Genomic DNA, 144,179 nt, shown 5'->3' with positions numbered 1-144,179 from the left:
GCCAAAAACAGGTCATTCAAAGCAAGCAAAGCTTGGTTCCCAAAAAAAATGGGCAACGACTCAACACGACTAAATAGAAAAGGTAACCTCACAAGTCTCCATAATACGGTTAGTCTTTAGGTTAAGAACATGATAAGCACGAGAATGTAATGCATAACTCAGAAAAATCTCATTAGAAAACCGAGACTCAAATTTGTCCAAATTTGAGTCTCGGTTCTTAGTCCCCTCAACATGATCGATTCCTCACGCGGTTAAGCGTTAAAACGAGGATTAAGCTTCGATATCGATTGAAAGTTGTCTAGAGGGAGTGAATAGGCAAGCAAAAAAAAAAATTCAACAAAAACTAGAAACGAACTAGGTAAAACCGGTTCAACGGATGTCAAACTGGTTCAACCGGTCTGCACGAGTCGAACTAAAGAATGAGATATAAAACTAAATTGATTTCAAAATTCACCCAGTTAACTTTGCAAATGGGATGTCCTAGATGATCCACAGGGTTCAAAATAGTAGATCTGATAAGGACACTTCTCAAAATCCACACAACAAAAAGATATAAACAATTTTTCCACGGAATGGCGAGAGAACGAACAAACATAATGAGCAAGAATACAAGAGACACAAGATTTATCCTGAGGTTCGGTCACAGCACAAAGGTGCCATACTTCCTTGTGGAGTCAGCCACAAAGAGTTGGGTCTCTTTCAACCCTAATACTCCCTTCACCAACCAAAAAGGTCAAGCCCACACACTAATCTTTGCTCAAACGAGCGGGTACTACAAACTTTCTTGTAGTCTTCCACAAGATTTGAAGACTCACAAGCGACACCTAGTCGTCTAGGAGCTAGAAGTGATGAGGACATCACTTTCATACAAACAATGCATGGACCGACAACACGAGCAAGTGTACGAAAGTTGAATCTCCAGGTGTTTTAGAGCTTACACTTGGTGCCATGGATGTTTTAATGATTAGGAACTTTGGAGAGGACCATCAAGGACTTGGTAAAGTCCATGGTGTCGAGGAGGAGCACCAAGGGCATCAAAAACAGGAAGGAGATCAAGTCTGACTCGGTTGTGATTTCATCTCGGGTTCCTAGACCAATCTACACTAAAATGGACGCCCAGGACGCATCTGGACTCTGATTATGACGAACTTTATATGGTTGGAAAGATAAGAAGATTATCTAACCAACCCAACTGGTCCCACATTATAATTCATCAGGAGTCAACGATAATGTTCATAACAAGTATGCGCTCAGATTCTGTATTGGTGTTGTGACACCGTCTTTTGGGTCATTGGGCCATGTATCATGTTGGAGCCCATTACGGGTTCCTACATGGGTTGTGCACTCCCCTAACCTCTATTTTAACAGTAGCCGCCACCACATTAGAGATTGGATTTTACTTAGATCATATCTATCACCGAACAATATTGTCGTTCATCAGTTTGTGAGACCCCACCTCGTGATCAATGCAGTTTTGATTGCATTCTTCCAATTCTTGCTTGTGTTCTTGATTGCGCTTGCAGGGATAAGGCTTCGTAGCGAGGTCACTCGTGTGTCGTGGGTGCTAACCAACAGAGCAGTGGTGTAGTGATTGCGAGGATCCATTCGCTTGGAGCCTTAAATCATCATTGTCGAGATCTCCACCCAATCAAGTTATCATACATCACGGGAGATCGAGCCTCGACCTCTATCAAGTGGTATCCGAGCTAGGGCCCATTTAAAGAAGGTGGGAATGATGAGGACATCCTCCAATATTACCCATTGGCAAAGACGCAACAAGACCTTGACCTAGGACACAAAACTCAATATGGCAAAATCTGAAACCAAATTGTGCAAAGGCTAAGGCAAAGTATTTAGGTCAGGATACACTAATGGGTTTTAAAGATATGACCTAATGTTAGGACTCTTTTCTCTTTGGCTTTTTAGGTTATAGAGCGAACAAAATGAATCTAAAGGTAGGATTATACCTCACGAGCAACCTGAATCTTGATACCACTTGCTAGAAGGCAAGTGCACAAAAAGCCGCACAAAACAAAGAAAAAAATAGAAAAATAGAAAAAAGAAAAAAAAATGTGCACATAAGCAGGAACACCATTGATCTGTGCAGCTCTATGATTCATCTTATTTCCATCATGTTTCCTGGTTGTACCTAGATCCTTGTTATCTTCTTTGTGTCTTCCTCCAACTGTTCTAATACATTCTCTAGGCCAACAGCTAGGACGAGTATTTTGGACACTTATTCAGCATTTCTATCTGTTACTGACTTGTGTGCCACAAATATATATTAGTGAGCCTTCCCAAAGCTCCACCTTTCTCTCGAGCATAATAGGTACTCCTTTGCAATCACACCCACGCTCTTTAGGTTGTCACATCGGCCACTGTTTGCCACCTGCAGTGCTAGTAGAACCTTGTAAGAGCGGGGTAAGCCGCTTCATAACTTGTGTTCCACCACCATCCTTGAGAGTAGTTGTAGGATTTACACCTTTTGCTTATTGCTTTGTTTGTATTTTGTACTAACAATGATAGGAATATTTCATCTAGAGCTCCGTGACATGATGAGAGCTATGTGTGATGCACTCAACATGAACACTGAAAGGTTGAAAAGAGTTTCAGAACTTGTTGAACAGATGGAGACGATGAGGACTCATCTACCAAAGCCTACAATTCTTCCGCAGGTGATTATATTCATGCTTTTCCATCCAACGATGATATAGATGCTGAAAAATATATTGAGTGGGAAACTAAGATAGATTGTCTTTTCGCAAAATATTTTATGTGCGAACGGAAAAAGATAAAAAAGGCAACTAGTGTTTTGACCCATTCCGCTTTATCTTGGTTGGAGTCCTTAACTCCATCTGATAAACCACAAACTTGGGCTAATATGAAAATGCTTATGAGAGAACGATTTGTTTCTTCTAATGATGTCATGCCTTCAAATAAACTTGAGTTACCTTTATTACATAATAATTGTACTAATAATTCTTGTGATAAAAATAGTTGTGTGATTATTCTTCTATTACTTATATGCCACAACTTGAGCACAAACTTGATATTGTTTCTTCCAATCCTGTTAATTGTGCTAAAATTAGAACTTTCAATCCTATAATTAGTGTGCATGATGAGCTGAAATTGTTATCTTCTTTAAATACTTTGGGTTATATTGAATTTGATGTTCTATGTAATCTGAATAATTTATCGGAGAAACTTTCTTTTACTGCTGATTTTCCTTGGTTATCTAAACATACATATCATGCTATTGGAAAATATACTTGTAAAGGAGACTATATGGTACATCGAGTATATATTTGTTCAAATATGAAATCTCCTTTTGGCATGAAACAATATGTTCAATTAGATAGTTGTGCTAAAGTTAACCATATCATGTCTGGTTTCATGTGTCCTTCTTTGTATGTTTTGCAATAATATGGTCAAATTCAAGAAGGGGAGCAACGCTGGACGATGTTAAGACCTACAACAACACCTTATGCAGGCACCAACAACTTTGAGTCGAGGACGACTCAAAACCAAGAAGGGGAGAATGATGAGTACATGAGCATCAAATATATGGTAAAGGCCCAATAAATGATAGAGTTCAAAACTCAAGGGGAGTTGAAGTCCAGTGTTGGGGGCCTTCTTCTCCGCCGAAGGTCCTCTAAGCAAAAACACCTTCAGCAAGATGGTATGCAAGCAGACATAACATGAAGGTATATGTCGAAGCTACAATCAAGGGAGCTTCGGCATGATGACACGCTTAAGACGAAGGGCAGCACCGACTTAAAGAGGAAAAGACCGCTTAGCCCTTGATAATTTGTGTCATGGTTATAATTAGTTATCAAGGACACATATGTAATTTTGTCCGGGCTGCGTCCCGTGCCTATAAATAGATGAACAGTACCCCCGTACTGTTCACATTGACCTGTAATCGCTCGCATGTCACTCTTGGATTCTTACCTTCTGTCAAGCCAAAGGTACAAATGTGATTCAATATCATTAATGCTCGTTCATAATTATATAATGAGAATAAAGATAACCTGATAATTTGGTATGACTATTCATGTTCTTTATATATCTCAAATATTCCTGTTGTTTATTATATATTGGGATGATGAAGGCTTGTCCTTCATAACCTTCATCTGAAGATCATTATATCCTAAGGGAGATAATGCTTTGAAGGACGAAGGTCGTTAACCATTAACATTTGTGTTGCCTTGTTCTTAACTCATAGCATTTGAGAACAAGTGACCAACATCCAGTTTATTCGCGAATCTAGTTCATACTGCAGGAGTGGTCCTCACAAAAACAGACGCCCAGGCCACATACGAACCCCATTTTAGACATTCTAGACTAGAGGTGGCAATGGATACCCGAAACTTGAGACCCAATGGGTTTTTACCCCATTAGGGTACAAGTTTGGGTCAATTTTCATACTCATGGGTTTGTTAATGGGCATAAATCTATACCCGACGAGTTTATGGGTACGGGTTTGTTCCTATAGTACCCAAACCCGTGGGTTTTTTAAACCCGACCAAACCTAGTGCATATTGTCATTTTATTTTATAAACGAACAACAAACTTGTTATTCTTTATTTACTTCCTATTTTTTATCAAATGGTGAATGTATAAGTAGTCGGTGAGAGTGTTGCTTGCTTGCTATTATAGTTTTTACTAGCGTTATATATGTGGTGGATGGATAACTTAGTGCAAGGTCACTTAATTATACAACTTATTATTTGTATTTCATTCTCTCTACTAATAATTTTTATACCAAATCATGAACTCGTTGTTCATCACATAAATTTCGGACCATGATCTCATTAATCATTACGATACTTATTGATTATGAGAAGAACAAGAATATTGGAGATGAAACCCGTGGGTACTCGCTAACTCGATGGATACGGGTTTGGGCAAAATCCCAAACACGTCATGGGTACGTGATGTTTAATGGGCATATACTTTTTTCACGGGTACGAGTTTGGGATGGCAAAACCCATCGGGTTTGTACCCGTTGCCATCTCTATTCTAGACATCATTGGAAAACTAAGGACATAAGATTTCCAACTCAATTGATCCCACATCAAAATACTCTTAGAGATGATCAGAATCGTTGTAACAAAATGATATCTAGAATCTACCGGAAATCAGCTACACCTGTTTTCGGGCCTAAAGGCTTTGTACATCCTAGCGTTGCTCGACCACCCCCATGTCCACCGCCTGATTCTAGGACGAATCCAATTCAAGTGGGGGAGGATGATGAGGACATCACTCCCATACAAACAATGCTTAGACCGACAACACGAGCACGTGCATGAAAGTTGAATCACTAGGTTTGTTCTAACCTAGTCAATTGTGTTTTAGAGCTCACGGTTGGTGCCATGGATGTTTTAATGATTAGGAACTTTGGAGAGGATCATCAAGGACTTGGTGAAGGCCATGATGTCGAGGAGGAGCAGCAAGGGCATTCGACTGTGATTCCATCTCGAGTTCTAGGACCAGTCTGCACTAAAATGGACACCTATGACGCATCCGGACTCCAATTGTGACGAACTTGATATGGTTGGAAAGATAAGAAGATTATCTAACCAACCCAACTATCCCACATTAAAATTCATCTAGAGTCATCAGGAATCGTTGAAACAAGTCACACTCAGATTCTGTTTAGGTGTTGCGACACCATCTGTTGGGCCGTGTTTCGTGTTAGAGCCCATTAGGGGTACCTCCAGGGGTTCTGCACTCCCCAACCTCTATTTTAACAGCAGCTGCCACCACATTAGAGATTGTGTTTTGCTTAAATCATATATGTCATCGAACTATAACGTCGTTCATCGGTTTGTGAGACCCCACCTCATGATCAATGCAATTTTGATTGTGTTCTTCCTGTTCTTGCTTGTGTTCTTGATTGCGCTTGCAGTGATAAGCCTTCATGGCGAGGTCACTCGTGTGTCATGGGTGATAACCAATGGAGCGGTGGTGTAGTGATTGCGAGGATCCGTTCGCTATGAGCCTTGGATCATCAACGTCGAGATCTCCACCCAATCAAGTTATCGTATCTCACGGAAGATTGGGCCTCGACCACTATCATGAAGCTCCAAAAGTAATGAATCCATAAAGAACTCAATGTAGTACCAAAGCTCAAATCAAGAAGATCAAGAAGGATATGAAGATGAAGCAAGAGAACCCCAGCTCTCAAATTCACTCAAAGATTTCTCTCCAAAGATTTGAAATGGGAGGGGCAAGAGATGCGTGAGAGAGAGTGGGGAGTGTTTCTCAGGTTAGAAATGGAGTTATATGCATGCTCTTGTGTGGAGGAGAGAGGTAGGAGTGAGTATATATAGGTGGGGCTCCAAAACTAGCCGTTTGGAAGAAGTCTACGCTAAACCTGGCTGAACCGGGATGGAACCAGGCTAAACCGATTTCAACCAGAGAGGAACCCGACTGAAGTCCCGGCTGAGTGGCCATGTGGATTGGGAAAAATCTCGACTGAAGCAGCCTAAAACCCGACTGAACCGGCTTCTAGCAGAGCCGATCTCGGTTGACTTCCCGGCTGAGCCAGGATTTCAATCCTGGCTGAGACAGCCTGAATCCCGGGCTCTCGGCTGAACCAGGATTTTCCAAAAAGGTTTATGGACAAAAACTAGCTGAACTAGCTTTGAGGCCAACTCAACCGGGTTTTACCAGAGAGAAATTTTGGTCAAGATAAACTTAAAAGGTTGTACGACATACTTGCACTAAGGATTAACAAGGGTAAAATAGAAGTTTTGAATCAAGAATTTTGAGCTTTAGTACCAACACCAACCTTCTTTTTGGATCCCCTTGATAGTACGATGATTCCTATACTCAAGTTAAATAAATATAATTAAGTGAACTCCTTGAGTCATTGGTGTCTCATGTGTGATTTCTCCATGGTGTTGCTTCACATGGATCATAAGCATCTTTGTCTCACCTTTTGAAGCAAATACAAATTGAACGTGTGACTTGAACCATTTCACCATATATGAGCTCAACTCATGGCTTTAAGTCACTTGACTAATGCATCAACACAATATAACTCTTCATAGCTGATTATTTCATCGACTCAGTGCAAGTACTCTCTTCTTAACCTTATCCACGATACCTCGATCCATGAGCCGTTGCTTGGCCTTCACCTTTGCTTAGTCCCTCAAAGCCATTTCCTTGTTATCGTTACCCTATCAAGTCATTCTTGAGTCACATCATATTGAACATCCATTGACAGAATCATTTCTTAAATATTGTGAACCTTGCTTGAATGTCATCTAGATATAAATGCTAAGATCAATTAAGCTCTAGTTTGATTCTCATAGAAGCATATATGGACTAATATAATATGGTCAAGGCCATTCACAATTCTTCATATCTTATTCATTTTGGCTTGACCAATCCTCTTAATCACTTCAATCTCTAATCTGATCATATTTATGCATAGTGATTTCTCAGATCTTGTCCATAAATTCAAAACAATATAGAGACCATATTATATCCATTTGCATTGTCTCCTTTGATGTCTGATTATCTGATAGATGGTCTTTTGTCTTTTGATCTTCATAGAATATCTCATCTCCATATATCCAAATGACCTTACTTATGAGATATCCTCTGTTGGTCACTTGTTCTCAAATGCTATGAATTAAGAACAAGGCAACACAGAATGTTAAATGTTAATGCCCTTCATCCTTCGAAGCATTATCTCCCTTAGGATATAATGATCTTCAGATGAAGGTCATGAAGGACATACCTTCTTCATAGTAGCTTATGTTAATAAAAGAAGAAGTATATGAAATATAAGAGACAACATGAACAATCATATAACATTATCAATTCATTCTTATTATATTAACATGGAAAAACAGACAATATTGAATTACATATGTACCTTCGGCTTGACAGAAGGTAAAAAGTACAAGCGTGACGCGCAAGCGAATACAAGTCAGCGTGAACAGTACGGGGGTACTGTTCATCTATTTATAGGCACAGGGCGCAACCTGTGAGAAATTACATTCATGCCCTTTACATTTATTATTAACTCATATACGAATTTATGAGGACTAAATAGCCTTTTCTCCTTTAAGTCGATTCCTTTTCCCGCGAATGAGCCGAAGCTCCCTTGCGCGTAGCTTCGGAGTAGCGGCAACCTTGATCACGATCATGCTCTTCTCCTCGTGTAGGCTTTTATTATGAATTCGAAGGTACCTATCCATAAGCCATACTTGGAAGACATTGTTAAATTACGTTTTTGAGGACCTTTAGAGGACGAAGGCCCCCAACAGTAGCCCCTCGCAGTATTAATTTGTTTAAGATAACGAATTCAGACCGCGGCATGGACAAAGGCCTTAAGCCGAAGGTCCGAAAAAACACCTTCCCTTTGCTAGAATAGCAACAGTCAATGATAGACGGGACCCTCCAACTCGGGGCGCGTCGAGCGTATAAATAAGAACTTACCCTGACCACATTTGGTACTCTGTTTGTGCCACTTGCTTTATTTGCTTAATTTTATAGCTCTTGCTCACCAACGCTTGCTTAGTTTCTCAAGCTTTCTAAGCTTCGGTTTGAAGGACACATTTTCGTCATTTCCGAAGAAAAGATGTCTCAAGACAAGAAAGTTGCTGCTGAGACGAAGCTAACCGAAGAGGAGAAGCTCTTTGAGCAGAAGAAGGCTGCGAATCCTTATATAGCTGGGTTTTTAGAATCAATGGCAAAATCAAATACAGAGAAGATTACAAAAGATATATTGGAGGGCCTGTCTAAAGATACTGGTGACAGTGATAGTTATGATGCTGAAAGTTGGGGTGAAGATTCTGAGGACCGGCTTTGGAGGCCAAGTCATTCGATTTTTGGAAAATCGACCATCAAACAAAATCACCTTGAGAGCATGAGAGGAAGATACTTTCGGGATATGTCTATTGTGAGAGCTGGCGGAGACAACAATGTCCCTGCCCCTGAGGAAGACGAAGTTGTGATTTACCGAAGCTTCTTCAAAGCTGCGCTTCGGTTTCCATTGAGCAGGTTTGTGGTTGAAGCGTTGAAAATTTATCAGATCTTCCTTCATTAGATAACCCCCGAAGCTATTATTAGAATGGGAATTTTTGTCTGGGCTGTGAGAAGCCAGGGAGTGGAGCCAAGCGCAAAATGTTTCTGCAGTATGCATGAACTTGCATATGAAACGAAAGCCATGGGCAAGGAACAATATCACAATAACTTTGACTGTTATGGATTTACTGCCCGCCCCAACGCAAGCTATCCGGTGCCAACATACCGAAAAAGGTGGCCTGGAGCCTAGATGGAGGAATGGTTTTACGTGAAGAATGACTTGAAGGCAAGAGAAGATATTAAATAAGTTATTATGCACCTCATTTGGTCCCGTTTCGGCCTTCGAAGGCCGAAGGTTGAAATCGATGAAGCCGCTGAAGCATGCCAGAAGGCCATTGGTACTGTATGCTTCTTTATTAGTACAAGGGATTTAATCCAAGAGCATATAGCCTTTAGAGTATAACCGCTTGTAGAGAACTGGGAAATGCCGAAGGAGTCTGTCACCGAGTCTAGCGAAGGTGACCTGGTTCGACTGAAATACACCTTCAGATACGGAGATAAATTCGATGAACCAAACGATGACTGGCTAAAATGCATTGAAGCTACCAGTGATGAACTGCTTGGGCCGTATTCCAAAGCAGAAGATAATGCATTATCCACATCCTTCGGGGGCCGAGGAAAAAAGAGATTGAATAGGGTTTTTGATGCCATTGGTTTTGTTTAACCCGACTACTGCTACTCGCTGTGGGGACGGGGAAAGAAGAGGAAAACTGCTGCTTCAGCCAGGACTGCTGCTTCGACCACTCCAGATGAGCCTACGCCGAAGAGCAAAAAGTTGAAAGTCCTTACCCACCGACCGCGTTATATTGAACCGGACATGGTGCCTGAGTTTGGCGGAGAGACTTCTTCAGCTGCTAAACCAAAGGAGCCCATTTCTCCTACGCAGAAGGCTGAAGATCCGGCTATAATGCCGAAGGTACCCTCAGCCGAGCTAGCTGAGTCGAAGATTGATAAAGGTAAGGTCGAAGAGCCAAAAATTGAAGGAACACAAATGTTAGTTTAAGCCCTTCGGCAGAAGTAACAGTGCCGAAGGCACAAAAAAGTCTTGCGGCAACTCCCAAAAGAAGAAGGATGGCAAATGTACTAGATGTGTTAGAAACAGTAAAGGCTTTAAGCTCTACTCCTTCAGGGAAAATCGCCGAGGCTTCGAAAATGCAAACCGAAGCTGAAACAAAACCGGTCAAAATTGGAGTTGCAGTAAGCCAGGCTAGTGCCGAAGCTGGGCCTTCAGAGCTCGCTAAGAAAAAACCTTCGGAAATTGAAGAGAAGACAGCAGAGGAAGAGGCTATAGAACAGACTTTGCCTAAAAAAGTTGCCACTCCTGCTCCCGAAGCTTTAAAAGAAAGTATTGAGTATATCATCTGACATGCTTCGGGAAAAAGACTCTGTAAAGAAGAAGAACGAGAAGCTCAACACTATGCCCAAAAACTGAAATATCCGAAGGGGGCATTAGTGTTCAATGGCAGCGGAGAGGAAGATTTTTTGTACTGTCTCCCAGATAGCAAAGAGATATCTGTTTGCAGGGAGATGGGTAGAAGCTTCGGATTTCCAACGTTAGAAGATGGCCTCTCAGTACCGTCGAAGGATGAATTGGCTGACAATTTAGCATATAATAGCATAAAGGTATAAAAGTTAATTTTGTATCTGAAAACGAATTGTTTCTTTTGCTTATATTTGATCTTGTTCTTCTCTTGCAGGGCCTAATCCTTAGCAATGCCCTTAGAGCACAGAAAAATATTGAAGATGAAGGGTATACAATAGCTCTGAACAACCTTCGTTCAGAAGTGATTGAACTAAGGAACGAAGGTCATGAGAAATACAAGATATTAATTTCATTGGTAAATAAAATAAAAGAAGATGAAGCTAGCTCCAAAGCTCAAGCTGAGGCCTAGAAGAATGAAATCGAAGACCTTCGGAAACAACTAGCTGAGGCCAAAGTAAAATGTGCTGTCGCTGAAGCTGATCGAGATGCCAGCGAATATTGGAAAAATTATTTAGAAAAAACAGTTATAGAGCTTCACGCATCCAAGGAAAGATGTTTTGAAAAATCTGTGGAGTGCGTGAAGAAAATAAAGACTAGCTTCGCCAACGTGGGCACTTATTCAAACGAAGATAACTTCATACGAGGCGACTCTGAAGGTGTCATCGAGTGGATCAACGGAGAAGCCGAAGCTTTTGAGGAAATTTTAAGTGATCGTGGGGACGTCTGCACGTTCTTTGGTGCGAGAGGAGTTTCAGCTATCCTGGAGAATGCGTGTTGCAATCATGTTAAAACCCTAGCTTAGGCCGAAGCTGCCTTCTCCGTGGAAGACACAAAGGATCCCTCGGCCGAAGCAAGTTTATTGGGCGGCAAATTTTTCACTGATATTTGGGAAAATGGTGGCCGAAAAATGGCCCATGAAATAATGAAGAAGAGCGAAAAAGATATCCACGACTCTCGTGAAGCAGCAAAGAAAGCTGAGAAAGTTGCAGAACTTGAGAGACGGATAGGTATCGTTTAATGGCTTGCATCTTCGTCGTTTGTTTTCGTAGCTTCGAACTGATTGATTTTTTCTATCGCAGCTGAGCTACCTCCTCCACCAGAGCCGTTCGACCCCCTGGCCGATCCAGAGACAAAGAAAGCGATAGAAATCATTAATATGGCCGAAGCTATTGTCAACGAAGTTGTTACCAAACTGCTTAATGAAGCTGCAGAAAAAGTTCTAAAGGAAGAGTAGTTGTTATTGTAAAAACATTTGTAGGATATTAATGTAACATTTGCTGAACTAAGTCTGTAATATTTGATGTTTATAATTTTGAATCTAATATGTAAGTTGTTTGTAATTCAATTCTTTGTGATGCATGAAATTTTATGTACATACCGTTTTTGAGCCTTCGGCGAAAAAACACCTTCCCTTCTTTTCATGCTTCGTAAAGAAGAGATTTTATGCCTTGCAAGAATATCCACACTTCGTAAAAACATCAATGCTTTGTAAACAATAGATCCCTTCTTCCACATCAGAACTGATGAAGCTGTAATTCTTAGCTTACTTTGTGCCTTAGCACCTTTTCATTTTTGTAAAGCGTTCTCCGAAGATCAGCTTCGTTTCCAGTTCATGTCATTGGTGTGATATGATGTTGTAGGATTATGGGGAGGCTACACTAGCGCAAAACAAAATTTTCAACCCTATAATACCAAGAACTACTGCGGTTATAGGTCATGGAATTACCACTAGACGCGCAGAGCAGCGGAAGACGTCTCGATGTAGACGAACGCGTCGAGCAGTGCCGTGCAGTCGCCGGCGTCCTTCACGTCCTCGCACGGTTCGTCCAAGTGCTCCAGATGCAGCACCTCCGAGGTATCCACACGTACAGGGAGGAAGCACCGCGTACCGAACTGCTAGGTTCGCGACGGCGGCTTGGCGAGGGCGAGAGGTGGGCGGCGGCTGTTAGTTCGCAGGTGGCGAATTAGGTTATCTCTTAACCGCGCCCCCGCCCCTCATTATATAGGCGTTATGGTGGGCTTCTGACGCCGAGGCCCATCATTAACCCTAAAGCCCAGTCTAATTTCGGATCTAATCCGAATTAGGCTTCCTTCCCCTTAAGTGTGTGACCCTATAGGTTCACGTACAAATAGACATAGCCCGAGTACTCTTACTTGGCCCAATAATTGACAGCGGCCTCTAGCAAGACATGTCAACTCCTATGTGTACGTAAAGATCATATCAGACGTACCATTGCGACATTACGTACATGCTGTTCCCTTTGTCTCACGATATTTGGTCTGGCTCTAAGCTGACCTCTCTTTCTCGATACTGTGAATTGGAATCCTTTCAATGGTTAACTCTTAACCCTAGCACGGCCATGCATTTCTTGATCCAATCACTCGAGGGGCCCAGAGATATCTCTCTCACAAAGAGAGGGACAAATTCCATCTTGACTGACCATGCCTCACAGCATGCTTCCTGACAAACCCAAAACTACCTTTATAACTATCCAGTTACAGGATAGCGTTTGATAGTCCCTAAGTAAGTCAATTCACATCTTGAGAACATGCGACAATCTCAGGTCTAAGGATACAGTATTCATGTTGCAAGAAGAGAACTATATTACAATATCTCACGTTGGGTCGGTCCAGCCTCATGTCATACATGCGCCCACATTATTAGTTTAACATCTCCATGTTCATGACTTGTGAAATGTAGTCATCAACTAATACATGTGCTAGTCATCGACTCTGACTAGGGACATCATTTAGAATAACCATATAAGTAAAGAATCTCACAAACAATTCACATAATTGCTAATCAATACAAGGTGCCTTTCATGGATATTCAATTAAGCAATATATATATCATGGATACAAAGAAATATGCTCATCTCTATGATTATCTCTAGGGCATATTTCTAACAGTCTCCCACTTGCACTAGAGTTAATCTAGAAGATATCTAATACCCATAGATCTCACGTGTGCCTCATGCTTAGGTTGTGGAAGAGGTTTTGTCAAAGGATCAGCAACATTCAAATCCGTATGTATTTTGCATATCTTTATCTCACCCCGCCTAATGAATTCCCGTATGAGGTGAAACTTCCGCAGTACGTGTTTGTTTTTCTGGTGGTTCCTTGGCTCCTTAGCTTGCGCAATAGCCCCATTGTTGTCACAGTAGAGGTTCAATGGGCTAGATGCATTAGGAAACACACCAAGCTCGATGAGGAACTTCCTTATCCAAACACCTTCCTTCGCAGATTCAGAAGCTGCAATGTACTCGGCTTCTATTGTAGAATCAGTCACAGTCTCCTGTTTGGAACTCTTCCAACTAACAGCACCACCATTTATTGTGAACACAAAACCTGATTGCGATTTTAACTCGTCTGGGTCAGTTTGGAAGCTAGCATCGGTGTAACCAGTTACAACGAGCTCCTCCTTACCCCCATATACCAGGAACATATCTTTAGTCCTTCTTAAGTACTTAAGAATGCCTTTTACCGCTGTCCAGTGATCCTCACCTAGATCAGCGTGGTATCTACTCGTAGCACTTATAGCGCATGAAACATCTGGGCGTGTACTTATCATGGCATACATGATTGATCCAATCGCTGAGGCGTATGGTACCTTACTCATGCGCTCCCGCTCATTAGCCGTCGCAGGACATTGCATCTGGCTAAGGTGTTTACCATGTGACATAGGTATGAAACCTTTCTTGGACTGTTCCATGTTGAACCGTTTCAAAACCTTGTCAATGTACGTATCTTGACTTAATCCTATAAGCCTCTTCGACCTATCTCTATAGATCCTTATGCCCAAAATATATGCTGCTTCCCCTAAGTCCTTCATAGAAAAACTCTTTTTCAGTGAAGCCTTGACGGACTCCAGCATAGGAATGTCATTCCCAATCAATAATATGTCATCCACATACAAGATTAGAAATACAACAGCGCTCCCACTTTCCTTCTTGTAAACACAAGCCTCTTCTTCATTCTGATGAAAACCAAGCCCTTTGATCACTTCATCAAAACGAATGTTCCAACTCCGAGATGCTTGCTTCAACCCATAAATGGATTTCTGAAGTTTGCATATCTTTCCAGCATTGATCGGATCGACAAAACCCTCGGGCTGTATCATATACACGTCCTCATCTAGGTTTCCATTAAGGAAAGCTGTTTTGACATCCATCTGCCAAATCTCATAATCGAAATATGCGGCAATAGCTAGAATGATCCGAATAGATTTAAGCATCGCTACTGGCGAGAATGTCTCGTCATAGTCAACTCCTTGAACTTGTCGAAAACCCTTTGCAACAAGTCGAGCCTTATAGATGTGAACATTTCCATCCATGTCTTTCTTCTTCTTATAGATCCATTTGCATTCTATAGGTCTAACACCATCAGGCGGGTCAACCAAGTTCCAAACTTGATTTTCTCCCATGGAATCTATCTCGGATCTCATGGCGACATGCCATTTCTCGGAATCTGGGTCCATCATCGCTTCTGAATATGTTGCAGGTTCATCGTTGTCTAACAACAACACTTCCCCATTGCCCAACAATAGCACTTCTCCTCGTGCCTCACGAAGCCTTGCTGACCTTCGTGGTTGTGGTGGTGATTCTCTTGCCATAGACGTCTCAACTTGTTCTGCTACATTAGCATCACTTGTTGAATCTTGTCCCACTGGCTCATCTTGAACTTCTTCAAGATACACCTTTTGTTTACTTTTCTCTCTTTTGAGAAACTCTTTCTCTAAGAACACACCGTTCCGGGCGACAAACACTTTGCCCTCTGACCGGTGGTAAAAGTAATATCCTAAAGTTTCCTTTGGATATCCCACGAACATGCACTTGTCCGATTTTGGAGTGAGTTTATCTGACTGAAGTCGCTTGACATAAACCTCACAACCCCAAATCTTCAGAAAAGACAAACTGGGAGTCTTCCCAGTCCACATCTCATATGGTGTCTTAACTACGGACTTAGACGGTACCCTATTTAGTGTGAAAGCTGCTGTTTCTAGAGCGTATCCCCAAAACGACAAAGGTAGGTCCGACTGGCTCATCATCGATCGAACCATATCCAATAAAGTCCGATTACGTCGCTCAGACACGCCATTCCTCTGAGGCGTTCCAGGCGGCGTAAGCTGTGGAACAATTCCACAACTCTTTAGATGATTGCTAAACTCATGACTCAAATATTCACCACCACGATCTGATCGCAGTGCTTTAATTTTCTTGCCACGCTGATTTTCTACTTCATTCTGAAAATCTTTGAACTTTTCTAAGGATTCAGACTTGTGTTTCATTAAGTAGACATACCCATATCTACTAAAATCATCAGTGAAGGTTATGAAGTATTGGAATCCTCCCCTAGCTGTCGTACTCATTGGTCCGCACACATCAGTATGTATGAGTTCCAATAAATCTAACGTCCTCTCCGGTAAACCCGTGAAGGGCGCCTTGGTCATCTTACCAAGTAAGCAAGCTTCACATGTCTCGTATGATTCAAAATCAAACGAAGTTAAAAGCCCATCAGAATGAAGCTTCTTCATGCGATTCTCACTTATATGACCCAAACGACAGTGCCACATGTAGGTAGGACTTAAATCATTAGGCCGAGGCCTTTTAGCACTAATATTACAGATAGGTGCATCATCAAGATTTAAAATGAATAACCCATTCATAATGGATGCAAAAGCCACAAACATGCCATTCTTAGAGATCACACAACCATTGTTTTCACTCGCAAATGAATAACCATCCTTCATCAAACATGAAGGAGACATAATGTTTCGACTCATACTAGGAACTAGATAACAATTATTTAACTCCAAAATAAATCCTGATGGGAGGTGGAGTTGCATCGTCCCGACGGTCAACGCAACAACTCTTGCATTATTGCCTACCCGGAAATCAACTTCTCCTCTTTTCACGCTTCTAGTTCTTATCATTCCCTGCATCGAATTGCAAATATGGGCAACCGATCCGGTATCAAATACCCAAGAATTAATATAAGAATCAGCAAGAAAAATTTCTGTAATGTGAATAGCAAGTGTACCTGCTGCGGCTGTACCCTTACCGCCGCGATCCTTAATAGAGGCCAAGTACTGCTTGCAATTCCTTTTCCAGTGACCAAGTTCTTTGCAATAAAAGCACTCTGCATCTGCAGCTGGTCCAGCCTTGGGCTTTTGATTTGGCTTGGATACTGTATCCTTTGCCTTGCCCTTCTTCTTTTGAGACTTACCCTTCTTCTTAAAGTTGGGTTTGTTTTGGACCGCCATCACATGGCCGCTGCTGCCAGCGCTTTTCTTTATGTCCCCCTCTGCTGTTTTCAGCATGCCACATAGTTCATTGAGGCCCCTCTCCGCCCCATGCATATGGTAGTTCGTGATGAAGTTTCCATAGCTGGGCGGAAGAGATGCCAAAATGAAGTCAGTGGCCAACTCTTGGCTTATTGGGAAGCCTAGCTTCTCCAACCTCTGACTGTAACCAACCATTTTGATTACGTGTGGCCCAACTGCTGCGCCTTCTGCTAGCTTGCATTCCAGAAAGGCTTTGGACACATTGAACCTTTCTGTCCTAGCCTGAGTCTGGAACATATCCTTGAGCGCCACGATCATATCGTACACCTCATGGTTTGTCTCAAACTGCATCTGCAGCTCAGGCTCCATGCAAGCAAGCATTAGGCAACTCACTTCAAGATTAGTATCCATTGCTTTCTTGTAAGTGGTTTTAGCTGCAGCAGTTGCATTTTCACCAGGATCCTCTGGCAGTGGGGTGTCTAGAACGTCTTCCTTTTTTTCAGCCCTGAGAACAATTCTCAGGTTACGGATCCAATCCGTATAGTTTGTTCCATTTAACTTATCCTTTTCAAGAATTGATCGCAAAGTAAATGTTGGTGTGCTAGGTGCCATTTGTCTACAACAAAATAATGCAAAATACTAAGACAAAAATATCCATGACAGAGTAAATCATATTAAACATTTAATAGTCTACTCCCACTAAAATCAATATCCCTCTATTGATACTTAGTGATTCAGAACCCACAACTAACAAGTCTACTAGTGAGCTTTAGCATCACCGCTAGAAGACAAGGTAGACCGGTAAGCAACTCCTTGCTAATCATATCATATATATGACTTCTGTTGTTGGGTGACATCTCTATGTCTCGGCTCCCAACCTTATGCCTCAAAGTCCTTAACCATTAAGCTGACTTCGTTTAAGTTAACCAACCCTTTCTGCAGTTCGTATCCGATACAAACCTATCTAGTCAAGGAAAACTGGTGGCACCCTAATTTCATAGACCCACCACCAATTGTACAAGACTTATGATAGTGCAAGGTTTGGAGAGGCATTAAAGCTTAAACATTTATGAGGGATCGTCCTACTTATAACATCGCACGCAAGGAATTATATGCAATATAAACAAGTAGAACAATAAGAATGGCATTCACACAACAGTTGTGATTCGGTATGGCTTGCTTTCACATGGTGATCCCCATCTCCAATAATCTGTCCATCACGATGATCTCCATCTCCATGATATAGGTATGCCATCCTCCAGGTGATGAGTCCTTCAAGACCTATCTAACGTATGCTGGTAAACAAATTACATATACGCTTTGGATCATCACATGTTGACACGCAGGTCATTACATTAAATTTGGACAATACATGTGGCTCCAGCCGTATTGCCCTGGTCACGACACGCAGGTCATGAATAATTTATTAACATGCATCATATACACAATAGTCATACCGATCACAAGATGTCCTGCAAAAACAGGTTAGACAAACACGTTTCTATACGTTCGCCACTTCAGCAGATAGCCACGGCGGTCAGCGGGCGGGGGGTCGAGGGGGGAGCCGCCCCCCGCGGGTCTCAGGGCAGCGCCCTGAAAACCTCACAGGATTCCATGCATCGTATGTATGGAAATTCCACTGGAAATCTCATGCGGTTGATCAAATCAACCCAAATCCGAGACTTTCGACCCGAAGAAGATTACACTCATGACGTTGATCTGTTACATCAATCTGCTAGTTGTGTATGCAGTTAGCCCCGATGGTGATTCCAGCCGGTAGGGGCAAGTCGCGCACATAACAGAGAAGGATGAACTGATCTCTCCAGTCATATCCGATGTAATCTACTTCAACCCTTTATTACCAATTGATCTAATCAAACCGTGCATCAAGTAGATCCATCTCATGAACCTAGATCCAGACCTAAAACTACGCAAAACTTGGCTTTGATACCACTGTAGGATTACGGGGAGGCTACACTAGCGCAAAACAAAATTTTCAACCCCATAATACCAAGAACTACTGCGGTTATAGGTCATGGAATTACCACTAGACGCGCAGAGCAGCGGAAGACGTCTCGATGTAGACGAACGCGTCGAGCAGTGCCGTGCAGTCGCCGGCGTCCTTCACGTCCTCGCACGGTTCGTCCAAGTGCTCCAGATGCAGCACCTCCGAGGTATCCACACGTACAGGGAGGAAGCGCCGCGTACCGAACTGCTAGGTTCGCGACGGCGGCTTGGCGAGGGCGAGAGGTGGGCGGCGGCTGTTAGTTCGCAGGTGGCGAATTAGGTTATCTCTTAACCGCGCCCCCGCCCCTCATTATATAGGCGTTATGGTGGGCTTCTGACGCCGAGGCCCATCATTAACCCTAAAGCCCAGTCTAATTTCGGATCTAATCCGAATTAGGCTTCCTTCCCCTTAAGTGTGTGACCCTATAGGTTCACGTACAAATAGACATAGCCCGAGTATTCTTACTTGGCCCAATAATTGACAGCGGCCTCTAGCAAGACATGTCAACTCCTATGTGTACGTAAAGATCATATCAGACGAACCATTGCGACATTACGTACATGCTGTTCCCTTTGTCTCACGATATTTGGTCTGGCTCTAAGCTGACCTCTCTTTCTCGATACTGTGAATTGGAATCCTTTCAATGGTTAACTCTTAACCCTAGCACGGCCATGCATTTCTTGATCCAATCACTCGAGGGGCCCAGAGATATCTCTCTCACAAAGAGAGGGACAAATTCCATCTTGACTGACCATGCCTCACAGCATGCTTCCTGACAAACCCAAAACTACCTTTATAACTATCCAGTTACGGGATAGCGTTTGATAGTCCCTAAGTAAGTCAATTCACATCTTGAGAACATGCGACAATCTCAGGTCTAAGGATACAGTATTCATGTTGCAAGAAGAGAACTATATTACAATATCTCACGTTGGGTCGGTCCAGCCTCATGTCATACATGCGCCCACATTATTAGTTTAACATCTCCATGTTCATGACTTGTGAAATGTAGTCATCAACTAATACATGTGCTAGTCATCGACTCTGACTAGGGACATCATTTAGAATAACCATATAAGTAAAGAATCTCACAAACAATTCACATAATTGCTAATCAATACAAGGTGCCTTTCATGGATATTCAATTAAGCAATATATATATCATGGATACAAAGAAATATGCTCATCTCTATGATTATCTCTAGGGCATATTTCTAACAGATGTATGATGTGATGCTATGTGATATGATGCGATGATATGATGCAAAGAATGATGCTAATGCCGAAGACACATACCCACGCTGAAACACAACCTCTGCGTCCCCTTAGGAACAATCAAAATCTCTTTGCCGTTTATTTTTCGGCTTCACCGCTTATTTTTCGGTGTAAGTTCTGCATCCCCTTAGGAACATCTTTTGAACTTCTTCGCCTTCTATTTCGGCGGTATTCACGTTGACTTTTCGCGCTTCGCCTTATATTTCGGCGGTATTTGGCTCTGCATTCCCTTTGGAACGACTTTTGAGCAGAAAACTTACACTGTGCTCCCTTAGGAACGACTTTTTGTGGCTTCGGCAAACTTACACTGCGCTCCTTAGGAACGACTTTTTGTAACTTTGGTGAACTTGCACTGCGACTTTTAGCTCTGTATTCCCTTAGGAACGACTTTTGAGCTTCAGCAATTTTTTGGGCTTCGTGAGTCTATGGAAAAGATATATTTCACTATGACAAGAACGAAGCTATTACAAGAAAAAAATGACAAGAAAACTAGGTTTACATTGATTGTTCCTTATTAAAAAAATGACAATGAATGTGAAAATGCTTCAGAGGTAGGATATCTCTCAATAGATGTGTTTTGATTCTAGCACAGTACTATTGACTGTGCGAGCTTCGGATTCCTCCCTAAAATCTCGCTGGTGATGGGTCTGTTGGCTCCCTTCTGGCTGCTGACCTCGTGAATAGGCAGGTTGTAGTGGTGGCGGAGGTGGAAGCTGTGGCCAAGAAGCCTGTGGCTGACTAGCCGAAGCAACAGAAGCTGCAGGATGATTGCCCACATATTCTGGTATGTAGGGTGAGTGACACGAAGCAGTGTAGAACCTGCTTCGGTTTACTTTGCTGGGCTTCAGCTTCTGCGATCTCCTTTTGCTTTTGGATGGTGATTTGGCACATTCTTGTAGTATGACCCTTGTCTTCACCACAAAATAGGCAGTAGATCTTCCTGGGCTGATCCCCATATCTTCCTTCGAAGCCCCTGGCGCCTCTGCCTCTTGGAGCTGGCGGCCGGGAAGAGCTTTGTTGCTGCCCCGAAGATTGCTGCCCCAAAGACTGTGAAGTATACTGCGGCCTCTGCAGCTGACTTCCTCTATCATCACTCTGAGTGGAGTTGTGAATGGACCTGACATGCCTCGGGTGATATCTTCCTCTGAAGCCCCTGGTCATCTCAGAGAACCTATACGCTTCCTCCCTTTTTTGGCGGAAGTCATTGTCAGCCCGGATGTACTCATCCATCTTTTGAAGCAGCTTCTCCAGAGTCCGTGGAGGCTTTCTAGCGAAATACTGGGTAGTAGGTCCTGTACGAAGGCCCTTGATCATGACCTCAATGACAATTTCATTGGGCACTGTAGGCGCTTGTGCTCTCAGACGCAAAAACCTTCGGACATATGCCTGGAGATACTCCTCATGGTCTTGCGTGCACTGAAACAGGGCCTGAGCTGTGACTGGCTCCGTCTGAAAGCCTTGGAAACTTGTCACTAGCATATCCTTGAGCTTCTGCCACGAAGTGATAGTCCCTGGCCAAAGAGAAGAATACCATGTTTGGGCCACATTCTGAACTGCCATGACAGCTGCATTGCCTCCATATGAAGATATAGTTGCTTCATAACTCATCAAAAACTGCTTCGGATCTGAATGCCCATCATACATGGGGAGTTGAGGTGGCTTGTATGAAGGAGGCCATGGGATAGCCTGCAGTTCTACTGCCAAGGGAGAAGCATCATCAAAGGTAAAGGTATCATGATTAAGATCATACCATCCATCCTCATTGAATAAGCCTTCTTGATGAAGCTCCCTGTGTTGGGGCCTTCGATCTTGTTCGTCTTGAGCAAGATGGCGTACTTCTTCAGTGGCTTTGTCGATTTGTCTTTGAAGATCAGCCAGTCGAGCCATCTTCTCCTTCTTCCTTTGTACTTGCTGATGGATTATCTCCATGTTTCTGATTTCTTGGTCTAGCTCCTCCTCCTAGAGTGTTGGACTGGTGGCCTTCCTTTTTTGGCTTCGGGCCTCTCGTAGAGAGAGGGTCTCCTGATTTGGGTCCAGTGGCTGTAGTGCGGCAGGCCCCGGCGCTGAAACTTTCTTCGGCGGCATGACAAAGGTTAGTGCTTGCCGAAGGTGGTCGAAAAAGGGTTCACCGGAGGTGGGCGCCAATGTTGGTCACTTGTTCTCAAATGCTATGAATTAAGAACAAGGCAACACGAAATGTTAAATGTTAATGCCCTTCATCCTTCGAAGCATTATCTCCCTTAGGATATAATGATCTTCAGATGAAGGTCATGAAGGACATACCTTCTTCATAGTAGCTTATGTTAATAAAAGAAGAAGTATATGAAATATAAGAGACAACATGAACAATCATATAACATTATCAATTCATTCTTATTATATTAACATGGAAAAATAGACACTATTGGATTACATATGTACCTTCGGCTTGACAGAAGGTAAAAAGTATAAGCATGACGCGCAAGCGAATACAAGTCAGCGTGAACATTACGGGGGTACTGTTCATCTATTTATAGGCACAGGGCGCAGCCTGTGAGAAATTACATTCATGCCCTTTACATTTATTATTAACTCATATACGAATTTATGAGGACTAAATAGCCTTTTCTCCTTTAAGTCGGTTCCTTTTCCCGCGAATGAGCCGAAGCTCCCTTGCGCGTAGCTTCGGAGTAGCGACAACCTTCATCACGATCATGCTCTTCTCCTCGTGTAGGCTTTTATTATGAATCTGAAGGTACCTGTCCATAAGCTATACTTGGAAGACATTGTTAAATTACGTTTTTGAAGACCTTTGGAGGACGAAGGCCCCCAACATCCTCATCATTGTTTAATGTTGATCATTTATACTTTTCATCATGAGCAATACATGTATATGAGACATTTTCATATCAAACCATGTCTCTTGACTATTTTCAATCATGATTGCATTTTCAACTTTCATGTTAAACACTTAGCAAACTGATTAGTCCTTTAAGTGTGTTGTTATCCAAATCACCAAAACCCACAAAAGGGATGGATGCACTTTCAATCTCCCCCTTTTTGGTGATTGATGACAACACATTTAAAGCTTATAGAAAATTGACAAACAACATTTTGAATCTTATGATATTAGTTTGCTCCCCCTAAATATGTGCATTTCAAATTTGTAGTGGAAGTGCTTGTATTTGCCTGAGAATTCCTCTTTAATTTGAGACTACACACATAATAGACTTGGAAATGGAGTTAGTCTCAAAGATTCAAACTATAGACCATTCTCTCCCTAAATGTGTGCATACAAGTGATGAATACTTGTTTATCTTATGCACTTGGATTTGTGAGACCCAGGGATTAAGTTCTACAATTTGAACCTTGGTACAAGCAAAATATGAAAATATGAATTTGTACCAATTTAAGGAATTACTCATGGCAAATGGTATACTATTAGACATGGTATGCAACATTTTAAGCCTAGATTCTTGAGAAGTTAACATGTTTGGCTCATATCTCACTAAGATGACATACGACTGACTCATGACATCACCACAAGAGGTATCAATAAAATATCTAGAGATTCTCTAATCCTCACCACAAGTGCAAACTTGTGGTGTGACTTAACATATTGCATACACATGAACACACTAGCATGTAAGGACCTAGATGCACAAAGGTAATACAATAGTTCATGGAGTGGCACACCTTTGTTCTACTCCACCTGGTCTCCATCATGATCATGAATTTCCAACTTAGTGCTTCGACAGGCTTGACATATCAAAGCTCTTCAAAAGATTAAGAGAAACTTATTCTCTTCAATGAACTACACAAATTCACTAGAAGAAAATGTTAGTCTCAATAACACAAGACCTATAATGGTTCATCATATATCTTGGTTAGAGCAAAATAAATTTGCAACAATTGAAATTATGCCAAAGAACATATATCGTTTCTCAATAGAACTGATCCATGGGTGGCATGTGGTAAATACTTGACCATTTTTATGGAACCACTCATCCTCATTTGACGTTCTCCTTTCTCCAAGGTGTGAGACTACACAACATGAACTTGAAAGAAATCATTAGTCTCACAAGATATAGGCTAAACTCCCTTCAATTTATGCATGAAAGAGTGCACAAAGTACACTCATGCACATCAACAATACGAGGTTAAAGGAGAAGTTTGTACTATGTCTTGGTTTAACAAAACATGCTTTAAAAATATGATGAAAATTATACCAATTGAAAGTCCAAGAACTGAAAGTATATCAATTTGAAGTCTTGAAAGGTAAAGCATGCTAATTATGAACCTCAAACCTCATAATGAAGGATATTATATGATTATGTCACTGTATCTTCATTATTTGGTTGACAATATAGTTCAACTCCCTTCTTGATTCACTGTGATATCTTTTATCTTTATGATTTTATCCAACCAAGTGACCTTGAACTTCTTTCATATTTGTTTGATTCGATCATACTTGATATGAGACCAATTTGAAACTCAATGATTGAAAGAATCAAGACTCTTATATTTGTAGATTTTGAATCCATCTTGAAAGCACTTGGAAGGACCTTGTTGAAACACTTAGAAAAGAGAGCATTAAAAATACAAGGGAGTGTTTCACAAAATGATGATCCTTATATGTGGATGGCAAATGAATCATCATTCTTGAAACCTAAAATGATAGATTAGATTTCTTTAAATTAGTGCATACATATGGTGGATGTCATGGTTATATGCACTATCGAATATTTCATATTGCAAGGAATTTAACCTATACCATGGTACATCCCACTAAAAGATAGAATACTAAAACAATTGAAGGAGAGGAAGTTTTCATACCTTATCCTCTTATCAACTTCATCTTACTTTAGTTGAATAAGATCCTTTAAGCTTGTGATTTATCCACTTATTAAACATGCATAATGTCTTTTGTTGGGGGCCTTCGTCTTCCGAAGGTCCTCAAAAACATGATTTACTAATGTTTCCCAAGTGTAATATATGAACAGGTATCTTCGGACTCGGGTTAAAACCATACACGATGTGAAAAGCATGGTCAAGACTAAGGCTGATGTTGCTCCAAAGCTACGCGCAAGGGAGCTTCGGCCCAACGACCATAAAAAGGAACCGACTTAAAGGGGAAAAGGCTATATAGTCCTCGTTGGGTTGTCAATAAGTCAATAGTAAATATGAAGGGCATGAATGTAAATTTACACAGGCTGCACCCTGTGCCTGTAAATAGATGAACAGTACCCCCGTACTGTTCACGCTGACTTGTATTCATTCGTGCGTCACACTTGGACTTTTTGCCTTTTGTCAAGCCAAAGGTACAAATGTAATTCAATATTGTTCTTGTTTATCCATGATGATATAAAAAAGGATATATTAATGATGTCATATAATTATTCATGTTGTCTTTCATGTTTTATATGCTTCTTCTTTCATTAATATATATGGCGATGATGAAGGTACGTCCTTCATGACCTTCGTCTGAGGATCATTATATCCCAAGGGAAATAATGTTTCAGAGGACGAAGGGCTTTAATCATTAATATTTTGTGTTGCCTTGTTCTTAACTCATAGCATTTGAGAACAAGTCCCCAACATTGGCGCCCACCTCCGGTGTACTCACTTCCACAACCTTTGGCAAAGCACTGACCTTCGTCATGCCGCCGAAGAAGATAACAGCGCCAGGGGCTGCTGCACTGCAGCCACTGAACACAAACCAAGAGACTCTCTCTCTGAGAGGCTCGAAGCCAGAAGAGAAAGACCACTAGTCCAACATTCCAGGAGGAGGAGTTGGACCAGGAGATCAGGGACATGGAAATCATCCACTAACAAGTGCAAAGAAAAAAAAGGAGAAGATGGCTCGGCTGGCTGATCTTCAAAGGAAGATCGATGAAGCTATTAACGAAGATGGATGGTATGATGATTTTAATCATGATACCTTTACTTTTGATGATGCTTCTCCCTTGGTAGCAGAATTGCAGGCTATCCCATGGCCACAATCCTACAAGCCACCCCCAGCTACCCATGTACGATGGGCACTCGGACCCAAATCAATTTCTGGTGAGCTATGAGGCAACAATATCCTCATACGGAGGCAATGCAGTTGTCATGGCTAAATCCTTCGTCATGGCAGTCCGGAACGTGGCCCAGACATGGTATTCTTCCCTTCGGCCAGGGACAATCACGTCGTGGCAAAAGCTTAAGGACATGCTGGTGACTGGTTTCCAAGGCTTTCAGACGAAGCCAGTCACAGCTCAGGCCCTGTTCCAGTGCACGCAAGACCATGAGGAATACCTTCAGGCGTATGTCCGAAGGTTCTTGTGACTGAGGGCACAAGTGCCCACAGTGCCCAATGAAATTGTCATTGAGGCCATGATTAAGGGTCTTCGGCCAGGACCTACAACCCAATACTTTGCCAAGAAGCCCCCACAAACACTAGAGAAGCTGCTTCAGAAGATGGATGAGTACATCCGGGCTGACAACGACTTCCGCCAAAGAAGGGAAGAAGCTTACAGATTCTCAGAGATGACCAGGGGCTTCGGAGGAAGAATCCACCCGAGGCATGTCAGGTCAATCCACAGCTCCAGTCAGAATGACGACAAAGGAAGCCAGGTTCAGAGGCCACAGTACACCTCATAATGTTCGGGGCAACATCAAAGCTCTTTCAGGCCACCAGCTCCAAGGGGCAGAGGCGCCAGGGGCTTTGGAGGAAGATATGGGGATCAGCCTAGGAAGATCTATTTCTTATTCTGTGGTGAGGGCAAGGGCCATACTACAAGAATGTGCCAAATCACCATTCTGAAGCAAAAGGAGATCGCAGAAGCCGAAGCTCGGTAGAATCAGCCGAAGCAGGTCTTGCACACCGCTTCGTGCCATTCTCCCTACATACCAGAATATGTGGGCAATCATCCTGCAGCTTCTGTTGCTTCAGCTAGCCATTCACAGGCTTCCTGGCCACAACTCCCACCGCCACCACCACTACAACCTACCTATTCCCGAAGCCAGCATCTAGAAGGGCGCCAACACTCCCAACAACAACGTGAATTCAGGGAGGAACCCGAAGCTCGCATAGTCAACAGTATTATGCCAGAATCAAAGCACATTTATTGAGCGATATCCTACCTCTGAAATACTTTTATGTTCTATGTCATTTTGTTTTTCAATAAGGAACAGGCAATGTAAATCTACTTTTAATTCATTGTAATATTTTCGCTTCTATCAGAATGAAATATATCTTCTTCACAGACTTACGAAGCTCAAAAATTGCCGAAGCTCAAAAGTCGTTCCTAAGGGAATGCAGAGCTAAAAATTGCCAAAACTGCAAAAAAGTCGTTCCTAAGGGAGCGCAGCGTAAGTTTTGCCGAAGCTGCAAAAAAGTCGTTCTTAAGGGAGCGCAGTGTAAGTTTTCTGCTCAAAAGTCGTTCCAAAGGGAATGCAGAGCCAAATACCACCGAAATATAAGGGGAAGAAGTTCAAAAGACGTTCCTAAGGGGATGCAGAACTTATACCACTGAAATAGAAGGCGGAGAAGTTCAAAAGACGTTCCTAAGGGGATGCAGAACTTACACCGAAAAATAAATGGTAAAGAGATTCTAGTCGTTCCTAAGGGAATGCAGAGATTGTGTGTTCCAGAGTGGGAGTGTGAGTATGTGTCTTCGGCATCATTATCATTTTGCATCATTTCATCATATCATTTCGCATAGCATCACATCATACATCATATCGCATCAATGACACAAGAATGGAATACGGAGCCGATTTTTGGAAAATATTGTCAAAGTTACACGAAGTAAGCTTCGAATTACAGCTTCGTCAGCCTCCACACAAAAGAGGGATCTCTCTTTCCGAAGCATGGATATATTTATTTTTACAAACTACGGATCTTCTTTCTTTACGAAGCATGAAAAGAAGGGAAGGTGTTTTTTCGCCGAAGGCTCAAAAATGGTATGTATGTAAGTTTCATGCATCGTAAAGAAATAGATTATAATAATTTACATATTCAATCCAAAGTTACACACATCAAATATTACAACTTCGTTACAATAAAAAGCACAATGTCTATTCTAGTGTCTCTTACATCAACCATTTAACAATGCTTTTTACAATAAGTTCTAGTCTTCTTTCAGGATTTTCTTCGCAATTTCGTTTAGCAATTTATTGACGACTTCGTCAACAATAGATTCAACCATATTAATGATCTCCAATGCTTCCTTCGTTTCTGGACCGGCCAGGGGATCGAACGGTTCCAGCGGCGGAGATAATTCAGCTGAAATAGGAAAAAGTTAATCATTCCGAAGCCATAAAAACCAATGCCGAAGCTAAAAGCCAAGAAACAATACCTATACGTTTTTCGCGCTCTGCAGCTTCTTCAGCTTGTCTCACTTCTATCCGGGCGTCATGGGTGCCTTTTCACTTTTCTTTATAATTTTATGAGCCATCTCTCGGCCACCATTCACCCAGACATCATTATAGAATTTTCCGCCCATCAAGGTTGCTTCAGCTGAAGGATCCTTCGTGTCGTCTGCGGAGAAGGCAGCTTCGGCTTGGGCCATGGTCTTGATGTGATCACATCTCGCCTTCTCCAAGATAGCTGAAATCTCCCGTGCACCAGAAAATGCACAGACATCCCCGTGATCACTTAAGATTTCTTCGAAGCTCTCGGCCTCCCCACTTATCCATTCAATAACGCCTTCGGGGTCACCTCGTATGAAGTTTTCTTCAGTAGAGTAGGCGCCCACGTTGGCGAAACTGGTTTTTATTTTCTTCACACAGTCCAAGGATTTTTCAAAGCATCTTTCCTTGGATGTGCGAAGTTCTTCAACGTTTTTCTCTAAATGATTTTTCCAATATTTGCCGATTTCTCGGTTAGCTTATGCGAGCGCGCATTTTTCTTTAGCTTCGGCCAGTTGCCTCCGAAGGTCTTCAATTTAAATCTTTTGGGCTTTGGCCTGGGCTTTGAAGCTAGCTTCATCTTCTTTGACTTTGTTAACCAGAGAGAATAAGATTTTGTCTTTTTCAAGACCTTTGTTTCTCAGTTCAATTACCTCTGAACAAAGGTTGTTCAGGGCCATTGTATAGCCTTTGTCCTCTATATTTTTCTGTGCCCTAAGGGCATTACTAAGAATCAAGCCCTGCAAGGTAGAGGAAAGAATAAGTATGACAAATAAAATACCTCATTTTCAAATTTAGAGTTACTTTTTATACCTTTATGCTATTGTATGCTAGGCTGTCAGCAAGTTCGTCCTTCGATAAAATCGAAAGACCGTCTTCCAGCTTCGGGAATCAGATGCTTTTACCTATCTCCTGACAAACAAATATTTCTTTGTTATCCGGGAGACAGTACAAAAAGTCTTCTTCGCCGCTACCATTGAACACTAACACCCCCTTCGGATATTTCAATTTTTGGGCATAGCGTTGCGCTTCTAACATTTCTTCTTGGGATAGTATCTTTCCCGAAGCATGACAAAGAATATAGTCAATACTTTTGTTTGACGCTTCAGGACAAGGAGCTTTGATTTTTTCAATTGCAATCCGCTCTGTTGATTTTTCCTTAGGGTCAGCACGCTCTATTTCGGTGGGCACTGAAGGCCCAGCTTCGGTTTCAGCCTGAATTGTTGCAGCTTCGACTTCAGCCTGCTTAGTATCAGCTTCGGGTTGCGACTTGGAAGCTTCAGCAACTTTCCTTGTAGGAGCAGGACTCAAGGTTTTTGTTGTTTCTAACACAACATCCAACACATTTGCCATCCTTCTCCTCTTAGGAGTTATGGCAGAGCCCATTTGTACCTTCGGTACTGTTGCCTTTGTTGAAGGGCTCAAAATCTCTGACATCTTCATTATTTCTTCAATTTTTGGCTCTTCAACCTTATCAACCTTCGTTTCAACCAGCTTGACTGTAAGCACCTTCAACATTATAGCCGGCTCTTCAGTGCTCTGCGCAGTCGGGGCAGTTTCTCTTATTTTGGTAGCAGAAGAGGTCCCTGCGCTAAACTCAGGCACCACGGCCGGTGGGTAAGAACCTTCACCTTTTTGCCCTTCGGCACAGGCTCAACTGGGGTAGCCAAAGCAGCAGTTTTCCTCTTTTTCCCCTGTCCCCACAGTGGGTAGCGGTAATCAGGGTATATGAAGCTGATGGCGTCAAAAACTCTGTTCAATCTTTTCTTTCCCCGACCTCCGAAAGATGCAGACAAAGCATTATCTTCCGCCTTGGAATATGCTCCAAGCAGTTCATCACTTGTAGCTTCGATACACTTCAGCCAGTCGTCGTTTGGCTCATCAAACTTCTCCCTGAATCTTAAGGTATACTTCAGCCAGACCAGACCACCTTCGCTAGAGTCGGTGGTGGTCTCATTCGGCATTTCCCAGCTGTCTACAAGCAGCCATACCCTAAAGGCTATATGTTATTGAATTAAATCTCTTGTCCCAATAAAGGAGCAAACAGTGCTGAAGGCCCTCTGACACGCTTCAACTGTCTCATCAATTTCTATCTTTGACCTTCGAAGGCCGAAGCATGACCAAATGGGGCGCATGATGACTTCCTTAATATCTTCCCTCGCTTTCAAATCATTCTTCACATAAAACCATTCTTCCATCCAACCTCCGGGCCATCTCTTCCGAAATGTTGGCACCGGGTGGCTTGCATTGGGGCAAGCGATAAATCCATAACAACCGAAGTTGTTGTGGTACTGTTCTTTACCCATGGCCTTCGTCTCATATAGAAGTTCGTGCATACTGCAGAAGCACTTCGCGTTTGGCTCTAGCCCTTGACTCCTTACTGCCCAAACAAAAATCCCCATCCTTATTATAGCTTCGGGGGTAATTTGATGGAGGAAGATCTGGTAGATTTTCAACACTTCAACTACAAACTTGCTCAAAGGGAACCGAAGCCCAGCCTTGAAGAAGCTTCAGTAAATTACAACTTCGTTTTCCTCAGGGGAGGGACGTTGTTGTCTCCACCAGCCCTCACAATAGACATGTCCCGAAAATACCGTCCTCTCATGTTCTCAAGATGACTCTGTTTAATGGTTGATTTTCCGAAGATAGAATGGCTTGATCGCCAGGGCCGATCTCCAGAATCTTCGTCCCCACTTTCCACATCATAACTATCGGTATCACCAGTATCTTCAGATAAACCTTCCAATACCTCTCTAGTAATCTTCTCAGTGTTTGTCTTTGCCATTGATTCAACAAATCCAGCAACATAAGGATCCATAACCTTCTTCTCCTCAAACAGCTTCGCCTCTTCAGTCAGTTTCATCTCCACAATAACCTTCTTTTCCTAGGACATTTTTCACCAGACATGGTAAAAATGCGCCTTTTAAACCAAAGTTCAGAGAGCTTGAAAATCTACCGAGCGTTAGTGAGCAGGAGCTAAAAGATTGAGAAATAATGCAAATGGCAGAAACAACGTATCAAATGCAGCTGGTGTGAGTCCATATTTATACGCCTAGTGCGCTGCAAATTGGAGGGCCCCGTCTGTCATTGATGATTGCTATTCTAGCAAAGGGAAGGTGTTTTTTCGGACCTTCGGCTTAAGGCCTTCGTCCATATTGCAGTCTGAATTCGTTAACAAATTAATACTGCGAGGGGCTACTGTTGGGGGCCTTCGTCTTCCGAAGGTCCTCAAAAACATGATTTAACAATGTTTCCCAAGTGTAATATATGAACATGTATCTTCAGACTCGGGTTAAAACCATACATGATGTGAAAAGCATGGTCGAGACGAAGGCTGATGTTGCTCCAAAGCTACGCGCATGGGAGCTTCGGCCTAATGGCGGAAAAAGGAACCGACTTAAAGGGGAAAAAGCTATCTAGTCCTCGTTGGGTTGTCCATAAGTCAATAGTAAATATGAAGGGCATGAATGTAAATTTACACAGGCTGCACCCTATGCCTATAAATAGATGAACAGTACCCTCGTACTGTTCACGATGACTTGTATTCATTCGTGCGTCACACTCGTACTTTTTGCCTTCTGTCAAGCCAAAGGTACAAATGTAATTCAATATTGTTCTTGTTTATCCATGATGATATAAAAAGGATATATTAATGATGTCATATAATTATTCATGTTGTCTTTCATGTTTTATATGCTTCTTCTTTCATTAATATATACGGCGATGATGAAGGTACGTCCTTCATGACCTTCGTCTGAGGATCATTATATCCCAAGGGAAATAATGTTTCGGAGGACGAAGGGCTTTAATCATTAACATTTTGTGTTGCCTTGTTCTTAACTCATAGCATTTGAGAACAAGTCCCCAACATCTTTACATAGATTTTCTATGAATAAGCTCAACAAAAGAGATGTCATTAGTAACACAAGCACTAATTTCTCATTTTGTAACCCTTTTTATGTGGAAGACAGATGAGTTGTTAAAATAGAGAAACCTCATGATATGGACTAAATTTCCCTTGATCTCTTATGCACAATACATTTTGAATGACATGGATTTAGATACGCATGGTTATTCAATGAAGTCCAAAGGTCTAATTTAAGCCATATTATGGTGAGTGTCTAATATGGAAGAATCAAATCCAAATTAACTAGAGAGAGATTACTTCACATAGTTTTGAATTGTTTACCATATGATAAGAATCATTTATCTTCCAATTGGACTTTAATTTCATAATCAACAACTGATATATACCCTCAAGTGCTTCCTCTTCTTTGTGGCTACACAAGTCACAAAAGAGGTAAGATTTGAATGTAATATGCACTTGAGATTTAGTTGTTACCACCCTCGCTACTATCTCCAAATAAGATTTATACATCCATTATTGAGCATCCAACTTGAATCATTGAAGTAGTGAACCTGCATAACAAGTTTGGGCTTTTTATTTTGGTGCCCAGTTTGAATTGGGTCCTTTGAGAATAGTGGTAAGAGCCTTGGGTACCAACACATTCCATATTGTGGTCTTTCTCTTTGTGTAGGAACCCACATATACTTGACAACCATATTACCATGGTTCCAAGTCAATATGTAATCACACAGATAAGAGCTAGAGTAAAGAATAAGAGTCTTTTCTTGTTTTGTTACATTTCTTTCATCTTGCTCTTCACGCAACTCATGTTGATCATGTTATGAGCTTGGATGGGCTGTAGCCAAGTGCCCTTCGTCCATGGTTGTTTCTTGGGGGCTTATACTTGGCGTTAACTTTTCTTAATACATCATTGTTGGCAAACCTCTTCTTGATAATGTACCTAGCTTTGACCTTGAGTGCACCTAGCTTATCAAGGTTAGTTGCACAAGTATTCATATCATATCTTAACCAATAAAGACAAGCTATGCATGTAATTTACAACTCAGTGATCCAATCCAGTGTGAAGCATATGGATACCGATTGAAGTAGATTTCTAAGATATCAATTATAGGTTTCCAAAATTTAGCGAGTATGGATCACTAATTTCAGCTTTTACAGTTTAAAAACAATATCCATGTTAGTGCATATGCATGTGATGAATATCAATTGACAGAAAGGATTCATATGCACTTGACATTTAATAATAGGGAAAATTTAAAACTGTATCAAGAGTAGCTATTTATAAAACAAGGATTTCAAACCACAAGAATGAGGTACAATTCTAACATTATGGATTGAATTAGTATAGCTTACTCAAGAGAAACTTATTCTCTAAGACACAAGATATATAATGTGCTCCCCAAGATATGTGCGTCAAGTATTTGAATGACTTGTCAGATGCACTTTTATCTTTACTACTCTATAAGCCCTTATTGTAGGCGTCCACACCCGTGCACCGTGTTCTGCCTCTCGATGCCCGTCTGCTCGCGCGCCGCGCCCCCCGCTCCCCTTCCCTTGCGCGAGATGGATCCGCCGCGAATCGCCTGCAAATCGCGCCAGGTCGCAAGCTCACGCTTCCATCCATGGCAACCGCGCCCCGCTCCCCTTCATGGCAGTCGCGCTAGGTCAGTCCTTCCCAAATAACCTCCACGCCAGGGAAGGTATTTCCCAAATCATGCATCCTGCCGGATGGGGCGCACGTCCAGCGGGATCCACGAGCGGGGAAGCAGGCTGCGGCGGCACACCTCGTACGCCTCGTGCTCCCGCGGGTCGTACCCCACGAACACGTGGAACGGCTCCCCCGACGTCAGCGGCGGCGCCGACATTGCTGGCCTGAGTAGGGTGGATCTGGTCGGTGGAACAAGGAAGCAGGGAGGAGCGGCCCAGAGGAGGGCACGGGAGGTGGGGCCCAGGCTAAAGATGGTGAGGAGCGTGCGTGAGCAGGGAGACGGCGGATGGCCGGATGGAGATTTCCTGGTTTTCTCCTCGCCGCCGCCGGGCGGCCGTGCTGGTAATGCATCCAGCCGTCGTCCACCGCGTTCACATCCACGTCCGCACGTGTACGGGTCAGTGACGCGTGGACCAAGATGGGGTCGGGTCCGCCTTCATGGCCCAGGAGTCAGCGGGACGCGATGCAACCCAGCTGCGGGGATGTCGGTGCTGGGAGCGGCAGGCGCTGTGGGGAACTGGGGAGGCACTGTTGCGTTGGGAGCACAACCAGAAACTAGCGGAAGCGTCGTCATCAGCAATTCAGCATCGGCGCCACCGCTAGCGTAGTTGCCGCGGACGTCAACGCCGGAGCCGGACATGGAGGAGGTGTTGCCGGTTGCCGCTTCCAGCGGACGACGAGATACTACCGGAGGCGCCGTCATCGCAGTAGGCACGCGTGCGCGATCAAGCCTGGATGGGACGATGTTGACACAACACGTCCTGTGTGCGGCGATCTCGAACTGGGTTAGTTCGTGGTAATGTTCTGCATCGTTGAAACTGATCGAGGGTAGTGCGTCTTTCTGATGGTCAGATACTCAGGATCAGTTCTTCAAGTACTCCTTAGTTGTTTCCGCTTTTGCTTCCTTCGAACTCATCGAGCTTAGCTGCGTTCCTGCTCTTTTGTTTAGACTTCATAGTTGAGTCCACCTTAATGAACCAAATGTCTGAATGCCAAGGAACGATGACTTGTTAGTTCTTACATCAGCATGAATAGATCCTTGGTTTTCATTGCTCTTATACTCTGTCGAGATGTGAGAATGATTTCAGTATGAACTGTTGGCAGCATGCTGATGGAAGATCTAAAACCCAAAAGCAGAGTTGGATCTAGCTGTGAGTCAACGAAGGCTCTACCCTTCCTCCTACGTCCGTCGAAATCTTGGAGCCCCAGACTCTCTCCATGAAGTTTGCAATATTCTTTTTGAAGTAATCGCCATCTGGAGATGCGACCGGAGGTGGAAGACAACAGTAACCGTCATCTGGGACTAGATTTGGGTCTTTTCATCACCCTCGGCGATGTTTTCCCTTTCAGTCCAGTAAGCCCCTAGCGATGTCTCGTGATTTTTACACTGAGAACCAGCCCACCTTTTTTCCGGTCGTGAGACCATCTCCATCATTCCCTCAAAATTTCTCTGAAGGTATATAATTGCTCACAGTGCTTCTAGAGAAATATAATTGGTCTTTTGTATTCTGGAGGTATATAATAATCTTGCTTTTTTTCAGGCCTCCAATCCATTTTACATGCCAGGTATTTACCTAACGTACATTGAACCTGCACACAGCCCTATCTGTGAGGTATATGTGTATCTGCCATTTATCACTTTTGATCTGACGTAGCGACATGTGGTTGACCAATTATATCTGCTTATTGTACATTGGTATGTGGTGAATTTCAGACTAGAAGGTAGATTTCTTCAAGGGGAACAATGTGGTGTAACTTAATCAGCACAACCACTTTACTGAAGGTGTCCGGATCATGATGCAGACAACAACAACTGGTGTACTCATTACCACTTTGATGGTAAGAGAAATGGGGACAAACACAATTGGAGGGAAAATATCCAAAGGCAAAAGGAGTGAGTTTTCACTTCTTCAGATTCCACCAATCAGAATAAGAACTAGACATCATAGAGACCAACTTTTGGTAAGAGCAACAAAAAACTGGACTACTAAAATTTATTGGTGTGATCTGCAACTGTCCTGTTACTAATATTTTTTAGGGTCTATTATGGATAACAATATGCATTTGTTCTTTGTATATAGATTTTCCTCGCAATACTATGTTCATTTGATCATTTGTAATTATTAGCAATAAATAAACACCATTTGCTTCAACGCTTCTAGGTTGCACAGTGGTAAAAGAACAATCGATTGCCACTAAGTAAGGGTATTAATAAATTATGCTACGGTCCCATGGCTAGGGTTCGGCTACTGCTTCTGCAGCAATAGCGGCTGCTGCTACGTCACGTTATATAAAAAGTAAATATTGTAGCATTTACAGCTGCTACAGCTTTTAAATCAGCATCAAATAAGTGGATTAATTTTTTAACTTACGTAGCGAAGCACGGGCACATACCTAGTAATTCAATTAAGAGTCTTATGGGGAGTACATTATGTATCTTGGATAAGGCATGACAAATTTGCAATGAATTAACTTATGCCTAAGAATACTTACCACCGGATAGAACGTACTATTTGGTATACCAATTGAAAGGTCTAACTCTGTGGTGGTGTCATCTTAGTATTCTTCTTTTCTTCATTTGTGGAGACTTACTTCTTTAGCTTGTTATCTCTTTTCCTTTTAAAACTAGTTAAAAAAGATCTTTGAAAAGAGATATTAGTAGTACAAGGAAGTATTTAATAAATGATGATTTTTAGATATGAATGACAAACAAATTGTGGCGGAACTACCCGAATTATTCCAACTTAAGTGCCTAAGTCCCGCCTTAGAGGCTAGACCACACTTAAATTGGAATAACCCGTCAATCGCTCGGATCTAGTCCGACAAGGCCACTGACAGGATCAAGTTCCACAATCTCACTCGATGGTGAGTCACAGAGCAAATACAATAAAGCATAAAACCATGCATGTAGGAGTATTAAATTATTACATCATCATCGGAGTTTCGCAAAAGTAGTCATCATTGTTTGAAGTGCAGCGGAATAAAACTAACGGTAAATAAACAGAGAGATGGGGAAGCCTGTCCCATCACTCCTCCTGCTCCTCCTCAGCCGAGGCGGGGTCCCACTCGACAGTCCAACCCGGTGGCAAGATGGACGACCAAGTCACTCCAGCAACCATGTCCTCCAGAGAACCTGTAAAACTATGCCACAAGCAAGGCTGAGTATACTAATACTCAGCTAGACTTACCCGGTGTGAGGAGTCTACTCCTCTACCTCTAGACATGCAGCTGTTTGGCTGTGGGGTTTGGTTGCCAAAAGCACTAGCTGAGTTTCTAAGTCAAGTTTTAACTTTGCCAATTTAAGTGTGACTCTCTTAAGGCTAAAGGTGTACTATCTACTCATACATAGTAGCAAACATTATTAGCAGTCAACATCTTATATCAACTCATCATATTTCCACTTGTTACTCAATGCAGTACAATGGATCAAGCAGTCTCATTAGCTGCGAGAAGCAGACGATTCGAATCGAGTTTTTATCCTTGCAAGGTAAACCTAAACACACGACATGCCAGGGCACTCCGTCCCCACACACATCAACCGTCCCCATCGATTCCCCGTCAGCAGATCAGGGCTCACCGCCTTGGCGTACAATGCCTCACTGACCCCGACTGCCGTCGTGCAGTGACTGCACTTGTACCCACCATAACCTGAATGGGAGACCACGTCTCAGGTCGCGTGAGGGGTAAAGTCCACTGCCAGGTTCAATCAGGTACTAGGCTTACCGATTTACCATATTTCTCGGCATGTGTTTAGTACGTTCAAACGCTTGACACAGGTATCCGCACGTTAATCCTTATTCCATTTTCCCATCTCATAAACAACCAATCCCCATGGATTGTTGTCCACAACTAGCATCATGATAGTATGAAAGTGGGTACAACCAATTCTTGATCTCGCGCGAGTGCTAGAAAAATCACTCGTCTTCTACCGAGATCCTAATTAAATAAAGCAACTACTCGACCTAGCATACTAGTATTCATCTCAAAAGGATTCCTGAGATCATGCAACTAGGGTTTCAAACAACTCCTACACCTAAGTGCACATTCAATCCTACAATCATTAAGCTAGTAAAATAGCATAAATAACAGGTTATGCATAAAACCGGGGCTTGCCTTCCAAAGCTGTGGCAGGCAGGTCCTCTGGTGCAGGCTCTGGTGCTGGATCTGGGGCTACCTTCTGAGCAGCTCCTTGCTCCGGCACGAGGACGTACTCTCCGTCAGCAAGGTTACAGTCTATCAAAATGCAATGAACATGTATGTCATGATTATGCAGGATTTAATAACATTATGCTAAGAGAAGAAAAACTAAGTTAATGAGTAACTTAGGGTTTCCGGGTCATATGTGGCTTTTAATGGTTTATGCTTATCACTTCTAGGTTTAGGTTTTGCTATGGATAGGCATAGGGAATTTGTATTGCCACTATATATTTCAGTGTACAAGTTAAAAAGGGTTTTAGGATGACACTAGTTCCTCTCATTCATTTTTCCCTTTCTTCATTTCCTATTTAGGGTTTCTAGTGTAGATTTGAACTACAACAGTGGTTTAATATTTTCCAAAAATTCTGTAAAAATTACAGTGGATTGCCATTGGCCATTCTAGCCTGTTTTAAGAATTTGAGGCTTAAAATATAATGGCTATGCTTTAGACAAAAATAACAAGAGTTGTGTAAAATGGGCCACTTTACACTACATCTCTTAATTAAGGGTGAGTTCTGCCCTAAGGGTTATTTTTGTTGGCATCTAACAGTAATAATAGGCTTTTGTGTCAAAAATCACAGAAAGGTAAGGGATGGTCATTTAGTTATGCTTTTCTAAAGTTAAATGCTAAAAAGGCACTTTCTACTACATTGTTATTTGAAAAATGTCAAACAGCAGATTTCACATTTTTCCTAAGTTCTTATTAACAAAACATTAATTATCCCAAGGGTTGGGGTGTTTTCACCTTGGGGTTATTTTTGTAGGGTTTTTCTAAGTTTTCCTTGTTTTATTAAAATAAAAGGTATCCTACTCATTTTATGCTAAACCAGGGTATGATAGATTTTTCTAGTGAACTGTATTGAATAAGTACCCTAACAAAAATAGGGGTGCCCTCTGGTTCATTATTTATATCACCTTTTCTATTTTTCTTAACCTTAAGCATATTGTAAATTAAATGGCAAAAACTAACTTAATGGGTTGGACAGAGAGGTTTAACATTTTTAGACAGATCAGTAGGTGGATATAAACTTCTCCAAATTTTTCTAACCCTAGTTAAATAGTGCAACTATTTTTATCCCTATTATTTAGCTTTTGGTCAAAATAACAATTAAATCAGAACCCTAAAGTTTTCGGTAGTACTTAGGGGTTTTATATTTTTCTTAAATAGTTTACATTTTTTAGAGTCTAACAAAATTGCTTTGACCAAATTTGGATGAACTAAACAGAAGTTATGGATTATTAAAGTTTCTGTTCAAATTTAAAATCAGATTTAATAAGGTTTTCTGGAAAAGCAGTTTACACCGAGGACCCTGGGGTATTTCCAAACTAACTCTCTCAGTTATACCCCCGCGCTACTATTCATTTGAGTCACTGACATCTCACAAAACCCCCCAGACTTCTCTCCTTCTCCCCCGCGGTCCCTCCCTAGGTTTAAACAGTACCCACAAGATAGAAAAGGGTGGCGCGGCTTACCGGCGGCGAGATAGGTCCGGCGAGGGGCGGGGTTGGCTCGGGGAGGCTCTGGCGGTCACAGCGATGTACGACTTGACGACGGGGATGGCCGGAATCGCTCGGTCCACGTGCGCAGGCGGGTGTCTTCGTCGGCGGCGGGTGTGCCGGCCAAATCACGGTGATCTAGTTCAATCCAAGGGCACTGTGAGCTTCATGGGGGTGACGTAGAGACCGTGTGCACAAGGAATCGAAAAATGGTTCAGTGGATTACCCGGTCCACGCACTCCGACGGGGTTGTGAACTCCGGCGACCGTGGACTGGCCTCTCCGGCGAAGCAGGCTTCGATTCCTCGCTCGGGGAGCTTCACTGAGGTGTGCTCACTCGTCTCCGAGGGTCGGACAGGGTCGGGAAGGGCTGGGCTGGCCGGTCTACGGCGGCAGGGGCTCGGGTGGCCACGGACACGCCGTGCACGGGCAAACGACGGTGAGTTTGGGCTCCGGTGAGGTTGAGCGCGTGCGGAGGGGTACAGTCAAGGTCACTGGGCGTTATATAGGCGCGGGCCATGGCGTCGGCTGGCCTTTGGCGCGACGCAGGGCACGTGGGGGCGCGCGCGGGCGTGCTCTGGCGAGCTCAGAGCGCGTCGAACACGTGGCTCTTTGCTTCTGCCCGTGTTCTTCACTCTGCTGAGCGGCCAAAACGTACGAATCTTGCCCTAGAGCCTGTGGGAGATCTCTTCCCTGCACCTAGAGCTACCTAGTTCATGTGAGTTCCAAGAGTAGATGTGGTCGGGTTAGAGAGATATGGGGGTGGGAAGTCGGCTGTGTCAGACATGTCCAAACCGAGACAAAAATGGTGCCAAGTCGTGTCAAACGTCTAAGGGTAGGGGTCATCTCTTTCCAGGGCATTCTAGGGTTAATTTGGCGCCACTTTGTCAATTGGGTCGAAGTGTTTTGAATTTTGGATGAAGGTGAACATGTGTGATCTTTGTCCAAGGTTTAGTTTTTTGGACTTAGGCAATTTCTGAATTTTCTCTTGTGCTCAAACCTTTGGTGAACTTTTTAGGGCTTTTCTGAATTCTTTTTGGGGTTACTTCCTTACTATTATTTGTAAGTTATTAAGTGTACTACAACTTTTATATTTGGCCCAAGCCATGATCATAAGGTTTACATGACCTTTTGATCCTACTTACATCTATGGTTCCTATTGTCCAAAAAGGGGTTTGCTTTAGGGTTTTGGGAAATTCTCCCCTTAGATGTGCATGACAAGCTAGGGCCTTGAATTCCAAGTTTGAGATACTTTACTCAAACTAACCCACATGTGATAGTAGGTCAAATGGTGTAGCCCTGGGTGGACACCCTGAGTAACACCTGGGGTGTTACAGCCCTCCCCCCTTAAAGGAATCTCGTCCCAAGATTTCAGGTAGAGTCCCTTGGAGGGGTGCTTGAAGGTGTGTTGGTGTGCTACTCTTTCTTTTACCCAGGTTTCTCTTGTTAACTGCTCTTCGAATGTCATTCTCTTTGCAACTTCAGAAGGAAGCCCTTTTTAAGTTAAATCCACAACTTAGACTATCCTTGTTATCTAAGTTTTTCTTATAATTGAATTCAAAGGGCAGGTGGGGGTGGGGTTTTGGGGTACGTACCGACTCCTTTGGGCAGAAAGTCGGGGAAGCGAGAGCGTAGAAAATCCTCAGTCTCCCATGTAGCTTCTTCTGCTGAATGGTGACTCCACTGAACCTTATACATTCGAATCGACCTTGCCCGTGTTGATCTCTCCTTCTGATCTAATACCTTGACGGGGTACTCTTGGTAGGACAAGTCTGGCTCTATCTCAATGTCCGGCTCAGGTAGCGCTTCAGTGGGTAGGCGGACACATTTCCGCAGCTGAGATACATGAAACACATTGTGAACTGCTGACATGTGAGGTGGCAATTCCAATTGATAGGCTACTAGTCCACAACTTGCTTTGATCTTATAGGGTCCAATGTAGCGAGGAGCTAACTTGCCCTTAATCCTGAATCTCTGGACACCCTTGGTGGGTGACACCTTAAGATAAACATGATCTCCCACTTCAAACTGTAGAGGCTTCCGCCTCTTGTCATGATAGCTCTTTTGCCTGGCCTGAGCAGCTTCTAAGTTCTTTGTAATAACTCTGACCTTTTCCTTTGCCTCAAGTACCAAATCTGGCCCAAATATTTCCCTTTCTCCTGCTTGAGACCAATTCAGTGGGGTTCTGCATCTTCTCCCATACAAAGCTTCAAAAGGTGCCATCTTTAGACTGGACTGATAGCTGTTATTGTAAGAAAACTCTGCCAAAGAAAGACTCTTGTCCCAATCCTTTCCGTAGTGTAGTGCACATGCCCTTAACATATCTTCCAAAATCTGGTTTACCCTTTCTATCTGGCCATCTGTTTGGGGATGGTATGCTGAGCTTTGTATGACATGGGTCCCTAGTGATTCTTGCAGCTGCTCCCAAAAGCGTGCCACAAACAGTGCTCCTCTGTCAGATATAATGGTCTTTGGAATACCATGCAATCGCACTATTTGATCAACATATATTTCGGCATACTTCTCTGTCTTGTGGGTGGTATGCACTGGTAGGAAATGAGCAGTCTTGGTCAACCTGTCCACAATAACCCAAATGGAATCATGGTGCCTGGAGGTATTGGGCAATCCCACTATGAAGTCCATGCAAATGTCCTCCCATTTCCAAGATGGTATGGGAAGGGGTTGCAAAGGGCCTGCTGCCTTCAAGTGACTAGCTTTTATCCTCTAGCAAGTGTCACACTCGGATATGTACTTTGCAATTTCCCTCTTCATTCTGGTCCACCAATATAAAGATCTGAGATCATGATACATTTTATTGCTACCAGGGTGCATGGAGAATTTGGAAAGGTGAGCTTCATCTAAAATCTTCTTTCTGAGCTCAGGGTCCTTGGGAACAACCAATCGATCTCCAAACCATAGAATTCCCTTGCTATCCTGACGGAAGCACTTGTATTTCTCTACCTTCTGCTTGATCATTTCCTTGATAACCTGAACACCCTTATCCTCAATTTGTGCCCTGACTATCTGCTCTTGCAATGTGGGCTCTACCGAGATATAACTTAATTCACCCGAAGAAACAACTTCCAGGTTCAGATTGCACAATTCATCGCACAGGGTGGTAACTCTTGCATCCATGCTCATACAATTGCACTGGGCCTTTCTGCTCAAGGCATCCGCCACAACATTGGCTTTACCAGGATGGTAATGCACCTCTAAATCATAATCCTTGATCAACTCCAACCATCTCCTTTGCCTCATGTTCAGATCTGCCTGAGTGAAGATGTATTTGAGACTCTTGTGATCGGTGTAGATGTTATAGTGAGCTCCCATCAAGTAGTGTCTCCATATCTTAAGAGCATGAACCACAGCTGCCAATTCCAGATCATGTGTAGGGTAGTTCTGCTCATGGGGTCTGAGTGCCCGGGAAGCATAAGCAATGACTCTGTTATCTTGCATCAAGACACAACCCAAACCCGTACCAGAAGCATCACAATAAACTTCAAATGGCTTGGTGTTGTCAGGTTGAGCCAGCACTGGGGCTGTTGTCAAATGCTGCCTCAAAGTGTGAAAAGCATCTTCGCACTTGTGGCTCCAATCATACTTGACTCCCTTCTTCAACAGTTCAGTCATTGGTTTGGCAATTCTGGAGAAATCCGGGATAAATCGTCGATAATACCCTGCCAATCCCAGAAAACTTCGAATTTGCCTCACTGTAGTCGGGGGTTTCCAATTCATTACCTCTTGTACCTTCTCAGGATCCACTGATATCCCATCCTGAGAAATTGTGTGACCCAAGAATTTAATCTCCTTCAGCCAGAATTCACATTTAGACAACTTAGCATAAAGGCGATGATCGCGCAGTCGCTGAAGTACGATGTGCAGGTGCTCAGTATGTTCGTCTTCATTCTTGGAATAGACCAGAATATCATCAATGAAAATGACCACGAACTTGTCCAATTCTGTCATAAACACTGAGTTCATTAAGTACATAAAATAAGCCGGGGCATTGGTCAGCCCAAAGGACATCACCAAAAATTCATAGAGCCCATATCTGGTAGAGAAAGCCGTCTTGGGAATATCACTGGCACAGATCTTGATCTGATGGTAACCTGAGCGAAGGTATATTTTGGAGAATACCTTGGCTCCAACCAACTGATTGAACAGAACATCAATGCGGGGCAGTGGGTATTTGTTCTTGATAGTCACCGCATTGAGAGGGCGGTAGTCAACACACATTCTCAAACTCTCATCCTTTTTCTTCACAAATAAGGCTGGGCATCCCCATGGTGAAGTACTTGGGCGAATGAACCCCTTGTCCAGCAACTCTTGCAATTGCCTTTTCAGTTCTGCCAATTCCGCGGGAGGCATCCTATAGGGTCTCTTGGAGATAGGAGCAGTCCCGGGTTGCAACTCGATTGCGAACTCAATGTCTCGGTCAGGTGGCATCCCTGACAATTCATCCGGAAACACATCCGGGTAAGCACAGACCACTGGGATCTTTTCCACTGGGGATTCTATCATAATGAAGGCACAAGAACGGATGCATCCCTGGTCGGGCAGATATAGTGTAGTTTCACCACAAGTTGGTGAGTGTACCTCAATGACCCTGGCTGCAATATCAATAACTGCTTGGTGCCTGGTTAACCAGTCAGTTCCCAATATAATATCCACGCTATCCAAACCCAAAATGAGGAGGGTGGTTTTAATTACAAGACTACCAAATTTTATGGGCACATGCCTGTTGACCTGATAGGTGGCAACCCTGCCCCCTGGTGTTGAAATTGTGATACCCCCATTGGTGTGGTGAAAAGGCAACTGACACTTGGCACTAAATTTGGCACTGATAAAACTATGCGATGCACCAGAATCAAAAAGAATAATAGCAGGATAATTCAAAACTGTAAAGATACCAGTCATGACGGGTGCTCCCTCTAGAATATCAGTCATGGTGGTGAAGTTCAGCCTGCCCTGCCTCACTTGCACCTTCTGTCTCTTGCCTTGATTCTGATTCACATTCTGCCCCTGCCTCTGCTGGTTCCTAGGGCAATTCTTGGCATAGTGTCCGGTGTTGCCGCAAGTGAAACACCTGTTGTCATTTCCCTGGCGATACGGCTGCTGCTGTTGATTGTTCCTTTGAGCTAGAAACTAGGTGCGGTTGGGTGTCTGCTGCTGCTGTGGTCGGATCACCCATCGCCCTTGCTGCTGCTGGGGCCCCCTGTTCTGAGTGTCAGACACAATCCTGAAACGATGTGGCTGAGCTGAGGGTCCTGCCACAGGGGTCTTCCTCTTCTTTTCTGCCTGTCGAGCTGTAATGCAGTCCTCCTGGGAGATAGCCATGTTGACCAACTCATTGTAACTGTTGGCCCTGACGGTATTGAGACGGTCACAGAGCTTAGTGCTGAGCCCCCTCTTGAACCTGTCTCTCTTCTTCTCATCCGTATCTGCATGATACCCAGCATACTGGCACAAGTCATTAAAAGCCTGAGCATACCGCAATACTGTCCTATTGCCCTGGGTGAGTGCCAGAAACTCGTTGAGCTTTCGGTCCATAATCCCGGCTGGTATGTGGTGTCCCCGGAAAGCTGCCTTGAACTCTCTCCATTCCACCTCTCGATCCTCTGGCTGCATGGCAAGAAAATGGTCCCACCAAGTCCTTGCGGGTCCGCGAAGCTGCTGGGTGGCGAACCTGACTTTAGTGACCTCTGAACAAGCTCCATGGAGTAGCGGGAATTTGGATTCCACTACCCTTAACCACACATCTGCATCAAGTGGGTCCTCTACCCTTGTGAACAATGGAGGCTGGGTACTGAGGAACTCCTGGTAGGTAGCTGCCGCGGGGTGACGCTGATGGTCTCCACCACCATAATGCTGAGGTGGTGGCTGACGCTGAGCTAGCTGCCTCAAGATCTCATTCTGCTGAGCCATTAGCTCCTGCAGAGTGGGAGGCGGTGGCGGCGGTGGAGGAACGCGCTCATTCTGGCCACGACGCTGTCTCCCGGCCATCTGAAAAACCACATATATACTTAATACCATATCTCCAAGTTCAAGGTTTAATCACGGCGAAAGAGTCAAACGCAATTTGATAGATTCCGACATAAGCTAAAAAAGATTTCAAAAGGCATAGACTTTCCTTCCAAATTTAAAACTAACAGCATTATCAACCATGCATCCAAAAGAGTTTATCATGGTTACATTAAGGGTCCCAAAAAGACTCAACTCTATCTAGCCTAGTACCCCAAGGGTGCAAAAGCTAAGCTAGCTGCGAGGAGTCCTACCATCACCAACTTCTAACTCTATCCCTGATATCTAGTGAGCGAACGAGGCAACGCTCGACTCGGGGGAAGGTGGTCTCCCAGAGCCAGCAGTGTCCACGCTGGAGGCAGGCTCCTCTCCTCCCTCGATGTCGACGTCCTCGTTGGCCTCCATATCCTGGATCTCCTGGTGATGCATATCCAGGTGCTCATTAGCCTCAGCCAGCTGCTGCTGAGTGTTAATAAGCTGATCCTCAAGAACCTCGATGGTGTTCTCCCTGGTCCCCACTAATTCCTCCAACTCTTGGATATCATTGGATAGCTGCTCCACCTGCAAGTCCTTTTCCACCATCTCAGTGGACAAATCAACCACCAACTCCTCTCTGTTGTCCAAAGTGATCTTTGTCGCCTCCAATAGTGCCATCAGATGGGACATCGCCTCACCGCGCATCACTTGCAGACGGTACAAAGCATTCATGCACCGTACGGTCAAGTGCGCAGTCTGTCCTGGGTAGATGGCCCAGATATCCTTGGCATGCTCCACCCGATCCTTCCACATTGGGTCATCCTCCCTTTCGGCGGGGAACAAGCCAATGGGGTGGGTAGACAGCTCCAAAGGATGGAATCCGCAGAAAGTGGTCAACCCGTGCAGAGCGATCGCCTCGATCGTGTCCTCAGCTCGGTATCCAAAAGACTCAGAGTCCAACGAGCGCCAGCCTGGCTGCAGGGGATGAGGCTCCAAGGTCATCCTCACCCTACAGCGGGGCACTCGGTGCTTCTCGAACTGCTGCACCGCGTACTGAGGAGGCGTCGTGTATCCGGCCCCCTAAAGTACCTCCCACAAAATGCGGGGAAAGCCCTCCCGTGCAAGCCCGTCAGTGTGGGACAGTGCATTTCCGTCGTCTGAGGACCCATGGGAAGCCATCTGTGTACGGTTAAGCGTAAGTAAAAGAAAAAGAACTATAAAAAGAACACACAAAAAAAATAAGACTCAACTGCTCTCCAACTATAAAAATGGTATTGGGATACTTAGTTGGTCATCATTTTGTTTTTAAGTCTTTACTCAATTATCCATTTGTTTAATTTAAGAATGCATGCATGCTCGTCCTGAACGACCTCACAGCAATGTAAAGGGAATAGGGAAGAACTCCCGTCCCTTAAAGTGGCCTGTAGGGCCTAATCACTTAGCCACCTAGCTACCCTTCTATCATCCTAAGGCTTCACGTCCTAGGTCTATCCTGCTCGTCCTACTATCTATCCAACATTGTTTCTATCAAGTTTTATTTCGGAAAAGGATGGTAGTTACATTTTATTGATTCCTCTGTGGTGGTACAAGCTCCGATACCAGCTATGGCGGAACTGCCCAAATTATTCAAACTTAAGTGCCTAAGTCCCGCCTTAGAGGCTAGACCACACTTAAATGGGAATAACCCGTCAATCCCTCGGATCTAGTCCGACAAGGCCACTGACAGGATCAAGTACCACAATCTCACTCGATGGTGAGTCACAGAGCAAATACAATAAAGCATAAAACCATGCATGTAGGAGTATTAAATTATTACATCATCATCGGAGTTTTGCAAAAGTAGTCATCATTGTTCGAAGTGCAGCGAAATAAAACTAACGGTAAATAAACAGAGAGATGGGGAAGCCTGTCCCATCACTCCTCCTGCTCCTCCTCAGCCGAGGCGGGGTCCCACTCGACAGTCCAACCCGGTGGCAAGATGGACGGCCAAGTCACTCCAGCAACCATGTCCTCCAGAGAACCTGTAAAATTATGCCACAAGCAAGGCTGAGTATACTAATACTCAGCTAGACTTACCCGGTGTGAGGAGTCTACTCCTCTACCTCTAGACATGCAGCTGTTTGGCTGTGGGGTTTGGTTGCCAAAAGCACTAGCTGAGTTTCTAAGTCAAGTTTTAACTTTGCCAATTTAAGTGTGACTCTCTTAAGGCTAAAGGTGTACTATCTACTCATACATAGTAGCAAACATTATTAGCAGTCAACATCTTATATCAACTCATCATATTTCCACTTGTTACTCAATGCAGTACAATGGATCAAGCAGTCTCATTAGCTGCGAGAAGCAGACGATTCGAATCGAGTTTTTATCCTTGCAAGGTAAACCTAAACACACGACATGCCAGTGCACTTCGTCCCCACACACATCAACCGTCCCCATCGATTCCCCGTCAGCAGATCAGGGCTCACCGCCTTGGCGTACAATGCCTCACTAACCCCGACTGCCGTCGTGCAGTGACTGCACTTGTACCCACCATAACCGGAATGGGAGACCACGTCTCAGGTCGCGTGAGGGGTAAAGTCCACTGCCAGGTTCAATCAGGTACTAGGCTTACCGATTTACCATATTTCTCGGCATGTGTTTAGTATGTTCAAACGCTTGACACAGGTATCCGCACGTTAATCCTTATTCCACTTTCCCATCTCGTAAACAACCAATCCCCATGGATTGTTGTCCACAACTAGCATCATGATAGTATGAAAGTGGGTACAACCAATTCCTGATCTCGCGCGAGTGCTAGAAAAATCACTCGTCTTCTACCGAGATCCTAATTAAATAAAGCAACTACTCGACCTAGCATACTAGTATTCATCTCAAAAGGATTCCTGAGATCATGCAACTAGGGTTTCAAACAACTCCTACACCTAAGTGCACATTCAATCCTACAATCATTAAGCATAGTAAAATAGCATAAATAACAGGTTATGCATAAAACCGGGGCTTGCCTTCCAAAGCTGTGGCAAGTAGGTCCTCTAGTGCAGGCTCTAGTGCTGGATCTGGGGCTACCTCCTGAGCAGCTCCTTGCTCCGGCACGAGGACGTACTCTCCGTCAGCAAGGTTACCGTCTATCGAAATGCAATGAATATGTATGTCATGATTATGCAGGATTTAATAACATTATGCTAAGAGAAGAAAAACTAAGTTAATGAGTAACTTAGGGTTTCCGGTCATATGTGGCTTTTAATGGTTTATGCTTATCACTTCTAGGTTTAGGTTTTGCTATGGATAGGCATAGGGAATTTGTATTGCCACTATATATTTCAGTGGACAAGTTAAAAATGGTTTTAGGATGACACTAGTTCCTCTCATTCATTTTTCCCTTTCTTCATTTCCTATTTAGGGTTTCTAGTGTAGATTTGAACTACAACAGTGGTTTAATATTTTGCAAAAATTCTGTAAAAATTACAGTGGGTTGCCATTGGCCATTCTAGCCTGTTTTAAGAATTTGAGGCTTAAAATATAATGGCTATGCTTTAGACAAAAATAACAAGAGTTGTGTAAAATGGGCCACTTTACACTACATCTCTTAATTAGGGGTGAGTTCTGCCCTAAGGGTTATTTTTGTTGGCATCTAACAGTAATAATAGGCTTCTGTGCCAAAAATCACAGAAAGGTAAGGGATGGTCATTTAGTTATGATTTTCTAAATTTAAATGCTAAAATGGCACTTTCTACTACATTGTTATTTGAAAAATGTCAAACAGCAGATTTCACATTTTTCCTAAGTTCTTATTAACAAAACATTAATTATCCCAAGGGTTGGGGTGTTTTCACCTTGGGGTTATTTTTGTAGGGTTTTCTAAGTTTTCCTTGTTTTATTAAAATAAAAGGTATCCTATTCATTTTATACTAAACCAGGGTATGATAGATTTTTCTAGTGAACTGTATTGAATAAGTACCCTAACAAAAATAGGGGTGCCCTCTGGTTTATTATTTATATCACCTTTTCTATTTTTCTTAACCTTAAGCATATTGTAAATTAAATGGCAAAAACTAACTTAATGGGTTGGACAGAGAGGTTTAACATTTTTAGACAGATCAGTAGGTGGATATAAACTTCTCCAAATTTTTCTAACCCTAGTTAAATAGTGTAACTATTTTTATCTCTATTATTTAGCTTTCGGTCAAAACAACAATTAAATCAGAACCCTAAAATTTTCTGTAGTACTTAGGGGTTTTATATTTTTCTTAAGTAGTTTACATTATTTAGAGTCTGACAAAATTGGTTTGACCAAATTTGGATGAACTAAACAAAAGTTATGGATTATTAAAGTTTCTGTTCAAATTTAAAATCAGATTTAATAAGGTTTTCTGGAAAAGCAGTTTACACCGAGGACCCTGGGGTATTTCCAAACTAACTCTCTCAGTTATACCCCCGCGCTACTATTCATTTGAGTCACTGACATCTCACAAAACCCCACTGACTTCTCTCCTTCTCCCCCGCGGTCCCTCCCTAGGTTTAAACAGTACCCGCAAGATAGAAAAGGGTGGCGCGGCTTACCGGCGGCGAGATAGGTCCGGCAAGGGGCGGGGTTGGCTCGGGGAGGCTCTAGCGGTCACAGCGATGTACGGCTCGACGGCGGGGATGGCCGGAATCGCTCGGTCCACGTGCGCAGGCGGGTGTCTTCGTCGGCGGCGGGTGTGTCGGCCAAATCACGGCGATCTAGTTCAATCCAAGGGCACGGTGAGCTTCACGGGGTGACGTAGAGACCGTGTGCACAAGGAATCGGAAAATGGTTCAGTGGATTACCCGGTCCACGCACTCCGGCGGGGTTGTGAACTCCGGCGACTGTGGACTGGCCTCTCCGGCGAAGCAGGCTTCGATTCCTCGCTCGGAGAGCTTCACTGAGGTGTGCTCACTCGTCTCCGAGGGTCGGACAGGGTCGGGAAGGGCTAGGCTGGCCGGTCTACGGCGGCAGGGGCTCGGGTGGCCGCGGACACGCCGTGCACGGGCAAACAACGGTGAGTTTGGGCTCCGGTGAGGTTGAGCGCGTGCGGAGGGGTATGGTCAAGGTCACTGGGCGTTATATAGGCGCGGGCGCGGGCCATGGCGTCGGCTGGCCTTTGGCGCGATGCGGGGCACACGGGGGCGCGCGTGGGCGTGCTCTAGCGAGCTCAGAGCGCGTCGAACACGTGGCTCTTTGCTTCTGCCCGTGTTCTTCGCTCTGCTGAGCGGCCAAAACGTACGAATCTTGCCCTAGAGCCTGTGGGAGATCTCTTCCCTGCACCTAGAGCTACCTAGTTCATGTGAGTTCCAAGAGTAGATGTGGTCGGGTTAGAGAGATATGGGGGTGGGAAGTCGACTGTGTCAGACATGTCCAAACCGAGACAAAAATGGTGCCAAGTCTTGTCAAACGTCTAAGGGTAGGGGTCATCTCTTTCCAGGGCATTCTAGGGTTAATTTGGCGCCACTTTGTCAATTGGGTCGAAGTGTTTTGAATTTTGGATGAAGGTGAACATGTGTGATCTTTGTCCAAGGTTTAGTTTTTTGGACTTAGGCAATTTCTGAATTTTCTCTTGTGCTCAAACCTTTGGTGAACTTTTTAGGGCTTTTCTGAATTCTTTTTGGGGTTACTTCCTTACTATTATTTGTAAGTTATTAAGTGTACTACAACTTTTATATTTGGCCCAAGCCATGATCATAAGGTTTACATGACCTTTTGATCCTACTTACATCTAGGGTTCCTATTGTCCAAAAAGGGGTTTGCTTTAGGGTTTTGGGAAATTCTCCCCTTAGATGTGCATGACAAGCTAGGGCATGATATCCAAGATGGGTGGCACTTGCTTAGGACCTTGAATTCCAAGTTTGAGATACTTTACTCAAACTAACCCACATGTGATAGTAGGTCAAATGGTGTAGCCCTGGGTGGACACCCTGAGTAACACCTGGGGTGTTACACAAATCATCATTTATGAGGCATAAAGGCATCAATTAAATTCCTGTAAGTTAGCACATATGTTGGGGGTGAATAATGTACTATTTAATAGTTAGCACATATGAATGGCAAACATATGTTGATATCCCAATAGAGGTGTAGAAATACATTGGGGATATTGCTATCGTTTGGCTAACCAAGTTGTTCAACCATATTTTTCGATCAAACAAGATGTCCGATGAGTCGAGGAGTACATTAGTACCAATCTTCAAGAACAAGGGAGATATTCAAAGTTGTACCAACTATCGAGGGATTAAGCTCATGAGCCACACTATGAAGCTATGTGAGAGAGTTATTGAGCATCGCCTGGGAGGAATGACACATATCACCATGAACCAATTTGGATTCATTCTTGGAAGGTCAACCATGGAAGCAATTTTCTTAATAAGGCAGGTCATGGAGCGATATAAGGACCAGAAGAAGGACTTGCACATGGTTTTTATCGACTTGGAAAAGGCCTACGATAAAATACCTAGGAATATCATGTGGCGGGCATTGGATAACCATAAAGTCCCAACAAAGTATGTTACACTTATCAAGGACATGCATGACAAGGTTGTGACTAGCGTTCGAACAACTGATGGTGATATAAATGTTTTCTCGATTAACATAGGACTACATCAAGGTTCAACTTTGAGCCCTTATCTATTTGCCATAGTGATAGATGAGGTCACGAGGGATATACAAGGAGATATCCCTTGATGTTTGCTTTTCACTGACAATGTAGTTCTAGTAGATGAAAGCCGGGAAGGAGTAAACAGAAAGCTAGAGTTATTGAAAGGGAAATAGGGTTAAACTTTTTCCTAAAAGATTTTGGTGGTTGAATTGCCCAACACAAATAATTGGACTAACTAGTTTGCTCTAGATTATAAGTTCTACAGGTGCCAAAGGTTCAACACAAACCAATAAAAAGTCCAAAATAGGGTTCAAAAAGAAAGGAGCAAAAGGAACCGAAGGCCGCCCTGGTCTGGCGCACCGGACTGTCCGGTGCACCAGGGTGGATCAACTCCAACTTGCCACCTTCGGGTTTCTGAAAAAGCCACTCCGCTATAATTCACCGGACTGTCCGGTGTGCCAGCGGAGCAACGGCTACAGCGCAACGGTCGACTCCAACGGAAACCTGAAAAGCGCTACAGTGCGCGGACAGTGCGCGTAGAGTCAGAGCAGGCGCCAGAAGGCGCACCAGACAGTGAACAGTGACTGTTCGGTGCACCACCGGACTGTCCGGTGGTCCCACCTGTCAGAGCTCCAATGGTCGAACCCTAACGGTTGGGTGACGTGGCTGGCGCACCGGACTGTCCGGTGCGCCCATCGACAGACAGCCTCCCCAACAACCATTTTGGTGGGTGGGGCTATAAATACCCCCAACCACCACACTTCAAGGCATCCAAGTTTTCAGCCATTGCATTCAATACAAGAGCTCTAGACTTCACTCCAAGACACCAACAAGAGATCAAATCCTCTCCCAAGTCCGGAATCACTCCAAACAATTAGTGACTAGTGAAAGAGAGATATTTGTGTTCATTTGAGTTCTTGTCGCTTGAATCGCTTTTCTTCTTCCTCCATTCTTCTTCTCAAGCAACTTGTAATCAAGCAAGAGACACCAAGTTGTGGTGGTCCTTGTAAGGGGTCTAAGTGACCCGTTGATTAAGGAGAAAAGCTCACTCGGTCTAGGTGACCGTTTGAGAGAGGGAAAGGGTTGAAAGAGACCCGGTCTTTGTGACCACCTCAACGGGGAGTAGGTTTGCAAGAACCAAACCTCGGTAAAACAAATCACCGTGTCACACTCTTCATTTGCTTGTGATTTGTTTTCGCCCTCTCTTTCGGACTCACTTTTATTTCTAACGCTAACCCGACTTGTAGTTGTGCTTAAAGTTTATAATTTTTAGATTTGCCTATTCACCCCCCTCTAGGCGACTTTCAATTGGTATCAGAGCCTGATACTTCATTAGAGTCTAACCACTCGAAGTGATGTCGGGAGCATCCGCCAAGAGGGAGATTGGGACCGACGGCGATAAGTCCGCAAGCTCGGGGAGAACACACACGAGGGAGTTCGGCCACAAGCACAAGGAGGAATCCTCTTCCTCCATGAAGACACAATGGAGAGGTGACAAGAAGAAGAAGATGAAGAAAGTGGTCTACTACGAGACCGACTCTTCGTCACCCTCCACCTCCGGCTCCGAATCGACGTCCGTCACTTCTAAGCGCCATGAGCGTAAGAAGTATAGTAAGATGCCCCTTCACTATCCTCGTATTTCAAAACGCACTCCATTACTTTCCGTCCCATTAGGCAAACCACCGGTTTTTGAAGGTGAAGATTATTCTATGTGGAGTGATAAAATGAGGCATCACCTAACCTCACTCCACAAAAGCATATGGGATATTGTTGAGTATGGAGCGCAGGTACCGAAGAAAGGGGACAAGGACTATGATTCGGAGGAGGTCGACCAAATCCGGCACTTCAACTCCCAAGCCACTACTATACTCCTCGCCTCCCTAAGTCGAGAGGAGTATAATAAGGTGCAAGGGTTGAAGAGTGCCAAAGAGATTTGGGACGTGCTCAAGACCGCGCACGAAGGAGATGAGGTGACCAAGATCACCAAAAGGGAAACGATCGAGGGGGAGCTCAGTCGATTCATGCTCAACCAAGGAGAGGAGCCACAAGTCATGTACAACCGGCTCAAGACCTTGGTGAACCAAGTGCGCAACCTCGGGAGCACAAAATGGGATGACCATGAAATGGTCAAGGTTATTCTAAGATCACTCGTTTTTCTTAATCCTACACAAGTTCAATTAATTCGCGGTGATCCTAGATATAAGCTAATGTCTCCCGAGGAGGTGATAGGAAAGTTTGTGAGCTTTGAATTGATGATCAAAGGCTCCAAACAAATCATCGAGCGAGGCACCACCTCCACACCCGAGGTGCAACCCATCACATTCAAAGCGACGGAGGAGAAAAAAGAAGAGTCTACATCAAGTAGGCTCCCCATCGACGCCTCCAAGCTCAACAATGAGGAGATGACACTAATCATCAAAAGCTTTCGCCAAATCCTCAAGCAAAGGAAGGGGAGAGACTACAAACCCCGTTCCAAGAAGGTTTGCTACAAGTGTGGTAAGCCCGGTCACTTTATTGCTAAATGTCCATTATCAAGTGATAGTGACAGGGGCGACGACAAGAGGGAAAAGAAGAAGGGAAGAAGAGGTACTACAAGAAGAAGGGCGGCGATGCCCACGTTTGTCGGGAGTGGGACTCCGATGAGAGCTCCACTGACTCCTCCTCCAACAAGGATGCTGCCAACATTGCCGTCAACAAAGGTCTCCTCTTCCCCAACGTCGGCCACAAGTGCCTCATGGCAAAGGACGACAAAAAGAAGGTAAAATCTAGAGCCTCCACTAAATATGCGACATCTAGTGATGAGGATAACTCTAGTGATGATGAGGATGACTTGCTTACACTTTTTGCCAACCTCAACATGCAAAAAAAAGGAAAAGTTAAATGAATTGATTAGTGCTATTCATGAGAAGGATGAACTTTTGGATAGCCAAGAGGACTTCCTTATTAAGGAAAACAAAAAGCATGTTAAGGTTAAAAATGCTTTTGCTCAGGAAGTAGAAAAATGTGAAAAATTAACTAGTGAGCTTAGCATTTGCCATGACACTATCTCTAACCTTAGAATTGAAAATGCCAAATTAATTGCTAAGGTTGAGAAATTAAATGTTTGTGATGATTCTCTTGTCAACCTTAAAAATGATAATGCTAGTTTGATTGCTAAGATTGACAAGTTGAATTAATCACTCTCTAGCCTTAAGATTGAGAATGATAAATTAATTTCTAAGGCTAAGGATTTAAATGTTTCCAATGTTTCTATTTCCAATCTTAGAAATGAGAATGCCATTTTACATGCTAAGATTGATGAATTAAATGTTTGCAAACCCTCTACATCTAGTGTTGATCATGTTACTATTTGTACTAGATGTAGAGACATTAATGTTGATGCTATCCATGATCACCTAGCTTTAATTAAACAACAAAATGATCACATAGCTCAACTTAGTGCTAAAATTAATGAGCATGACTTAGAAAATGAAAAATTTAAATTTGCTAGAAGTATGCTCTATAGTGGGAGACGCCCTGGCATTAAGGATGGCATTGGCTTCCAACAGGGTGACAATGTCAAGCTTAATGCCCCTAAGAAATTATCTAATTTTGTTAAGGGTAAGGCTCCCATGGTTCAAGATAACGAGGGCTATATTATATATCCTGCTGGTTATCCCGAACATAAGATTAGGAGAATTCATTCTAGGAAGTCTCACTCTGGCTCTCATCATGCTTTTATGTATAAGAGTGAGGCATCTAGTTCTAGGCAATCCACTCATGTTAAATTGCCTAAAAAGAAAACTCCTACTGCATCAAATGGGCCTATTGTTTCATTTAAGACTTTTGATGCTTCTTATGTGCTCACTAACAAATCAGGCAAAGTAGTTGGCAAATATGTTGGGGGCAAACACAAGGGGTCAAAGACTTGTGTTTGGGTACCCAAGGTGCTTGTTTCTAATGTCAAAGGACCCAAGACCGTTTGGGTACATAAGAACAAGGCCTAAACTTGTTTTGTAGGTTTATACATCCGGGGCTCAAGTTGGATCATTGATAGCAGGTGCACAAACCACATGACTGGGGAGAAAAGGATGTTCTCCTCCTACGAGAAAAACCATGATCCCCAAAAAGCCATTACATTCGGGGATGGAAATCAAGGTTTGGTCAAAGGACTTGGTAAAATTGCTATATCACCTGACCATTCTATTTCCAATGTTTTTCTTGTAGATTCCTTAGATTATAACTTGCTTTCAGTTTCTCAATTATGCAAAATGGGCTACAATTGTCTTTTTACGGATATAGGTGTTACTGTCTTTAGAAGAAGTGATGATTCAGTAGCGTTTAAGAGAGTATTAGAGGGTCAGCTATACTTAGTTGATTTTAATAGAGCTGAACTCGATACTTGCTTAATTGCTAAGACTAATATGGGTTGGCTCTGGCACCGCCGACTAGCCCATGTTGGGATGAAGAATCTTCACAAGCTTCTAAAGGGAGAACACATTTTGGGACTAACCAATGTTCATTTTGAGAAAGACAGGGTCTGTAACGCATATCAAGCAGGGAAGCAAGTTGGTGTTCATCATCCACACAAGAACATCATGACGACCGACAGGCCACTTGAGCAACTCCACATGGATCTATTTGGCCCGATCGCTTACATAAGCATCGGCGGGAGTAAGTATTGTCTTGTAATTGTGGATGATTATTCTCGCTTCACTTGGGTGTTCTTTTTGCAGGATAAATCTCAAACCCAAGAGACCTTAAAGGGATTCTTGAGACGGGCTCAAAATGAGTTCGACTTAAGGATCAAAAAGATTAGAAGCGACAATGGGACGAAATTCAAGAACTCACAAATAGAAGGCTTTCTTGAGGACGAAGGCATCAAGCATGAGTTCTCTTCTTGTCGGTGTTTTGGGTCCGACCGCACACCCGGGGTTGCCCCTCGAGGTGTTTTTAGGAGTAGGACGATGTTGCCGACTGTAGCTCGATGGTTCGTGCTGGGCGCACGAGAAACTGTGAACAATGATGTACAGGTTCGGGCCGCTTAGAGATGCGTAACACCCTACGTCCTGGCGGGAATGCTTTACGTGGTGTATTACAAGGGAACTCTCTAGTATAAGGAACGTAGAGAGTCGAGGTGGATGGCTGAGTAGTGAGATTGATCGTTCTGAAGGGGTGCCCCTAGGCCTTATATATTCGACCGTGGGGCAATACATGCAGATATGATAACAATGCACACCTAAGAAATAGTGAACTGATTGAGTCTATCTTCCTATAGTTCTGCCGACTCATCCTCGCTTGGTTCCGTTGCACGGGGTTCCAGCGCGGGAAAGTCGGGTCTCTATTGTGGTTTGCTCGATGTTGTTGGGCCGTCTGGGCTCGCACCGATCCGGCCTTGTGTCGATCTGCTTCACTGGTCATTCCTCCCCAGGCCCACGAAGGGATGACCTTACGATTTATTGGGCCCTTAGGGTTTTCGTGAGGTCTTTTATTCTTCCAGTGGACCCGGGGGATACCTGTCCCCCACAAGCCCCCGATCTTTGGGTTGATTTTGAAATAACCGGCCCAAAGATCCTAGGTCCAGCTTGCGGTCTTTGTTTATGACAGGAAATGCTTTTCGGGTAATCTGGTAAAAATGATTTCTTATTGTCTCCTTCTGCTTTTATCACTCAAAAACTGGTGTTCTATCTCAAACTCGTGCTTTGGAGGTCAGCATTTCGTACTGTAGGACCTTGAACTTCATTGGGTGCAGCCTCCGAGCTTTGAGTGGATTTTTGAAAATAATCCACTCGAAGGTCTTCACTTCGAGTATTATCAGAAATCATTTTTATTTTCCACTTGCACTTTGTTGGAGGTCAGCCTTGTTTTTGATCTTGCCCTATGCTTTAAAAGTTGGCATTGTCTTGACCTGAGATGACGATTCATTGGGTGCACCGAAGGTGCACCCAATGGGTTTAGCCCCCGAGCTTCGAGTGGATTTTTGAAAATGATCCACTCGAAGGTCTTCATTTCGTGCCCTTTTGCTGAAAATCATCCTCTCTTTTTCCGAATGCCTTAGAGGTCAGCATTATGTCATTGATATTATGCTTTAGAGGTCAGCGTGTATTTTGTCTTTGAGGCCGAGTTCATGATCTGCCCATATCTTGCTAGGTGGTGCAATTTATTTGATCTGCAACTGATTGGACATTCGATGGACGTCCCCTGGCTAGTCTTCATGTCGCTTCTGTCGGTCAGACTTGTACTTCACCGGCTATATTTGGCTTTCCTTTGATCCTTACTGATATCTCACTTTTGTCTTGAGGTATTCATTGCATGCCCTGCACAGATGTGACAGTTTTGAAAAATATACTGATAATTCCTGGGCGTCCCCCCCAATGGGTGTGGGCAAGGGACGGCTTGGTACGCTGAGTGTTTTAGCAAACTGCTTCTGAGTAGTAATTTGATGTGACCGCGGGTGTAATCATATCGCCCGCGCAGTTGACTGGAGTCCCAATGGGTGTTGCGTTGCGTGAAGCGGTGTCAGCCGCCTGACGTATCTTCAGACGGTTTGAAGTGTATATTGAATTTTTGCGACTGTTCAGTGGCCGTGGTAGGAGGTGAGCGGTTGCCTTCTTCTTCTATAAATAGTGCCTTTGCCTCTCCGTTTTTTTCACATCTCTTGCTGCTTGTTTACTCTCCTCTTCTTCCCCCCACTACCACCATGGGTAAAAGTAAGAAGGGTAGCGGTTCTTCTCCTCGCTCTGGTGACAAATGCAAATGTGAGCCGACTCCTCCTTCGGAGGACTTCGGCGACTCGGAGTACTCGGAGGAGGAGTTCTCCTCTGAGTCCGAGGGATCCCCAGCGTCGTCTGATGATTCAGATGACTCCCAGGGGATTGCCGCGGAGGTCTAGACCTACATCCGGGCCGTCGAGCGCTCCGGGCTCGAAGGCTCGGATGAGTCGAAGTACTCCTCGGATGAGGAGGACTCCTCGGACTCGTCCGAGGAGGACAGCGGCGGCGATGGTGGTGATGGCAGCAACGACGGGGGCGACGGTGATGGCGGCGGCGACAACAGCAGGGGCGGCGACGGCGGCAGCAAGGGCGACCATGGCAGCGGCAGCAAGGGCAGCAACAAGACCAGTGGCTAGATGCCACTGGTTTTTTAGATGTTAGTATAGATTAGAAGTAGTATAATGAAATAATGTAGTAGTAGTTAGTAGTATAGAGTAGTGAAGTGTAATGTAGTAGTAGGGAGGTCATCAACTCATAATGAGTTGGTTTGTAAGTTCGGTAGCTTCCCTTTATAATGAAAAGTGATTTCGCTCCACTTCTGCATGTGTCATGCTGCTTTCTCGCTGTACGCCAATCAGTGCGCGAGGAGTATCTGTGGTCATCAAATTGCCTTTCTGACTGCCTTATTTGTAATGATGGTGCTTCGGTGGTCGTGGCCGAGTCATCCAAAATCCCCTCGTCGCTTTAGGAATGACGACCGAGTTACGGTGGGTCGTGTCGGTGTTTTAGATGTAATCAACCGAGTGATTAATGGCAACATCGACGTTTTAGAGGTAACAGCCGAGTGACTGACGGTAGCGTCGGCGTTTTAGAGGTAACAGCCGAGTGACTGATGGTGGCGTCGGCGTTTTAGAGGTAACAGCCGAGTTAGAATGGGCCGTGTCGGCCGTTTTGGAAATAACGGCCGAGCGATGACATGGCACGCCAGCGTTTTTAGAAATAACCGCTGAGTGATGACTGGACGCTTTTTGGAAACGGTATCTGGCCACGAAAAACCCCATATGTACTGCATCGTTGCACGCTTCCGCTTTCCGTGCCCTAATGCTTGCTTTTCTGCATCCAAGCTTTCCTTGCGCTCGTGCGATACTGCCTCCATCCTGCTCGCCAGCGAGATTGAGATGGCGCCCAAAAGGAAAGCATCAAGTTCATCCGCTGCTGTCATTCCTCCCATCGATCCCAACAGCCAGTTGCCTTTCGCAGACCATATGTCGGTTGTTTCTGAGTCTGATCTTCTCCACCTCATGTCCATTGGGGTTCTTCCTCCGAAGGAGCTCTGTTCTTGGCGGGTTTGCCATGGGGTCACTGTTCCAACAGAGGACACCCACGAATCCGTCGTATATGTTCCTTTTCTTCTCCGCGGTCTTGCCCTTCCTGTTTCCCCCTTTTTTCGCGGTCTCCTTGATTTCTATCACTTGAACCTGACCCATCTGAACCCTAATTCCATTCTGCAAATCTCCATCTTTGTTCATTTATGTGAGGCTTTTCTTGGCATCCTGCCGCACTTTGGGCTGTGGAAATATTTGTATCACTGTCGGCCTGGGATGGTCGGAGGACAACATCAGCTGGTGGGGGGCGCGAGCTTAGAAATGCGCCGCGGGAGGAAAACTGATTATCTCGATATCCCCCTCAAAGATAGCATTAAAGGATGGCGCTTGGAGTGGTTCATTGTTGAGAATCACGGAAATTCTCTCCCCCCACGGTCAGGGAGACAGCCGGACATTCGCACTCCGAGCTGGACTGAATCCCCCACAGACCAGGATGTGGCTGAGGCAGGAGTTCTGCTAGCTGAAGTTGGATTGTTGAAGGAGAGGGGTCTGACTGCAGAAGCTATGGTTGCTAACTTTGTCTTCAAGAACATTCAGCCATTGAAGGACAGGGCATACCCGGCCTACCTGTACCAAGGTCTAGCTGACTCCACCCGGGTCACCAATAGAAGAATTCCTGCTGTGGACTTGGTGAGCCGGCTTGAAATGATACTTAGGGGCAAGGTGTCAAATGTTGGTGCCCCTGTTGCCTACTCGGCCTAGAACTTGCCTCCTTCCAAGGCCTTTACCCATTTCGTGTCAAGTCCTCCTGCTGGCGATGGCGGTCTGGGCCTTAGAGTGCGACCCTCTGCCGAGGAAGTTAGTGCCTTGGTTGCTTCGCTTGAAGAAATTCCTGATGATGAACGACAGGTTCATTGTGAGGTGCCTTTGGATCCCAGTGATGCAGAGATAAGTGCCATGCTTGATATGTTAGCCGAGGATTCTTCTGATGCCGCTCCTGCTGGGACATCGATGATGGCGCCTCTCCCGGAAGCTGGTAAAGCCTTGGATATTCAGAGGTCTGTCAGTGTTCGCCCGAAGCGCCCTTGCCGAGCCAATCAACTTGATTCTCCTGCTGATGAGCAGAAAAAGAAAAAGAGACGTCTTCGGCGAGTATCTAGCTTGGATCGGGATGCTGGTCCTTCGGTTCCTGCTGTTGAGGAAGTGCCCGTGCCTGAACTTACCGATGCTGACCCCAATGGGTGTGATCCATCTGACGCTGACCCCAATGAGTGTGCTGTCTGTGTTGCTGATGGAAATGAGGAGGAGGAAGAAGATGAGATCCCTCTGACTCGGAAGAACAGTCGGCGATACGTAGCCAGTGGGGAAAGTAGTGGAGTTCCTTCTCCTGCTCTGTCTGCCCTCATTGGTCTACAAGAATTGTCTCTAGAAAACTTTGATCAGACTCTTGAAGATATGGTTCCAGAGGATCTGTTATCAGAGTCGGCGGATGGTGACGCGATGGATGTTTGTGCTGATGTGTTCGATGCCGGGTTGGGGTCATCCCGGGCAGCGTCCCGCGCCTCATCGACCTTGGAGCGCGGTCTTGAGGGTCAGGAAACTGACTTGGATTGTCCTGCTCCCATGGAAGTGACTGAGGGACCTTCGGCCGTAGAGGTGGCTGCTGCAGAGAACTTGGCCCTCAAGGATGGTGTTGACACTTACCCAGCCCCCGAGGGTGTTGCCGGGGATGATTCGGCTCGGGTGGGAAGCGCAAGCTGCGACCCAGCCCTCGAGGGTATTGCCGGAGACGATCCGACTCGAATGGGTAGCGCAAACTATGACCCAGCCCCCGAGGGTGTCCGAGCGGGGTCTCCCTCTTGTACTTCCATGGATGTTCACGTAGGGTCTCCTCCACACTCTGGTTGCATGGTGGTAGCCCAAGCCTTTGGTCAAGGAGTCGCTTTAGAGGCTAGCGTACCTGACGACAAAGTTTTGGGCTCTGCTGATGATACTGAACTGGTTCCCGCTGGTTCATTGCAAGTTGCTCCAGGTGATGATCCTATGCCAAGCCATCAATTGATCTCTCACGATTTGGGAGTCTCCTCATTCTTCTCCAACCTCCAGGTACTATGGTCTATTCTAGTCTGACTTTTACACCAGATGAACTGCTGTCATTATACTCATATGCTCTCAATATCAGGCATTGGTGGACGGGATGGCTAGTCAGCTGAAGTTGCAGGGTGCTTCTGTTCCAGAAAGAGCTTCGTCTCTGGCACGTTGGAATCCGATGCTGCTTCAACAACGTGTTTCTGACTTAGAGGCGACGGATGCTGGTTAGTGCTTTTCTGCTTCCTTTCATCTATCTTATTAAACTGCTTCTTAATCTAAACTTTTTGCTTGATCGTTTCTCGCTAGATATGGCTCGGCAGTTTTCTGTTCTTGAAGAGAAACATTCTCAAAATCAGGCTGAACTGGTCTGGCGGTGCTCTGATTTTGAGGAAAAGTATTCCCAAAGCCAGGCTGAGCTGGCCCAGGTTTCTGCTGCTCTGAACGATGCCAACGTGCTGAACTCTACTCTCCGTGCTCAGCTTGATTCTGAAAAGGTGACCTGAAAGCCCGGGCTTTGTTTTGCCATGTTCTTATTGCTTGCTCGACGTTTGAAGAATCTAATTCTTGTTTGCAGGAAGAAAAATGTGCCCTTGTTGCTTCTCGTGACAATCTTGACAAGCTATATTGTGACTCCAGCAACTCGTTGACCACCCTGGAGAGGAGTCATCGCTTCACAATGGAGGAGTTAGACAATCATCACTGTAAGCTACATGAATCTTTGGATGACGTGATTCGTCTCAGGCAGTCGATATCGGCTAAAGATGCTGTCATCAAGGAACTGCGTGCTTCCAAGAAGTCCATCACCCAGGAGCTAGAAACCGCTCAGTTGGCTGTCAAAGTTGCTGAAGAGACTTCCGCTACTCTGAGGGCCCAGCGCGATAGAGCCATGGATAAAGCCATTCGCGCAGGGCGGATCTTGATGAGGAGACCTGGTGTGATTGTTCCCGACGACATAAGGGCTGATGTGAACGCTGCTGCTGATTCCTCAAGTCGCCCTTCTTCATCGGTTGCTCCTAAAAAGAATGTTGAAAAATAGAGAAACATTGCATGCTTTGAGCGCGCGGTTATCGTGCTCGGATATTTTGTTAGAGGACACCTGCTTGATATTTGAATGCTACTGTTATTCTCGTATTGTTTAGGATTCAGCAGTATCTAAATTTGCAGAAGTAAGAGGCTGTGTGATGATTTCGAGACTTCTTCATGGACATAGAGGTCGTCCCTATACGAGTAATTGTAAGCATGTGGAACCTTCTTAAGTCGTTGCTGACTTAAGCCGATTATTTTTGTTAATAGAGCATAGTAGTCACCTCGAGTTAAGTAAGTGCGAGCATGTTGTACCGTCTTAAGTCGTTGCCGACTTAAGCCGATTGCTCCGTTAGCAGGGCATAGTGGTCACCCCGAGTTAAGTAAGCGCGAGCATGTTGCACCGTCTTAAGTCGTTGCCGACTTAAGCCGATTGCTCCGTTAGCAGGGCATAGTGGTCACCCCGAGTTAAGTAAGCGCGAGCATGTTGCACCGTCTTAAGTCGTTACCTACTTAAGCCGATTGCTCCGTTAGCAGGGCATAGTGGTCACCCCGAGTTAAGTAAGCGCGAGCATGTTGCACCGTCTTAAGTCATTGCCGACTTAAGCCGATTGCTCCGTTAGCAGGGCATAGTGGTCACCCCGAGTTAAGTAAGCGCGAGCATGTTGCACCGTCTTAAGTCGTTGCCGACTTAAGCCGATTGCTCCGTTAGCAGGGCATAGTGGTCACCCCGAGTTAAGTAAGAATGCAGGTCGACCATGAACAATATGGGTATTATTGAGGTCTCTTTATTGATGATATATTTCCAGTTTACAGAGTACATTGTCATCCCGATAGCTTTTGAAATACAGCTAGGGGTAAAACTTCCTGAGGTGTTCTATGTTCCATGAGTTCCCAATTTCCGTGCCATCCATCTGAGTGAGACGATATGATCCCGGCCGAGTGACTTCTGCTACTATGAATGGTCCTTCCCATAGATGTGACAACTTATGCCGTCCCTCCCCCGTTAGAATTCGGCGGAGGACGAGATCTCCCACTGCGAAGGATCGACGTCGCATGGCCTTATCGTGGTAACGCACAAGGTTTGCTGGTACCGTGCTGATTGAATTACTGTGTTTAGCCGTTCCTCTTCGAGTATATCAACATCCTCCAGCCTAGTGGCCTCGGCTTCTGCTATGCTTTCAAAGACCAACCTTGGCGCCCCAAACTTGAGGTCAGCAGGTAGTACTGCCTCTGACCCGTAGACCATGAAGAAAGGAGTATTTCCATGCAGAGCTCGACTAGGTTGAGTTCTTAGGCTCCAAACGACGTAGGGCAACTCCCTTATCCACTTTCCTGCAAACTTTTCATTTTTATCGAAGACTTTTTTCCTGAGTGCCTCCAATATCATCCCGTTAGCTCGTTCAACCTGCCCGTTGGCTCTTGGGTGTGCCACCGAAGCGTATTTGATCTGAATGCTTTTTTGCTCGCAGAAATCAAAGAACTCTGAACTTGTGAAGTTGGATCCTAGGTCAGTTATGATACTATTTGGTATTCTGAATCTGAATATTATGTCTTGTATGAATTCCACGGCCTTAGCTGAGGTTAAAGAAGCAATGGGTTTGAACTCTATCCATTTAGTGAATTTGTCAATTGCTACCAGTATATGAGTGTATCCTCCTTGAGCTTTCTTGAAAGGTCCAATCATATCCAGTCCCCAGCATGCGAACGGCCAAGTTACTGGTATGGTCTGCAGTTGCTGTGCTGGTAGATGTTGTTGCTTTGACAAGTACTGGCAGGCTTCGGACCTCTGAACTAACTCGACTGCATCACTTTTTGCTGTTGGCCAGTAGAATCCCGACCTGAAGACCTTCCCAACTAGTGTTTTGGATACTGCGTGTATTCCACACTGCCCAACATGGACCTCATCTAGAAGTTGCTTCCCAGTGGATGAGAGAATGCATTTCATGAGGATGCCCGATGCACCCCTTCTGTATAGTGTTTCCCCAATGAGTGTGTAGTGAGCTGACTGCCTAGCGATGCGCTCGACTGTATTTTTGTCATCTGGTTCCTCTTCATTCTTTATATATCTGATTATCGGCCTTCTCCAGTCATCAGAATCTGACTCTGGTTGGCTCACGGTATTACATTCTTCTGCCTGATCCAGTGAGATGCTTGGGTGTGGTATTTCTTGTACAAAGACTCCAGGTGGGACCTGAGTTCGACTGGATCCTAGCTTGGACAATACATCAGCTGCCATGTTTCGATCTCTTTCTACATGGTGAAATTCTAGACCTTCAAATTTATCTTCTAGTTTCCGGACGGCGGTGCAGTACTTTCCCATTGAATCGCTCGAACAGTCCCATTCTTTGTTTATCTGGATTATGACTACCAGAGAATCTCCATATACCATTAGTCTCTTGATGCCCAGTGATATAGCAATGTTCAGTCCATGAATCAGAGCTTCATATTCGACTGCATTATTAGAGGCCAGAAATAACAACTGGAGAGCATATCTGAGGTGCTCGCCCCCAGGTGCGGTAAAGAGGATCCCCGCGCCTGCTCCCTGCAACTTTAACGAGCCGTCAAAATACATTCGCCATACCTCTGCAGTTTCTGGGTTATCTGGTACTTGTTGTTCAGTCCATTCTGATACGAAATCAACTAATGCTTGAGTTTTGATGGTAGTGCGAGGTCGAAATTCAATGTCATGAGATCCCAGCTCGCAGGTCCACTTGGCTATTCTGCCAATGGCTTTCTTGTTATGAAGAATATCCCCTATCGGAAAACCAGTGACTACTATGACTTTGTGGTCGTCAAAGTAGTGACGTAGTTTGCGTGCAGTTAGAAGTACTGCATATAATAGCTTCTGAACTTGAGGATATTTTTTCTTCGAGGGACCCAGAACCTCACTGATGAAATAAACAGGATGTTGCACTGGGTAGGCATGTCCTTCTTCTTCTCGCTCGACTACCAACGCGGTGCTCACCACGTGAGTCGTGCAAGAGATATATAACAGCAAATCTTCAGCTGGTTGAGTCGACGTGGCCCGTCGTGGTGGTTTCAGCACTGGTGGTGTTGTCAAGAACTTTTTTAATGCATCTAGAGCTTCCTGTGCTTCTGAAGTCCACTGAAACTTATCCACCTTCTTGAGTAGCTTATAAAATGGTAAGCCTTTTTCTCCTAGCCTGGATATGAATCTGCTCAGGGCAGCCATACATCCGGTAAGTCTTTGAACTTTCTTTTGTGATCGCGGTGCCTCCATTTTCATGATAGCTTCGATCTTCTCTGGATTAGCTTCAATTCCCCGGTGGCTAACAATAAACCCGAGTAACTTTCCTGCTGGTACCCCGAAGACACATTTTTCGGGATTAAGCTTCCATCGATATCGCCGCAGACTGTTGAAAACCAGCTGTAGATCTTCAATGAATTTTTCTGAATTTTCTGTTTTGATTACCACATCGTCCACATAAGCTTCCACATGCTTGCCCCAGTAATCGGCTAAGCATGTTTGAATGGCTCTCTGATAAGTCGCTCCATCGTTTTTGAGGCCGAACGACATGGAGGTATAGCAGAAAGCACCGAATGGAGTGATGAACGCTGTTTTTTCTTCGTCTTCTTTTGCCAGGCTAATCTGATGATACCCAGAATAGCAATCCAAGAAAGACATCACATAACATCCAGCGGTGGAATCTACCACCTGATCTATCCTAGGGAGCCCGAAGGGATCCTTTGGACAGTGTTTGTTGAGATCCGTATAGTCGACGCACATGCGCCAATCCACTTTATTCTTTTTGAGTACAAGAACAGGGTTGGCTAACCACTCGGGATGTAACACCTCTCTAATAAATCCAGCCGCGACCAAGCGAGCCAGCTCAGCACGGATGGCCTCTCTCTTGTCGGGCGTGAAACAACGTAGTTTTTGCCGAATCGGCCTCGCCTGGGGGTAGACCTTCAGTTTGTGCTCGGCCAGTTCTCTCGGGACTCCCGGCATATCCGCAGGTTGCCATGCGAATACGTCTCGGTTATCTTGCAGGAACTGGACGAGCGCGCCTTCCTATTTGTCATCCAGGCTGGAGCTGATGATGGCAGTCTTGTGTTCGTCAGTGAACCCGAGGTTGATCCTTTTGGTTTCTTTAGTCGGCCGCATAAAGGTCACAGCTTGTGCTTCATTTGCGGGTACCGTGAGGTCTTCCTCATGCTTAGAGTTTGCCTGTACAGAAGAAATCACCGATGGTTTGGTGGTGAGGGCCGCCTGGATGGCCACTCGGAAACATTCTGCGGCGCCTTGGAAGTCAGCACGCACAGTTATGATCCTTGCGGTCCTGGCATCTTCAATATCATGTACGTGTAATGTGGAATGGCCATGAATTTTGCCAATCCCGGTCTCCCGATGATAGCGTTGTACCCGCAGTCGAAGTTCGCCACTTCGAACCTTAGGAACTCGATTCTATAGTTCTCCGGAGTTCTGAAGGTGACTGGCATGTAGATGTGGCCCAGCGGGTATTCTCCTTCAGTCGGCACGATGCCGAAGAAAGGAGTATCTGACTCGTGGAGCTCTTTGAGGTGAACTCCCAAGCCTTGGAGTGTCCAGGGGAAGGTGACGTTGATGCTGCTCCCCCCGTCCACTAATACCTTCTTCACCCTGCTCTCTCGGATCACCGGATCGACGAGGAGCGGGTATTTGCCCGAGTGGTCGAAGTTGAGCCATTGATCTGCCCGAGTGAAGGTGATCGGGTGCTCCGACCATCGGTACGGAGCGGGAGGACCGGTGGTCGCCACCAATATTTGGCGATCGTTGAGCATTTGCTGTCTTCTATTCTCCTGCGATCCGTGTCCACCGAAGATGACATTGACCTCTCCGTCGACGCGCGGGAAGGCTCCGCCTCCTCCCTCTTCCTATTGCTGGGGTTGTCGCGGTTCTCCTGGTCCTCCCCGCGGCGGAGGAGGAGGTAGAGGTTGGAAGGGCCGGCCGTGTCCGACGAAGTGCTTGAAGTCTCTGCAATTCCGAAGGGTGTGGTGCATGTCCTTGTGGTACGGGCACTGGGCGTCGAGGATGTCGTCCAGCGTGCGTTCGCCCCCACGATGTCCTCCCCGGGCGCGAGAGGCGGGTGGTCCGGCGGCGTGAACTTCTTCGCGAGGCCTCTTCTCCCAGCGTTTGTCGGGTTGCTGGTTCGTATCGCGTCGTGGTGCTGCCGGCGCAGGCTTCGCTCCTCCGATGAGGTCCTGAGCTCGCTCGTCGGCGGTGATGTAGAGGTCGGCTTCCCAGAACAGTTGCTTAGAGGTAGTCGGCGCTTTCTGTAATATGGCTCGGACAAAGGCCGAGTCGTTGGATCCTCTGTAGAAATCCTCGATCACGGCCGCCTCCGTGACCTCGGGGATATGATTTCTCATGGTCTGGAACCTTTTGAGGTACGACCGGAGAGTTTTGTCCCCCCGGCGCTTGATGGACTTGAGGTCCCATGGTTGCGCTGGTTTGTCGGAGAGGGACTGAAAGTTGGCGGTGAAGCGTCGACTGAAGTCACTCCAGTCGTCGATGCAGTGTCGGGGTAGATGCCGCAGCCATTGCAGCGCGTCTTGCCCGAGGACAATGGGCAAGTATGCGGTCATTACGTCCTCGGACGCCCCAGCAGCTCGATCAGCGGTGGTGTAGACGGCCAGCCAGCCTCCTGGATCCTGCTTAGGTTCATATTTGTCGACATTGGATACCTTGAAGTTAGGGGGCCATTGAATGGCCCTAAGGCGTGGAGTAAGTGCAGACACTCCACACGTGTCTTCCTGTTGTCGGGGATGATGTCTGTCCCGGGGAGGGGAGTGGTTGTCGTGGCGCCTCGACCGTCCCCGGGTGGTTCCGCCAGTCGAGGCTGTCGCTGACTCAATTCTGATGGCCTGGCTCCGAGCTGGGATGCCGTGGTCCCTGTCATACTCCTCCCAGCGTCGGATCTTGTTCTCATGTCGTCGTTCACGCGAGGCATTGATGGAGCTCCACGCGTCCCGGTGACTGTTGATGGCGTGTCGTAGGTCGTTCGGCGGGTGAGCGAGAGGTAGGAGATGGTTGGCTGCTTGAGTGAACAGTCGTCGATAGCCCTCGGCGTCGGGAGTCCGAGGGAGCCCATCAGCTATCCGAGCCAGTACTCCTCCGACTTCACTCGGCGTGTTCATGGCTCGGGCGAAGTCAGGGTTCAGGTTGCGCCCGAAGAGTGGATTTTCCCGACGTTGCCTTGCCCCCTGCTCGACTTGTTCCTGAGCTCGTTGACGATCACGCCGTCGAGAATTCCTTCGTTCCCTGAAGACACGTTCCTCTGGAGTCTCTCCTATTTCTGAGACCTCGTCTCGCGAAACAGGCTGCTCCGGGTCCCGCTCTCCGGCCTCGTGATGTCGCCAGATATTTCGGCGTCGGTTCCTCCGTCGGCGGGATTCCCGCTGAGGAGGTTCCTCTCCGGGTGCAGTTGGCTCGTCGTCGGAGACGGGGGGCGACTCCACTCTCCCGATGAAGAGGACGTCAGGGTAGAAGGGTGTGGCTGTCGTGGTGATCTTCTTTCCGTTCTCCTTTGAGGGCGGAGGCACAGAAAGAACAACTTGCTTCCTCCCGGTTTTATTTGTTTCTTTCTTCCTTGCAATTTGTGTCCATTCTTTCGTCGGAGAGGTAGACAGTGGAGTTTTCCGGGTCAACGGGCCCTCAGCCCCTGGCTTGCTGAAGGCGATCTTTTTTCGGAGCGCTGGAGGTTGCGCTTTTCCCTGCCTTACTCCAATATTTTCGGAGGTTGCTGGAGGAGATTTCTTCCTTGGCGGATCTGCAATGCGATGTAGAGTTCCTTCCTCATCGGCTACGGATGAGATAGTTCTGAAGCAGAACATGGATCCGGGGCGGAGGGTGATCTTGCGCTGGAAGGTGACGGTCATTGAGCTAGCTTAGATCGGCGACACACCCCCTACCTGGCGCGCCAACTGTCGGTGTTTTGGGTCCGACCGCACACCCGGGGTTGCCCCTCGAGGTGTTTTTAGGAGTAGGACGATGTTGCCGACTGTAGCTCGATGGTTCGTGCTGGGCGCACGAGAAACTGTGAACAATGATGTACAGGTTCGGGCCGCTTAGAGATGCGTAACACCCTACGTCCTGGCGGGAATGCTTTACGTGGTGGATTACAAGGGAACTCTCTAGTATAAGGAACGTAGAGAGTCGAGGTGTATGGCTGAGTAGTGAGATTGATCGTTCTGAAGGGGTGCCCCCTAGGCCTTATATATTCGACCGTGGGGCAATACATGCAGATATGATAACAATGCGCACCTAAGAAATAGTGAACCGATTGAGTCTATCTTCCTATAGTTCTGCCGACTCATCCTCGCTTGGTTCCGTTGCACGGGGTTCCAGCGCGGGAAAGTCGGGTCTCTGTTGTGGTTACTTGCTCGACGTTGTTGGGCCGTCTGGGCTCGCACCGATCCGGCCTTATGTCGATCTGCTTCATTGGTCATTCCTCCCCAGGCCCACGAAGGGATGACCTTACAATTTATTGGGCCCTTGGGCTTTTCATGAGGTCTTTTATCCTTCCAGTGGACCCGGGGGATATTTGTCCCCCACACTTCTCCCTACACATCTCAACAAAATGGTGTAGTGGAGAGGAAGAATAGAACTCTACTTGACATGGCGAGGACCATGCTTGATGAGTACAAGACTTCAGACCGGTTTTGGGCAGAAGCAATCAACACCGCTTGCTACGCCATCAACCGTCTCTACCTTCACCGAATCCTCAAGAAGACATCCTATGAACTCCTAACCTGTAAAAAGCTCAATGTTTCATATTTTAGAGTCTTTGGTAGCAAATTTTTTATTCTTGTTAAAAGAGCTAGAAAATCTAAGTTTGCTCCTAAGGCTGTAGAAGGCTTTTTACTAGGATATGATTCAAACACAAGGGCATATAGAGTCTTTAACAAGTCCACTGGACTAGTTGAAGTTTCTTGTGACATTATGTTTGATGAGACTAATGGCTCTCAATTAGAGCAAGTTGATCTTGATGAGCTAGATGATGAAGAGGCTCCATGTGTCGCGCTAAAGAACATGTCCATTGGGGATGTGTGTCCTAAGGAATACGAAGAGCCTCCACAAGCACAAGATCAACCATCATCTTCCATGCAAGCATCTCCACCAACCCAAGATGAGGATCAAGCTCAAGATGATGAAAATGAAGATCAAGAGGATGAGCCACCTCAAGAGGAGGACAATGATCAAGGGGGAGATGCCAATGATCAAGACAAGGAAGATGATCAAGGTCCAAGACCGCCACACCCAAGAGTCCACCAAGCGATACAACGAGATGACCCCGTGAACTCCATCCTCGGTGATATACATAAGGGGGTAACAACTCAATCTCGTGTCGCTCATTTTTGTGAACATTACTCTTTTGTGTCTTCTATTGAGCCATACAGGGTGGAAGATGCACTAAGAGATTCGGATTGGGTGTTGGCAATACAAGAGGAGCTCAACAACTTCATGAGGAATGAGGTATGGCATTTAGTTCCACGTCCTAACCAAAATGTTGTAGGAACCAAGTGGGTCTTCCGCAACAAGCAAGATGAGCATGGTGTTATGACAAGGAACAAAGCACGACTTGTGGCCAAGGGATATTCACAAGTCGAAGGTTTGGATTTCGGTGAAACCTATGCACCCATAGCTAGGCTTGAGTCAATTCGTATATTACTTGCCTATGCTACTTACCATGGCTTTAAGCTTTACCAAATGGACGTGAAAAGTGCCTTCCTCAATGGACCAATCAAGGAAGAGGTCTATGTTGAGCAACCTCCCGGCTTTGAAGATAGTGAGTACCCTAATCATGTTTACAAACTCTCTAAGGCACTTTATGGGCTCAAGCAAGTCCCAAGAGCATGGTATGAATGCCTAAGAGGTTTCCTTATCACTAATGGCTTCAAAGTCGGCAAAGCCGATTCTACTCTCTTTACTAAAACTATTGCAAATGATTTGTTTGTATGCCAAATTTATGTTGATGATATCATATTTAGGTCTACTAACAAATCTACTTGTGAAGAGTTTAGTAGGATAAGGGTACAAAAATTCAAGATGTCTATGATGGGGGAGTTGAAGTACTTCCTAGGATTTCAAGTAAAGCAAATCCAAGAGGGCACCTTCATCAGCCAAACTAAGTACATTCAAGACATACTCACCAAGTTTGGAATGAAGGATGCCAAGCCCATCAAGACACCCATGGGAACCAATGGGCATCTCAACCTCGACACAGGAGGTAAATCCGTAGATCAAAAGGTATACCGGTCGATGATAGGATCTTTACTCTATTTATGTGCATCTCGACCGGACATTATGCTTTCCGTATGCATGTGTGCAAGATTTCAAGCCGATCCTAAGGAAGTTCACCTTAGGGCCGTGAAAAGAATCTTGAGATATTTAGTTCACACACCTAAGTTTGGTCTTTGGTACCCCAAGGGATCCACTTTTGATTTAATAGGTTATTCAGATGCTGATTGGGCAGGGTGTAAAATTGATAGAAAGAGCATATCACAGATTTGTCAGTTCTTGGGAAGATCCCTAGTGTCTTGGGCTTCAAAGAAACAAAATTCAGTAGCTCTTTCTACCGCCGAAGCCGAGTGCATTGCTGCAGGCCATTGTTGCGTGCAATTGCTTTGGATGAGGCAAACCCTTAGGGACTATGGCTACAAATTAACCAAAGTCCCTCTCCTATGTGATAATGAGAGTGCAATCCGCATGGCGGATAATCCCGTTGAGCACAGCCGCACTAAGCACATAGCCATTCGGTATCAATTTTTGAGGGATCACCAACAAAGGGGGGATATCGAGATTGCTTATGTTAGCACCAAAGAACAATTAGCCGATATTTTTACCAAACCACTAGATGAGAAAACCTTTACCAAACTTAGGAATGAGCTAAACATTCTTGATTCTCGGAATTTTGATTGATACTTGGCACACATAGCTCATTTATGTACCTTTGATCATATTTCCTTCATGTGCTTTGACTAATGCGCTTTCAAGTAAATTCTTATGCTAAGTCATAGATTGAAAGGGAAATGGAGTAATCGCCGACGACAAGGCTTCCAATCCAACTCTATCGGTATGATTTACCCTTCGCCGTCACTCTGCATCGCTCTCCACTTTGGTATAATCCTTCACTCATATATTGTTTGCCAAAGGGGGAGAAAATTTAATAAGGGCTCTAAAGACTCCATTTTTGGTGATTAATGCCAAAGGGGGAGAGAGTATTAGCCCAAAGCAAAAAGACCGCACCACCACGCCAATTTCAAAATTTTCGAAACAAAGTTGTTTTCAAATTGTATCTTTGAAATGAGTATTCCTCTATGAAATTCTATCTCAATTGATATCTATATTTTAAGGAGGAGTTTTTCAAAAATTAGTATCTAAAATATTTGATCCTCTTTCAAATTGTAAAAACCCTCTTGAACACTAAGATGATAATTTCATTAAGGGGGAGTTTTGTTTTAGTTAAAGGAAAAAGTATTTGAAACAGGGGGAGAAAATTTCAAATCTTAAAAATGCTTCTCGAAATCTTATTCATACACCTTTGACTATTTGCAAAAGAATTTCCAAAAAGACTTGCAAAAACAAAACAAGTGGTGCAAGCGTGGTCCAAAATGTTAAAAGAAAGAAAGCAATCCATGCATATCTTATAAAAATGTAAATTGGTTTAATTCCAAGCAACCTTTGCACTTGCCATATGCAAACTAGTTCAATTCTGCACTTATATATTTGCTTTGGTTTGTGTTGGCATCAATCACCAAAAGGGGGAGATTGAAAGGGAAATAGGGTCAAACCTTTTCCTAAATGATTTTGGTGGTTGAATTGCCCAACACAAATAATTGGACTAGTTTTCTCTAGATTATAAGTTCTACAGGTGCCAAAGGTTCAACACAAACCAATAAAAAGTCCAAAATAGGGTTCAAAAAGAAAGGAGCAAAAGGAACCGAAGGCTGCCCTGGTCTGGCGCACCGGACTATCCGGTGTGCCACCGGACAGTGTCAGGTGCACCAGGGTGGATCAACTCTAACTTGGCACCTTCGGGTTTCTGAAAAAGCCACTCCGCTATAATTCACCGGACTGTCCGATGTAGCACCGGACTGTCCGGTGTGCCAGCGGAGCAATGGCTACAGCGCAATGGTCGACTCCCACGGAAACCTGAAAAGCGCTACAGTGCGCGGATAGTGCGCGCAGAGTCAGAGCAGGCGCCAGAAGGCGCACCGGACAGTGAACAGTGACTGTCCGGTGGTCCCACCTGTCAGAGCTCCAACGGTCGAACCCTAACGGTTGGGTGACGTGGCTGGCGCACCGGACAGTGTCCGGTGGCGCACCGGACTGTCCGGTGCGCCCATCGACAGACAGTCTCCCCAATGACCATTTTGGTGGGTGGGGCTATAAATACCCCCAACCACCACACTTCAAGGCATCCAAGTTTTCAGCCATTGCATTCAATACAAGAGCTCTAGACTTCACTCCAAGACACAAACAAGAGATCAAATCCTCTCTCAAGTCCGGAATCACTCCAAACAATTAGTGACTAGTGAGAGAGAGAGATATTTGTGTTCATTTGAGTTCTTGTCGCTTGGATCGCTTTTCTTCTTCCTCCATTCTTGTTCTCAAGCAACTTGTAATCAAGCAAGAGACACCAAGTTGTGGTTGTCCTTGTAAGGGGTCTAAGTGACCCGTTGATTAAGGAGAAAAGCTCACTCGGTCTAGGTGACCGTTTGAGAGAGGGAAAGGGTTGAAAGAGACCCGGTCTTTGTGACCATCTCAACGGGGAGTAGGTTTGCAAGAACCGAACCTCGGTAAAACAAATCATCGTGTCACACTCTTCATTTGCTTGTGATTTGTTTTCACCCTCTCTTTCGGACTCACTTTTATTTCTAACGCTAATCGGCTTGTAGTTGTGCTTAAAGTATATAAATTTTAGATTTGCCTATTCACCCCCCTCTAGGGGACTTTCAGTTATGACATCAGACCCTAGAGTCAAAAAGATTTAGAATTAGCAGGACCAAAACCGAGTATATGAGATGTGATTTTGGTACTACATATAGTGAGGATTGAGATGTAAGCTTGGGAGGCCAGGTAGTACCAAAGAAGGACACCTTCCGTTATTTGGGATTGATGTTATAGAGAGATGGTGATATTGACGAAGATATTAGCCATAGAATCAAAGTGGGATGGATGAAATGGTGTCAAGCATTGAGAGTTCGATGCGACAAGAGAGTGCCACATAAGTTGAAAGGCAAGTTCTACAGGACAACGATTAGGCCTGCTATGTTATATGGGACTGAGTGTTGGCCTACTATGAGACGACATATCCAACAACTAAGTGTCGCAGAGATGCATATGTTGTGTTGGATATGTGGGCACACAAGATTGGACCGAATGAGAAACGATGACATACACGATCGGTTAGGAGTAGCGCAAATTAAAGAAAAGCGTACTCAACACCGGTTGAGATGGTTTGGGCATGTCCACTGGAGACCCCTAGAGGCATCGGTGCATAGAGGCATCATAAGACGGGACAATAATGTAAAGAGAGGTAGAGGTCGACCCAACTTGACATGGGAGGACGCAATCAAAAGGGACTTGAAGGAATGGAATATCCCAATGGAGTTGTGTTTGGATAGAAGTGCTTGGAAAGAAGCTATCCTCGTGCCCGAACCATGATTAGGCCTTTTCCTTTTAGTGCTCTCAAAAGCTTTTCCCCTCCCCTTTCTCTCTCTCTCTCTTTGGTGACATCTTGTTGGGTTTCAACTCTAGCCTACCCCAACTTGCTTGGGACTGAAAGGCTATGTTGATGTTGATGTTGAGACAAAATAGGAATTTAACGTTCATACTGGCATTTCTTTCCACATAATAGATTATTACCAATTGAAAAAATGCCAATTAAAAGGAACTACTATTGATCACATACCAAATGAAAGGGATAGTTCCCATACCTTTGCCTTATGTGAGGTATTTCATATGATTGCTAAAGGCACTTCCTAATCTTTCTTTAGGTGAAGAGTAACCCTTAATGCTTGTGAGTTCAATAGTTGAGTGAGCACAATCTCTACTTATGAATTTTCATGAAATAGCTTAAAAGATGTTGCATTAGAAACACAAGCAATAGTTTCCTATTTAGCAACCTCTAGTATATGAATGATAAGAAGGTCACTAAAATAAGAAAACCTCACGATATGAACTAAATTACCCTTACAGGCATCATGCATAACACCAATTGAAACAAGATGAAAAATAATATGATTATTTAATTAAATTCATAGGGCAAGTTTAATTCATATCATGGTGAGTGATTAATGTAGAAGAGTCAAAACCAATTTCAACAAGAAGGGATACATCACATAGTATTGGATTGATCTTCTTTGAATGTTGAATGGCACACTCTATTTGAGAAACACATTCTCATGTTGTGAGACTACATAAACACATCCTTTGGATATCCCTTAGTTATAGGCCTTTTGTTTGATTTCCATGAAGGTAAAGCATTTAGACCCTACAACACAAGATCTTGCTCGAGATGAATATGAAGTTAGAAATACATCAATTCAATTCATCTCTGCCTCTTTGGGTCAATCTTAAAGAATATACAATGTAAGATTTATAGTTTGAGATAAGAATTGAGTTAAACCACTCAAGCACCCCAAAGCTTCATATCATCACTATAGGAAAACTAGAAATAACATCGACCAGGAACCGACGTTCTTACTCTAATAGGCCGACGTTCTTAACCGACGTACAATATTTGACGTACTTAAACAACTAATAACGTCGGGACCGACGTTCTTAATTTAAGTACGTCGGCCAAGACAAAACCGACATACTTAACTACGAGCCACGTGGCACCCAGCCTAGGATCCATGGGCGAGCCACATGGCATTAAGTACGTCGGCCATTAACACCGACGTTCTTAAGTGGCCACCTAGCCAACCGCTGGCGTTGCCACGTGGCTTTAAGAATGTCGGTCAACCGACATTCTCAGCTAACATAGATTTAAGAGCGTCAGTTTGGCCGACATTCTTCTTATTTTGTTTTAAAACATACACTACACCATGACACAATATTGCCCACGGACTGTCTAATGGTAAAACACCTGAATAACGTCGCACAGCCCATCGGTAAAGAGTTTTGACGACAAACAATGTGTGTCGGCGAAAGTCCTATCGATAATAACCTTTATCGGCAGACTATCTGTCGGCAATGTTTATGTTATTGCCGACAGACATATCTTTGCCGTCGTACAAACTTCTGTTGACATATTCTTGTGTCGACACCTTGTGTGTCGCTAAAAGTCTATATGCCGACAGATTATCTGATGTTGTTCTCTATATGCAGTTTAAAAAAAGAATCCATGCATACAAATATATACTAATGAAACAAATAATAAACCGATTATGATGTACATTGCAGGACAACTTGAATAATATGTAGCTCAGAATATATAAAATTTGATTACTAAAAGAAAGAGATAAATCTTTGACTTAGGATTCCAACATATATTTGTTTGGAACACGATTTGTTTGATGAACATATAAAAATAATAGCATACATGTTTACTAAATTCTGAAGTGATCTTTCAGTTCTATTACATGCAAAAGTCTAAAGATTCATCTAGCAAACTAAAATCTCTCCATCAGCTGGGTGTTACACCAACGGCTAGCATGCATGCGAGTAATCATTTTTTCACACACTTCAAGGACTATGACCCTTGCTTCTAGCACCTCTTCCTACAACATATTTCGATAATTTGTCAATTACTATATCAACAGGTCTATAAACTCCCAACAGAAAATACAAACTAAAAGTGCAATAAAGGTCTATTAATGCATATATTTATGTACTGAATGCACATGATTACAAAGAAATAGAACATGAAAACATGCTCCAATAAAAATGGAAACATGGCAACCCAAAATAAAAGAATGCTCCAACTAACTAAATCAGATACAACTCCAAAATTTACTACTATCTATATTCCTAGAAATAAACGCTTACAAGCTAGCCCCTACTCCTTGTTTGAGCAAGATCTATATGGTTTACCAACCTGCCATAGACACCAAATCCTTTTTATCAAGCGCGCAGGATCAGTGAAGAAAAAAGATTTGCAAAAACATACATGAAACATATTGAACTCGTAAGAAACACCTGACCTCAGGTGCTTTTTTCCCTATAGGCGAGTGCACATGTGGCTCCCAACAAATAATATAAGCTCCCAATAGATTATGTTCTCTAGTTAACACATAAGGTCATATTGAACAGATATATTGGGCAACCATAGTCTGTATATAAAGACTCATAAGTAATTATGCAGCATCAAATTCCATCTTTACCACGAACACATTTAACACAACATGGTGTAGCATCAATCGTTACTCAGAGAAAAGTTGTAGGAAGCTAGAGTAGATCTCTGCCTCCCCCACCAAAAAGCTGAAGGAAGTCTGTGTACAAGAAACTTCATTTGTTTTCACCCGAATGGGTTGCTAGCTCTTGTGAAGGCTACTGATGAGCTACTCTAAGATGATCCCAAGCAAGCGCTACTGATGAATCAAGAATAGAGCAAGCTACTCTATCTTGTTTTATTTATTTATTAAGTTGATCAATATTGCCATCCACTCTATGCACTGTACAGAGCTGCTCTAAATCCTAAGAAGGTATCTTAGCTAGCTATTAACCATACACTCTGTGCACTATACAGCAGAGTTAAGGGTGAATGGAGAGATGGAGTTTTATGAAGTCCTTTAAGTGGGCACATACCTTGACAACAACAACATGCATACTTTGTTGGTATCAGCAGAGATGGACCAAAATATCACCGAATAAGTTCTGAAGAGGACAAAACAGAGACAGGAATGTGGACATTAAAAATTAAGACAATACCTGCTCACATGGCCACAAATACAATACATACAACAAACTCTAATGGTATGGACACTGTACCATCTAGTATTATTGACTGTGATTGTGAAGGAAATTGTGATAGCAACAAAAAATAGAGCAAAACAGAGCGTCTATATCAATAACAGAGAGTCGCACAGGTTAGCTATAGCTCTTCGGAGGAGGCCAAACACAAGGAGGCAACATCCAGATAGCTATCGTGAGAAATGATGAACAGTCCAGCATATATCTCATTATCTCATATCCGGCTCTCACCCAATCCTAGCTCCTCATACTAGGACGAAAATGAACTTCTTTTCACTAAATTTACATAATTAGAGCCAGTGAAAAAGTCCACTGTATTCCACTCCATGACACGACATGATATGTAAGCTATAGTGCTATACTATACACATGAAGCGGAGGCCTACTAAAGTGCCAGGGTATGTAGAAATGGTTTCAAGATTTGGACTCATAATAAAGCAAGGGCATTTAGCCAACTAAAGTATCTTCATTCCAGAGGGTAATGTTCTATAATTCAGTTGGTCCTTTTTTTTGTCACAATTCAACTTCTCCATTTGAAAGAACAAAAAACAAGTTATATCCTTTCTTGTACAAATGCATTAAACTAAAGATCAATCGATGAAGTATATGTATATGTACACCTTTATTCTAGGCCAATTGTTGTTTTGTCAAAAATACAGATTAAAGGACTTTGCACGGCACATAGCCCTGAATATTAGTCTGAATAACAAGTTGTTCATCTTCCTCGCCCAAGTAGCTAAAGGTGATGATATTGCTAGGATCATCAAGCTATTTGTAAGTTGTAACGAATGGATGCTAGCTCAGTCATTAGTAATTAGTAGAAAGCAATGAACAATTTGATTAGTTTCTTCTTCATATATGTTGGGACCATGCTTCGTCGCCGAAGGTCCTGCAGGAAGAAACACCTTCAACAAATCTGTTTATACGTGGTACCGAAGCTACCGCTCATGAAGCTTCGATACTATAACGTATCCGAAGACGAAGGATCGAACCGACTTAAAGATGGAATGACTTTTTAGTCCATAAGGGTCTGAGTCATAATTGTAACCTTTTGTAAGGGGCATGATTGTAATTTCTTAGAGGCTGCGTCCTGTGCCTATAAATAGGTGAACAGTACTCCTTTACTGTTCACGGAATCTTGTAACTGTTAACGCATTACGCTGGAATTATTGTTTTCTTCCAAGGCGAAGGTATAAATGTACTTAAATGTTGTGTTTTAATATTTAAATTCATATTATAAAATAAGTGAATAATGTTATTTATTCTTGTTATTTTATAATATTTTATATTTTATATTTCATTTCGCATTGTTTTATCTCTGATCACGAAGGTGTGACCTTCGTGATTTATTACCCAAGACTTTCGTCCGAAGCTCATTAAATCCTTGGGGAGATAATGCTTCAGCGGACGAAGGACATTAACATTTAACATTTTATGTTGCCTTGTTCTTAATTCATAGCATTTGAGAACAAGTACCCAACATTGGCGTCCACCTCCGGTGAACTCACTTCCACTTATTGAGCTGATGGCTTCATTCAAGAACCAAGCTGGAGCTGCTTCGGCTCCAAAGCTGATCCTTCCGATCACAGGTGGTTCATGCTCAGAGTCGGCTAACAAGAAGCAGAAGAAGGAGGCACAGAGAAGGGTACAGCATGTCGGGGTGCAAGGACCCTTCATCAAGTCAAGATGGTCTCATATCCCAATTACCTTCTCCCAAGAGGACCTTCAGCTCAAGGATTATCCTCACAATGATGCTATGGTCATATCTTGTGTCATCAAAGAATTTCTAGTCCACAATGTTTTGGTTGACACAGGCAGTGCAGCCGACATTATATTTGCTAAAGCCTTCAAACAGATGCAAGAGCCAGAAGACAAGATTCATGATGCTACACACCCTCTTTGTGGCTTCGGAGGAAGACAAATTGTAGCGCTTGGTAAGATTACCATGCCAGTGACCTTCGGATTTGTCAACAATACAAGGACTGAGCAAGTTGTGTTTGACATTGTCGACATGGAGTATCCTTACAATGCAATCATTGGTCGCGGAACACTCAATGCTTTCGAAGCAATTCTTCATCCGACATATCTTTGCATGAAAATACCTTCAGATCAAGGACCTATTGCTATTCATGGGAGTCAGGAAGCTGCCAGAAAGGCCGAGGGGAATTGGACAGATTCAAAGGCAATCCACAATATAGATGAAGCCGAAGCTTGTGAGCAGTACAAGTACAGAAGGGAGAAGGCTGCTTCGGCCGATCAGCCGAAACCCATGCTTTTATGCGAGGATATCGCAGAGCAGAAGGTGCTGTTGGGATCTCAATTGTCTGAGGAACAAGAGAAAACCCTGATAAGGTTTCTGTTCAACAACAAAGATGTCTTTGCATGGTCGGCTAACGATCTCTGTGGCGTCAACAGGAATGTTATTGAACACTCGCTCAATGTTGATCCATCCTTCAGACCCAGAAAGCAGAGGCTTTGGAAGATGTCTGATGACAAGGCCGAAGGTGCTCGAAATGAAGTAAAAAGACTCCTCAGCGCCGGAGTCATCAGAGAAGTGAAGTATCCAGAATGGCTGGCTAACACTGTTATGGTAAAAAAGGCCAATGGCAAATGGAGGATGTGTATTGATTTTACTGATCTCAACAAGGCTTGTCCGAAGGATGAGTTTCCATTGCCAATGATAGATTCCCTAGTTGACGCAGCAGCTTCGTCAGAGCTTATGAGTCTGCTAGATTGTTATTCAGGATACCATCAAATTTGGATGAAGAAAGAGGATGAGCCGAAAACCAGCTTCATAACCCCTAGTGGAACATATTGTTATCTTCGGATGCCTGAGGGGCTCAAGAACGCTGGAGGAAGCTTCAGCAGAATGACAGCGAAGGTTCTCCATTCTCAGATAGGCAGAAATGTGTTAACATATGTTGATGATATTATAGTAAAAGCACCAAGAAAGAAAATCACATTGCTGATCTGCAGGAGACATTCGCTAATTTCAGATAGGCTGTTCTGAAGTTAAATCCAGAGAAGTGTGTCTTCAGAGTAAAAAAGGGGAAATTCCTTGGTTGTCTGGTCTCAACAAAGGGAATCAAAGCTAATCCAAATAAGATCGATGCTATTCTTCGGATGGAGCCCCCAAGCACAAAGAAGGGGGCTCAACGATTGACAGGAAGACTGGCATCTCTCAACCGATTCATATCTAGATCAGCAGAGAGAAATCTACCATTCTTCGAAGTGCTGAAGTCAGCCGAAGTTTTTCAATGGGGACCGGTTCAGTAGAGATCCTTCGAAGAGCTGAAGCAATATTTGATAGACCTAACGACTTTAACTCCACCAACGCCAGGGGCTCCTCTGTTGCTGTACGTGGCAGCTTCGCATTCAGCAGTGAGTGCGGCACTTGTTCAAGAAAAACTTGAGGGACAAACCAAAAAGCAAGCCCCAATATACTTTGTCTCCGAAGTTCTTAGTCTATCAAAGAAGAATTATACAGAATTGGAGAAGGTCTTATATGCCGTCTTAATGGCATCCAGAAAGCTTCGACATTACTTTCAAGCATATCATATAATTGTTCCTTCGTCACAACCTTTGAAGGATGTCATGAGGAACAGAGAAGCTACTGGAAGAATTGGGAAGTGGGCTGCGGAGCTTAATGAGTTCAACATTGATTATGTGCACAGATCCTCAATACAATCCCAGGCGTTAGCAGACTTTATTGCCGATTGGACGCCAGGGGCTCAAGGAGAAGAAACAACTAAAGATACCGAAGTATGGACGGTATTTTGTGACGGTTCTTAGGGAACCTTCGGGGCAGGAGCAGCTGCTGTGTTAGTAGCACCCTCCAAAGTTAAAACTTGCTATGCAGCAAGACTTGATTTTAGCCGCACAAATAATATTGCTGAGTACGAAGCTTTGCTTTTGGGCCTTCAGAAGTTAAAAGCAATGGGGATTAGAAGGGCGGTTCTTAAAACTGATTCCCAGGTTATTTCTGGTCATATTGACAAGAGTTGTAAAGCAAGAGACCCGAAGCTTGAGAAATATTTAGACACGGTCCGAAGGATTGAAGCTTCCTTTGAAGGGTTTTCTGTCAAAAACATTCCTCGAGGAGAAAATGAACATGCTGATTTGCTAGCCAAGTCAGCAGCACAGGGGCTGCCCTTACCTTCGGAAGTATTTTTTGAAACAATAAAAGCACCTTCGGTGGAACTTCTTGAAAGAGCAGTCCTCAATATATCTCCTGTTCATAGTGAAGATTGGAGAACTGAGATCATTTCTTTCCTTCAGGGTAATTTCCTTTCAGATGATGAAGCTTATAACAAGAGAATAGAGGCAAGAGCTCGACCATATGTTATAATAGAAGGGGAGCTGTACAAGCGTGGAGTCTGTTCTCCACTACTCAAATGTTTATCCAGAGCCGAAGGTATAGAATTGATGAAGGAAATACACGCAGGCCTGTGTGGATCTCACATTGGATCTAGGCCTTTGCTGGGAAAAGTTTTTCGTCAAGGATTTTATTGGCCAAAGGCAGCTTCGGATGCAGCGGAATTAGTCCAAAAGTGCGAAGGCTGTCAGAAATGCGCAAGAGATCAAAAACAACCTTCCTCTCTAACCCAGTTAATACAACCCACTTGGCCATTGCAAAGGTGGGGCCTTGATTTGTTAGGCCCGCTACCACCAGCACAAGGAAATTTAAAATATGTTGTGGTAGCAGTAGAATATTTTTCTAAGTGGATTGAGGCGAAGCCTTTAGCCACAATAACTTCGGTTACCATTCAGAAGTTTTTCTGGCAGAATATTGTGTGTCATTTCAGAGTGCCGAAGGCCATTACTGTGGATAACAGAACACAGTTTGATGCCGAAGCTTTTAAAGAATTCTGTGGACAAATTGGCACGAAGATCCATTTTGCATCGGTTAGGCATCCAGAGTCAAATGGACTTGTCGAAAGAGCTAATGGTATCATAATGATGGGAATAATGAAATTAATCTTCAATCAGCCCAGAGGAAAATGGCCAGATGAGTTAATTAAAGTGGTGTGGAGCCACAATACAACGGCATCAAGGTCAACAGGATTTACACCATTCAAGTTATTATTTGGTGACGAAGCAATAACTCCGGAAGAAGCAAAAGCAGGATCAATAAGAATAGTAGCTTCGGCAGAAGACGAAGCTGAAGTTGATTACTCCGTGGAAAAAGATGCTATAGAAGGGATCAAGCTTCAAGCTGTGGAAAACATCAATAAATACCAAGCCGAAACAATAAAATGACGTGATAGAAAGGTTCGGCTAAAGAATATTGAGCCAGGACATTTGGTGCTTTGGAGAGTGGCCAACCCAGAGACAGTAGGCAAGCTACAGCTAAAGTGGTAAGGACCTTTTCTTGTAGTATCTTCGTCAAGACCCGGTTCCTACAGATTGAAGGATATGGACGACAACGACATTCCTAGATCATGGAATGCGGATGAGCTTCGGCGATATTATGTCTAGCTTGATGTAATTTTTTCTATTCTTTTTTATGGCACCCTTTTTCTTTCCAAAGGGGGAGAAAGGTTTTTAATGGGGCCATAACATGTAATTTCTCTTTTTCTTACTTTAAGAGCAATATCCCCCAAAAAATGTAAATGTAAAAGCTGAGAACGCACCATCGAGTGCAAAGGGAAAAGAAAAGAAAACAGGGAGAAGCTCAAAAGTCATTCCTAAGGGAATGCAGAGCTTACAACGAAAAATAAACGCTGATTCCGCCGAAGTAAAAGGCGAAGAAGCTCCTAAGGGAGGCTTACAGCGAAAAATAAACGCTGATTCCGCTGAAGTAAAAGGCGAAGAAGCTCCTAAGGGAGGCTTATAGCGAAAAATAAACGCCGATTCCGCTGAAGTAAAAGGCGAAGAAGCTCCTAAGGGAGGCTTGCAACAAAAAGTCAGCCCTGATACACCGAAAGATAAACGGTGAAGCCGAAAAATAAGCGGCAAAGAGACTTGAGTCATTCCTAAGGGAATGAAGTCTATGATTATGGCTTCGAATATGTATTTAGACATTCATTTGCACGATACATTACATCATGACATTTGCATTCATAAACATTCATTTAGACATACATAGAATCATTATCATCATATCATACAGAGAAGGCAGATGCTTCGGCTATAAGGATAAAGCTTCGGAGACAAACAGAAAGAAGAAATCTTCATGCTTCGTTGTGTACGAAAAGAAGGGAAGGTGTTTTTCGCCTTCGGCTCAAAAAAGAAAATTTCGTCCACAGCAAAGCAGATTATACACGGATAAAGGGGTAAAGATATATTACGAAGTACACACAAATTTACATATATTTCTTTACAATCATATTACAAAATTTTCTCTAGAATCTTCTGCAGCAAAGCCTTTCAGAGCATCTATTAGGGCTTCAGCTCATCATTCTTTAGCTTCATCATCCTGTACATATTAAAACGGAATGAGAAAAGCACAGACTTCAAGGAGAGGGTAAAAATAACAAGTATAAGTTTCTCACTGGCTTAAGGTGGCTCCGAGCTTCGTCACCAGCCATTTTTCGCCCACCGTTTATCCAAATCTGGGTCATAAACCTGTTTCCTATGCTTCGAGCTAGACTGGGGATGTCAATCAAATCTGCTGGCGACAAACTGAAGTTTGGCCTATTAAAAATTTTCCCGTGCGTGCAGCCAGCCTTCAGGAATGCAGTAGCTGTGCCTCGAGAAGCTAACAGGGCGCAGAAATCGGCATGCCCAGCGATAACTTCGCCAAGTGCATCAACTTCGCCCTCAATGTATTCAAAGGTGCTTGGCAGGTTTTCAGATGAAGGTGTAAACTTATCAGAGCTGGCTCCAATTGAGTAAAACACATCCTTCAGCCGCTGCACACATCGGTTGCTGAAATCTAAACATTTTTCCTGAAGCTCCTTCAATGATTTCTGCAAATTTGAATTCTTCTCAATTTCGGTCTTGAGACTTGTTTCAAGATTCTTCTTTTCTTGCTCAGATTTTTCTGATTTTATGAGTAATTCGCTGTTTAATTTGTCAATTTCGGCTTGAGCTTCAGCCAGCGAACCCTCCATAGAGTGAATGACAAAGTCCTTCTTCTCCAAGGCAGCTTCATGATCTTTAACTTTATTTTCAAGGTCTTGAATGACGAAGTCCTTTTTCTTCAAAGCAGCTTCATAACTTTCGACTTTATTTTCTAGATCTTTGATTGTAGATTCGTTTTTCTCGTCTTCAAGATCTTGTTGCATCCTCAGCACTTTACTTAGTAATATACTCTGGCAAAACTATTTTCGTCAGAAAACATCTTAATTCAAAAAATAATAAAAAGTTAAGAGTTTTACCTTAAAATTAGCGTAGAACAAGCTTCCGGCGATATGCTGTCGCTGGTACCTGCAGAGGTCCACCTCAATCTTCGGTAAGCCAACATTCTTCGAGAAAGTCCTAACGACCTTGGCCTCGGTTCGATTCCGAAGGCATGTCAGTTTTCCTTCATTGACTCCGCCAAACAGCAGAGCCCCTGGTTTGTACCCACAGGATACAACATGTTTCTTCAGCTCTTTTTTTTCAGTTTCTGATAACTCTTGCCCTAGTATATCTTGAAAATTGAAGTTTTCCTCTTCCAAAGTATCTTCAATTTGCTCTTTTCCTTTCTCAATTGTTGTGTCCACCGCGGCCGCAGCAGCTTCTTCCTCAGCCATTTTTAGAAGCATATTATCAATATCACCAAGTGTGGTTTCTAGATTAGGATCTTCGGCGGTCTCGGTTTCGGCACCTTCGGCTCCGGTGGGTGCGGCTCCGGTGGCTGCGATTTTGATAGTGCCAGCGCTTTCAATAAATGGTATTTTTGACGCCGATGTCGGCGGCGGTGTCTGATGAATGACATCGACCACTTGGATGATTCTCCGTTTTTTTAGCTTAGCGGGTTCTGTTGCCGAAGGTTCTTTTTCCTTCTGAAAAAACTTCGTCAGTTCTGGCGCTAGCGGACTTATCTTGATAGGCAAAGGTTCAGTCATTACCTTTAGAATCTCTTCCACTTCGGCAGCAGAAGGTGTCGCAGGAGCTTCTTCCTCTTGGCCCGACGTCTTTGGTTTCGGGGATGCAACTTTTCTTTTCTTTGGAGCAGCTATCTTCGGCTCAGGGCTCAGTTTTCTTTTCTCAGAAATTTCTTTGTCCTTTTTAGCCAATTTTGTACCTTCTTTGTCAAGGACGCTGGCAACCCTTTTTCTTTTCTGGCCTTCGGCATCTCCGCCCAATTGCTCATAGTCAGGATAATCAAAATTCAAGGCATCCAACACCCGATTCAATCTTCGTTCCAGACGAGTACCGAAGGCCGCAGTCATTAACTGATCTTCTTTCTTAGAGTAGTTGCCGAGGATCTCGTTGCACATAACCTCAATTGTGTCCAACCACTCTTGGCAGGGTGCTTTAAAATGTTTTTTAAACTTGTAGTGATAAGGCAATTGAACAAGTTCTCCCTTCTTCTTTTCTCCCTCTAGCTTCGGCATCTCCCACTCCCTCAGCGTTGGGAACACTCTAAAAGCCAAAAATTCCTGCACTAAGTCTCTAGTGCCAATATGATCTGAAATCACTCGAAATTCAGCCAAAGCAATCTGACTCGGGCTCCCCATTATCATGTTGCATCAGGGCCTCGTCTCTTCGAAGGTCAGTTCTAACGGACTCTGGACCAACTTATCTTCATCTTCATCAACTTTAACATAAAACCATTCAGACTTCCATCCGGCTAGCCATTTGCTTCGGTAGCTTATTGTAGCAGCCAAAATTCTCGTGCAGACCATCTCCTCTGGCTTTAGTCTGGTAGTGTAATTCATGTACTCGGCAGAAACTTTCACCGAACGGTTCCACTCCCTGGCTACGAAGGGCCCAAATATAAACACTTAACCTAACGATAGCATTAGGGGTCAACTGATGAAGGTAAATCCCAAACTTCTTCAGTACAACGACAATCATCCTGTTTAGGGGGAATCTTAAACCAGCTTTAAGAAAACTTTTGAAGACTACTACCTCATTCTTTCCTGGCTTTGGGATAGTTTCTTCTCCACCAAAACGAATTAATTCCTTCTTGGCTTCACTAAAATAACCCAGCTTCATCATTTTAGGAAGATCAGCTTCAGAGATGGTGGACTTTCCAAAGTCCAGATGACTAGGTTTACTTGGCATCCCGCAACTGTAATCATCTTCGGAACCAATTTCTTCAACATCAGCTTGTTCTGCTCCGGCGGCAGGTGCATCCTCTGATGTTGCTAGCCCAGATCGCCTCATTGCTTCGGAAATTGGAACAGTTTCAGTGGCTTCAGTCTCATCTCCTTCGCGATCAACCCTGGCAGTGGAGCGCACTCTAGCCATTTGATTATGAATTTCTTGAAGTTTTTTGAAATTAATAACCTTTTTTTCTGAAGCTCTTCTTGTGACGAAGCAAAATCCAAAGTGGTGCTTCGTTTGAATGCAAAAGTCAAGCTTCGGCTATGGTTAAATTTTTGGCAGCAAAACAGTGCAATAGCAATGAATGCTGTGGTAACTTCACACCTACCCGTCTATTTATATAGTGCTGCAGGTAAGAAGGTGAATCGTAAAGCCTTTTACACCGGACAAAGAGTCGCTCGCACCCACTGAACGGTGGGCCACAAAACCCGAGAAGGTGAACCTACATGGTGGGACGGCTCCGCGCTCGGAAATTGTATCGTTTCCCGGCAACGAGCTCAGGGAAGGTGTTTTTCGGACCTTCGACTTCCCGAAGCCTAAGAGACTTTTTCACGGATCAAGCTCGTTACGAAAAACGATCTAGCGCCGCAAAGGGGCTACTGTTGGGACCATGCTTTGTCGCCGAAGGTCCTGCAGGAAGAAACACCTTCGACAAATCTGTTTATACGTGGTACCGAAGCTACCACTCATGAAGCTTCGATACTATAACGTATCCGAAGACGAAGGATCGAACCAACTTAAAGATGGAATGACTTTTTAGTCCATAAGGGTCTGAGTCATAATTGTAACCTTTTGTAAGGGGCATGATTGTAATTTCTTACAGGCTGCGTCCTGTGCCTATAAATAGATGAACAGTACTGCTTTACTGTTCACGGAATCTTGTAACTGTTAACGCATTACGCTGGAATTATTGTTTTCTGCCAAGGCGAAGGTATAAATGTACTTAAATGTTGTGTTTTAATATTTAAATTCATATTATAAAATAAGTGAATAATGTTATTTATTCTTGTTATTTTATAATATTTTATATTTTATATTTCATTTCGCATTGTTTTATCTCTGATCACGAAGGTGTGACCTTCGTGATTTATTACCCAAGACCTTCGTCCGAAGCTCATTAAATCCTTGGGGAGATAATGCTTCAGCGGACGAAGGACATTAACATTTAACATTTTATGTTGCCTTGTTCTTAATTCATAGCATTTGAGAACAAGTCCCCAACAATATATTATCTGGAAAATAATCCGTCGGCGACCCATTGTAGACACAATTACAGATTAGAGGCAAGAATTGTCTACAAAATCGGAGAATGATTCAGATGCACAGTAGTACCATTCACTCTGTTTTTAATCTAACTCTACACTTATACACAACTATATATGGTGGGAAGAAAATATTTACCTGCCGCTGCAAAACCTTGGGTCAATGTTGATTTTTTGTTACGACTCATCTAAAAATACAGAACATTATAAGCTTGTTCGTTGACCATGCAACAGGCATAAAAAGAGCATCCCCCATACTCTCTACACCTAAGTATGGTCGTGGTAGAGTACTTTCTCTTTTTAGCACGCGAGTAACAAATACTTGTGTAAACTCCCTTCCAAGAGGAACATCTCCCACCTTAGTGGTTGAGTCGGTTGAGATAATATTTACTATTGTAACAGGAACTTCTGATCTCATCATAGTATATAATATGACTTCTTTACCAACCTAATAAAATATGCGAAGTAAGATTACAAAGTTCAAATAATGAAACATAAATATGAAGTGATAGATGAGAAAATTACATGATTATCCTATGTATTTTGAGATAATCCATAATTTATTTGAGGCACCATTGTTGCAATGTCTCACCTACGACTTTGCTCTTCAATAGTATTAACATCTTCACGATTCCTTGGACGACCCATAATGCTTGCAACTCGCCTAGTAAGTTGCAAGTCATCTTCAACCATATTTTGTGAATGGTCATTACCATTGTAATCTTGTGCCTACATCTTGTGGAGTTGGTCCTAAGCCTAAACCACGAATACGATCTCTTGATTCTTTCTCTCCAAAAATATGTGCATATAAATCACCATCTTCAATACTTCTGTCCTTCAATTCTGGCTTCCCAGCAATGGCTTCTTCAAATTTATTCTTAAGAGAACCACATATATATTATCTTTTGTTCACCTATATTTTAATTATTACATAAATCATAAATAAATGTACTCACAATGAATATTTCTGCTCCAGGTTGTCCCCTTTTTTGTTCTTACGCGTGTTTGTTCTAACATATATTTCACCTCTTCTCGCAGGGAGTCCTTGTTGATCGGCCTACAAGAAAAAATGAATTGGTCAAGTAATTGACTAGATTTTTCATAAATGAAACTAATGATTATACAAACTAGTGATTATAAGTTTTTTTTACCAGTTCATGCCCCATAAAAGCATAACTCTTGCTGCCAGCTGCATGCGACATAGTCAACTTTGAACGGTTATCTTTACCTCTGTTTGTACGAACCTACAACATAAATAATAATCTATCAAAACAATAATACAAAATCATTTGTACAACAATATAATGGAGGTTTATATCTCAAAAAAAGTAATTCAAAACAAATTAGCACGTACTTCAGCTTCCAGAGACATCCAATGAGTTATCAACCACTCCCAATCAGATTCTTTCACCCTTTCATCCCTTTTAGCAATAAGCTCTTCAAAACTCAATGTTTCATCAAAGTATTTGTTGTTTAGGCTAGCCTTAAACTCTCCCCACTTTTTTGCTGTAGATGTTATAACATAGTCTATACCAGATTCATCCACCTCATAGTATCCCTGTTTCAATAAAAATGCAGTTGATTACCAAATCTACTCACAATAGGCTAAGTCAAATTAACTCAATAAATCAAATTACCTTCACTTTTTCCATAACTCGAACTTCTTTTTAGAATCAACTAGTCTCCAATCCTCACAAGAAAACGGGATATTTTTCCTCACCAAAGTTCCTATGAAATTACTAAACTATTTGTTGTTCCTACCAACAGGTTGGCCATATTCATTAAGGGTAATGTAGATTTTAGGCCCACCACTATTTGAATATATGTTCTTCTTCAAGGTTGGTGTGACATAACCACCCAAGTCATTGGGCCCACCTACAGTTGTCCTTGTCCATTGGACCTCGGACAACCCTGCAGGTGCACCTGATCACTTGACAAGTTCGGTATCTGAATTATTTACCGTGCCCAAGAGCGTTTCACCCGTCACGCAGATATTACAACACATCGAAGGAACGAGTATGCAGAAGCAGTTACAACAACTTATTTTATATTAAAGTATCGAAAGAGTAGTATTATTACAGACCAGTAAAAATATAAGAGTGCTGGAGTAATATTATTACATATCTTGGGTGGCAAAAACCCCTCCCGATTAACAGTAAAAAGTTTTTAAAGGAGGACACTTCCTCCCGAGGCTTCAGTCTTGGTATTCTTCCTTAGGCACCACCTTGGAACAAAAGCAACAAAAATTTGCTGCTTCCTCACCTACAACAACATGGGTTCGAAAACCCTGAGTACGAAGTGTACTTTCGCAAGTCTTACCCGTCAAAATAAAAGACTCTCAAGGATATGCTGGCTTTTGGGAATCAAGGTATGGCTTATCAAGAATCAAAGACTTTGTTTGCAGAAATGCTTACTAATAGTGGATCCTTAAAAATCCAGTTTTACTTGTTAGGTTAAGTAAAGTTACCTGCATCTAGAGTTCTTTCTACCCTAGTTCAAGCACTTGACCTATACTAGCCAATTTCTTATCAACCCTTCTTGTTCACTGGAATGCTACGTGTAAGTCAGTGACCAAGTCTTCATGTCCGAGAAGTAACAGCGATCCGAATCGATTAATAGTCAGCTGAGGATCTCCAATCACACGACATATGTAGCACTTAACCCTTGCATATGTCAACTCACCACCGGGGTTCTTAAGACCAGATCAGGTTCACGCCAACCGAGAGCACAGATACACCACCATCCAGCCTCTTGCCACGGAGGGTACACGCTACTCTCGCCATCTCTCCACTCCCATTGCGTGTTATCTTATTCTGGTATTAGTCTACCCGAGGCAAACCTTACCCATGATGAGGCATGTGACCAATTAAAGGGTCCTCGATCAGCAGGCCTACTTCGACAAGGTCCTTAATCGACTCAGACGGAGACACTACACCAAGACTCCCTTCTCGTGCAAGTCAACCGCCCGGTCTCAGCTTTATTATTTTCAACCCAAAGTTTGGTACCTAGCAGAGGTACATCTTTTTAGATGTTGAACCCATCACGGCCATGATGGATCCACCATCAAGTTTTATTTTGAAAACATCCCACCCACTTGAAGCATCATCTTTTGTCAAAAACAAAACATTTTGTTTTTCTAGAGCAAGGCTAAGCATAAGAAAAACCTTTTCATAAAACAGGGCACCAAGGAAAGGTAATCAAATTCTCAAGGAAGGAAATGCAGCAATTTGTTTAGCACACAACTCCTATTACCTAATGCATCAAGCAAGTGAGAAAGATTTTAAAATAGCAAGGAGGTGGCAAATGCACCGGGGCTTGCCTTGTGTTATAGGTGAGTCGGGCTCTGCTCCACAGATGTCAAAATAAAAGCAGTTCCCGGCCGGAGGTTCTTCAGGTGGTGGTGGTGTAGTTCTTACTTCTTCAACTTCTACTTCTTTGTTTTCTATATATAACCATATATATAATCATGAATGCTCATGTAATGCTTATGAAAATGCAATAAAAGTATACTATCTTAAGTCTTGAATACAATTTTCCTTCACGGGACTCCAGGAATCTAGGGTTTTTGGAGTCAGTAGGGTAGTTCATAGGGCAGGCATCACTAGAAGACTAGGGTTTTGAGGTTTAGGCATCAAACATTGTCCAACTCATACCCAACTTTACCCAAGGCTTCTAATTATCATCTTAAGCTTATCCCAACAGTTTAGTGATTTTTGGAGTTAGTAATTAATTTCTAAAATTCCAGAAGTATAGGTTTTGGCTATTTTAAATACTCCATAATTCCCTATTTAGAATAAAAATCATAAAACTATTTTTATTAAATACTATAGAAAATTAGGAACCTAGCAAAATTGGTCTTGCATTTTTAGCATTTTTCTATATTTTTCTAGAAATTCTCTAATCCTGGCAGAAAAAGAAAAAGGAAAAGAGCCAACAGTCTTGGGCTGAATCTGGCCCGAACCGGCCCAGTCTAGGCAGAATGCGCCCCCGTGCCGACTTTGCAAAGAAGACCCGAACCTTTTAAACAACTCGAAAGAGTCCGCGGAACTATTTGTTTCAGTCGCTGACGTTTGCAAATAAACCCTAGCACTTTTATTTCTTCACAACCCGAGGTCCACGACGTCGCACAGTGAAGAACCGAGCTCCGACGAACCTGTACCAGCCAAGATAAGCAATGGCCGGTGCCCTAACTTGGCTGAACCCTAATTCAACACCTAACGAGTGTTTTCCCTCAATCAATTGCACAGTTCGAGCTCTAAATCACTCTGTCCATGGAGGCAGTGCAAACAGCGGATGAGCACGGGTGTTCCCGGTGATCTAGGGCAGTCTAGCTTAATTGAATGGGTGGAGGAGCATCAGTGGCATGTAAGAGTGCTGAAACAAGAGAGCATAGGACAAGATTGGACCTGAATCGAGCTGGCCATGGCGAGGACCTTTTCACGGTGGCGGAAACCCGATTTGGGGGAGATGAGCAATCCGTGGTCTCTGGTGAACAATTGGAGGCAAGTGCTGGTGCTTTGGATGGGTACTTACCCTACGGAGCTCATGGCGTGCTCAATTTATAGGTCCCCTGAGCGGTGGCCAGTGAATTTGAAGGAGACGCGCGGCGGCCGGAGAGGAGGGGCACTAGCGCACGCGATTGGTGGCAATTACCGTGGCAAGCTCACCGGCGATCACCGGATGGGCTAACGTGAGTCACGGCGGTGTGGTTAAAGTGCCGTGGCACGTGGCGCAAAGCTGCGAGGTGTCTAACTCCGGCGAGGGTAGATCCGAAACGGTCGGGGCTAAGCGAACACGACAGCCGGAGTGAACAATGGACGGAGTTCATCCACTGGGTGATATTTCACACTCCCTCTGCGTTATCCAACTACGCCGAGCACGAATCCCCGTGGCGATCGCGAATCTGGGCAGACAGTCGCCGACGGTGCGTAGCTGAACTGGCGATCTGATCTGGTTACTGTACCATCGGAGACCTGATTCAGAGCACCTGACAGCCAGATTTGTAGTGCCCGGATCATAGATTTTTGCATAAGAACTTGCTAATTTGTCTGTAGCAAACATGTAGCCCTTCATACCAACTACAATTCTGCTATAGCAACAACCGCCAATCGAGCAATAGATCCTACTCAAATCTGACCCAAAAGTCTAGCCAATGCCACTGGTGACACAATTTCAGTCAGCAAAGTGACTGACAACACAACTTTGGGCTTATTTTTCTCCCAACTTTGTATAATAACAATGCTTAATCCCTTAATCAAAGTTGTACTTCTATAATATCTCTAGACTTTTGATGTGTTGACCTTAGGCAAAATCTTTGCAATTTTAGATCTACAGAGCTTCAAAGTCAGCCTTGTGCACTGAATTTCAGACTTAGCCACATGAGGGGTGTTGAGTGGCTTTTTGCAAATAAGCTCCTTTTCACATCTTTTGTCTTGAAAATCCTCACATGTGTGAACCATATGCTTTAGGGTACCCTAATTCCTTGATTTTTGCACTAAGGTCCAAAAGTGTGCAAAATTTACATATAACCCCTAGGGTTTCAGTCCAGGGTTTTCCATGGGTCTATTTAGGGTTTTTGGTACTTTTAGGGTTTGGGTGCCACTTAAGTCCATTAATGGTGATATTTTATGACCATTTCTAATGAGTTTTGAAGTTTTCTCTCATTTGGGCTTTATTTACACTGCTACACCCAGTTTAGGGTTAAGTACCCTACTCTAGGGTTTCACCCATAACTAGTCACATCAATACAACTTGTTTGAAATTTTTGCCTAGTTAATGCACTCTAAGTGTAACAAGCACATGATATGCTAATGCTCATGATGTTATGCTCAAGTTTTAGTGACAGTAACACAAGGGGTGTTACATCCTTCCCCCCATAAAAGAATCTCGTCCCGAGATTTAAAAGTCCTAGGGCAAGTAATGGAAAAGGAAATGTGTCATATTTTTGTTTCCTTATTTCTTGTACAAAGCAGGGGTGGTATGGGGTTTATTTTTCTATTACAACAAGTGTACATATCTCAAAATTTACATGAAGCTAAAAAGCCTGGGAAATTATTTTCTAAAAAGTCTTGAGTTTCCCAAGTAGCTTCATCTTCCGTGTGTTGGTTCCATTGTATCTTATAAAACTTGAGAGTTCTCCTTCGGGTAATCCTATCCTTTTGATCCAAGACTCAAATAGGATGTTCTGAATACGTCAAGTCTGGTTCTAAGGCAACATCCGTGACTTCAATGATTCGATCTGGAACCCGAAGACACTTCTTCAATTGGGATACGTGGAACACATTGAGCACTGCAGACAATGTTTCGGGTAATTGGAGTCGGTATGCCACTGGTCCACATTGTTCAAGAATAGGAAAAGGACCAATGTACCGGGGTGCAAGCTTCCCTTTTACCCCGAAACGTGATACACCCTTCATTGGTGAGACTTTCAGGTAGACATAATCTTCAACTTGAAAGTACAAGGGTTTGCGTCGTTTGTCTGCATAACTCTTTTGGCGAGCTTGGGCTTCTTTCAAATTATGCATTATTCGTTGAACCTTCTCTTCCGTTTCTTTTACCATATCAGGCCTGAAAAACCATCTTTCTCCTGGTTCAGACCAGTTTAATGGAGTACGACACCGTCGTCCATACAAAGTTTCAAAGGGTGCCATTTTGATGCTCTCTTGATAGCTATTATTATATGAGAACTCCGCTAATGGCAAACAGTCATCCCATTTATGTGAGAATTCCAGAACACATGCTTGCAACATGTCTTCAAGTATTTGATTTACTCTCTCAGTCTGCCCACTGGTTTGGGTATGATAGGCCGAACTATGAAGCAACTTGGTACCCAGGGATTTATGCAGTGCTTTTCAAAACTTGGCTACAAATTGTGGCCCACGATCTGACACTATGGTCTTTGGAACCCCATGCAGACTAAGAATACGAGCAATATATTATTGGACATAGACAGCAACTGGATGATCTGTCTTGACGGGAAGAAAATGGGCTATCTTGGTAAGTCGATCAATTATAACCCAAATAGAATCATATCCTTTTGCTGTCCTGGGCAATCCCACAATGAAGTCCATGCTAATATCTTCCCATTTCCAGGTTGGGATAGGTAATGATTGCAATGGACCAGCAATTTTCATATGTATGGCCTTGACACGTCTACAAGTGTCGCATCTTGCCACATAGCGTGCAATTTCGATCTTCATTTTGGTCCACCAATAATGTTGCTTTAGATCATGATACATCTTAGTGCTTCCGGGATGAATAGAATAGCGACTAAGATGTGCTTCATCTAAAATTTGCTGGCGGACCTCATCATTCTTGGGCACAACTATGCGGTTGTTAAACCATACAACGCCTTGATCATCTTTTCTGAAACAGTTTGCCTTACCAGCGTCTATTTTCTCATGAATGTGTTTCATACCCTCATCGCTTCTTTGTGCATCAATTATTCTTTGCAGAAGAACCGACTCAAGCTTCAAGTGATTTAAGGTTCCATGTTGAATCATTCCCGGGTTCAACTTCTCCATTTCTTGGCATAATGTAATGTCAGAAGTCTTCATCGTAAGACAATGACAGGAAGGCTTGCGACTTAGCGCATCCGCCACTACATTGGCCTTGCCTGGGTGATAGTGAATTTCCAATTCATAGTCCTTAATCAGCTCAAGCCATCTCCTTTGCCTCATATTTAGCTCTGTCTGGGTAAAAATGTACTTCAAGCTTTTATGATCTGTATATATATGACAGATATTCCCCAGCAGATAATGACGCCATATTTTTAGGGCATGAACCACAACAGCTAATTCCAGGTTATGAGTTGGATAATGTTCCTCATGCTGGCGCAACTGTCTTGAGGCGTATGCTACGACTCGACCTTCTTGCATCAAGACACAACCTAAACCACTGCCTGATGCGTCACAATACACATCAAAAGGCTTTTCAATGTCCGGTTGAGCTAATACCGGAGCAGTGGTCAATAACACCTTCAGCTACTCGAAGGCTTCATCGCATCTTGAAGACCAGTTAAATTTTGTATCGTTCATCAATAAACTTGTGATTGGCTTCACAAGCTTGGAAAAATCTAGAATAAATCGGCGGTAATAACCAGCCAGTCCAAGGAAACTTCGGACTTGATGTACAGTGGTTGGTGGTTTCCACTCCAAAATATCCTCGACCTTGCTGGGATCAACCGCAATCCCCTTGGCAGACAATACGTGTCCCAGAAATTGGATTTCCTCTAGCCAAAACGCGCATTTATTGAATTTAGCATATCCGAAGTGTTTGATCCTTCTTCTTGACAAAGATGGCTGGACAACCCCAAGGTGACAAACTAGGTCACATGAATCCCTTTTCCAGTAGATCTTGTAATTGTGTCTTAAGCTCTGCCAACTCATTCGGAGGCATTCGGTACGACCTTCTAGAAACAGGAGCCGTACCGGGCATCAATTCAATCACAAATTCTACATCTCTCTCTGGAGGCAATCCAGGCAGATCTTCCGGAAAGACGTCCGAGAATTCACATACTACCGGAATATCTTGGATCTCTAGTATGATGGCTTCATAAACTCTGCCAAATGGTTTAGCTGTAGTAGATATGGGAATGGATAAGAGAACCTCTTCCTGGCCATAGCTCAACCTGATGGTTCTCAGATCAGTGTTGAGGATAGCTTTGTGCTGGCTAACCAATTCATGCCCAGAATTACATCTATATCTTGGCCTTTCAGAACAATCATATTTGTGGGAAAGTCCCGTTCAGCCAATGTTATGGGCACATGGAAAGCCACTTCTTTAGTGAATATTTGTCCCCCAGGCGAATGAATAATAAACCCTTCCCTTGATTCAATGCAAGGAATGCAATATTTCTCCACAAACTTCTTGCTTATGAATGTATGTGAAGCACCAGAATCAAAGAGAATGACTGCAGGGTGATTAGCCACGAGAAACATACCCATCATGACCGGCTCTCCCTCCGGTGTCGTGGCCACTTGTGTACAATATATTCGCCCAGTTTTCTTCATATTCCTGCCCGATGCATTATTTGCCATGTTTCCCTTGCCTTGGCTTGAACTCCCAGGGTTCTGCTGATTATTGGAGTTGTTCCACTTCGGATATGGGCAGTCTTTGATGAAATGTCTAGACTTCCCACAATTGAAGCAGCTAGTTGATGAACTCGGGAGTGCGGGGAAACGAGCACCAGGGGCACTCGGCTGAGTTGTTGAAGTGGGGGCAGTGGCAGGGCGGATGAATACAGGTTGTTTGAAGGGGTAGGAGGGTGGACGAGGTGAAGAACAATTTTGATTGAAAGGTCGGATCACCAACCTTTGTCGCTTTTTAGGCCCTTGGTTGGACTTGTCACCTCCAAAGCCCTTTGATTTTCCTGGGCCTGCATACTTAGCTTCAACTTCCAGCGCTGTGCTGACAGCCCTGCTATAGGAGATATCAAGACAGGTGGCCATCTTTCGTTGCAGCCGGTCATTAAGGCCTCTCATAAAACAATTCCTCTTTTTCTGGTCATTGTTGACCTAGTCAATGGCATACTGGGAAAAATGATTGAATTTGTTGAGATACTGTGTAACAGTATCTCCACCTTGCTTGAGTTTCATGAATTCTTCTTGCTTCATATGGAGCACTCCTTCTGGAATATAGTGCTCACAAAATGCCAATTTAAATTCGTCCCATGTGACTTGATGTCCGGCAGGCTGAATGGCCACATAATTTCCCCACCAGGTGCTGGCAGGGCCTCTTAGCTGCTGAGCCGCAAATAATGGCTTCTGGGTCTCCGTGCATCGGATCATTCCAAACTTCTGCTCAATGACCCGAACCCATTCATCAGCTTCGAGGGGATCTGTGGCTTTGATGAATAGTGGGGGACGGGTTTCCGAGAAATCCAAGTACGAAGTTTCGCGGGGTCCCTGCGGATAAGCCCTCCCGCCTTGTTGCTGAAGTTGTTGTCCCGCCATTTCTCGTAGGAAGTGGGTGTTGTCAGCGGTCGCGCTGACCAAGGCAGCGATATCCTCGTCCAGCGTGGATGGTACCGGCGGTGGATTGGGTGTATCTTCTTGGCCACGGGACGTTCCCGTGCCGTCATGTGCACGAGTTCGAGATGGCATCTGAAGCAAAGAAATATTTGGAAAAATATCACATGCTGACATATACCATCATTTTACATTACTTAAGATGTAATGTTACAAACTCAATGTACAACATGACTTCATTACCTATTATACATTAATACTATTTCTAAACTATACTACTGCTATTATTTATCATCCTTAGTAGCTTCGTTGTCGGGTGTAGGGGACCATTCGTCAGCTAGGTTCATTGAAGGAGGGGGCTTGAAAAGATCCAGTTCCCCACTAAGTGCTTCACCTGCTGTTCCAGAAGGTCTAGCTCCCATCCCGACAGGGTCGGCAGGTACGTCGGGGTGCAGTAGCGAATACAATTCATGAACTTCCTCATGTAATGTATTGCAGTACACCTGCAAGTTATCAACGGCCATGCTTAGCTCCTCCACGCGGGCTCGAGCTTTGGCTTCCCGGTCCCAAGCAATGGAACGTGAGTTGACAGCCCAATCGAGTGCCAAATCTCGTTCGACAAGCTCGTCGTGCAGATGTCGAATGTCAGTTCTTAACTCATTTATGCGCTGACCATCCTCAACCCACACACTGTTTCTGTGACGTAGCTCCATTCGAAGCTACTCCACCTGGGCTTCTAGATCTCCAATGGGATCATTGCTGTCGCTGCTGTTATCCTCATGCCTTGGAGCGAGCTGGTGACGAGGCACGCCAATCGGTCCAGTGGACTTGCGCGCGGTTTTCCTCGTGCGCGGCGGCATATCTCCATAAGGGGGAAAACTTTATTAGTATAGTTTCTAACATGATGCATGTATAATTACAGAATCAACCTTAGTTCATTCACAACCTTCTATACATTGCACTCTACTATCTGATCTTAAAATAAGTACTTCAGAAGGTAGTTAGATAAGAAGGAAAGAAATTTTCTTAGATAAGTCTTTGAAAAATCTTTTTGAAAATGCCTCATAACATCTGCAGAGATGGGCTTCGCTTCGATACCAGCTCTGACAGAACCTCCCAAGTCATTGGGCCCACCTACAGTGTCCTTGTCCATTGGACCTCGGACAACCCTGCAGGTGCACCTGATCACTTGACAAGTTCGGTATCTGAATTATTTACCGTGCCCAAGAGCGTTTCACCCGTCACGCAGATATTACAACACATCGGAGGAACGAGTATGCAGAAGCAGTTACAACAACTTATTTTATATTAAAGTATCGAAAGAGTAGTATTATTACAGACCAGTAAAAATATAAGAGTGCTGGAGTAATATTATTACATATCTTGGGTGGCAAAAACCCCTCCCGATTAACAGTAAAAAGTTTTTAAAGGAGGACACTTCCTCCCGAGGCTTCAGTCTTGGTATTCTTCCTTAGGCACCACCTTGGAACAAAAGCAACAAAAATTTGCTGCTTCCTCACCTACAACAACATGGGTTCGAAAACCCTGAGTACGAAGTGTACTTTCGCAAGTCTTACCCATCAAAATAAAAGACTCTCAAGGATATGCTGGCTTTTGGGAATCAAGGTATGGCTTATCAAGAATCAAAGACTTTGTTTGCAGAAATGCTTACTAATAGTGGATCCTTAAAAATCCAGTTTTACTTGTTAGGTTAAGTAAAGTTACCTGCATCTAGAGTTCTTTCTACCCTAGTTCAAGCACTTGACCTATACTAGCCAATTTCTTATCAACCCTTCTTGTTCACTGGAATGCTACGTGTAAGTCAGTGACCAAGTCTTCATGTCCGAGAAGTAACGGCAATCCGAATCGATTAATACTCAGCTGAGGATCTCCAATCACACGACATATGTAGCACTTAACCCTTGCATATGTCAACTCGCCACCGGGGTTCTTTGTGACGGAACCTCCCAAGTAATTAGGCCCACCTACAGTTGTCCTTGTCTCACAGACATCAGACAACCCTGTAGGTGCCCCTGAACTACTTGACAAGTTCGGTATCTTTCCTTACCTTACCAGGAACGTCTCACCCATCTTGTAGACATTACAGAACATCGGAGATGAAGAAATGCGGAAGCGAATTACATAATCTTACATTTATTTCATAAGCAAACTTGAGTTATATTATTACAGACCAGCCTAAAAGTGAGTGCATAGAGGTAATATTACACAAACCAGGGAGGCACAAAACTCCTCCCGATAAGTTTAATAAACAAAAGAGCCTAAGTGGAGGACCGAGTCCTCCCGCACTTCAGTCTTGATTTTCTTCTTTTGGAACCACCTTGGCACAGAAGCAGCAAAAGTCTGCTACTTCCTCACCTAAAAACAACGAAGGGATAAACCCTGAGTATGGAATACTCAGCAAGTCTTACCCGACTAAGGAAAAGACTCTCAAGGGTATGCTGGATAATTAGGAGTCAAGGAGAGGCTTTAGCAAAAATCAACTTATAGTTTTGCAGAACAAGCTTACTAAAGTGAGTCCTTACTTTCAATCTTTTAACGCCATATTAAGTATTAATAGACTCCATTTACATTTAGTCTAATTTCACATCACATCAAGACAACATCATTTTTATCCATAGTGTTCACATCTTGACTCTAGGTTGTAGAAAAGTGACCAAGTCTTCATAACCGCGAAGGTACGGCGATCCGAATCGATTATACTCAGCTGAGGATCTCCAATCACACGACATATGTAGCACTTAACCCTTGCATATGTCAACCCGCCACCGGGGTTCTTAAGACCAGATCAGGTTCACGCAGACCGAGAGCACAGATACACCACCGTCCAGCCTCTTGCCACGGAGGGTACACGCTACTCTCGCCACCGCTCCACGCCCATCTCGTGTTGTCTTATTCCGGCCTTAGTCTACCCGAGGCAAGGCTTACCCATGACGAGGCATGTGACCAGTTAAAGGGTCCTCGGTCAGCACGCCTACATACACGTTAATCCTTAACCAACCTGGGTAGAACATCACCTGTTCCTACCCCCAAGTTTCAATTTAAGTATTTCCACCCTTAGGAATGTGTCTGTCCCTTAGGATGAAAGAGCATCACGGGGAGCTTTGCAGTAAGATCCCACTGTTGCTCCAAAAGAAAATATTCTTGTAGGTAGAAGCCATCCTCTCCATGGTTAAATTGAGGACAACTTCTATCCACAAGATCTAAGCAAGTCTAAGCATTTTTGTAAATCATGTTTTGATACTTCACCGAAGTATCTATAAAAGGTATGGATATCAAGGAAAAGCAATGCATCAAAGGGTTTCAAGTAACTCCTATGAACCTAATGCACATTTCACTAGACTTAAGTGTGCAAAAAGTATTTTAAAACACAAGGAAAGGGGGTTGCATGCACCGGGGCTTGCCTTCGTTTACTGGTGAATCAGGCTCGGATCCACAAATGTCGAAGTAGAAACTATTCCCGGCCTGAGTGTCCAAAGGTGGTTGCACTTGCTCTTCGGGGACTTCTACCTCTTCTTCACGTTCTAATCATAACCATACATATGTATATAAGAATGGATGCCATGGGATGCTCATGAGGATGCAAAGACAACATAAACTTATTAGTTATGTCTTGAATACAACTTTCCTTCACGGTACTCCGAGAACCTAGGGTTTCCGGAGTCAGTAAAGGAGTTCATAGGGCAGGGGGGGTGTTTGGTGATCAAACAAGGTCCAATTCAATTCAAACTCTACCCAAGGTCTCTAAATATTATATAACACTCATATAAAAATTTTAGGCATTTTAGGACTTACCAACTATTTTCTAAAAATCTATAACCAATACTTTTAACCATTTTAAATACCCTAAAATTTCTTACTTTCACTAAAAATCACCAACTTATTTTTATTAAATACTATGGAAAATAACAAACCTAGGAAAATTAGTTTCACAATTTTAGCATTTTTCTACATTTTTCTACACATTTCTAAAGTTTTTCTGAAAAAGAAAAAGAAAAAGGGATAAACAGAACTGGGCCGATTCTGAGCCCAGGCGGCCCAGGTCCAGGGAGGAAAGCGCCCGCGCGCCCGCGCGCCCTGGCGGTTTTGCGCAGAGGTCCCTGCGCTTTAGACTAACTGCGACCAGGTTCTTTTACTGTTTTCTCAAGTCACTGACGGATTGCAGAAAGGCCCTTGGGTTTCTAATTCTTCTCCACGAGTACCCCTGGTCACGGCGCGCTCCCCATTCATCACCGACGAGGTCTGTACCGGCCATGGCCGGCGACGACTGCCCGGACTAACCATCGGGAAGGCTTTACGGACCTAAGGTGAGCTCGGAACACGCACTAATTTCACAAGAGCGCCCTGCGGACGGACTGTCCACGTTCACGGCGAGAACCGCGGCGTCGATCCCAAGTTCCCAGCGACCAGAGGGTTTCTAGTTCAATTGCGTGGGTCGGCGAGCATCACTAACATGCACAGATGCTAGAACAGGAACAAGGAGGGTATGAGCAGACCTGTGGAGGGCTGGCCGCGGTGAGGTTGATTTCGGGTGGCGGAAATTTGATTTGGGGGAAAACCAAAATTCAGGCGCACCGATGCACGATTGCTAGCGATTCACGGTGGCTAGGTGGGTGATGAGGTTGCGAAGCTAGTGGGGGCTTCAATTTATAGGGCTTAACGTCGGTGGCCGAGGAATCGAGCGACAACGCGCGGCGGTCGGAGGAGGAAGAAGGGTACTGGTGCAGTGGCTGGGTGTCCAACACCGTGGCACTTGCTCCGGCGATCAACGAGGAGCAAGGGCGAGTCACGACGATGCGGTGGAACGGGGCAGACACGCGGCGCAAGACCGAGCGACGGCGATAACCGGCGTGCCTATCACCACAACCGCAGAGCAGAAGGGGGAGACGACGGTGAGTCACCGGAGTGACCTCCAGCTCATCGGCGGCAAAGATCCTTTACCCCGCGACGTTATCCTTCTACCCCACACGTGAATCCTGGCGCCGGTGACACGAGCCACGGCGAGGCACATCGGCGGTGAGATCTTTTGGGGGCGCAGTCGGTCTGATCCCAGCCGGGTACTGTACCATGGCAAGCCTTATGCAGAGCACCTGACTGAGCGAGTTGAGAGCCATTTTTCTCTCAATTTTCCATAGTGACACAGGTTAAGCTCTGCAGCAAACTTGTAGAGTATGGTACCCACTACAAACTTGCTATGGCAATCATAGGTATATTTACACAGGATCTTGCTCAAAACCCAGCTTTGAAGTCGAGGTCAGTTCACTGCTAGTCTGAAAATTCAGACATAACAGCCTGACAGCCCAACTTTAGGCTTGGTTTTCTCCAAATTCTTCTTAACAACTAAGCTTACAACCTTAAGCAAAGTTGTTCTCCTATTATGGGTCTTCAACTTTGATGTGGTGACCTAGGGTAAAAACCCTATACTTTGTAAGTTACAAAGCCCTAAAGTGGAGCCTTTAACACTGAATTTCAGACTTAGTGTAGAACTCAAATGAGGTCCATTTTGCACTTAAGTCCAAATCTCAGGGTTTGGCTTGTAAGTACACATTTTTGTGAACCAAGGGACTTAAGAAACCTATTTGGCTTGGTTTTTGCACTTTAGCCCAAAAGTGGACTAAGTTTGCACTTAGGTCCCTAGGGTTTGGTTTCAGGGTTTTCCAGGGTTCCAATTAGGGTTTCTGGCATCCCAGGGGTATAAAAGGTGATTCAACTTAGTGTTTGGGGATATTTTATGACTTTTCTCACAAGCCTTAAAGTTTTTCTCAACTTGGGTTAAGTTTTACCCCTTTAACCTCTATTTAGGGTTAAGTCCATTAACCAGGGTTTCATTTGCAAAAACATTAAAACAACACAACTTGTTTGAAATTTTTGCCTAGTGGATGCACTCTAGGTGTATCAAACATATGCAATGCCAATGCTTATGATGTCATGCTCAAGTTTTAGTTATAGTAACACCAGGGGTGTTACATCCTTTCCCCCATAAAAGAATCTCGTCCCGAGATTAAAAATCCTAGGGTAAGTAATGGAAAAGGAAACGCGGAATATTTTTATTTCCTTAATTTTGGTACAAGGCAGGGGTGATGTGGGGGTTACTTCTTTATTACATCAGCTATACAGGCTTTACAATTTACATGAGGCTAGAAAGCCTGGGAAATTCTTATTCAAGAAGTCTTGGGTTTCCCATGTAGCCTCATCTTCCGAATGCTGGTTCCACTGTATCTTGTAGAATTTGAGAGTCTTTCTTCGGGTGACCCTGTCTTTTTGATCCAGAACTCGAATAGGATGCTCCGAGTATGTTAAATCTGGTTCCAGGACAACATCAGTCACTTCAACGGTTCGATCAGGAACCCGAAGACACTTCTTCAATTGTGACACGTGGAACACATTATGCACAGCAGACAATGTTTCGGGGAGCTGAAGTCGGTATGCCACTGGTCCACATTGCTCAAGCACCAGGAATGGACCAATGTACCTGGGTGCAAGTTTCCCTTTTACCCCGAAACGCGATACACCCTTCATTGGTGAAACTTTTAAGTAGACATAATCGTCTACCAGAAAGCATAAGGGTTGCCGTCGTTGGTCTGCATAACTCTTTTGTCGAGTCTGAGCTTTCTTCATATTATGAATAATTTTCTGAACCTTTTCTTCGACCTCTTTCACCATATCAGGCCTAAAGAAATATCTTTCTCCAGGTTCAGACCAATTTAGCGGAGTTCGACACCGACGTCCATATAAAGCTTCAAAAGGTGCCATCTTGATACTTTCTTGATAACTATTGTTATATGAAAACTCCGCTAGGGGCAAACATTCGTCCCATTTTAGTGAGAAATCCAGGACACATGCCCGCAGCATATCTTCAAGTATTTGGTTCACCCTCTCAGTCTGCCCACTGGTTTGAGGATGATAAGCCGAACTGTGGAGTAATTTAGTACCCAAGGAGTTGTGAAGTGCTTCCCAGAACTTGGCTACAAATTGAGGTCCACGATCCGACACAATGGTCTTTGGAACACCGTGCAGACTGAGAATGCGGGCAATGTATAATGCTGCATAAGTGGCTACTGTATATGTGACCTTGACAGGTAAGAAGTGGGCAATCTTTGTGAGTCGATCAACGATAACCCAAATAGAATCATACCCTTTGGCTGTCCTGGGCAATCCCACAATAAAGTCCATACTGATGTCTTCCCATTTCCATGTTGGGATTGGCAAAGATTGTAATGGACCAGCAGTTTTCATGTGTATGGCCTTGACACGTCTGCAAGTGTCACACTTCGCCACATAGCGTGCAATTTCAATCTTCATCTTCGTCCACCAGTAATGTTGCTTTAAGTCTTGATACATCTTAGTGCTTCCGGGATGGATAGAATAACGACTAAGATGTGCTTCATCAAGAATTTGCTGGCGGAGTTCTTCGTTCTTTGGCACAACTATGCGGTTTTTAAACCATATCACACCTTGATCGTCTTCCTTGAAACACTTGGCTACTCCAGCCTTTATCTTCTCTCGTATGTGCTTCATACCCAGATTATCTTTCTGAGCATCAATTATTCTTTGCAAAATGATTGACTCAAGCCTTAACTGATTTAGAGTCCCTTGTTGGACGATCCCCAGGTTTAGCTTTTCCATCTCTTGACACAAAGTGTTCTCGGAGGTCTTTGCCATAAGACAGTGGCAGGAAGTCTTACGACTCAACGCATCAGCCACCACATTGGCCTTGCCTGGGTGATAATGGATCTCTAGTTCATAGTCTTTAATGAGCTCAAGCCATCGTCTTTGCCTCATATTTAACTCTGACTGGGTGAAGATGTACTTCAAACTTTTATGATCTGTATATATATGACAGATATTTCCCAGCAGATAGTGACGCCAAATCTTTAGGGCATGAACCACAGCAGCTAGCTCCAGATCATGAGTTGGATAGTGCTCCTCATGCCGGCGCAACTGCCTTGAAGCATACGCAATCACTCGGCCTTCTTGCATCAGCACACAGCCGAGTCCACTGCCTGACGCATCACAATATACATCAAAAGGTTTAGTGATGTCCGGTTGAGCTAATACCAGAGCAGTGGTCAATAGTGTCTTCAGTTGCTCAAAGGCTTCATTGCACTTAGAAGACCAATTGAACTTGATGTCATTTTTCAACAAACTTGTGATTGGCTTCACAAGCTTAGAAAAATCTGGTATGAATCTGCGATAATACCCAGCTAGTCCAAGAAAACTCCGGACTTGGTGAACAGTTGTTGGGGGTTTCCATTCCAGAATATCCTTGACCTTGCTAGGATCTACCGCAATTCCTTTAGCTGATAATACGTGCCCCAAAAATTGAATTTCTTCTAGCCAGAACGCGCACTTGCTGAACTTGGCATATAGCTGGTGTTCCCTTAGGCGCGTCAATACAATCCGTAAATGCTGAGCATGGTCTTCTTCATTCTTGGAATATATCAAGATATCATCAATGAAGACTACCACGAACTTGTCCAATTCAGGCATGAACACCGAGTTCATTAAATAAGTGAAATGGGCAGGAGCATTTGTGAGCCCGAAAGACATTACCAAGTATTCAAACAATCCATACCGCGTAGTGAATGCGGTCTTCGGTATATCCTCGGGCCGAATACGGATCTGATGATAGCCCGACCTGAGATCAATTTTAGAAAATACCCTCGCCCCAGTTAGTTGATCAAATAAGATGTCGATTCTTGGAAGAGGGTACTTATTCTTGATGGTGACCTCATTCAGGGGCCGATAGTCCACGCACATGCGCAAGGTTTGATCCTTCTTCTTCACAAAGATGGCGGGACAACCCCACGGGGACGAGCTTGGCCGGATAAATCCCTTATTCAGCAGGTCTTGTAATTGAATCTTCAATTCTGCCAATTCATTAGGGGGCATACGGTACGATCTTCGGGAAATCGGAGCCGTACCGGGCTTTAGCTCAATCACAAATTCTACCTCTCTTTCAGGGGGTAGTCCAGGCAAATCTTCCGGAAATACATCTGGAAACTCACATACTACCGGAATGTTCTTGATCTCCGGTACAATGGCTTCATAGACTCTACCAGAAGCTTTGGCTGGATTGGTTGCGGGGAGAGTCAAAAGAATCTCTTCTTGGTTATAGCTCAACCTGACGGTTCTGAGTTCAGTGTTGAGGATTGCCTTATATTGGGTTAGCCAATTCATTCCCAAAATTACATCTATATCCTGGCCCTTTAGAACAATCATGTTAGCAGGAAAGTTCCGTCCGGCCATTGTTACTGGCACTCCATAGGCCACTTCTTTAGTATAAATGTGTCCCCCAGGTGAATGAATTTTAAATCCCTCCTTTGATTCATGGTATGCAATATGATGTTGTTCCACAAACTTCTTGCTAATAAATGTATGTGAAGCACCAGAATCAAAAAGAATTATTGCTGGGTGACTGGCCACAGGAAACGTACCCATCATCACCGGCTCTCCCTCCGGTGTGGTAGCCACTTGCGTATAATATACTCGCCCCATTTTCTTGGTATTCTTGCCCGAAGTACTTCCCTTGCCTGGAGCTGAATTTCCCGATCCTTGCTGATTATTAGGCTGATTTTGCCTTGGATAGGGACAATCTTTAATAAAATGCCCAGATTTGCCACAGTTAAAGCATCCAGTTGAAGAACTTGGCAGGGCAGGGAATCGAGTGCCTGGGGCACCCGGCTGTTTTGGGGTAGTGGGGGCATTGTTGGGGCGGATAATAATAGGCTGCTTGAAGGGAAATGAAGGTGGACGAGAAAAAGGGCGATTTTGGTTTGAGGGTCGAATCACAAACCGTGGTTTCTTCGCCTGGCCCTGATTAGGCCGCTCACCACTGAATCCCTTAGTCTTTCCAGAATTTGCATATTTGGCCTCCACAGATAAGGCTGTGCTGACAGCCTTTCCATAAGTAAGATCAATACATGCAGCCATTTTTCGCTGCATCCGGTCGTTCAGTCCTCTCATAAAACAATTCTTCTTTTTCAAATCCGTATTCACCTGATCAATTGCATACTGTGACAGGTGATTGAACTTGTTGAGATACTGATTAATAGTATCTCCCCCTTGCTTCAGTTTCATAAACTCTTCTTGTTTCATGTGCAACACTCCCTCAGGAATGTAATGCTCGCGGAATGCTGCTTTGAACTCGTTCCATGTAATTTGATGGTTGTCCGGCTGGATGGCCACAAAGTTCCCCCACCAAGTACTGGCAGGTCCTCGGAGTTGCTGTGCTGCAAATAGTGGCTTCTGTACTTCCGAACAGCGTAGAAGGCCAAACTTCTGCTTTATGACCCGTATCCATTCGTCGGCCTCGAGCGGGTCTTCTGCTTTGATGAAGAGGGGCGAACGAGTCTCAGAGAAATCCAAATAAGTGGTCTCACGGGGGCCTTGTTGGAATCCTCTTCCTGCTTGTTGTTGAAGCTGTTGCTGACCCGCCATCTCCCTCAGGAAGCGGGTGTTGTCGGCTGTGGCGTTTACCAAGGCAGCAATTGCCTCGGCAAGCGTGGGTGGAACGGGAGGCGGATTCGGGGTAACGTCCCGACCCCCGGATGTTCCAGCTGCATCCTGTGCACGAGTCCTGGTCGGCATCTGAGGCAAAAACATTTGAATAAACATAATATGCCCAAGGAAACCTTCCGTTTTACATTACTATGAAGAGTAATGATACAAACTCAATATTATACAGCAGGATACATTACCCATTTTACAAAAGTTGAACCTATTAACAGGATACAATACCCATTATACAACAGTACACCCTACAATACCCTACAATACACTACTCTACTTCTATTACACCCTTATTCCTGCTTGCCATCAGTCTTGGCGGCCTCATCGTCAGGTGTGGGAGTCCAGACATCTACCAACCTCAAGGAAGGAGGAGGCTCAAAAAGGTCTAACTCCCCACCCAGCGCACGTCCCGCAACGTGAGATGGTCCAGCTTCTGCCTCAGCAGGCGGTGCAGGCTCATTTGGGTGTAGTTGTGAGTATAATATATGGACTTCCTCGTGCAAAGTGTTGCAGTAAACCTGCAGGTTATCAGCAGTCGAGCTAAGTTCTTTAACTCGGGCCTAAGCCCTTGCTTCCTTAGCACACATTAGCAAACGAGACTGGACGGCCCAGTCAAGAGCTAAGTCTCGATCAGCGAGTTGATCCTGCAGATGTCGGATGTCCCTTCGCAGTTCGTTGATTCTATCACCATCAGCGACCCAAGCATCAGTCCTATGTTGAAGTGCTGCTTGAAGTCGACTCACACGAGCTTCAAGATCTCCGATTGGGTCGTTGCTTCCACTGCTGCTACTTTCATGTCGGGGAGCCAATTGATGCCGAGGCACCCCAATTGGTCCCGTGGACTTGCGTGCCGTTAGCCTGGTACGTGGCGGCATCTTTTCTAAGGGGAAAATGTTATTAGTAAGATTCTTAGCATGATGCATGTATAATTACAGAATCAACCTTAGTCGATTCAACCTTCTATATGTTGCACTCTTCCTATCTGGTCTTTAAGATAGACTTCTTCAGAATACTTAGGTAAGAAGAGAAAAGAATTTTTAGGTAAGACTCTTAAAAATCCTTTTGAAGATGCTTCATAATATCTGCCAAGAAGGGCTACGCTCCGATACCAGCTGTGACGGAACCTCCCAAGTAATTAGGCCCACCTACAGTTGTCCTTGTCTCACAGACATCAGACAACCCTGTAGGTGCCCCTGAACTACTTGACAAGTTCGGTATCTTTCCTTACCTTACCAGGAACGTCTCACCCATCTTGTAGACATTACAGAACATCGGAGATGAAGAAATGCGGAAGCGAATTACATAATCTTACATTTATTTCATAAGCAAACTTGAGTTATATTATTACAGACCAGCCTAAAAGTGAGTGCATAGAGGTAATATTACACAAACCAGGGAGGCACAAAACTCCTCCCGATAAGTTTAATAAACAAAAGAGCCTAAGTGGAGGACCGAGTCCTCCCGCACTTCAGTCTTGATTTTCTTCTTTTGGAACCACCTTGGCACAGAAGCAGCAAAAGTCTGCTACTTCCTCACCTAAAAACAACGAAGGGATAAACCCTGAGTATGGAATACTCAGCAAGTCTTACCCGACTAAGGAAAAGACTCTCAAGGGTATGCTGGATAATTAGGAGTCAAGGAGAGGCTTTAGCAAAAATCAACTTATAGTTTTGCAGAAGAAGCTTACTAAAGTGAGTCCTTACTTTCAATCTTTTAACGCCATATTAAGTATTAATAGACTCCATTTGCATTTAGTCTAATTTCACATCACATCAAGACAACATCATTTTTATCCATAGTGTTCACATCTTGACTCTAGGTTGTAGAAAAGTGACCAAGTCTTCATAACCGCGAAGGTACGGCGATCCGAATCGATTATACTCAGCTGAGGATCTCCAATCACACGACATATGTAGCACTTAACCCTTGCATATGTCAACCCGCCACCGGGGTTCTTAAGACCGGATCAGGTTCACGCAGACCGAGAGCATAGATACACCACCGTCCAGCCTCTTGCCACGGAGGGTACACGCTACTCTCGCCACCGCTCCACGCCCATCTCGTGTTGTCTTATTCCGGCCTTAGTCTACCCGAGGCAAGGCTTACCCATGACGAGGCATGTGACCAGTTAAAGGGTCCTCGGTCAGCACGCCTACATACGCGTTAATCCTTAACCAACCTGGGTAGAGCATCACCTGTTCCTACCCCCAAGTTTCAATTTAAGTATTTCCACCCTTAGGAATGTGTCTGTCCCTTAGGATGAAAGAGCATCACGGGGAGCTTTGCAGTAAGATCCCACTGTTGCTCCAAAAGAAAATATTCTTGTAGGTAGAAGCCATCCTCTCCATGGTTAAATTGAGGACAACTTCTATCCACAAGATCTAAGCAAGTCTAAGCATTTTTGTAAATCATGTTTTGATACTTCACCGAAGTATCTATAAAAGGTATGGATATCAAGGAAAAGCAATGCATCAAAGGGTTTCAAGTAACTCCTATGAACCTAATGCACATTTCACTAGACTTAAGTGTGCAAAAAGTATTTTAAAACACAAGGAAAGGGGGTTGCATGCACCGGGGCTTGCCTTCGTTTACTGGTGAATCAGGCTCGGATCCACAAATGTCGAAGTAGAAACTATTCCCGGCCTGAGTGTCCAAAGGTGGTTGCACTTGCTCTTCGGGGACTTCTACCTCTTCTTCACGTTCTAATCATAACCATACATATGTATATAAGAATGGATGCCATGGGATGCTCATGAGGATGCAAAGACAACATAAACTTATTAGTTATGTCTTGAATACAACTTTCCTTCACGGTACTCCGAGAACCTAGGGTTTCCGGAGTCAGTAAAGGAGTTCATAGGGCAGGGGGGGTGTTTGGTGATCAAACAAGGTCCAATTCAATTCAAACTCTACCCAAGGTCTCTAAATATTATATAACACTCATATAAAAATTTTAGGCATTTTAGGACTTACCAACTATTTTCTAAAAATCTATAACCAATACTTTTAACCATTTTAAATACCCTAAAATTTCTTACTTTCACTAAAAATCACCAACTTATTTTTATTAAATACTATGGAAAATAACAAACCTAGGAAAATTAGTTTCACAATTTTAGCATTTTTCTACATTTTTCTACACATTTCTAAAGTTTTTCTGAAAAAGAAAAAGAAAAAGGGATAAACAGAACTGGGCCGATTCTGAGCCCAGGCGGCCCAGGTCCAGGGAGGAAAGCGCCCGCGCGCCCGCGCGCCCTGGCGGTTTTGCGCAGAGGTCCCTGCGCTTTAGACTAACTGCGACCAGGTTCTTTTACTGTTTTCTCAAGTCACTGACGGATTGCAGAAAGGCCCTTGGGTTTCTAATTCTTCTCCACGAGTACCCCTGGTCACGGCGCGCTCCCCATTCATCACCGACGAGGTCTGTACCGGCCATGGCCGGCGACGACTGCCCGGACTAACCATCGGGAAGGCTTTACGGACCTAAGGTGAGCTCGGAACACGCACTAATTTCACAAGAGCGCCCTGCGGACGGACTGTCCACGTTCACGGCGAGAACCGCGGCGTCGATCCCAAGTTCCCAGCGACCAGAGGGTTTCTAGTTCAATTGCGTGGGTCGGCGAGCATCACTAACATGCACAGATGCTAGAACAGGAACAAGGAGGGTATGAGCAGACCTGTGGAGGGCTGGCCGCGGTGAGGTTGATTTCGGGTGGCGGAAATTTGATTTGGGGGAAAACCAAAATTCAGGCGCACCGATGCACGATTGCTAGCGATTCACGGTGGCTAGGTGGGTGATGAGGTTGCGAAGCTAGTGGGGGCTTCAATTTATAGGGCTTAACGTCGGTGGCCGAGGAATCGAGCGACAACGCGCGGCGGTCGGAGGAGGAAGAAGGGTACTGGTGCAGTGGCTGGGTGTCCAACACCGTGGCACTTGCTCCGGCGATCAACGAGGAGCAAGGGCGAGTCACGGCGATGCGGTGGAAAGGGGCAGACACGCGGCGCAAGACCGAGCGACGGCGATAACCGACGTGCCTATCACCACAACCGCAGAGCAGAAGGGGGAGACGACGGTGAGTCACCGGAGTGACCTCCAGCTCATCGGCGGCAAAGATCCTTTACCCCGCGACGTTATCCTTCTACCCCACACGTGAATCCTGGCGCCGGTGACACGAGCCACGGCGAGGCACATCGGCGGTGAGATCTTTTGGGGGCGCAGTCGGTCTGATCCCAGCCGGGTACTGTACCATGGCAAGCCTTATGCAGAGCACCTGACTGAGCGAGTTGAGAGCCATTTTTCTCTCAATTTTCCATAGTGACACAGGTTAAGCTCTGCAGCAAACTTGTAGAGTATGGTACCCACTACAAACTTGCTATGGCAATCATAGGTATATTTACACAGGATCTTGCTCAAAACCCAGCTTTGAAGTCGAGGTCAGTTCACTGCTAGTCTGAAAATTCAGACATAACAGCCTGACAGCCCAACTTTAGGCTTGGTTTTCTCCAAATTCTTCTTAACAACTAAGCTTACAACCTTAAGCAAAGTTGTTCTCCTATTATGGGTCTTCAACTTTGATGTGGTGACCTAGGGTAAAAACCCTATACTTTGTAAGTTACAAAGCCCTAAAGTGGAGCCTTTAACACTGAATTTCAGACTTAGTGTAGAACTCAAATGAGGTCCATTTTGCACTTAAGTCCAAATCTCAGGGTTTGGCTTGTAAGTACACATTTTTGTGAACCAAGGGACTTAAGAAACCTATTTGGCTTGGTTTTTGCACTTTAGCCCAAAAGTGGACTAAGTTTGCACTTAGGTCCCTAGGGTTTGGTTTCAGGGTTTTCCAGGGTTCCAATTAGGGTTTCTGGCATCCCAGGGGTATAAAAGGTGATTCAACTTAGTGTTTGGGGATATTTTATGACTTTTCTCACAAGCCCTAAAGTTTTTCTCAACTTGGGTTAAGTTTTACCCCTTTAACCACTATTTAGGGTTAAGTCCATTAACCAGGGTTTCATTTGCAAAAACATTAAAACAACACAACTTGTTTGAAATTTTTGCCTAGTGGATGCACTCTAGGTGTATCAAACATATGCAATGCCAATGCTTATGATGTCATGCTCAAGTTTTAGTTATAGTAACACCAGGGGTGTTACATTCTTAAGACCAGATCAGGTTCACGCCAACCGAGAGCACAGATACACCACCGTCCAGCCTCTTGCCACGGAGGGTACACACTACTCTCGCCATCTCTCCACTCCCATTGCATGTTATCTTATTCTGGTATTAGTCTGCCCGAGGCAAAGCTTACCCATGATGAGGCATGTGACCAGTTAAAGGGTCCTCGGTCAGCAGGCCTACATCGACAAGGTCCTTAATCGACTCAGATGGAGACACTACACCGAGACTCCCTTCTCGTGCAAGTCAACCGCCCGGTCTCAGCTTTATTATTTTCAACCCAAAGTTTGGTACCTGACAGAGGTACATCTTTTCCGATGTTGAACCCATCACCGCCATGATGGATCCACCATCAAGTTTTATTTTGAAAACATCCCACCCACTTGAAGCATCATCTTTTGTCAAAAACAAAACATTTTGTTTTTCTAGAGCAAGGCTAAGCATAAGAAAAACCTTTTCATAAAACAGGGGACCAAGGAAAGGTAATCAAATTCTCAAGGAAGGAAATGCAGCAATTTGTTTAGCACACAACTCCTATTACCTAATGCATCAAGCAAGTGAGAAAGATTTTAAAATAGCAAGGAGGTGGAAAATGCACCAGGGCTTGCCTTGTGTTATAGGTGAGTCGGGATCTGCTCCACAGATGTCAAAATAAAAGCAGTTCCTGGCCGGAGGTTCTTCAGGTGGTGGTGGTGTAGCTCTTGCTTGTTCAACTTCTACTTCTTCTTTGTTTTCTATATATAACCATATATATAATCATGAATGATCATGTAATGCTTATGAAAATGCAATAAAAGTATACTATCTTAAGTCTTGAATACAATTTTTCTTCGTGGGACTCCAGGAATCTAGGGTTTTTGGAGTCAGTAGGGTAGTTCATAGGGCAGGCATCACTAGAAGACTAGGGTTTTGAGGTTTAGGCATCAAACATTATCCAACTCATACCCAACTTTACCCAAGGCTTCTAATTATCATCTTAAGCTTATCCCAACAGTTTAGTGACTTTTGGAGTTAGTAATTAATTTCTAAAATTCCAGAAGTATGGGTTTTGGCTATTTTAAATACTCCATAATTCCCTATTTGGAATAAAAATCATAAAACTATTTTTATTAAATACTATAGAAAATTAGGAACCTAGCAAAATTGGTCTTGCATTTTTAGCTTTTTTCTATAATTTTCTAGAAATTCTCTAATCCTGGCAGAAAAAAGAAAAAGGAAAAGAGCCAACAGTCTTGGGCTGAATCTGGCCCAAACCGGCCCAGTCTAGGCAGAACGCGCCCGCGTGCCGACTTTGCAAAGAAGGCCCCGACCTTTTATACAACTCGAAAGAGTCCGCGGCACTATTTGTTTCAGTCGCTGATGTTTGCAAATAAACCCTCGCGCTTTTATTTCTTCACAACCCGAGGTCCATGACGTCGCACGGCGAAGAACCGAGCTCCGGCGAACCTGTACCGGCCAAGATAAGCAATGGCCGGTGCCCTAACTTGGCTGAACCCTAATTCAACACCTAACGAGCGTTTCCCTCGATCAATTGCACAGTTCGAGCTCCAAATCACTTTGTCCACGGAGGTAGTGCAAACAACGAATGAGCACGGGTGTTCCCAGAGATCTAGGGCAGTCTAGCTTAATTTGAATGGGTCGAGGAGCATCAGTGGCATGTAAGAGTGCTGAAACAAGAGAGCAGATGACAAGATTGGACCTGAATCGAGCTGGCCACGGCGAGGACCTTTTCACGGTGGCGGAAACCCGATTTGGGGGAGATGAGCAATTCGTGTTCTTTGGTGAACAATTCGAGGCAAGTGCTGGTGCTTTGGATGGGTAATTACCCTATGGAGCTCATGGCGTGCTCAATTTATAGGTCCCCTGAGCGGTGGCCAGTGAATTTGAAGGAGACGTGTGGCAGCCGGAGAGGAGGGCGGGCATTGGCGCACACGATTGGTGGCAATTACCGTGGCAAGCTCACCGGCGATCACCGGATGGGCTATCGTGAGTCACGGCAGTGTGGTTAAAGTGCCATGGCACGTGGCGCAAAGCTGCGAGGTGTCTAACTCCGGCGAGGGTAGATCCGAAACGGCCGGGGCTAAGCGGACACGGCAGCCGGAGTGAACAGTGGCCGGAGTTCATCCACTGGGTGATATTTCGCACTCCCTCTACGTTATCCAACTACGCCGAGCACAAATCACCGCAGCGAGCGCGAATCCGGGCGCACGGTCGCCGGCGGTGAGTAGCTGAACTGGCGATCTGATCTGGTTACTGTACCATCGGAGACCTGATTCAGAGCACCTGACAGCCAAATTTGTAGTGCCCAGATCATAGATTTTTGCATAAGAACTGGCTAATTTGTCTATAGCAAACTTGTATCCCTTCATACCAGCTACAATTCTGCTATAGCAACAACCCCCAATCGAGTAATAGATCCTGCTCAAATCCGACCCAAAAGTCTGGCCAATGCCATTGGTGACCCAATTTTAGTCAGCAAAGTGACTGACAACACAACTTTGGGCTTTTTTTTCTCCCAACTTTGTATAATAACAATGCTTAATCCCTTAAGCAAAGTTGTACTTCTATAATAGCTCTAGACTTTTGATGTGTTGACCTTAGGCAAAATCTTTGCAATTTTAGATCTACAGAGCTTCAAAATCAGCCTTGTGCACTGAATTTCAGACTTAGCCACATGAGGGGTGTTGAGTGGCTTTTTGCAAATAAGCCCCTTTTCACATCTTTTGTCTTGAAAATCCTCACATGTGTGAACCATATGCTTTAGGGTACCCTAATTCCTTGATTTTTGTACTAAGGTCCAAAAGTGTGCAAAATTTACATATAACCCCCTAGGGTTTCAGTCTAGGGTTTTCTAGGGGTCTATTTAGGGTTTTTGGTACTTTTATGGTTTAGGTGCCACTTAAGTCCATTAATGGTGATATTTTATGACCATTTCTAATGAGTTTTGAAGTTTCCTCTCATTTAGGCTTTATTTACACTGCTAAGCCCAGTTTAGGGTTAAGTACCCTACTCTAGGGTTTCACCCATAACTAGTCACATCAATACAACTTATGCACTCTAAGTGTAACAAGCACATGATATGCTAATGCTCATGATGTTATGCTCAAGTTTTAGTGACAGAAACACCAGGGGTGTTATAGTTGGGCCCCTTCTGTTGGGGGCCTTCGTCTTCCGAAGGTCCTCAAAAACATGGCTAACCATTTGTTATTATCATGTTACTAAGTGTTATAGGAACTTCGTAATCAGAAAAGCTTCGGCACAAAACAATCGATGTGCAATGAAGTAAGCTTCGTTGCGACGATGTGAGAAGACGAAGCAAGGAGAAGATGTTATCCAAGTTGCTGGAGCAGATGACAGTATTATCCATGTGATACTTGTAAACTTTGTATGTAATCTATGAGGGCATGGATGCAATATCGCACGAAGCTGTACAATTGCCTATAAATAGATGAACAGTACCCCCGTGCTGTTCACGCTGGATTGGAATTGCATTCACGCTTTTACCTTCGAGCAAGCCGAAGGTACAAATGTAATGTATATTTTGTATCACTTTATTGATATATGAGATGGGTTGTAATATAGTTTAACATGCATTATGAAATGAGTATATAACATAATCATATTTACAAATGATGAAGACTTGTTCTTCATAACCTTCGTCCGAGGCTTGTTATATTCGAAAGGAGATAAGGCTTCGAAGGATGAAGGTCCTTAATGTTTAACAATTGTGTTGCCTTATTTTATGATTCACAGCAATAAAAAAACAAGTTACCAACATTGGCGCCCACTTCCGGTGAACTCAAACGACCACCTTTGTCAAGGGAACTCTGCTAGCACCTTTGTCATGCCACCGAACAAGACAACAACGCCAGGGGCTATTCTTGCTCCCTTAGACACCAATCAAAATGAGATCCTTCTAAGGGAGGCCCGAACCCAAAAGAGGAATGCTACTAGCCCAACACCACAAGACGAGGAGCTAGACCAAGAAATCAGAGATCTAGAAGCTATTCATCAACAGGTGGAAAAAGAAGGGAAAAGATGCTTCGGCTGGCTGAGCTCTAGAAGAAGATTGACAAAGCAGCCGAGGAAATGCGACATATTGCACAAGACACTAAGCAAGGGCATAAGCCACAACAGAGAGACCTTCGTCAAGTAGGCCCCAACCATGATGACATGTGGTATGATGAATTTCACCATGATAACATTGCTTTTGATGATGCTTCCCCCTTAGCTACAGAGTTGTAGGCTGTTCCATGGCCACCTTCATACAAGCCACCCCAGCTCCCCATGTACGAAGGTCATTCAAACCTGAAGCAGTTTCTCATGAGCTATGAAGCGACCATATCATCATATGGTGGCAACATGGCTGTCATGGCAGTCAGAAGTGTTGCTCAAACTTGGTATTCTTCTCTCAGGCCACGAACAATTACATCATGGCAGAAGTTGAAGGATATCTTGGTCACTAGCTTTCAGGGGTTTCAGACGAAGCCAGTGATCGCTCAAGCTTTATTCTAGTGCACACATGACCACGAGGAGTATCTGCAGGAATACGTCCGAAGGTTCTTATGTCTCAGAGCTCAGGCGCCAACAGTGCCTAATGAGATCGTCATTGAAGCCATGATCAAGGGAGTTTGTCCAGGCCCAACGACACAATATTTCGGTAGAAAGCCCCCCAAACCCTAGAGAAACTTCTCCAAAAGATGGATGAATACATCAGAGCCGATAATGATTTCTAACAAAGAAGGGAGGAAGCCTACGGATATTCTGAGATGACTAGGGGCTTCAAAGGAAGGCTTCATCCAAGGCATGTTAGGACAATACACAATCCCAGTCAAAGTGAGGATAGGAACAATCATAACCAAGGGCACGAACACAGTTCCCATTCAACAGGGGCCCAACAAAACTCCTTCGGACCGTCAACACCAAGAGGCAGAGGAGGATGTAGCTTCGGAGGGAGATTCAACTCTCAACCAAGAAGACTATTTGGCTTATTCTACAGAGAGGATAAGGGGCACACAATAAGAACCTGGCAAGTTACAATACAAAAACAGAAGGAGATAGCTGAGGCCGAAGCACGACAGAACCAACCGAAGCAAGTTCTACATACTGCTTCGAGCTACTCCTCATACATCCTAGAGTATGTGGGTAACCAACAGCCATTTTTGCAACCTATAGCCTTGGTAGCTTCGACAAGTCACTCTCTAGCTGTGTGGGCCTTACCACAACCACCTGCACTGGCCCCAACTTCATCCCATAATCAGCAGCTTTAGGGGCAATGTCAAGTTCAACAGCAGTGTGACGCAAGGGAGGAGTTCGAAGCTCGGGCAGTTAACATTACTGTTCCAGAGTCTAGGCACATTTACTGAAGCTGTAGAGGGCTAGACCAAGAACTTGATATGCATCTATTGTAATTTTCATTTCTTTTGCTTTTATGTTCTTGTCTCAGAAACAATTTGAGAAGGTGAAACCTTCGACACATTGTAATAATTCTGTGCTTACACCATCGAGTGTAACAACAAAGGTGAAGAAGTTCCAAAGTCGTTCCTACGGGGATGCAGAGCTAAAATACAACCTAAGAAAAAAGTGAAGAAGCTCCAAAGTCGTTCCTAAGGGGATGTAGAGCTTAGCTGCAAAGTCGTTCCTACGGGGATGTAGAGCTAAAATACCACCTAAGTAAAAGGTGAAGAAGCTCCAAAGTCGTTCCTACGGGGATGCAGAGCTAAAATACCATCTAAGTAAAAGGTGAAGAGACCCCAGAGTCGTTCCAAAGGGGATGCAGAGTCTTAATATTGTGAAGTGTTTTCTATCATCATTTTTTGCTTAAACATTTTTTGCATCATATCATCGCATCATTCATAAAGGGAGAAGAAGGGAAATTGCTCCTTCATTCGCAAATGTGGTTGATCTACGAAGCTAAATGCGTTTTTGCTGAGGAATTATGGAATAAAGCAAGGCAAAAGAAAAGATAATGTATCTCTAGCGGTTGCCCTCAAACAAGGCAATGGTATTCGTTATGCAAGACCTTCAGCAAAAAGGAATTTTCCTTATGAAGCGTGAAAAGAAGGGAAGGAGGTTTTTCGCCTTCGGCTAAAAAACAGTACATACGTTAATTTTGTGCTACACAAAAAATATATTACATGATGAATTCACACAATTTACAATTGTTTCTTGCATAAAAGCAACATACAAATTTTACAATGTTTTTTACACACAGATTAGTCATCTTCCTTCAAGGCTTTTTCTACAGCTTCGTTTAGAAGTCTCTCAGTAGCTTCATCTATTGCTGCTTTTACTATTTTGAATTCGTCAAAAGTACCCTTTAGAGCTGGATCGGTGCCAGGATGTCACACCCAGATTTTAGGGGTCCAAAACCCGGGCGCGAACATAATCACCAGGTGTGCTGGGACCAAGTCCCACACATATGATGATTCATGGCACAGGATCGAATGTCACATCTTTACTATATAATCAGAGTTTTGTACAAAATAAATAAATAATTACATTATATGGAGACAACGGTCTAGCAACCCAAAGTTGACTGGGAGACGACGGCCTAGATCTCACACGAACTCATCGCAGCATCCTCCATGCGCCTCATCCTGTGGTACCTGTTCTTGACCTGTGGGGGGGTGTGAGACAGCAAGAGTGAGCTCACATACGTTCATCGCTCAACAAGTTGTGGGGAATAATGTGCATGAACTCGCCAAAGGTGGGAGCTCACGTGAAGTGTAAGGCTTACCAAAGAGGATGGTTAGAGCTGAGCATTGCTTTTAAAGTTGGTCAAAATTTTATTAGCAATTACTAAATATAAGTAAATACCAACCCAATTAAGTAGTAGAACAAAAGTAACAACATCACCTGCGATGCAATGCATATGACAAATTGAATTTAGTTCCATAAGTTAATCATCAGAGAGTCCTAGGCTGCTCATGACCGTGAGCTCGGCTAGTATACCAGTTTTACACTCTGCAGAGGTGGTACCCTTTACCCACAAGTCATGTTACCCATCTGCCAAGGGATCGCGACTTCCCATACACCTCTACCGAGGAGGCGAGGCAGGGTAACACTACGAGGCCTTTACAAAGTTCCACTAGCTTCAGAAAACCCGCTACAGTTTATAGGAAGCTCCAATGCAGGGTTCTTGCCTGGCCGCCATCGCAGCAAAAACCAAGGACCTCCCTACACTGACCACTCCCCTACTGCCCTTGCCTCTTTCGGGTAAGGTAGTCCTCCACTAGCTTTCCTAATTAATCAGCCAAGGGCATCCATAAACCCTTGTGGTGGCACGTGTTTCTCAAGTTAAGCTCTATGTTCCAATTAACATTAATGATCTTGACATGAACATAAATAGAATAACAAAATAACTTGAACATAGATATGATAAATAATTATCCCAAATCCATGTAAAGCAATAGCAAACTACCCAAGTGATTCAGGGGTAAACAAGGTAATGAGATAAACAATCTAGGGTATCCTATTGGGTCCCATCAAAATTAACCTATGCATATATAAATGATATTAAAAAAACATTATTGGGTAAAAAGTGGTCAAGGGCACAACTTGCCTGACACTTGAGATTCCAGGTACCAACTTGCTTTTCAGATGACTCGTGACCTCGCGCTAGTCGTAGCAATACAGACAAACATGATATAGACAAAATTAACATCACACCAAACATAAGAATATACTGCATAATAATGATCTACGCGACGTTACGAGATCGTAGAAACAAGAACCACTAAATTCGGAGTTGCGGTTACCAAGTTATGAATTTCGGAAATTATTTAGTGCTTAGAATAGATTAATCCAAATGAATAATTTTAATTCAAGTTTCATGGCTAAACAGTGTTACTAGTTGGTAGAAAATATTAATACAAAATTATTGCAACTGGAATAACTCAATTTGGAGCTAAAATGAATTATATATGAATTTCTCAAGTTTCTAGAGTTGTTTTTGTACTAAAAACAAATTTCTATAATTATTTCTCTATTTTTAATCCCTTCTGGACTGGGCCTCGAATTCCAGAAAAATCAGGGGCTAGTGCGTAAGTTTTCCCGAGACTCAGAACACAGTGAACGTGGACGGCGGGTTTATTATGTGAAAACAGAGGGTCTCGTTATGAAGTTTGTCACGCGAAGGGGTATCGTGCTCTCTAGACCGCACGATCAGAACCAATGGCCAGGATCAGATCTCGCCCATTATAAACCAGCAAGCGCCCTAGATCGTTCGATCACAATCCAACGGTCCAGACTCTAAATAACATTGATGGCGTAACAGCCCTACGATCGCAGATCGACGCGTAGGATACAATCTACCTAACGGGTACGCGTGGGCTGATCCGATCCGTCGACCGCGGGATCGACGATCCGCGCCCTTCTCCACAACCCGAGCGCCCCCAGGCGACGGTATGCGGCTCCCGCGGCGGCCAGCTCGCCGGCGAGGGCAAAATCCGGCCACCAACACCTCCCGAGCCCAAAATTTACCAGTGCTAGATGTTGAGAAGGACATGGAGAGGAGAATGAGGGTTGGAATTACCGAGATTGAGAGCTAGAGAGGGGCTGGCCACGGCGCAGAGCGGAGATACGGCGGAGACGCAAATTCGGCGAGGAATTTCCACGGTCTCCGGTCACCTTCCTCCGATTGCGCCCACGTATGGTTTCAACACGAGCCGAACAAGCCTCCGCTGCCCCGATTGAGGTACAATTCACACTATAGGTCGCTGTTCGCGGTGGCGGCGAAGAACATGAAGGCGGCGGTGTTCTGCGCAAGTAAGCACGTGCGTGACGGTAGCTGAGGAGAGAACGGGTCACGAGGATTCCTATTTAACTCCCGAAGTCCAGGCCTAGGAGGAGGGAAGGGTCTTCGGCTCTTCGCCACGCTCCGCGCCGCGCGGCGGCAATCTCGCGCAGTTCCGTTGCGCTGGGGAAGAGACCGCTGACAAGGAGGGTCCACGCGTCCGTGACCGACCGCTCGAGCGAGTCCGCGCGGAGGTGGTGTGGCTGAGCGGTGGGCCCCGCCTGTTAGAGGGAAGGTGCGCGAGGTAAAGGACTTGGGCCGCGCGGTGTGGGGGATTTGATTTGGGCCGAGCGTAGGCGAATCCGGCCCAGGTTCTGGCTTTCCCATTTTTTTCTTTTTCTTTTATATTTTCTTTCCCTTTTCTTTCTCTTTTCAATTTCTAGAATTCAAATTTGAATTTAATTTTAATCTGTGAACTTATTTTCACTTTTCTAAATGCACAAGTTGAACCCAAATAGGAAGGTTTAACTAATTTCTTTATATTTATTGTATTTATCTTTGTTTAGTATTCTTTCTTCTCTCGCTCAAATTCTTGAATTCCCCTTTAGAGAATTTGATATATTTCCTTTCACATTATTTTATGTTGTCACAAAATGCACACAAAATAAATTCCCAGCATGATGCATAATTTGTTTTTGGGTATCTTTTGTTATTTATTTATTTGTTTTATTGTGGTGTTCACATGAAATGAGAAACATAGATAACACACATATATATAAAGTAATATAATTTCTCTCTCTAGACTTTTCTTACAAAGTGGGTATTACAAATCCTACCCCCCTTAAAAATAATCTCGCCCTCGAGATTTGTAAGGAAAGGAATACAAAACGATTGGCTTGTAATTCAACTTTTAGTCTATAATTGTTTCAAATATCCAGAGTATTTTATAGTCAATAGTGGGTGATTAGGAGAGCATGTGTATGTATATGTATGTCCACTTTATTATGTACGATAGAAGATGTCTTTAGAGCATAGATAGGTTTGGTTATGAAAGGGTAGGGCTAGGAAAGACTCTATCCAAGATTGTGGATCTTGATTACTTTTGAAGATCTAGCTTGAATCTTATCCTTCCTTGACTTGATGAGCTCGATCATCTTCGATCTTCGTTCTTGAAGTCTTTATCCGAATTAGGGACATGTAGTTAGGATAACTTGTAGGTAAGGACAGATGGTTAACAGGCTGGTGGCATAAGATAAGTGTATTATGGCAACATCTAGGATGGGAGGGATGGTCACCATGAATATGCTGGTAAGTTATTTGTTCATGGGTGGTTTGGTCTGATGTACTAATTTAAGTTAAAACATGGCCAGCAGGGTCTAATCTATTTCACTAGTATTAACTAGTCCGTTAAGTAACTCACTTTAGATTGGACCATATTAGATTAGATGGGACCTAGATTAGATTGGTATGACTAGATTAGACTAGATAATATCTAATTACTTTGGATTAGATCATGGTTGTTATTCTAGAGTGGGATAAATATGCTAATTAGGGCATGATGAATCCATAAAGATAAGGTAGAATCTTTTGAGATAAGATGGATCTATGGGTGTAGAATACGAATATTTTAAGATGAGATGAATATTGTTAGGCTAGATACTTTAATGAGGGATAATCTAGTTTATCTAGTTATTTTATAAACACTGTCCTTTATGCCTAGATATATATGCAGATGTAATTGTGGATACTACTCCACAACTCATCACACTCAATCAAAGATCCAAATCAGACAAATATCATAAGAACAAACACTCAAGCGCATAGATACCTATAAAAATAGTTTTATTTTTTTTGTTCCTAAGAGTAGGTATCCTATTTCTAAAGGTCACTTTAGGCACAAGATTTTAAACTGTGAAATTCACATTTGTCTTTAGAAGAAAAAGGTAAGAATAATCAGAGTAAAGCGGAAATAGATGAGAAAAGATTAAGATGAGTTTAGAAAAGAATCAGAGTAAGGTAAGTAAGTATTGGTTGTCCAGTTCTATCTAGGTTTCGTCCTACAGTCAACATTCCTCTGATACCACTTCTGTCACACCCGGATTTTAGGGGTCCAAAACTCGGGCGCGAACATAATCACCAGGTGTGCTGGGACCAAGTCCCACACATATGATGATTCATGGCACATGATCGAATGTCACATCTTTACTATATAATCAGAGTTTTGTACAAAATAAATAAATAATTACATTATATGGAGACAACGGTCCAGCAACCCAAAGTTGACTGGGAGACGACGGCCTAGATCTCTCACGAACTCATCGCAGCATCCTCCATGCGCCTCATCCTGTGGTACCTGTTCTTGACCTGTGGGGGGGTGTGAGACAGCAAGAGTGAGCTCACATACGTTCATCGCTCAGCAAGTTGTGGGGAATAATGTGCATGAACTCGCCAAAGGTGGGAGCTCACGTGAAGTGTAAGGCTTACCAAAGAGGATGGTTAGAGCTGAGCATTGCTTTTAAAGTTGGTCAAAATTTTATTAGCAATTACTAAGTATAAGTAAATACCAACCCAATTAAGTAGTAGAACAAAAGTAACAACATCACCTGCGATGCAATGCATATGACAAATTGAATTTAGTTCCATAAGTTAATCATCAGAGAGTCCTGAGCTGCTCATGACCGTGAGCTCGGCTAGTATACCAGTTTTACACTCTACAGAGGTGGTACCCTTTACCCACAAGTCATGTTACCCATCTGCCAAGGGATCGCGACTTCCCATACACCTCTACCGAGGAGGCGAGGCAGGGTAACACTACGAGGCCTTTACAAAGTTCCACTAGCTTCAGAAAACTCGCTACAGTTTATAGGAAGCTCTAATGCAGGGTTCTTGCCTGACCGCCATCGCAGCAAAATCAACCAAGGACCTCCCTACACTGACCACTCCCCTACTGCCCTTGCCCCTTTCGGGTAAGGTAGTCCTCCACTAGCTTTCCTAATTAATCAGCCAAAGGCGTCCATAAACCCTTGTGGTGGCACGTGTTTCTCAAGTTAAGCTCTATGTTCCAATTAACATTAATGATCTTGACATGAACATAAATAGAATAACAAAATAACTGGAACATAGATATGATAAATAATTATCCCAAATCCATGTAAAGCAATAGCAAACTACCCAAGTGATTCAGGGGTAAACAAGGTAATTAGATAAACAATCTAGGGTATCCTATTGGGTCCAATCAAAATTAACCTAAGCATGAATAAATGATATTAAAGAACATTATTGGGTAAAAAGTGGTCAAGGGCACAACTTCCAGGCACTTGAGATTCCAGGTACCAACTTGCTTTTTAGATGACTCGTGACCTCGCGCTAGTCGTAGCAATACAGACAAACATGATATAGACAAAATTAACATCACACCAAACATAAGAATATACTGCATAATAATGATCTACGCGACGTTACGAGATCGTAGAAACAAGAACCACTAAATTCGGAGTTGCGGTTACCAAGTTATGAATTTCGGAAATTATTTAGTGCTTAGAATAGATTAATCCAAATGAATAATTTTAATTCAAGTTTCATGGCTAAACAGTGTTACTAGTTGGTAGAAAATATTAATACAAAATTATTGCAACTGGAATACTCAATTTGGAGCTAAAATGAATTATATATGAATTTCTCAAGTTTCTAGAGTTGTTTTTGTACTAAAAACAAATTTCTATAATTATTTCTCTATTTTTAATCCCTTCTGGACTGGGCCTCGAATTCCAGAAAAATCAGGGGCTAGCGCGTAAGTTTTCCCGAGACTCAGAACACAGTGAACGTGGACGGCGGGTTTATTATGTGAAAACAGAGGGTCTCTTTATGAAGTTTGCCACGCGAAGGGGTATCGTGCGCTCCAGACCGCACGATCAGAACCAATGGCCAGGATCAGATCTCGCCCATTATAAACCAGCAAGCGCCCTAGATCGTTCGATCACAATCCAACGGTCCAGACTCTAAATAACACTGATGGCGTAACAGCCCTACGATCGCAGATCGACGCGCAGGATACAACCTACCTAACGGGTACGCGTGGGCTGATCCGATCCGTCGACCGCGGGATCGACGATCCGCGCCCTTCTCCCCAACCCGAGCGCCCCCAAGCGACGGTACTCGGCTCCCGCGGCGGCCAGCTCACCGGCGAGGGCAAAATCCGGCCACCAACACCTCCCGAGCCCAAAATTTACCAGTGCTAGATGTTGAGAAGGACATGGAGAGGAGAATGAGGGTTGGAATTACCGAGATTGAGAGCTAGAGAGGGGCTGGCCACGGCGCAGAGCGGAGATACGGCGGAGACGCAAATTCTGCGAGGAATTCCCACGGTCTCCGGTCACCTTCCTCCGATTGCGCCCACTTATGGTTTCAACACGAGCCGAACAAGCCTCCGCTGCCCCGATTGAGGTACAATTCACACTATAGGTCGCTGTTCGCGGTGGCGGCGAAGAACATGAAGGCGGCGGTGTTCTGCGCAAGTAAGCACGCGCGTGACGGTAGCTGAGGAGAGAACGGGTCACGAGGATTCCTATTTAACTCCCAAGGTCCAGGCCTAGGAGGAGGGAAGGGTCTTCGGCTCTTCACCACGCTCCGCGCCGCGCGGCGGCAATCTCGTGCAGTTCCGTTGCGCTGGGGAAGAGACCGCTGACAAGGAGGGTCCACGCGTCCGTGACCGACCGCTCGAGCGAGTCCACGCGGAGGTGGTGTGGCTGAGCGGTGGGCCCCGCCCGTCAGAGGGAAGGTGCGCGAGGTAAAGGACTTGGGCCGCGCGGTGTGGGGGATTTGGTTTGGGCTGAGCGCAGGCGAATCCGGCCCAGGTTGTGGCTTTCCCATTTTTTTCTTTTTCTTTTATATTTTCTTTCCCTTTTCTTTTTTCAATTTCTAGAATTCAAATTTGAATTTAATTTTAATCTGTGAACTTATATTCACTTTTCTAAATGCACAAGTTGAACCCAAATAGGAAGGTTTAACTAATTTCTTTATATTTATTGTATTTATCTTTGTTTAGTATTCTTTCTTCTCTCGCTCAACTTCTTGAATTCCCCTTTAAAGAATTTGATATATTTCCTTTCACATTATTTTATGTTGTCACAAAATGCACACAAAATAAATTCCCAGCATGATGCATAATTTGTTTTTGAGTATCTTTTGTTATTTATTTATTTGTTTTATTGTGGTGTTCACATGAAATGAGAAACATAGATAACACACATATATATAAAGTAATATAATTTCTCTCTCTAGACTTTTCTTACAAAGTGGGTATTACACAGGATCATATGGTTTTGGGGGGGAGAAAGTTCAGCTGCATAAAATTGTAAGTTTTTGTCAGACACGAAGCTAAAGCACTTACGAAGCTAAAATATTACAAACATACTTATACGCCTTTCACGCTCTGAGGCTTCTTCAGCTTTTCTTGCTTCCTCTGAAGCAAGATGAGATTCTTCTCCACTCTGCTTGATAGCTTCGTCTGCTATCTCTCTCCCATCGTTCATCCACACTTCATAAAAAAATTTCTCGCCAAGGGCGGTAGCTTCGGCTGAAGGTTCTCTAATGTCATTCACTAAAACTGAGAATTTCGGCTGAATTACAGCCTTCACATGATCACAGCCAGCTTTTTCGAGTAACGACACAACCTCTCAAGCACCCACGCAGGCGCAAAAGTTCCCTCTGCCAGTTAAGACTTCGTCAAAAGCTTCAATCTCACCCTCAATCCATTTGATTACACCTTCGAGATCTCCACGGATAAAATTTCGCTCAGTTGAGAATGCGCCAACCTTAGCAAAAGCATTTTTCAATTTGTCAGAGCATTGCATAGCAACAGAGTAGCATTCTTCCTTTGCTTGACGAAGCTCTTCAACATTCTTTTGCACCCTAGATCGTTCAGTGTCAGATCTTTCACGCTTCGCTTGTTCAACATTAAAGTTTTCAGTGACTTCGTCCAGTTTCTTTCCAGTCTTGTCACTTCATATTTGTGCAGTTCTACATGAGCAGACAAAGCATATTCTAGATCAGCTATGTGTCTTGCGTCAGCTTCTTTTTCTTTTTCAAGCTTTGAAATCTTTTGATCTACCTCAGAGAACTTAGCCAAAGTAGCTTCATTCGTCTTTAGCCTCTCGACTAAAGAAAGAAGGATCTTGTCTTTCTCAAGGGCCTCATTCCAAAGCGTTATAACTTTTGAGTGCAGATTTCCGAAGGCTATTTGAGTGCTTTCATCTTCATATTCCTTCTGTGCTTTCAATGCTTTGCTCAAAATAAGTCCCTAATGACATAAAAAAGAAAACAAAGTAATATTTTATCTAAAATAATTATTATCAAGAGCCAGGAGACAAAAGTAAAGACAAACCTTTAAGCTATTATATGCCAAGCATTCTGCCAGATGATCCTTCGGCATTAAGGATAGCCCAAGCTCAAGCTTCGGGTAACCCATGTTGTCCATCAATTCCAGGCAGACATCAATCTCTTTGTTATAAGGAAGGCAATACATGAAATCATCTTCATTGCTGCCTCCATAAACTAAGGACCCTTTAGGATACCTCAGATCTTTGGCATAATGTTGAACTTCAACAATTTGTTCCTTTGTCAGTCACTTTCCCGAAGCATGATGGATAATGAAGTCAACATTTCCCGGCGATGCTGTCTCGAGGGATGGTATTTTCATTCTCTCTGGTAGACTCTCAGATTTTTCCTTCGATTGCGTGGGCTCCGAAGGTCCAGCCTTGTCTAAATCAGGAAAAGTACCTACAATAACGACCATCGATTCACTGGCCTTATCCTTGGAAACCTTTGGCAGTGCAGGTGTCGCCATCTTCAAAGGCCTCAAAACAGTCTCAAGTACATCAGCCATTCTCCTTCCTTTTTTAGGAGTTCCTGCTGGAGCGGTTGTAATATGTGGTTGCGCTAGCGCCTTCGACTATTCTGGCCCATAGCTCTTTTCTGTAGTCAATCCCAAATGAATGGGATCCGAGACATTCACTACAGTTGTCGGGAGGGCCCCTTCGGTCTTTTTGGCAGTCTCTGTTTCTGAAGTCCCTATGTCGGGCAGTTGTGCAGCCCTTTCTAAGAAGTACTTTTTGGCTGGTGGGTTAGAATCTTTGCTTTCTTTGGCTTCAACACAGCGGCAGAAACCCTTGGCACACTTTTCGTTTTTAGCCCCCTCTTTTGAGCAGGGAAGCAGTAATCAGGATAAATAAATCCAATAGCATCAAAGACCTTGTTCAATCTTCGTTTCCCTTGAGCACCAAAGGCAACATACATAGCTTCGTCCTTAGCCTTCGTATAGCTCCCTAGCAATTCATCACTTGTTGCTTCAATGGCATCAAGCCAATCATCGTCTGACTCACCAAATTGATTTCTGAATCGAAAAGTATACTTCAGGTGCACCAAACTGCTTTTTCCCGCATTAGTTTCAGCTTCACCATCCTTCGACATTTCCCATTCAACAGCCAAGGGCCACACCTTGAAAGCTATGTGCTCCTGCACTAAGTCCCTGGTGCTGATGTAGTTACACACAGCAGCAAATGCTGCCAGACAACCTTGTGATTTTTCTGTATTCACAATAGTAGGCCTCCTCAATCCAAAGCAGGATCGAATAGGCCACTGGATTATATCCTTAATATCGCTTCTTTGACCCAGGTCATTCTTCACATAAAACCACTACTTCATCCATGAACCCAGCCATTTTTTCTGAAAGGTTGGCACAGGATGCCTAGCATCTGACCGGTACACGAAGGTACAACATCCAGAGTTATTATGATATTGTTCTTTCCCAATGGCCTTCGTCTGGTAGGACAACTCGTGAATATTGCAACAGCAATCAACATCTGGTTCCAATCCCTAGCTCCTTATTCCCAAATGAAAATCCCAACCTTGACCTTGATCAATGCATCAGGAGTAAGATGATGAAGAAAAAATTCAAACTTTTTCAAGGGTTCGACCAACATCTTATGTAAGGAGAATCGTAGCCCAGCTTTCATGAAGCTTCGAAAAACCACTACCTCATCTTTCTCAGGAAGAGGAACGATATTCTCACCACTGATTCTCACTATAGATACATCATGGAAATATCTACCCTTCATAGCCTCAACATGACCTTTCTTCATAGTTGATTTACCGAAGACCACGTGACTCGGCCTCATCATTATCACTCTCAATATCAAAATCCTCGTTGTCACCAGAATCTTCAGACAACCTAGCTAAAATCTCATCAGTTATTTTTCAACATTAGTCCTCTTCATAGCTTCATAAAACCTAGCCAGTACGGGGTCTTCACTCCTCTTGTCTTTGGCCATCTCAGCTTTGGTTGAAGCCAAAAGCCGAAGCTCAAAAACAGTCGTGGTTACAATATCAACAAGCTAAACAACAAAGCCAACACAAGCTTGATAGCACGAAAAATATTTTTATCACAACCCTCATACATATATGCAAAGCACTACTGCAGACTGGCCCCCACGATTCAGAAGGTTTCACTATTCTAGCAAAGGGAAGGTGTTTTTTGGACCTTCGGCTAAAAGACTTTGTTTGTTTCGTAGTCTGAATTTGTTACAAAGAAACAAACTAATACTGTGAGGGGCTACTGTTGGGGGCCTTCATCTTTTGAAGGTCCTCAAAAACAAGGCTAACCATTTGTTATTAACATGTTACTAAGTGTTACAGGAGCTTCTTAATCAAAAAAGCTTTGACACAAAATGATGGAAGTGTAACGAAGTAAGCTTCATTACGACGATGCAAGGAGAAGGTGTTATCCAAGTTGCTAGGAGCAGATGACAATATTATCCCTGTGATACTTGTAAACTTTGTATGTAATCTATGAGGGCATGAATGTAATATCGTATGAATCTGTATGATTGCCTGTAAATAGATTAACAGTACCCCCACACTGTTCACTCTGAATTGGAATTGCATTCACGCTTTACCTTCGAGAAAGCCGAAGGTACAAATGTAATGTATATTTTGTATCACTTTATTAATATATGAGATGGGTTGTAATATAGTTTAACATGCAATATGAATTGAGTAGATAACATAATGTTTCATCTGTAGCAATGCTTTTATGACATGGTGAAGAGACCAAAAATAACAGCAGACACAACTACTTAGGCTGTGTAGTGTTAAGTACCCCTCTATAATAGTTTTTGCCATTTTTGTATAAGACATACCTTACCTAGTTTTGACCGCAAAGTCAATTGACAACCTTTAACAACTAGCAGGAAGCTACCGTAATTTTATAGGATTTTTGGAATTTTCTAAACACTAGTTGCAGTTTAACTAACTCTCTAAAGTTTAATTGAAAAGAAAAGGGAGGTCAAGAATGAACTAAGGATTAAGGTGCTACCCTTGGTCAAACCTACATAGACCCTTACCAAACTTTTTAAGTCAATTAGCTAAGTATTAATTACCTTACAAGGTCCGGCACAAACCCAAATCTTTCAAAACACTAACTCTTAATAAGATGTCTAAACTAATGATGCAAGCACCCTTTTATAATATTAAGTAACATAATCTTAACTAAAGCACTGCATCATGATCATGATCATTCTTTCATATCATTATACAGATCTCATGCATTGCACTCAATAGATTGCAATCTTGTCGATGGAGAGTACGTCCTGATTCTGGAGCATGAAGGAGTTCCAGAAGGAGGACCAGACCCTACTCCTGAGCCTGTTGCTGAGGATATCCCTACATCACCCACACTCGAAGGCAAGCCCCGGTTTTATACATAACCGTTATATATGCTATTTTACTCCAATCTATTTGTAGGATTGTATTGTTGTAATACCCTGAATTTGGGGGTATAAAATTTCTTCTCTAAATGCCTACCAAGTCCAGGTGTTACCTTTTGTCTCCCTTTGTAGTCTATCTCTCTCTTCCTTTTGAGTAGAGTTAGGTTAATTTAATGAGGGATTTATTATTTATTTTCTCAAAACTTATGTGAGTCATGATTTGTTGCATCATGATGAGCCTAAAACATTCTTTGAATTGATGCACATGTTTGATTTGGATTGAATTTGAAACTTGGTTTGAATTTGATTTGAAAACCCTAGAGAAAATAAAAAAGCAATTAAAAATTCGGAGAAAAAGGAAACACCCATTTCAGCCCAAGTCGGCCCAGTCTAGCCCAGCGGGGCCGGCTCGTGCGCGCCTGCGTTGCCTGACAGATGGGCTCCACCTGTCAGTGGCGGTTTCCTTCCCCACACGCTCCCTTTCCCCCTCCCTCAGCCCAGTGGGGCCGGTGTGTCGGCGCCGGTCGCCCTCGCCCGCACGCCCCCTTTCTGTCTCTGCCTCGCAGGCCCGTCTCGTCAGCGCAATGAGCCGTTTCCCCCGCACGCCCACTCCCTCTCTCTGCACCGTGGGACCACGCTGTCAGCTCCGCCTTCCTCGCGAACCGCCATGGACCAGCACGCTCGCACACCGAGATCCCCGGCCATGTCGCCTGCCCACGCACCCCAGCTCCCTTTTGAGCACCGCCCACACCCGTTCTCCCTCCCCAGCCTCATTTCAAGCAAGCTCACCATCTCTCGCGCTCTGCTCTTGCCGCTCATCCTCGCCGGAGTTCCGCGGCCGTCGTGCCGGCCATCCAGCCCATCGGAAGCCGCGCGAAGCCACACCGAGCTCCGTCCTGAGGTGAGAAACCTGTTCCCGTGCTCGGTTTTCTTTATTCGTGCCTGACCTTAGCCAATTTAGCCTCGCCGAAGTTTGGCCGCGCTTGCTCACCATGGCCCGCATGGTGTTCGGCCAACTCAGCCCTGTCCCGTGCCCCGGTGTTGGCCCATAGCACTCCCCTAGCCCCATCGGAGCTAGACTGAGCCCTATCGCACTCGATTTCCTCACCCCGCGGCCGGGATTCCTCGCTGGAGTTACCCCTGACACGCCCGAAGCTCTCCCTTCGCCGTTCTCCCATATGTGGCCCCGGTCTTGTGGCCAGAACCCCACCAGTGTGTTCGCTAGGTTCTCCTCGCCGATCCTGGCCAACCCCGGCGACCTCGGAACCCCTGTACCCACACCCGCCCCAGCTCCAGCAACTTTCCCGCTGAGGAGCAAAAGCGGCGGTGCCCGGAGCAGCAAAACCCCCGGTATTGATCTCCACCATCCGATCTCGATCGCATGCGCGCTCAGCGCCTGGACCCATCTATCAGACGCCTATGCCCCTGGCACTGGGCCCGACTGGTCAGTCCGTCTCCCCGCCCTCGGTCGCTGACTGCCCTGGCCCGCTGGTCAGTGCGCACCCGCGCCTACATCCGTGCGCCCGCCCGCGGATCTGTTCTCGTCCGTTGATATGAGATCCGATGGCCGAGAGAGCCCGATACCCCTTCGCGTGGTAAAATTGTTAAAGAGATCCCCAGTTTGTTTGAAATCAACCCGCCGTCCCTGGTTTTCGTGCGCAAGTCCCTATAATCTTACAGATTGAACCCTAGACTTTTGTTTAATCACAGATTTAGGCCTAATTTTGTATTTTAAACTTCAAAACTTGTTTATTTCTTATCTTTTGCATATGAACTCCAAATTTAGTGATTCAAATGGCAAAATGTTCATATGATTATTCTCTATCCAAATAAATTATGATCATTCACTATCTGTGTATTCTAATTTTATGCCTAGACTATGGGTTAGTTTATGTAATAATTTATTTATTTAATAAGATAAATAAAAAGGAAACCCTAGTGGTAAATAGATGTTTAATATTGTGAGAATAATAATATGTGATGTATGGATTTATCCCTGGTTTAACTTTTATGTCTCATTAAATTAAGTGGAATTAGATTATGTAATCATGGAGATAGACAACACTTAAAGAATAACTAACTACTAAATGTGATTAGTTCACCCAATAACCTAAACTCTCTCTTGAGTGTATACTATTCTTTTGAGATGTGTTCATTTGTTTGCACATGATTGGTGTGTTGTTTATTTGTCATTATCCAAATGTATTGAATGCATGATCGCTTTATTTAGACGACGAGCATCATGTGGTTCCTGAGTGTGTTGCCGAAGATCTTCCTGAGCAACAACCTAGTGAAGGCAAGTGTCCTCTGACCTATTATGTCCTACCTACTTTATAATTCACCATCTCGCATTACTTTATGGAAACCTAAGGATTGACTAGTCTGTATTTACCTTATCCTTGTTTACCTTTTTGGGTTATCATGGTTATCTTATGCTATTGCTTTAACTTAATCAAAGAACATGATGTGAATATTTATGATACGATGATGTTATCCCGATGATGATCTTGTGATATTTTAGGGGACTCAGGCCATTTTCCTGAGTACCTCTCCATAAGGACCTATTCGTTGAGTGATCACTCGGGATAACAGTGCAACCATGAGGGTGGAATGGGACACCCTTAGCTAAATAATTAGATGAACCTGGGGTGTAGTTGGCTTTGCTAGAGGGCCATCAATGGGGCCAGGCAGGGTGCAGAGGTTCATTCGATTTGGTTTTGTTAGTCACTCACCTTGGGGAGGTGTACTGCGTTTGTACGACTGCCGAAACCTAACGAGCAGCTATGCACTAGGGGAGTCTTTGTAAAGGCTACGTAGTGAAACCTTGCCGACTCACCTTGGTAGTTTTTGAGGGTTGGATCGACCCGAGGCAAAAAGGGATCACGACTCGTGGGTAAAGTGTGCAACCTCTGCAGAGTGTTAGAAACTGGTATTTCAGTCGTGCTCACGGTTAAGAGCAGCCTTGGGATCCTCTTTGATTAGAAGAACTTTGGATACTTTTATCATGACGATTAATAATGATGGGTATAATTCTTATCTCTGGTATTTCCTCTTGGAGGGAGTACATTTGGGTAATAACTGGGTTCATTACTAAAATTTGGCTCTACTATTAGTAATAAATACTTGACCAACTAAATAAACTGCTTAACCTTACCTCCACATAAAACTAGTTCACTTTAGCCAAACAGGACATTTCCTAAGTATGTTGATGTGTTCTCACCCTTGCTTTAAAAACCACCCCCACCCCAGGTTGTCCCCACTGTATTCAGTGCTCAAGAGAAGATGCAGGCAACAAGGAAGACTTTGAGGAGTTCCAGGACTACGACGAGTTCTAGTTATGATAGTGGCAAAGCAAAAATCAGCTGCCTATGAAGGCCTTATCTACTACATTTCGTATTCCGCACTTTGATGGTATTAAATGACTATGTTATAGACTCTGTGGATGTCTTGGACATGTTGATGTAATAAAAGTACCTTTCCGCTATTTACTTTGAGCAATGTGTAATGATGTCCAATTATGTAATCGCTGTGTACGTGAGTTTCTGATCCTGACACGTACAAAGTTCGCGTCTAGTTTGCCTTCCAAAACCGGGTGTGACATAAGTGGTATCAGAGCCAGGTTGACTGTAGGACCGCTAACCTAGACTAGAATGGCCGCCCTAAGGATTATAGTCCTCTAACCTTACCTTGATGTTTAGTGTCTTTTCAAAAGTTGGTCATCTTGACCAATTCTATGTTATTACTCATCTTACAAATTTTTTATCTCACTTTGCTTTCTGTTTACTTGCTGGTCATATAGTTCTACTCTCACTTGTGCTTACAATGTCTTTTGTAGATGGCCCGTATTAGATGCACTACACGTAAGTCAGCGATCCCCTTTTTGCCCTCTCTCCTTGGGAGCACTTGCGCCGCACGGTGATAGGTCAATCTAGCCATCTGGAGAGACTGCATCGTCGCCTGCACGAGGAGCAGGAGTGCCAACACCAGGAGCAGGAGGAGCAGGACTCTTCCCCCCTTGCCTATGTAGGTGGTGGAGTCTAGGAGGCAACATTCCCCTACACCTCAGCCAGAGATGCCCCTGCACCACCACAAGGCATCCCGGCTGCTGGAGGAGACCCTGACGGAGACGACGATGACGCCGGTGGCAGTTCGAGCCACAACACGGAGCTCTCGGAGGAGCAGGAGCCGGAGGGATGGATCTCTAGACCCATCACTCGTGATGTCGCTCGCGGGTGTCACTTCCACGACGCTCTCGACACCTTCCTGTGTCGGGCCTTGGACCGACACACTTGGTCTATCGAGTACCATTGTGTAGTCTACCAGCATCGTCACGGGTTATACTCGGACCAGTGGGAGGCCACTTGCTTGGTATGTCATCCGGATGATGATCTTCGGGGTGTAGAGGCCTTCTCAGAGCACTATTCTATCACTGAGAGGGATACTGCCGAGGCAGCCATGCAAGATGCTGCACGACGTGCACTTTCACAGTACTGCTTGTTGTTCAGCGGGGTAGCTGACGACCTCGACCTGAAGTACTACCCTCGTCGTTCGACCGGTAGCGCTAGAGGTTTGATTGTCTCGCCCGTTGGTGAGGGCAATCCCAGGCTGAACAACATGGTCAACCTGGTCGCCGTGCTCAACACCTAGCTGGACCACGCCTTTGACGAGTTGGGCAAGGATCGGGCGGAGGTTGCAGAATTGCGTGCTGAGAGTGCAACGCGCCACTATTAGGATGGTGGTTCCTTCGCTCCTATCGGGATTCAGCACCCTTACCGCTCGCCGCCCCGTGGTCGCTTTGATTATGGCACCCTTGACTGCAGGACGCAGATAGATTTGGAGCCATAGATCGACAGAGTCAGAGTCTATAATAATGCTTAATTCAGTGTCTTAGTCTTAGTCAGTCTTAGTTAGAGTTAGCTTGCTTATCATGTGTTTTGATGCTTGTCATGATGAACTTGTAATGAAGTTGGATCTTTGTAATGATTGTCACTTAGGTGTGGGCAACCCCTGCCACTTGGTGTAGTTATTAATAAAGTCAGTTGTTTAGTTGGGCAACCTATTTATTCCCACTTTCCTCTTTATTCGAGAAGATGTGTTGGCTGTGTTAAGAGTCAGCGAAGATGATCAATTGTTTAGTGCTATGAAGATTTCCATATATCTTTTCTTATGCTGAAAGACTGCGGAGTAAGATCTGATATGTGTGTGCTTTCTACAGATGTCTGAGAACAGGCGCAGAGGTGGAAGGCGTGCTCAGCAGGAGCAGCAGGCACCCCAGGAGGAGGCAACCCAGTAGTAGTTGCCACCGCCACTCCGATGACCATTGAACAGATGTTCCTGATGCAAACCCAAGGAGTCCAAGCAATTGGTCATACTTTAGCAGCAATGCAACAGGTGCAGCAGCAGCTACCCCCACCTCAACCTCAGATGCAAGTTCAGATGCCACAGGTGCCCAGAGACAAGCGGGCGAAGTTCATGAGGAGCCATCCCCCTGCCCTTGACCATTTTGCAGATCCCTTGGATGCTGAAGATTGGTTGCGTACTGTGGAGCGTGAGTTGCACACTACTCAGTGCAACGATCGTGAGAAGGTTCTATATGGTCCCCAACAGCTAAGGGGAGCAGCATAGTCTTGGTGGGAGTCTTACCTCGCCACCCATGCCGACCCTGAAGCCATACCTGGGATGTCACACCCGGATTTAAGGGACAAAGTCGGGTGCATCTCATACATGCGCCAAAGAAGACAACATATATAATAACAGAGTGTATAGAGATAAATATCACAATAATAAGAGTATTTATTACATAGCAGAAGTCTTACAAAATAAAATATAAATATAAAATGAACTAAGGACCATCCTTGGCGCTAATAAGTCAACTAGGAGACGCCACCTAGACCGAATCGAACTCCTCGTTGTGTGGCTCCTCTTGAACCACATGTTCTTAACCTATGGGGTGGGTGTGAGACAGTAAGGGTGAGCTCACACATGTTCATCGCTCAACAAGTTGTGGGGAATAATGTGCATGAACCCACCAAAGGTTGGAGATCATGTGAAGTGTAAGGTTTATCAACAATAGGGTTTAAAGCTGAGCATTATGTTGGGGGCCTTCGGCTTCTGAAGGTCCTCAAAAACGTGATTTGACAATGTTTCTGGAGTATAATACATTAATAGGTACCTTCAGACATGGACCCTTTGGACAAGTCAAAATTGTTGTATGAAGAAACACAAAGAGAACGAAGGATGGAACAGAGCCGAAGCTGTGTGCAAGGAAGCTTCGGCATGATGGTAGAAAAGAGGAAACCGACTTAAAGAGGAAAAGACTATCTAGACCTCGATAAATTACTATAGAGTTATTATCAAAAGCAAAGGGCCTGGATGTAATTTTACATGGGCTGCGACCCGTGCCTATAAATAGGTGAACAGTACCCCCGTACTGTTTACGCTGACTTGGCATTCGCTTTTGCGCCACGCTTGTACTTTTGCTTTCCTTCAAGCCGAAGGTACATTTGTAATTTGTTATCATTTCTATAATAATAAAATAGAAATAAGCTAATAACAATATTTAAGTATTTATGTTATTTCTCATACTTTATGTGGATCCCTTTTTCATTATTTATCATACTGATGAAGGTACGTCCTTCATGACCTTCGTCCGAAACTCATTATATCCTAAGGGAAATAATGCTTCGAAGGACGAAGGATTTTAACGCTTAACGATTTCTGTGTTGCCTTGTTCTTAATTCATAGCATTTAAGGACAAGTCCCCAACATTGGCGCCCACCTCCGGTGAACCCTTTTTGACCACCTTCGGCAAGCATCGACCTTCGTCATGCCGCCAAAGAAAGCTTCAGCAACAGGGGCTACTGCTCTGCAGCCGCTGGACCCGAACCAGGAGACCCTTTCTCTTCGGGAAGCCCGAAGCCAGAAGAGGAAGGCCACCAGTCCAACGCCTCAGGAGGACGATTTGGACCAAGAAATCAGGAACATGGAGATGCTGCATCAACAAGTGCAAAGGAAGAAAGAAAAGATGGCCCGGCTAGCTGATCTTCAAAGGCAGATAGACGAAGCCTCTGAAGAAGTTCGTCATCTTACGCAAGATGAGCAGAACCGGAGGCCCCAGTACAGAGAGCTTCACCAAGAGGGCTTCATCAACAAGGATGACTGGTATGAGGATTTCCATCATGGAAATTTTGCTTTTGATGATGCTTCTCCTCTGTCAGCTGAACTGCAGGCTACACCTTGGCCCCCATCTTATAAACCACCCTAGCTCCCAATGTATGATGGACACTCAGACCCGAAGCAATTTCTGATGAGCTACGAAGCAACCATATCTTCATATGGTGGCAACACTGCAGTCATGGCGAAATCCTTCGTCATGGCAGTCAAAAATGTTGCACAGACCTGGTACTCTTCTCTTTGGTCAGGAACAATCACATCGTGACAAAAGCTAAAGGACATGCTCATCACCAGCTTTCAAGGGTTTCAGACAAAACCGGTCACTGCTCAAGCTTTGTTCCAGTGCACTGAGGATCATGAAGAATACCTTCAGGCGTATGTCCAAAGGTTTTTACGACTGAGGGCACAGGCGCCAACGGTGCCTAATGAGATTGTTATTGAGGCCATGATTAAGGGGATTCGGTCAGGACCTACAGCCCAATACTTCGCCAGGAAACCCCCTCAGACCCTGGAGAAGCTGCTTCAGAAGATGGACGAATATATCCGAGCAGATAATGACTTTCGGCAAAGAAGGGAGGAAGCTTATAGATTCTCCGAGATGACCAGGGGCTTCGGAGGGAGAATCCACCCTAGGCACGTCAGATCTATCCATTCTACTTAGACTGACGATAGGGGAAGTCAGCAGCAAAGGCCGCAGTATTCCTCCCAGGCTTCGGGGCAGCAACAGAATTATCCTCGGCCCCCAGCTCCAAGGGGTAGAGGCGCAAGGGGCTTCGGAGGAAGGTTTGGGGATCAGCCTAGGAATATTTACTGCCTATTCTGCGGAGAGGACAAGGGCCATACTACCAGGATGTGCCATGTCACCATTCAAAAACAGAAAGAGATAGCAGCAGTTGCAGCCCAACAGAGCCAGCCGAAGCAGGTTATGCATACTGCTTCGTACCACTCACCATACATTCCAGAGTATGTGGGTAACCATCCTGCAGCTTCTGTTGCTTTGGCAAGCCAACCTCAAGCATCTTGGCAACAACCCCCACCTCCACCACCAATGCAACCCGCTTATCCCCAAGGCCAGCAGCCAGAAGGGAGCCAGCACAGTCACCAGCAGAGAGACTTTAGGGAGCAGTCCGAAGCTCGCACAGTCAACAGTACTATGCCAGAATCAAAGCACATCTACTAAGATATATCCTACCCTAGAAACAGCTTTTACATTTGTTATCATTTACCTTTTCAATAAAGAACAATCATTGAAAATTTAGTACTTTTGTTGTTTTCAATTTCTTGTAATAGCTTCGTCATTATCATAATGAATATACCTTCTTCAAACATTGACGAAGTTCTAAAGGTTTTGCGAAGGAATGTATTGCAAGTTATTGTCGAAGCAACAAAAGTCGTTCTTAAGGGAACGCAGCATAAGTTTTCTGCTCAAAAGTCGTTCCAAAGGGAATGCAGAGCTTACAGCGAAAAATAAACGCTGATACCGCCGAAATAGAAGGCGAAGAAGCTCCTAAGGGAGGCTTACAGCGAAAAATAAATGCTGATACCGCCGAAATAGAAGGCGGAGAAGCTCCTAAGGGAGGCTTACAGCGAAAAGTCAACGCTGATATACCGAAAAATGACCAAAAGATTGTGTGCTCCACTAGGGAATGTGTGTAGGCCTTCGGCGCAAATATCATTTTGCATATCATTACATCATTACATCATGTGCATAGCATAGCATCATACATCATATTGCATCAATGGCACAAGAAGGGGATGCAATATGGATCTTCGAAAAGGTAGACAATGTTGACCTACAATATTGAGCTTCGGAGATCGTTTCGAAGAAGTGCCAAGGCACAAAATAGGTTTTCAAGAAATACAGCTTCGTCACTTTGATATGAAAAGAAGATCCATTGTTCACAAAGCATAAATGTTTTTTCGGAAACTGTAATATTTTTACGGAATATGGACATTCTTCACGAAGCATGAAAAGAAGGGAAGGTGTTTTTTCGCTGAAGGCTCAAAAACGGTATGTACTTAAAGTTTCATGCATCGTAAAGAGTTGAATCATAAATAGCTTATATATTACATTCAAAATTACAAAATATTACACATATTGTCCAGCAAATATTACATTCCAAACGTCTTTACAATAACAACTAATCTTCTCTTAAAACTACTTCTGCAGCTTCGTTTAGTAGTTGATCAACAACTTTATCCATAATAGCTTCGGCCATTTTTCTAATTTCATCATCCCCCTTTGCTTTGGGGTCCGCCAATGGCTCGGCGGGCTCTGGGGGAGGAGATAGTGCGGCTGTGTTACAAAGTGTAAATAAGTCCAAAGTCATAAAATTACAACATAAAGTCAAAAGTTAGTAGTTAATACCTATTCGCCTCTCGAGATCCGCACTTTTCTCAGCGGCCTATGCCACTTTTCTAGCATCGTGAATACCTTTTTCACTTCTCCTTATGATTTCTTGAGCCATCTCCCGACCGCCATTTTCCCAGATGTCGGTGAAAAATTTTCCACCAACCAAGCTTGTTTTGGCCGAGGGGTCTTTTATATCTTCAGTAGATAAGGCGGCCTCGGTTTGCGCCAAGGATTTTACATGATCGCAGCCTCCTCTCTCCAAGATAGTGGCAATTCCCCTAGCACCCGAGAAGGCACATATGTCCCCACTGCCGCTCAAAATTTCTTCAAAAGCTTCGGCCTCGCCGTTGATCCAGTCAATTGGACCTTCGGGATCTCCCAGTACGAAGTTGCTTTCATTCAAAAATGCGCCGACGTTGGCGAAACTAGTCTTAATTGTTTCCACACATTTCATGGATTTTTCATAACATCTTTCTTTTGAAGACTGAAGTTCCGCAGCTGTTTTCTCCCAATGATTCTTCCAGTAGTCGCTGGCATCTCGGTCAGCTTCGGCAGTTGCACACTTTAACT

Source organism: Zea mays, chromosome 4 (assembly GCF_902167145.1).
Source record: "Zea mays cultivar B73 chromosome 4, Zm-B73-REFERENCE-NAM-5.0, whole genome shotgun sequence".
Lineage (NCBI taxonomy): Eukaryota > Viridiplantae > Streptophyta > Magnoliopsida > Poales > Poaceae > Zea > Zea mays.
The sequence above is the reverse complement of the archived record's forward strand: the minus strand, read 5'-3'. Positions refer to the sequence as shown.